Source organism: Carassius auratus, unplaced genomic scaffold, assembly GCF_003368295.1.
Source record: "Carassius auratus strain Wakin unplaced genomic scaffold, ASM336829v1 scaf_tig00011994, whole genome shotgun sequence".
In the NCBI taxonomy this organism is placed as follows: domain Eukaryota; kingdom Metazoa; phylum Chordata; class Actinopteri; order Cypriniformes; family Cyprinidae; genus Carassius; species Carassius auratus.
In genome coordinates, this window is record NW_020524254.1 from 327,942 (window position 1) to 472,120 (window position 144,179).

Here is a 144,179-nt window from a genome sequence, read left to right on the forward strand (position 1 = left end):
GTAGCTGCCTTCGCTGTGTCTGCAGTAGCATCTCAGTGGGATAGAACTGGAAAACCTTTCAACCCGCTTTTAGGCGAAACCTATGAACTCACACGGTAAAGGCACATGAGCAGAGAGTTTAATAACAAGCTATGCCGATCAGATTTGAGGATGTTGTTAAATGTGGGTTAGATCCACATCGCTCTGGAGGGAAACTGGTGTCTGTCATTTATGTAACTCTACTTCTCCTTCCCCTAAATGCTTCCTTCCTCCTCTCTTGTTGGCTTCTGTTCTCAGAGAGGATCAGGGTTTCCGACTGATCTCGGAGCAGGTGAGTCACCATCCTCCAGTCAGTGCGTTTCACACTGAGAGTCTGACGGGAGACTTCGTGTTCCACGGCTCCATCTACCCCAAACTCAAGTTCTGGGGCAAAAGTGTGGAGGCGGAGCCTAAAGGGACCATCACGCTAGAGCTTCACAAGTGAGCGTGCCATCTTCATGTGCACACACATGTACAGAGACATACACTGATATGTGTTTAGTGTTCATGAAAAGGTTTATTGATTTATGAGATTTTCCTTTGAGTCAGTGGTATGGGTTGCTGAGTAACTGCCTGCTCACGTGTGTGTGTGTGTGTGTGTGTGTGTGTGTGTTTATCCTCACAGGCATAAAGAGGCGTACACATGGACGAACCCTTTCTGCTGTGTACACAATATTATTCTTGGTAAACTGTGGATTGAACAGTATGGCACCGTAGAAATCGTCAACCACAGGTAAAGCCGGACTGTTCAGTTTTTATGAGCCATCTACTCTGTTGTGAATTGACGTGGACCTGTTTGAATGATTAATGTGATGTGTGATTGGTCAGTACTGGAGAGAAGTGTGTGCTGAACTTTAAACCCTGCGGGATGTTTGGAAAGGAGCTGCACAGAGTTGAAGGTTACATCCAGGACAAGAGGTGAGATCCTGACTCCCCTGATTTAAAAGAGAAAATGATTCTATCAGTCGTCTTGGATTTATACTAACTCCTAGCAGCATGGATAAAGCATTATATAAAAGAGCAAACATTTTTAATATAGAAATGCAATGAAAAGCGTTATTCATTTAGTCAAATGAAGTGACCTGTTCAATGTACCTTTTTATTTTTTTTATTTTATTTTTTTTATAAATGAATCGTTTGATTTTTTTCTTTTTTGGTTAGTAGACTTCCAGGGTAAAACCCTGAGATGCATAGAGATACACATAGAAGATACAAAGAAAATACAACAACACTGACCAATGTAATACATGTGAGAGTCATTTCTTTACAATATTAACCAAAATTAGCTTAAGCTCAAACTATCCTCTGTTAGCCAAAGACTAGTCAATATTTAGTGTAACTACATTACAGTGAATGAATGATAAATATACATCATGATGGCATCAAAAGCATGGGGGCGATCAGAATTATTTTCAACACATCAATAATAAAGTCAGCTAGAAGTAAGCAGAATGGAGAAAATGTGACTCAAAATAGCTACAGAGAGTTTATGTCCCTAGATCCTGAAAACCTTATGAACCGATGATCCGTCCACTTACTGGCGACTGCATATCTCTTTTTATGTAAATGTTAGATAGTGAAATAAGCTTGCTAGCTAACAACTAGCATGCCAGCGTTTCAGTGGGTTTACTCTCTTTATTGAATGAACACGTGTTTTCTGTTCTTTCCTCTGTGTGTCACGTGCAGTAAGAAGAAGTGCTGTGTGATCTATGGGAAATGGACCGAGTGTATGTGGAGCGTCGACCCGCAGGTGTACGAGGCCCATCGGAAGCTCGACAAGAGAGGAACGACGGACACTAGAAAACAGAAACCGGTGCGGAAGATGATAGCAAAGATAATAGTTGAACACTCATGCTGCTGCTTTCCCTCACTGCTATTGTTTCCATTAACTGAGCTCTTTATCTTTTTCAAACGAAACCAAAGCTTTGTTGGCGTTCAGGTAACACAGACAGAGATGGAGACTGGTATCATTAAGAGGTGTACTCTTAGACTGTCTGTAGTGATTCATGGACTGTTGTTTTAGGGTAACTGAACTGTTTGTATTGGTGTGTGCTTTAAATAGATGCATGTACAGAAGATGTGTGTGTAGGTGTAGAGAGAGCAGGTGTGTTAAAATACTCCTCATGCCTTAGACCTTTGCTTATGTTCAGGCTTTTGTCTGTTCATTTGATTATTTAAACACGTGTCCCATTACATGACAACACTCCCAGTGTACTGCTATATTGAACAGACTTCACGTCTCTCAGTGTGGGAGCTTTGTTGACAATTCATCTCCTGTGGAACATAAAAGAAGATATTTTGAGAAATGTCTCGGTGTATTTGTTCACAGGATAGAAGCGAATGGCCACCCAAACATTTTGGTTACAAACATTTTTCAAAATCCTTTCTTTTGTGTTTTGCAGAAGAGACTAGGTAACCAAGTGACATTTGTTTTAAACAAAGAAAACGCAAGCTCGCTTTTCAAGCCAAACATTTCTCAGAAAGAACATTTTTAAATGATATAACAATAGATAGAATGGAGATGCACCCTGATTTGTTATCTTGTCGTGAGTTTATGCTTTTTCTGGATTTTTGTGTAAATAATAAGAATGAGTGAAGGTTATTGTTCTGATTGTTTAAGCTTATGTTCTTGCACCAACAGGAGGAGCCAGAAGCCGTCAACGAGGATGCGGATGAAATGCCTGAAGTACAGGAGACTGTGGCAGTGATTCCTGGTAGCACATTATTATGGAGAATATCATCGAGACCGCCGCATTCAGCAGAGGTACACACTCTGATCACTGTTGTGTTCATGTGCGGTAACCTGAATGCACAAAACCAACTCTTAAACGGATAATTTCTTAAAAGGGGAGATACATTACCATTCAAAAGTGAAAGGAACGTAAAAAAAACATTAAAATCTTCTGAAACATTACGAATATCTTTTGTTGCTTTCGATCAATTTAACACACCCCTACTGAATAAAAGTATTAATTTCTTAAATCACAAATGTTTGGCTGACACCTAACTGTTAAACGGTAGTGTGGTAACAGTGGTCTACCTGATTTTCAACCCCTTCTCTTCACTTCTAGATGTATAACTTCACTAATTTTGCCTTGACTCTGAATGAGCTGGAGCCTGGCATGGAAGGAGTGCTGGCACCAACAGACTGCCGCCTGCGGCCTGACATCAGAGCCATGGAGAACGGCAACATTGGTAATCAAGTTATTAGAGCCCTAAACCAGCCCAACAGCGCCTCCTGCTGTTCACACATGCTAGAGAATAACATTTGATTTCATTGACCATCTCTGTGCAGATGAAGCCAGCAGAGAAAAGGAGAGACTGGAAGAGAAGCAGAGAGCAGCTCGAAAAGAGCGGGCCAAAGATGCTGATGAGTGGTCGACTAGGTTAGTGTGTGTGTGTGTGTGTGTGTGTGTGTGTGTGTAGGTGTGTGTGTGCTTTTGTTTATGCAGTATTTTTAACCTCTCCTACTGTGTTTAGGTGGTTTCAGTTAGGCACAAATCCATATACAGGATCACAGGACTGGCTGTACACTGGCGGCTACTTTGAGAGGAAATACACAGACTGTCCTGATATCTACTGATGAGGAGGCGACAAGTTCAAAGGGCAGAAGTTTTGTCACTTCCTCTCTCTCTCTCTCTCTCTCTCTCTCTCTCCATCTACACGATGCACCACGATCCAAACCCAAAAACGATAGCACTTATGCTTTCATTAATATTGAGCTGCCTCCATTTCCAGCACTTGTTTATGATTGTGCTTTTGTCCTTTGGAAGCATCTCCTTTCACTTCCCATCAGCCCTTTGGGTTTTCTCAATGGAGGAAAGGATCAAAACAGCAGCAGGAGACCCAATCTGATTTTTTTTCTGCCTTTGAACGTACAAACCCCTCAGCAGAGCTCCAGTTTGTTCAGTGTCAGTGATGCTGGAGCTTGATAAAGATGTAGATATGTAACCAATAAAATGTGACACTGAAGTGCTCTGGCCGTTTTCCATGTACAGTAGGCGTTTAACATATAAAAATCTAATTCCAGATGTTTGAGCGTGAAGTTGATCAAGCGTTAATTAAATAACAACAGAATGTCATAATGTTTAGTGAATGGTGATGAATGTTAATAATGAACTGCGGTTGCGTGTAGATGTGTGTGCGCTTGTGGCAGTTAATGTAAAAAGCCATAGATTTTGTTTTAATTGGCACAATATTTTGTCTTTTGGATTTTCAGATTAAGCTTTAGGTAAAATAGCCTTATCGTGCATTTTAAAAATGGCCTCAGAGATGTTTTTCTTTTTTCCTTTCACCTCGTGGCTTCCGCAGAGACTCATGGGATGTAAAATAGGCTGATTGTACCGACATTAATCTGTTGTTTAATAAGGCTTTGTTGACATACTGTAAATGCACATTTTCGTATTGGTGTCATACTAAATTGTTCCTCATGCACTTGTCACTGAATTTGCTTTATGAAAAGTAGGTTGTCTTGGGTTGTTTTATCCATCAGCATTTGCATCTGTTATCACCGTTCTCAAACATAGACATGTACACTGTGTATTTGAGAAACTGACACAATCTATGCAACCCATCGGACTGCTCGAACCCCACAGAATAATGAACGTACAGAATGGCAGCTTATGTAAGTGTAAATGTTTGAGAGAATATTTCCTGCCTGTAGATGCCATGAAAAGTATTGTACACCTACTCATATACTCATTCATCATAAGTGATTCTTTTCATATATAGATGATCTGAAGTGTGCAGGTCAAATGAGTGTGAACACACACCCGTGCAACCATTGTTGCTCTTCTCAAGTACACAAACGTCTTTTGTTTCCCACAGTGCCTGACTTTGAACACATCTGTGAGTCACTAGTACTTCATCTTGAGCTGTTTGTTTTGCACTTAAAGGTGTTTTAAGAGTTGTTTGATATGTTAGACATTTTATTTAATTTCCTAACCATTGTTCCCTTCGTCTGAGTACTAAACGTCAACAATGTCAAAATATATTCGATACAAGCATCACATTCAGTACACTACTTGTTTTGCATCCTGTATTGTATCTGTTCCTTCATTAAATGTACATTTGATTATTTGAAAGATAGCGTTATAAAACTAATATTCCACAATTAAACTAGATTTTATTTAATGTGGCTTTGTGTCAGTTTATTGTGTGAGTGAAATGACTACGTGTTCCTCTTCAATGGATGTCATATTTTCAGTGTATGAATATCTGTATGCTCCAATGATGTTGCACATATATTTCTAGCAATCATAAGCACATAGCTCCTTATTTTATAATATTTTATTTTTTTATCTTTTTTTTTATCAATTTAGATTTAAGAAACCCAACCTCAACCCATCTCTTTTAGAGAACTACAGACCAGTTTCCCTTCTTCCTTTTATTGCAAAAACACTTGAACGAGCTGTGTTCAAACAAGTCTCTACATTTCTCACACAAAACAATCTCCTTGACAGCAACCAATCTGGCTTCAGATGTGGACATTCAACTGAGGCTGCCATGCTCTCAGTTATTGAAGCTCTAAGACTGGCAAGAGCAGAATCCAAATCTTCAGTACTTATCCTGCTTGATCTGTCCGCTGCTTTTGACACGGTTAATCATCAGATCCTCCTATCAACGCTACTGGCGAAAGGCATCTCAGGAACAACACTTCAATGGTTTGAGTCTTACCTATCAGATAGGTCCTTCAAAGTTTCTTGGAGAGGTGAGGTGTCCAAGTCTCAACATCTAACTACCGGGGTGCCTCAGGGCTCAGTTCTTGGACCACTTCTCTGTCTACATGGCATCATTAGGTTCTGTCATTCAGAAACATGGCTTTTCATACCACTGCTATGCTGATGACACTCAACTCTACCTCTCATTCCATCCTGATGATCTAACGGTAGTTATTCACATCTTAGCTTGTCTAACTGACATTTCTTCCTGGATGATGGACCATCACCTTCAACTCAACCTTGCCAAGACAGAACTGCTTGTGATTCCAGCAAACCCATCGTTCCATCACAATTTCACCATCAAGTTAGGCACATCAACCACAACTCCTTCAAAAACAGCTAGAAGCCTTGGAGTTATGATTGATGATCAGCTGACTTTCTCAGACCACATTCCTAAAACTGTCCGATCTTGCAGATTTGCTTTATTCAACATCAAGAAGATCAAGCCCTTTCTTTCAGAACATGCTGCAAAACTCCTTGTTCAAGCTCTTGTTCTGTCCAGGCTGGACTATTGCAATGCCCTCTTGGCAGGTCTTCCAGCCAATTCTATCAAACCTTTACAATTAATTCAGAACGTGGCAGAAAGATTAATTTTTAATGAGCCAAAAAGAATACCAGTCACACATCTGTTTATCAATTTGCACTGGCTTCCAACAGCTGCTCGTATAAAATTCAAGGCATTGATGTTTGCCTACAAAACTACCACTGGCTCTGCACCCATTTACCTAAATTCCTTACTTCAGACTTATGTGCCGTCTAGAAGCTTGCATTCTGCAATTGAACGTCGCTTGATTGTGCCATCCCAAGAAGCACAAAGTCACTTTTACGGACTTTTAAATTAAATGTTCCCTTCTGGTGGAATGAACTCCCCAACTCAATCCGAATATCTGAGTCCTTAGCCATCTTCAAGAATCGGCTTAAAACCCATCTCTTCCATCTTTATTTGACCCTTAACTTTAACACTCACTATTCTAATTCTATTCTTTAAAAAATCTAACTACCTTTCTAATCTTTTTGTATTCTATTTTCTTTTCATTTATTATGCAATTGTATATGTATGTGTGTGTGTATATGTAAAGACCTCTAAATAGCTTGCTCTATTCTTTTATTTTTTTTATTCTATGTTTTCTTTTTATTTATTATATTAGTTAAAATCCCATGCTATGAGTAACCTAACTGAGACTTGTTATAGCACTTATATATCATTGCTCTTTTTGTTGTTTTTGATTGCTTCCACTGTCTTCATCTGTAAGTCGCTTTGGATAAAAGCGTCTGCTAAATGAATAAATAAATAATAAATAAATAAATAAATAAGGTATTTTCTCTGTGAGATGAGTTATACTTCATTTTTGAACAGAGTTAAAGGGGATGCCATTCTGGTGAGAATTAATTCTACTAATTGAAATTTTAGTTTGAACATGTTTATTTTAAAATAAAATAAATTACGTTGATTAAATCTGTCTGTTTCTTTCCTTTTAAAAGCAGGAATTCTGCACTACCTGGTTATCAGTAGTGTGACAAAATCTTTGTGGTTCATTATATTGTATTAGGCTGAATATCTCTAACCTGCTTTTGCTAGCCTGCTCATATTTTTATTTAAGTGGCAGGAAACAGTGGCACTCTTAATGAATTTGTCGCTGACAAACTCCAAACAAATACTGGGATTTTACAGTAATCAGTTTATAAGAATCTTCAGTGTAGCTTTATGACGTCATTTAATATTAATATGCTTTTATGAAGTACAAGCCAGTTAAAATGAAACAAATTTGCATGAAAATATAATGTATTTTTAAATTACTACAATTATGAATTAATTAAAAATATTGTGTGTCTTTGGGACCCTAAACACAGTGTATCATGTTTGGCCCTCTGGAGGACAGCACCATCAAAAATCAGCTCAATCAGTATTTAGTGTTTATATTCAATTCTTACTGTTCGTTTTATAATGCTTTTCATCCTCTGTGAGATCCAATCTACAGTAATGTAGCCTAATGAAAATAAAGTTTCCTGCAATTTTGTACTGTAGTATCTACACCCTTTAAAAACTGTAATCTTACTTTTGTAATAGTTTTTACTTGATCTCACTCCTCTCTAGGCAATAGAGTAAATCTGTGTATTTGTTAGGTTTGTGTGTCATGATGTGAATGAGGCTTAAGTTTGATTTAAAAAAAAAAGGAATAAAATATATTTTTGTTTAGTGGAGGTTTGAGATTCGTGTTTAAATTTGTTCTCAATCTTAAAACTCATTCATACTACGTTTTTGTGCAAATAAACTTGACCTGCATTATAACCCTTTAAATGAAAGTGCTACAAACGGTTATTCGATGTAAATATCATGCAGTAATCATTAGCTGAGTGCAGCGCTCTGTCTCCACTGCATGTGCATAACACTGCAGTTGTCGCAATGCTTAGAATGACATTTCATTCAGCCAATCAGATACTTCCTTACGCACGTACGTGACCAATAGGAAAACGGCTGACAGGATACAGGAAGTCTCGTGCCACTTGTTTGCCAGTCGGTCTGCAGCTCTTCAGCCTCATATCTGCTGCTCCAAACCCCACGAAAGACTACACGTATCCACCGGTATGATGCGCTTTTGTTACAGCATGCTGTTATCGGATTTATAGCGGCGAGATACGTTTAAATGCTTCTAGGAAACAAAATGCGCAGTCACTGTTGAGCTTGAGCTGTTTAAAGGGCAGCTAATGCTAATTGAGTGAATCAAACAATGTAAATAAGGTTACATTTTCAACCTGGCGGTGAATCTGTGGTAATTGTAGTACTATACTATAGCTGAAGATAATATGTAAACGTATATTTGTACAAATACAAGCCAGTTGGTGTCTTCTGAAGCCAGCTGGAGTGCTGTTAAATCTTGCTGAGTAACTGTAACTCACATCTTTGAGCTTCATGTTGTTTTTCAGCTGTGTGGTAAAGATGAGCACTGAGCTCTTTGATAAACCTGTTTTATATGAATTCAGAGATCTCTTGAGATGATGTTGTGTGTTTTCTCTGTTTGTGTGGTCTGTCCAGCAGTGAGGATGTCGTCTGGAGCTCTGTTCCCCAGTCTGGTGTCTGGCTCCCGCAGCTCGTCCAGTAAATATCTGGTGGAGTTCAGGGCCGGTAAGATGACCCTGAAGGGCAGCACAGTGACCCCGGACAAGCGCAAAGGCATGGTCTACGTCCAGCAGACCGACGACTCGCTCATCCACTTCTGCTGGAAGGACAGGACCTCTGGAAATGTGGAGGATGTGAGGACTTTTTACTGTTAGCACGCAACTGAGGATGGTTTATGTGGATATATCGAAGTCTTGATTGTTGATTTTGTGTTTTAGGATCTGATTATATTCCCGGATGACTGTGAGTTCAAGCGGGTGAACCAGTGCACTACAGGACGCGTGTATGTGCTGAAGTTCAAGGCCGGCTCTAAAAGGCTCTTCTTTTGGATGCAGGTGAGTAAAAGATTGCAGCGATTTTGCTTTGCTTTGTCAGAATATAATGAAATGATGCACGCCTGATTGTGAGACCTGATCAGCTGGAGTCTTATTTGTGCTCGCTGCTCCATCTCTCTAAAGGAGCCGAAAACAGATAAAGATGAGGAGTACTGTCGCAAAGTCAATGAGTACATCAACAACCCGCCCATCCCAGGCGCCCTGGGCAGCGGAGGAGGAGGAGGCCACGAACTCTCTGCTCTTGGTGGTGAGTGAAACATGCGTCTCCCTTTGGGCCTGACCCAAGACCCACATGTGCAGTTTTGACCACTTGAGAGCTTTTATACATTCATACATGTTTTGTGTCCACAATCTTTTTTATTCTTACATATCCAGTTAGTTTGTGAAGTGTTGCGCATCATAGCCAATCAAATGTGTGAAGGCTGATCAGAATCTGCTCAGAATGCTGAATGCGTTTACTAGTTATGTTTCCATCATCCTGTTTTTATGCACATTTCTATAAGGAGAAGGTGGTCTGCAAAGCCTCCTGGGTAATATGAGTCACAACCAACTCATGCAGCTGATTGGACCAACAGGACTGGGAGGACTTGGTGAGTTTTATTATTAGTTATTTATATATATATATATATATATACACACACACACACACACACACACATGTATGTACGGTTTAATTTTAATGTATTTTTTCAGGCGCTCTGGCTGGTCCAGGTCTGGCCGGTCTGTTGGGCAGCGGAGGTGCTGCTACCAGCAGCTCAACCTCAAGGCAAGTCTTTTAATTTCAATTTTAAAGCAATTTTATGTTGCTTTCACACATCTTCTTGATTTAATTTATAATCCCTCTCCTGCACGCACAGCTCTCGGAGCCCCTCAGCAGCAGCCACTCCCTCCTCTGGATCGGCCGCCCGGCTCAGCTCCACCCAGGCACCCACCACACCTGTGACTCCTGCTGCCACCTCCACCGGCTCGCCCACAGTGACCCCCACCACCCCTGCTGCCCAGACTCCCTCTGTGCCTGCGGGACCCCCCTCCAGCACGCAGCCCATCCAGCTGAGTGACCTCCAGAGCATCCTGGCCACCATGAACGTGCCTGCCATGGCCGCAGAGGGGGCAGGAGGTGAGACTCTGATAACTGATGTCCCTTTTATGTGATTTTCACCTAATTTCCCATCCTCAAATATGTTGTCCTTTGCTCTTCTGCAGTGGACTTGGCGAGTGTGTTGACCCCTGATGTCATGGCTCCTATTCTGGCTAACCCTGAGGTGCAGCAGAGACTGCTGCCGTACCTGCCGTCAGGAGAGTCGCTCCCGCAGAGCGCCGAAGAGATCCAGAACACACTGACCTCTCCACAGTTTCAGCAGGTCACACTCATGCTCGTAATGCACTGAGATGAAGGGCTGTCCCAGTATAGTGTTATTGATGATAACCATATTGTGTTCAAATTCTGGGTATGATTATGTTGTGCTTCAAACTTAATCTATTGGGATTCACCAAAGTTAATATTAAAATGGATGGTTCCTGTCCTCATTGTTATCGCCTTAAATATTTGCCTTGGGCTTGTTGAGATCCTGCTTTGATGTAAACAGGCCGTGCGTCTGTGTCTGTGCAGGCGATGAGTATGTTCAGCAGTGCTCTGGCCTCGGGTCAGCTCGGTCCTCTCATGAACCAGTTTGGTCTCCCCTCTGAAGCAGTGGACGCAGCTAATAAAGGAGGTGAGATGTGCAGCACGGCCATCAATCAACTTACCATCTGAATTCAAATTTATATGCATTTCTTAAGTTGAAGTTTTCATCATTTGTAATAAGTATTTCAAGTATTACTAGTTCTGTACCCACAAGCACTCATTTGCTCTGTCGTGGTGTTTAGATGTGGAGGCGTTTGCTAAGGCCATGGAGGGCAGTGATGGCAAGACAGATGACGGCGATCCCAAAGACAAGAAAGATGACGACGAGGACATGAGCTTGGATTAGAACAACCTTCTGAACACAATCATCTCTCTGAAGTGTGTCTCGTGTTCGTCTGGGTCGTCTGCTTGTACTCACTCATTGATTCACAGATGTGTTTTCTATGTCCAAAGCTACACTATTAAACATTCAACTCTGTAATTCCATCTTGTGCCATGCAACATAAAATAAATGTTTATTGCCAAATAAAAATACAGCTGAGGATATCTGACAAAATATAAAAAGTGACAAAAATATTTCATCTCGAGTGATGTTATATAAAACACAATGAATCTCTATGGCACAAGGAAATTCACATTTAATTGCCCTCCAGTGTTTTAATACAACTAAATACACCCATAAAACCCATTTGATCATGATCGTATCAATGAAATGTATTAATTAAAGCTAAAACTATATGAACCCAGTGCCAATCCATCCCTGTATTCCTCTGCTCCCTGCAGTTCTCAACATTAGGTTACCAGTAGTGTCTCGTCACTTGCAGTGCTTTTTAATAAAGTTACATTAACAGATGTCATGAAAGTGAAGCTAAATACTGGTTTAGTTTAAAGCTAAGCGAACCCACCACCTGCTGATTTGATAGTGTGAGTGTGGTCTATAGTGCAGGGCAGCCCTGAGTCCCCACAGATCCAGACACTGACACAGGTTTGGACAGCATGACAGGCCTGTGGTTCAGGACGGTTTCCCTCACACATCCGTGGAAAGAGAGGACAGTGGGCGGGAGACCTGGCACCGCTACAGAATCTGCACACCAGAGGACAGCAGGTTTATGTCAACACTGATCATCATTCCTCAGTCGTTCACATTTCAGTGCATGATATTGGTTCATTTAGCTTAGGTACAGAATAAATCCTGCACACTGTGCGTACTTGTAATGCAAATGTATTTACTCACTCAGTGAATAAATGTATATTTTAAAACATATGCAATTGTGGACAGTGTGCGGGATTTATTCTTTGTTGTTTTAAAAATGCTCATTCTTGATTTGCCAGCTGCATGTTCTCTGTCAGGAATTGTAAACGTTGCTTTGGTAGCGTTCAGATGTCATACCTGGCACGCCGCCCAGATAAACGTTCTCCTCGTCCCCGTTCGATCGGCTCTGTTTGGGACCCACTCCATGTTCAGTCGCCGCATCCACATGTAGCTGGATGACGTTGCTCTTCTTCACAACTAAAATCATTATATATATAATATCAATATTCAAGGTGAAAGTATATAACAAATACATTGTATATGACTTTGGATGTTTTCACACTTCACAGTCCTCTTTAAAAGAACCGAACCCACACCCTTTAAATGGATCAAGAGGTGAACAGTTTTCTTTATTCAAACTGTCTCTGTTCCTGAAAGAGGACTCCGAAGCTTTTTTGGTCCACTTAAGCAGTAAAGGTGTCTCAGACCTCTTTGTGTTCAGACTGTTGTTTTTTTGGATCTAGTCCAATTCAGAGTTTGATGGCTGACTTACAATGTATGTGCCTCACTAACCAAGAGATTTGTTTGTAAAGATCTTTACACCATCTTTTGCACTAAAAAAATGTTTTGTACACCTTTGTTAAAAAAGAAAATAGGCAATATATATATTTGTCTGTTTTCCTTGTTTATATAATCATGTTTAAGCACATTGAAGACATCATGGGGAAACATATATTATATTTATATAATAAAATATTTTAAACTGCTATACATTTTTAAAGTACAGGTATCCTTAAAAGCAGCAATTAAGTATGGAACAATCAAATGTAAAAAAAATAAATAAAACTGAATATTATTCACAGTATTAATAATATAGATTCTACTGATGGTCTTTTCAGGCTTTTGTACTAGAACTACAGTGAAGCACAGATCAGTATATTGATACACACGCGATTCCTTTCCCAGATGTGTACATTCGATTGAGACAAAACCAACTGTATTTATGTGAACTATGGGTATTTTTGACAGTTTAAACATAATAGACGATAAAGAGGGTGTATGCTCGTAAAACCGTATATCAAAAATGTCTCTGTCGGAAGCGGTTGAAATTAAATTAAACGAGTGTACGTTGTGAGCTAATGACTTGTAGAGATCTGACAGAATAAGCAGCCATTAGGAACAGCTGATTTATACGGAAACATCCATGACCAAACTACAACGGAATTCGCGAATGGAAAAATCAAGTGTTCATAATACACGTTTTTAGCGAACCGTACCTTTGGCCAAATGCGAACCGTATTATTTACCCCTTATTTCTAAAATACTATCTTGAATATTATTTCACTTGTTTGAACACTTGAATTATCAGTAACTTGAATTGAGACATATCTAGTATTTTAGAAGACTAGTAATAATGATAAACAGTTCATTGATCAGTAATTTTTACTTTTAATACTGAAGCACACTAAAAAATAACGTACTTTTACGCCAGTAAAATTTAATATGAGCACTTTAACTGAAGTACTAGATTTATGTACTTCGTCCACCATTGGAGAAATATAACTAATTATAGTTCTAAATGCCTTTGGTTTCCAAATAAAATAAATACAAACAATCCCATTTTATAAATTCTGACCCCAAGTAACATGCATTTTTTCAAACAGACCACAAGTGTTTGTGTTTTTCAAGACTCACTTGCAATAGTGTGCCAGCCTCCGTCACAGAGAGACTCTTCTGGTGTGAGACTGACTGAAAACTCTCCACTGCTGCTGGTCACCAACACAGTCACCTGCGCAGAACAAACAGACACTTCAAACTGCTGTACGGACTCGTCCCACTGACCTTCAGGGAGCAGCACCAAACCTAAAGGAAATATGTTTATATTCTCTGAACTCTCCTTTGAAAATGATTGAACCTCGTAAGAGTTACGGCGAACTTATTTCATGTATATGTTGAGTGCATGTATGTCACCTGGCCCTGGTTTAGGTAGAGACTCAGATGTTGAGTTTTATTGGCTCCAGTGTGCAGCAGGAGCCCAGAGTCTGAAACCAGACGGACTTCCAATTGGATCTCGAGGTCCTGGTCTAACACCAGCGATTCGTCTAACATGAGAGAGAGGTGCGATAAACAAGGTGTATTTTCCACCATCTTTGTGAATGAAATCTGAAGTGTGTCTGATCTGATGGTTTGACTGATTGCTCACCGATGGTCAGATATCCTCCCTGGCTGGAGAAGTAAACCCCGGGCTGGAGGGGCTGCTGGTAACAGGGTGTCACTCCCACACTGTGAGAGGGGCTCTGTGACGGCACCTCGTTCAGCTTCAGATCCCGCACACAGCCAACGAAACCATCCTGTAAGAGAGAAATGGATAGAAAGAAAAGTCTCATCACATTACAAAGGTGTATCTCTGTTCAGATCTGTACAGAAATATGATTTCATACTAGCAAAACAATATTATATTAAAACAATATTCAAAACGTTTTTATTACGTTCTTATGATTAAATATTAAAAAAATAATACAATATTAAACAATATAATATTCACAATAAAATAAACATATTTATGTTCGTACTAAAACAATGTGGTAACTTTTGTTTTTTACGATACCATAAAACAACCTTTGTGTATTTCATTTAATATAAAAAAATACGGCAGTAAAAATAGTTCAAGGTAATTAAAAAAAAGAGACCGTTATCTAAAATCGCTGTGTGTACTTATTAGAGCATCGCATTACTAGATTAGCAACATACTGACATCAGAATTAATTGTGAATCGAATCTCTTGTAGGCTTTGCATTATTTAATACAATTTCATAAAAGTTTGTCAAATAAAACGTGATGGATCAAGACCCGTATTTCAAATAAAATAGAAATAGCAATGAAATAGTTAATCTAATTATTCAATGTAATTTTTTTTTTCCACCAACCATTTTTGATGCCAACATCAAAATCCTATTCAAATATATAATTATATATCATATAATATCTTATAAAAATTAAATATATAATATTAAAATAAATGTGTGTGTTTGTTTTTAAAATAAAATATATATTTTTTAATTAAAATAAAATAAAACGTGGTCTGAGAACAGCACTTTAATAATAAAAAAAACAAGCAGTGACACCATGGCAGTTGACTGGTTTTGAGCATGGTGTAGTGTGTAAGACCGTGTTTACCATAGCTGCGCTGTGGTCTGAGGGAAGTCCACCAATATAGAGCGGAGCACCAAACACACTCTTCCATCCGCCCTTCACCGTCTTCTCCTGAGGGTTGATGCCGTCCACTGTTAGATAAGCCTTGTCATCCTCCACTTTCACAAACACCTGCATCATTTCATTGTGAAAATTAGAGATATAGGGGAAAATAAAATAACAATTTGTCTAAAACATGTCTGTCCCACATACTAACCGTGTGCCACAGGCCATCGTTGTATTTCTTTTTGCTGCGTATGCTTTTCTTCCTCTTTCCGCTGTTGACTATTAGCATAAGATTTCCATCAAGCATAGAGAGTGTCATGATACTCTGGTCCTTCCCTCCCGCCACATGGAAAATCAGTCCACTCGAGGAGTGCACACGCACATCCACAGAGATGTGTGGCCTGCAGATAGTTTAAAACAGGCATGTCATTTAGCAATTTATTGGTAAATAATTTATTTTTTGGTCAGTGCTGCATATATTATCATGTTTTTCATACTAATTTCCCATTTTTTATATTTAGATTATACTTTGCTGTCATCTAGCACTCACTTTAATTTAATTTATGAACACTTAAATGTAATCTCAAAATAAAAATAAAAATTCATAATGTACAATGTAATGTTGTGATGCCTAATTTCAGTTGAAGCATTTAAAACTACTGAATAAATTTTTTGCGTTTTATTTTTTTCAAAACAACAGTACAGAAATTTAATATCAGTCATTTATCCATTATGACCCATAACATGTAGAGTCTAGGTAACATATATAACCCTCATTCCCTGAAGGAGGGAATGGATACGCTACATCAGAACAGACTGATGAATAGGGTCTCGCCCGAGCAGCGCAAGCAACTCGCATTCAAGTCGTCGCTGAGGTGTCAAGCCATGTGACCTGGCCTTTCATTCAGTTATGTTCGACATTACATCAGAAAAGACTGACAAATGGGGTCTTCCAGTGACCCGTGCAAGTGATAGCACCCTGTATAGGTCAGCACGAGTGAGGGACTATACTAACACAGAATTCACTGGGTAGCATATTCTCGTTGGAAGTATGCTTAAAGGCTGCCTGCTCGTTGGAGGACTTACAAGGCACATACCAACCCACATGACTATCTGAGGTACCCAGCCTGCAGGGTGGAATGTTTCAATGACAGAGTCGGCAAAGGTGGCAAAGATGCCCAGCCCGCAGCTCTACAGATGTCTGTTAGCTGATCTCTAAAAGGAGTGGTGGGAACTTTGGGCACGTTTCTCAAGTTAACGTGAGAGTTAGCCGGCCTGAATTCCAGTCACGCTTCATCAGCTGAAAATGCCTGCATGTCCCGACCCTCTAAACCAATGCCAAAGCCGTCAGGAGTGCGCTTTTTAATTATGAGAATTTCAGCTGCACTAAAAGCAAGGGTTCGAACGGAGCTCTCTGCAGTGTGGACAACACAACTGTGAGATATCAAGAGGCAACTTGGGGTGGTGATGTCGGAGGGACCTGGGTTCGAATCCACTGGTTGACACCAATGTGTCCCTGAGCAAGACACTTAACCTCTAGTTGCTCCAGAGGCGTGCGACCTCTGACATATATAGCAATTGTAAGTCGCTTTGGATAAAAGCGTCAGCTAAATGAATAAATGTAAATGTAATCTTGTTAAGGGGGAGGTGGATTGAGCCTCATCGCCCCTATCAGGAACCTGATGACCAGGTCATGTTTCCCAAGAGACTTACCATCAACAGGATCATGGTGAGCTGCAATAGCAACCACACAGACCTTCAGGGAGGAATAAGACAGCCTTCATTCCAACCCTTCTGAAGAAAGGAAAGCACTGACACGATTGGGCATTTCCAGGGGACTTCATGACATAAAGAATACCAAGTGATGAAGAGCATATGCGTGTCTTGTAGACAAGGCCCTAGTCAAAGTGATGGTAGCTACCACCTGATGTGGCAAGGTACCTAAACCTTATGTGACCCGTCCAGAACCCACTGATGTAGGTTCCAAAAGTCCGGACGTGTGTGCCAGAGGGTGCCCCATCTCTGAGCTCCTTCCTCAAAGAGATTTGCCAGGGAGGGTCTGTCGCAAGGAGTACAAGTCTGCAGAACCAGGTCCAGTTGTAACCATAAGGACATGCTCTTGTCCTCCCTGATCTTACACAACATCTGTGCAAGAAGGCTCTCTGGGGGAAACCTATCTTGGCACAGGTCCAGCTGCCAGCTGTGTGCAAGAGGATCTGTGCCAAGGATGCCCTCAGTCAGGGAATAAAATAACTGGCAGTGGGAATTCTCTCGAGAGGCAACATGCAACACCCTGATGGTTGATGTATGCTACAGTCGCATTGTTGACCATATGGACCAGAATGTGCTTGTCCCTCAGCAGGGCCCTGAATCGGTGCAGAGCAAGCCATACTTCTAGCAACTTGAGGCCATTGACATACCACTGAAGTTGGGGTCCTGTCCAGAAGCCTGACGCAGCATGTCCATTGCACATGGCACCCCAGCCTGAGGCAGAGGCATCTGGAGACAACATTCCTGGACACCGTTCTACACCAGCCTATAAAAATTAGAGATCCAACCATGGGGTAAAGGATTGGCAGCAGGCCAGAGTAGGGCTGAAATGATTAGTCAACATTATTGACAATGTCGACAAAAAAAAAATTGTCTACCAATATTGGTAACACTTTATAATAACTGCATGCTATTAATCATTAGTTAAGCATTAGGAAACAGTTAATTCATCATTTATAAAGCATTAATAGACATTTATAAGCAGTTTATAAATAAAGATATAAATGCTTTAAAACCTGATTTAAAAGCATATCTATAATGTATTTAATAATTTTTTTTCATACTTTATTAATGATTAATTTATCATTTCTAAATTAAGTATAGCATTATTTACAGATCAGTTATTAAGGAGTTGTCAGTGGTTCATAAGATCACTTAGAAATTGTAAGTAAATGATTAATAAACTATTAAAATGTGCATTCATACATCTTTTTATTTAGACATATAGTAATAGTTACTTATAGTGTTAATAAATGGTTTATTAACATGTATTTCTACTGTAATTCAGGTTAAATTCATGTAGTTGTTAGTTAACTATTTTTGTGAGCTCATCTAAAGTGAGGACTATTTATGCCTTGTAAAGCTTTTACAAATGAGATTTAAAGGCTGTTAAAATGTCTATGTTCTGTATCACTGTGTTGTGTTTGTTTCTGTTTAGAAGATAACTGAGCATTTAAATATCCTTTATAAATGCTTTACAAGGCATAACTAGTCCTCACTTTAGATGAGCTCACATAAATAGTTAACTGACCACTACTAAATGCTTTATAACTACCTGAATTTACTACATTTCTTGTGATCTTATGAATCACTGGCAACTCCTAAATAACTGGTTTGTAAATAATGCTATACTTCATTGAGAAATGATAAATTGATCATAAATAAAGTATGAAATTACACATTATAGATATGCTTTTAAATCAAGAATAAAGCATTTATATCTGTATTTATAAGCTGATTATTACTGTCTATTAATGCTTTATAAATTATGTATTATCGGTTTACTAATGCTTAATTAATGATTAATAGTGTGCATTAATTAGTTGATTAAACATTCTAATAATTGTTAAATTATTAGATTAACAAAATCATAATTTGTTGCAGCCCTAGGCCAATGTGAGGGTCACCTGGAGCATGCCCACCTCAGGACTGGGCCTTGAAGCCAGTGCTGAAGCAGTCTCATATGAGGCAACCCGAGCGGTATGACCGCTGCTGTGGATGCCATATACCCCAGGAGGCTCTGAAATAAATCCAGTGGGGCCAGGGGCAGAACAAAAAGAGAACGAGAACAAAAGTTTCTCCCCCAGCCTCCTCTGGCGGAAGGAGTGGTCTTGCTACCATCTCCTGAAGAGCTGACTTCCCCATCTCCGGGTCGCCTGTCTCAGGAACGCTGCACGGCCTGACGCTTGGCAGGTTTGGGGGCAGAGACAGGCTACACCACTCTTCTGCGGCCATCTCCTTGCTGCGGCCGATAGCACCAGAACGGTTCCGGGCAGTTAAAGGTGCCTTCCACAAACTGGACACTTCCTGATGCACCTCCGGGAAGAGAGGAACCGGAAGAGAGGATGCTGGTGATCAGCGTGTGCAACGTCCAGGAACTGATCGTCCAGCCTTGAGTGTTCGGGACAGGGTGGAGGATTCCACTCAAGCCAAATGCTTTCAGTTGCCCGGGAAAGCATAGCTGTCATCTTGGGTTCAGACTCGGGCAACATTGGCGCTCCAGAGGGAGGCAACGCAGCTGAATCCTTATCTCCCGAGGACTCAAGCCCACCTTGTGATGTGATGATCGACATACAGACATCCTCAGGAGCCCCGAATGAGATGCTGGGGAACCTGGTGAGAGGGCCCAGCAACCTCATCCAGAAGCTCCAGGTGCTATGAGAACATTAACCATCCACGAACGCAGTCTCATCGTGATGAAAGCCCAGACACTTGACACAGCGATCGTGGCCGTCTCGAGGAGTTATATATCAACCACACCCAGAAACACATAGGCGGTATGACATCTTTAAAAAGACGCAAACAAACCCATATACTCTTTTAGAAAAAGATCTTTCAGAGGAGCTGAAGCGCTCAGGGGAACGCAGAAGTTGGAAGGAAGAAAGCAGGAAGCTCTTCAACGAACCGCTGTGTATTTTTGTGTGAGTGTGTGTGTGTGTGTGTTTAAATACTCACGCCTTGCTGAATGCTTGAGGCAGCAAATCAAATCTCAGATAGCTGTGGGAGGAGCCACTGAAGTGATGAGCGTCAACATCCTGGACGGACATCTCACCCTGACAAGAGTCACGTGCCATTCGACCTCTTGAGCGTCCATGAGGCTTATTCTGTGCATTCACAGACACGAATTACATTCAAATAATGATATTATTCATTATTAAGAAAATTATATAATATTAAAAAGAAATGAAATATTTATGTGCTGTTGTTAAAATAATTTAAATGTTTAGTTTGTAAATGTATTTTATTTTTAATAAAAAAAAAAAAATACATCTGCATTTTTTTTTTAAATAGTACCTTTCGATTCTTTCTCTGTGGTGAGTCCAGTATTTCCAATGGGACTGAAGAGGAGGGGCAAACAAATGTGTATTTGCGTCCCTCTTGTGGTTTTATCAAATCTTCAACAGTCTGGGGTTCGTTAACTCTAAGAACACAATGTAGAAATTATAAGAGCTGATCTAACTGTAACTTTTCATAAAGCTTACACATTCAGGTATAAGACTGAATTGACCCTTTATTAGCATTTTCCTCCATTAATCTATTTCTAACACCCTCTTCATTGCTCGCTCTCTGCATCACACACCTCTTTATGAAGAAGTTACTGAGGCAGCCGGTGAGCTTGGTGGGGTCGTCTGACACGGGTATGCCGCCCAAATAAGTAATGTTAGACTGTAGCACCGCGCTGAAGTTGCCCACGCTGACAGTTCGATTCTCAAAAACATCATCTATATAAACCTGTAACCTAAACAAAGGCAGAAATGGTCACAAGCATGTACACTATTGTACATCTATAACAAATATATAGTGGCATACCCATCTGTGGTGTGGTAAAATGCAACATAGTGACTGTTGTCATCGTTGTACGTCTTCTGAGAACTGACTTCATTATTGCCAGCACGGACGACTACATGGCCATTCTTCAAGACCACCTGACACACATCACTCTGAGGGGACGGACACAAACACAGACTTTGACAATGGCTGCAAGTGTCTTCAGTAGAAATCACTAAAACACATCAGTTAAAATAGAGACTGTATGTTGTTTAATTTGCACCTGGCCTTGCCGGTAAAACATGAGCCCGTTTTGCTGATCTGTCCTGAAGCCGATTCCAGCGTAGAAGTTGTCTGGATATTCCACTACTTTGTTCGTGTCTATTTTCAAGCCCAGGTAACCTTCACCAGTGAAACGAGCCTTGCGTGTAAACTGACACACAACGCAAACACAAATAAAAACACATGAGAAATCAGATATGGTGGAAATCACTATGGTTGGGAATCATAAGGAATTTACAGATTTTGAATCCAATGAGTGATTCTGGTTTTATTACTATTTTCATAACTCTGTTCTCATAGCGCCTTATGACTTATATAGCTTGCTCATATATAAAACAAATCATCATCTTGGGACTAACGGCAGTTAAAAAAAGTGTACTTTCCTAAGTTAAAGCTTGGCCGTTTTCAAAGCAACTTTCATCCTGGCCAGATTGCATTAAAAAAGACATTATGCAACTCTGTTCTAAAAGTTAATTTCTTGTATGTTGTGATGCACATCTCCGTTACAATGGTTTATCAAATGAAGGAAAGGGTTTAAGTGGACTAAATGACTGGAGAAAATATGTAATTAAAAAAATAATAAAACACAAATGGATGAATTATTCACAATAAGATCAATAACATGCATTTAGAAAATAGATCCACTTTGAAGAATTTTCTTGAAGTACATCAGGGCTTTTACCATAGCAGGATTCATGACTTCACACCCTGGACTCTGGAGGACTCTCTTTTTCACATTTAACTAAGCAAATGCAAGTATATTCCCTCATCGCACACATATGTTCCAGAATCATTAGCAGATTTCAATATACCCAACCTAAAGAAACAAGTATGATGACGCTCACCAGCAGGTCATCTGAACATCCAGAACTGATCCCTTCACTCTTCATGTTCTTTATTTCAACAAAGCTTCCCATGGCCTTTACAGTCCTGAAGCAGCCCTTTATGGAGCCTCGTTTAGGAAACATGCTCTTTAAACTGCAATGACATGCACACATAGTTAATTCCACCTCAGATCACCAGCCCTGTGTCCAGGTGCATCTAAATATCTGCATGGTCACCTCTCGGGCATCTGATCCTCTGGCACTCCACCCAGGAAATATCTTCCTGTGAAGTTGATCTCGCTGCTGGTAAGGATGTACAACGTTTTGCGATCTAGTCTCACTAGCATTTCATTTTTCCGAAGCTGAAAGACAATATCCAACTGCAAACAACAAACAGAAGACATAAAAACAAAAAGATCTAACTTAAAGAGATGAACAGATAAGGAAGAAAAAAATGACTGGAATAAAGAGGGTTTTACTCACAGATTTCACATCTCCATTACTGATTTTCTCTTGTCCTAGGGAAGTTAAGTTTCCATCAAGGTTATATAGGACTTTAAGAAAACCGTCTTGCACAGCTAAGCACACAAACTTATCCTGAGAAGGGAAAAGAATGACATTAACACCTATAACCTGCATCAAACGATCACAGATCCTAAGTTGCAGTCCATGTCTCACCTGTCTTTGTAACAACAGGAGAATGCCGTTTTGTGAGATGAGTTTGATAGACTGCTCAAGCTTATTGCTGTCCTTCAGAGTATCGAACAAAACCTCAACATAGCCTGAACCATCAAAATACTCTCCGTCAATTCCCCACGTGGGCGTATTGGCCAGCTTCTTTCTGTTAAAACATGTGAAACGATTTTACAAGGAATGCACTCTCGCAAAGAGGTTAACACAGATTATATAATTGAATGAATAATCAATGAAACCCCTCTGACCGTGCACAAGGGCGGTCTGCTGTGGTGTTCATTTGGAAGGTTTGCTCGAAGTTATAGAGGCTGATTATTTCTTGATTTAGACTTAATAACTCCAGGCAGCCCTTGAAGAAGTCAGGAGACGCAATGTTCAGATCCACTGGAAGCTGTGCGTTTGAGAGAAAGAGAGAGAACTTGTGAAATGTTTCGGAAAATCCACCAATGTTAAAATTAAGGATGACAAAAATCAATATCAGTAAATCATTATCAATAAATGGCCAATTTTAAAACCCTATACCAGTTCAGTTCTGGTCACCTTGGCTTGCTAATTTGGGTCTAAAAAACTATTAAAACTGAGTAATATTATTGATATGACTGCAATGACCCCATCGGATGATAATGACACTGTTTACTACTGCAAACCTGCTTTAATTGAATCAAATGTGTTTCATAATTGACTAACTTTGCAACACTGACAATGCTATTGAACTGAATTAAAACACTGATCTGACTTGTGCTGAATAACCACAATATTGTCTTCTGTGAAAAATTTTGCAACATCACTTTTCTATTAATTACTGTGAAGCTGCTTTGAAACAAATCAAAGATATGACAAAAATATGACTAAGAGGTGATAGCAAAGGTAATATAAACGTAAAAAGCATTAAATAGCCCATGTTTACCAAAGGCAATAAGCTAAAAAAAATCTCTTATTTTACGTTTCTTATGGTCACCAAGGCTGTATTTAATTCTTCATAAATACAGCAAAAACTGTCATTTTCTGAAATATTATTTTAACTTAAAATGACTATCTTCTATTTGAATATATTTTAAAATGTAATTTATTCCTGTGATGCAAAGCGGATTTTCAGCATCATTACTCCACTCTTCAGTGTCCTATGATCCTTAAGAAATCATTCTAATATGTTGATTTGCTGCTCAAGAAACATTTATTATTATCAATGCTGAAAACAGTTGCGCTGCTTCATAGTTTTGTGGACACTTTGATACGTTTTTCAGGATTCGTTAATGAAAAAAACGGAAATAGAAATAGTTTCGAACTTATAAAAACGTCTTTACTGTCACTTTTGATCTATTTAATGCATCCTAGCAGATTAATACAAGACTTGCTCAGGTGGTTTGCTCATTGGCTCAAAAGTGCCCACTACTAAGTGTTTAAGATATTCTGCTCCATACACAGGGGTTTTGTGTTACTCACAGTGAAATTGGTGGGATAAGCTCCAACATAAAACACAGTCTCTTTGGCTTGTAAGTTGAGCAGGCCTTTTTCTCCTTTTGCCTCCATTTTTTTTTTTATTATACTTGTTTCATCGGAATCGTTGTACATTTCTATCTGACCATACTGCAGAGTCCTGCACTCAAATACAGTAGAAGTAGAGTAAATACAGCTGGAAAATAATATCAGTGAAGTCAAAGCTCAACAGATATGTGACAGTAATAACGATGAGCATGTTTTCCCACCTCTCCAGGACAACTTTGTTGAAGAAAACCTTATTCACGTCCTCATCCATTAGCACATCCGCTGGTTTTCCTCCCAAATTAAAGTACCAGCGCAGCTTTGATCCTTCCAGCATCATTGCCATATAGTCTTTACTGGTCTACAGTACACATTCAGCACAGACACATGTGTTTATATTCTCACATATATAATTAGTCATGCACATAGTAACACATGCATAAAGCACAAAAGGTATAAGCTGAGGAAGTTGGCTTACGTTACTATTTCCGAGGTAGAAAACAAACTGGGGTTTGGTAGTAGCTTGGCGTTTTTTACGCGTGGCATCCGAAAGCTTGATGTACATGTGCAGTGATGTATATGCTGCCAGGTCGGCAACATCACTGGGCGTCCTCACTTGTACTCCGGATTCACCATTAAACATCATTGACACTCTCACCTGAAGAACAGAAAGTTGAGTCATTGCCTGTAGCACCGCTGCAATCCGGGAAATCTAGTATCTGGAAAACTTTCTGAGGTCTGAAGAGCTGTACCTTCTTGGAAGCATTGCGAGTCAGTTCAATGAGCCGGCGGATTCTCTGGATGCTGTCGGAGATGTTGGACGGCTGAAATGAGGTGTTATGTAGTTGATCTAACTTCTCTATCAGCCGAGGAAGAGTGTCGCTCAGCGCCGTCACTGCAGGAACACACAAACACTTTGGAGATGATGTGAAAGCAAGATCACTCATGCTCTCTCAGGAGAGCTCCATCACACGCACCTGACGAATTGGCATCATTGAGAGCTCTGTTGAGATCATCGCTGGTGGCGTTTGAGTCTCCGTACTGCTTCTGCCATTCCTCCAGCTGCTTCTGAATCGGAGCCAGCGTGTTGCTAGCATTAGCCACCGTGTTGTTAGCCTGCTCCACCGCGCTCTTAGCTGCTGCGATGTCTTCTGCTATGTCTTCTGCATCATTTCAACGACAATGTTTCGGTCATGGTTTCGATTCAGTTAAGCTTGACAGACTCGAATATATGCAAAAGCGTTTAAAAGTTTGCAGGCAGTGATTTTTTTTAAGTTGATTACTTTCATTCAGCCATCATGCATTAAATTGATCAAAAGTATATTTATAAGGTTTTAAAAGACTTCTATTTCAAGTAAATGTTATTTTGTACTTTCTATTCATCAAAAAGGATCTTATTTCTACAAAAATGTTTAGCAGTGCAATTGTTTTAAACATGAATATTAATAAGAAATGTTTCTTGAGCAGCAAATCAGCATAACAGAATGATTTCTGAAGGATCATGTGACTGAAGACTGGAGCAATGATGCTGGAAATTCAGCTTTGACTAAATTAGTTTAAAACATTAAAATAGAAAACAGAAAAATGTATACAGTTTTACTGATCAAATGATGAGCATAAGATTCTTCTTTCAAAAACATAAAACAATCTTACCAACCTCAAAATTTTAAACGCCTGTGTATTTATTTACAAGTAAGCTTGCTATTAGTTAGGCCACAATGAACACAATGAAGACCGAGGACTCTGAGCTCTGACCTCGGCTGATGTTGAGGCTATTCTGAATGTTCCTCAGGTCTTGGAGCGTTTTCTCTTTCTTCATTTCAGCATCCTGCAAACTTTTCTGTATGGAGTCCAAGCGTGGCTTTAGACCTGACAGAGATACAGTGATGGCCTGCATTAGATCGGCCGAGGCTCAAACCAACAAAGATGTACCTTGAAAGAAGCATTCGTTTGCTTTCCTTACTTTGACTGCTGTTATTCAGCTCCTCTGCTTCCTTCAGAAGCTCGATGCTCCGATTCTTCAGTTCAGCAGATTTCAGGGGCAGATCTGTGTCCTTTATGTTCTAGATCATATAAAGAAAGTTTTTGCTGCTTACTCATGTCTGAAGAGCAATAAAGATGCATGCACAGATGAGGGAGTGTGTGGGTGACTGTACCTCCAAAGCCTCAGTAGCTGATTCATTAGCTTTCTTAGCAGCAGTCTCAGCTTCCAGAATGCGGTTTATAATGTCAGTGTGTGCGCGAGATGCGTTCAGAGCACGCTGTATGAAACCGTCCTGATTGGTGCCAGATATTAAACTGCACAACAACAAACACAAGGCCACGATATTACATATAAAGATACATTTATCATATTATATTATCATTGGATATGAAATGTTATATAAATAAAATTGCTTTGCTAATTGGATTTTGTTGTGTACAATAATTACATAAAATATGTATTTAATTCAGCAATTTTGTGGATCCCTGCCCTTTAATTATGTACACTGGAATACATTGGCCATCAAACGCCCTGCTATCTTGCAAAGCCATTTTATGTTGAGCACTACAAACAGTCAGGCACCTGGAAAGATTATTAGCGAGCAGGTCCAGCATTTGAGCGTGTTTCTCTGCAGCCTCCACCAGGAGAGCGAATCCATGCACTTTCTCGGCTAGAGGCTTCCTCGCTCCATCCAACTGAGCAGCCAGACGCTCATAGTCCTGACAGAGAGCACACATCATCCAGAAACAGCACGCATGAGTACACGTATGTGCTCAGTGAGGTTAATTTATAGTACACAGAAATGTTTGATTTGATTGTGCATACACAAGCATACTGCTCCTGTGTATATGTACCTCTTTTGAGTCCTGGAGCATGGAGAGGAGGTCGTTGACCTGCGCCACATCATCCTCTGCCATCTGAAGCTGGTTCTCCACCTCCTCCTGCTTCTTCAGCAGGTTATTCACTAGGTTCTAGAAAAACAAATGTACTTATTCACATTGCAATTAAACTAATTCCTCTCCAACTCAAATCCCAATTGAACTTTCTCTGATGTGCTGTCGATTGAACTCTAATTCAAACTCTTAAATGTGGTATTTTGTTCCAATTCTGTGCATGTGCATGTGCATGTGTTTGTATAAATACCTGCAGCTCCTCCAGGAGTTTCTGGTTGATATTGTTGGCCTCTGTGGCGTTTGCTGTGTTTTTGACGGCCTCGTTCATGGCATCTCTCAGGTCCATCAGCTGCTGATTGAACTGGTTCAGTTTGTTTCTAATGTTCTCTGCCACTGCTTCATTATTCAGAGTCCGGTTTGCAATCTCATTTTTCACACGATCTACCACTACAGAGAGACAACAGCTGTGAAGGACATGGTCTACCATCTTAAACACAGAAAAACACGTAGCACTTATAAATGTCCATACAAAAGTGCTGTTTTTTTCCCTATTTTTATTTATTCTAGATTTCTGTTCCTTTTTGTATAAGGTATTACAACTGTAGTTATATTTATTTGTGAGATCATATAATGCATTATAATGTGCATTACAAAGCAGAGTTAATGCATTAAAATACTTCTGTAGTTATGTACAGTAGAGTATAAAGGCTTCTAACCTTTTCCAATCCAAAATTAAGTATTTATAAAGGGTTATAAGCTTCCCATGCATGCTTTTATACAATAAAATGAAAAAGGCTGAGGTTGGTGAACATTTAGACTCGTTCTGTCCTGTCACTCACACTTGTTGGCCTGGTCCAGCTCATTTTCTGATAGATTCCTCTGGAGGTCGAAGCCCCTGAAGCGCATGTCTCGGAGCATGGACTCCACCTCTGCTATTTTTCGAGCTAGCTCCTTTTCATCGATCACGTTGGTCTTGTTCTGCGCTGTCCGGTTCACCAGCAGTATAATGTCTGAGCAGATGCAGAAATGTTGTCAACTGAACATGGCTGTAAAGTATAAAGTATAAAGGGTGAATGCAATGAGACGTAGCATTTTTTTCTTTGTCGTACTCTTACCTTGCACATCTCCCATGATGCCTTTGATGGATCCAAGCAGGTCTTGTGCTCTAGTGTGTGTGGCGTTAGTGTTGTCCTCTAAAGCATTGCCTTCCTTTTGTGTGACTGAGGCCTAAAACACAGACACACACACAAAAAAATGTTAGGCAATATGGTTAAATTAGACACTGACCATTTGAAAACATCAACAAGTGGATATTTAATCAGAATTGGTTTATCTAATGATATGTTCTCATACCTTCTCCTCTAACTCTTTAATATCCATGTCGCTGGTTTGCAGTTCGTCCTCCAGCATATTGACCTGGTTCCTGCTCTTGTCCAGAGTGCTGTTGTAGTTTTTTATGGCATTCTGGGGCATACAGTTATAATTATTATACTATGCGTGAGGCAAATAGTACAATCTAAAAGTCCTAATACAAAATCAGAGAGTGTTTATGTGTGTGTGTGTGTGTGTGTGAGAGAGAGACTCACTGCAGTGTCCTGAATAGACATGTTGAGACGGTTTAGTTGAGCCCAGGCGCTTGAGCTGACATTGAGGCTTCTCAGCTGATCAGCAATATACTGATAATGTTCGTTTATTTTGTCCAGATCCTCCAGCAGCACTATCACACAGCTGTCACAGGCTAAAAACATAATGCACAACATCATCTGATGTATGAACTGCAAACCACAAAAAATATTGTTCACTTTACCTTTGTATTGATGAAGTAAATAAATGAATTAATGAGCGAGTAAATTAATTATCGACTCAATGGATCATTCAGTTATTAAGTGAGCGTATATATACTACCAGTCAAAAATTTGGGGTTGGTAAAATGTTTTTCAAAATTGTTTTCATTTCTGAGCATGTTCTTATGTTCACCAAGTCAATTTATTTGATTAAAAGATATTGCAATATTGTGAAATATTACTTCTTCAATTTAAAATAACTGTTTTCTATTTTAATATATTATAAAATGCACCATTACGTCAGTCTTCAGGGTCACATGATCCTTCAGAAATCATTCTAATATGCTGATTTGCTGCTCTACAAAAATGTAATATTATTATCAGTGTTCAAAACAGTTGAGCTGCTGAACATTTTTTTGTGGATTTTTTTTTTAGGATTAAACGTCCAAAAGAACAGCATTGATTGGAAATAGAAATATTTTGAACATTACAAATGTCACCTTTGATCAATTTAATGCATCTATATGAATAAAAGGATTCATTTCTTTTACACACACACACACAAATCTGACCGCAAATGTTTGAACGGTAGTGTAACTGATAACAAATGAGTGAGCAAATGGATGAATAAAAGAATCAATTAGCGAGTGAATGAATCAGTAGGTAAAGATGAAGTGTGTCCCGTGATGCAGTACTCACGCTGACAGTGCACACTCGCTTCATGATGCACAGGGATGCTGTATTTATTAAGACACGTGTCACACTGCTTCCCCGTCAAACCTGCAGCACAATGACACTCTCCTGTGCGAGGGTCACAGCAGCCTCCTCTACACTCACACTCTACAGGCCACACACAAATACATCAATAAATTCACCTCATAATGTATCACATTTCCTCCTGCACGCTGTGTGTGTACATGTGTGTGTGTGACTCACTTTTGCAGCCATCAGGGCTGTAGCCCCAGTAACCTGGAGCACACTGGCGGCAGTTGGGTCCATTAACCCCGGGCTGACAGGCACACGTCCCGTTAACAGGGTCACAAGGCTGAACCAACGCCGCTGCTGCTTCACAATCACACTTACGGCAACCAGAGCAGGATTCAAAGCCAAATGCCCAATCCTAAACAAACAAATAAAACACTTTTACCATCAACCTCTGAGACTAAAGAGCAGATGAAGACTAAACAGATGAGGACACATACCTCACAGCGGTCACAGAGGGCTCCCACCACACCAGGCTTACAGTGGCACTGTCCCGAGCGAGGGTCACAATGTGCAGTGCCACAAGGAGAACAGTTGCATCCTGGGTAATGCAGGTGGGAAATAACACAATCACGAGAACTCTTTGAATACAGGAAATGCCGTCCAGACTGCATGAACTGAATTTCTTCCAATTGTGTATAAAAGTCGTCTTACGAGTGCAGTTCTTGGCAGTGATGGCATCCCCGTAGAAACCCGGGGCGCAGATCTCACAGTGCGGCCCGCCGGAGTTGTGCATGCAGCTCTGACACTCGCCCGTCAAAGGGTGGCAGTCGATGAACAGCAGGTTGGGGTCTGAGTTTCCGTTGCAGTTGCACGGCTGGCATGTGCTGCCAATCACCATTGGGTTTCCGTAGTAACCCGGTGCACACCTGTATTAGTTAAAAAAGGATTTTTCATTGATATATATCCTTTTTTGCATTGACAGTAATTCATTATTTAATAATGATATTTGTTTATCATGCACAATGTATCATTTGTTTTAATGTAATATTAAATTACAAATAAAAGTGCATTAAAAAAAAAAGTACACCAATTATTACTGATTAAAAATAAACTGATTAAATAACAGTAAGTGGATGCTTCATAACTTCACCTTTCACACCTAGATCCAGCATAGCCAGGCCTACATAGACACTGCATGTGACTGGGCTTCTCCACACAGCGAATGGCAAAACTGATAAGAGCAAACAGACAACATCCTTTAATTTGACAATGAGGCATGCTGGGATATCCAGCACTGGAATCAGCTCTTACTGGGAGTAAAAGCAGAAACCAGAAGAAAAAATACACTGGGATTTTTCAAGCAAATCAACAAAAGAAAAACTAAGCAAAAAGGGTTTGGAACGAACAGGAAACAGTAGTACAGATTAGGACTCAGCCAAACTGACTTGTTGGAAGCTACTAGCAGCGGGCAGGGGCAGCTGGAGCAGGACACCGCGTGGCCATCGACAACGAAGTTCCCATGAACGCCACACTGGCACTGCTCACAATGATTTCCAGCGGTATTGTGGCGGCAGTTCTGTATATGAGGAGTTCAACTTTTAGAAGTCTTTCCCAGGATCTTAAACCTTAATTAGATCCAGGATTTTGTTTTCTATATCCAGTGGAATCTATAGCAATATACTGGCCATATTTAAGTCTGTGATTTATATATGACTTAGTGAGACGGACTCACCACACATATGCCAGAGCCATCCAGACACTCATCCGAGTGACCGTTACAGTTACAGGGGACACACTTCCCCAGAAACAGCCCTTTAGTGTCTCTGTAGTAGCCTGGAGCACATTTCTGAGTGAAGGAGATGAGGGAATGAACAACTGCACAGTACTCCTTTATAATGACTTGTTTCGCATCAATCTGCATTTCTGATTGGATGGGTAATAAAATGTTATAAATAACAAAAAACACATAAATTCATGGTGTGTGAACTGCTGGTACTCTTATACTTCACAAATGTAATTAATGACAATTTGCCACAGGGAACAGCTTGACGTCCAATCAATTGTTTGCAAGAATAAAACCTCTTTTTCTGGAGATAGATGTTAGATTAATCACTATTTAATATCAAATGTAACATAAGCATGTTAACAGTAGCTACTTTTGTCTATTTTTCTAGTTATGATTTCATTAATGTTTATTTACTTTTATGTTTTTTTTCTACTATTTATTGCTGGAAGTTTGACTTACAGGCGATCTGACCAATCATAACGCCGAATCTGCTATTTTGTCAGGCAAACAAATCAGAGAGTAGAATGACGTCGATGGACTTGAACTTAAAAAAATGATTTGTATTTAGGTCTTTCCACAGCTGAAAGAAGAAACCTTGAATGACCTGATGTTCATTCATGTTTATTTCATGCTATAAACTAGTAAAGAGGAAGAGTTTCACACGCTACAGTGATCTGACACGACACATTAAAGAGCCACAGGATGGTATTTGTTTGAATTTTCGAAAAATTACAAAATTTGAAAGCTGAGAAAGGGGGGCGGGTCTTTGTGAAGGGTCAAATTTATAAAAATTACAATTAAAATATACAGAATACATTAAATAATGTTTTTTTTATTTCAATTTTACTAAAAGCTTGTATTATTGTCAAATAATGTAAAAAAATAAATACTATAAAATACTACTTCAAAACAAAATCCCCCCCCCAAAAAAAGTTTTTAAAGGTGTGACTGATTTGACTGATTTGTTTAACCTGTTAACTGTCACTCACATTTTTGAACATAGACTGTTTTCATATGACTGAAAACATTTTGTAACATGATTTTGATGTACCATTTTCATGGTAATGCAATGGGTTTCAAAGGATACATTTTGAGATTTCATGTTTTCAAGTGATATATCATTTCTGATGATTTCTAAAGTGTGATAAGTGTAAGAGAAAAAGGCAACAAAGAATACTTTTTTTGACCAAGGTCAGAACTCCTGGTTTTAAACCAGTAATGTTCAAACTCCTAAAAAGCATTCACAGCATTATTACTTTATTCCAGCATTATTATTAACCAGGCAAACTGATTTAATGCTGGGCCTCTAAATAAAAAGAGGCATTAAATGATAGTATAGAAGTAATTATAAACAATCATTTGTTTTTGTTAAATCACAGTACCTGACAGGAGTCTCCTAGATAGTGTCCTGGGCAGAGACATATTTCGACGTTGTTTGCATGGCGCCCGGAGGGCAGGTTGTCGGCCCCCTCCAGCACCACAGCATGCAGCGACACAGACTGAGCAGACTGAGAGTGCAGCGCTCGGATCTGAAGTGACTCCAGCGCCACCAACACCATCATCAGCTCCTCACGGGACACTGAGCTCCCCGTCTGTGCATGCCTGAAACTGTCCTGCAGTGGCAAACACCACACTTGAATTATAACAGTGCATTTGCATTTTGCATATGTGCATTATTTTGTACAGTTCTTTTTTTTCTAATATTGTGAAAACCACATTCTTTTCTTTTTTAGAGTTTGGTACTAAGTTCCTCACCTCCACCAGGTGGACGATCCCCTCATGAGGGTCTTCAGGAGAGGAATACTCTCTTTCAATATACACAAGAGTCATCTGATTCCCCTGCACACAGACACTTTAGGTTAGGCCTCGGGTAAATTGTAATTAGGACTCTTGGTAAATTGACAGAAGGAGACTGTACCTTGAGTATGACGTCAGGCCGTGTGGTCTCAGTGATCAGAAAAGCATCACCTCTCATCGTCTGGGTATGCAAGCGGTAGCGCAGATAGCCTCCGTAGGATGACACCTGCACAGATACATGGAAAAGAAAACACAAAATCAGCTTAAGACAAGATCTCTCGAGCAACTAAGCCTGCTTTCATCTGACGGTCATCGAAAACATGTAGCAGCAGCCAAAACAAGGTTTGTTTGTTGTTCGTCTGTCCCTCATGTTACGCATAGCATTAATGTGAGCTATCTGATGGAGATTCGGTTCAGCTGTCTGCCTGGCCCCTTACTGTCTGACTGCCAGGTAACCCCCCATAAGCTTGGTTGAAGTCTAGGTGTTGACGATCAGAGCACAGAACTGCTCTTCATGACTTGTGAATATTATCACAGATTGTTGTGGACTCACTTTATCTCCGAGGTAAGGGTGAGGAGCGTGCCAGTGGAGGTCCAGCGAGACATCAGGTACATCACTCAGATCAGCCTCCACCAGATCTTGATCGAGATACGTGGAAACAGGAACTTCCTGTCTGTCACTTCTCAATAGGACCCAGCCAGCCATGTCCATGATCTGTAGGTAGGCAGTTTTTACAATGAATTAATTTTCACAGCCATCCAGACATCCAGTACAAAAGTTCACTGTTTGCAGGAATAATGTTTTTTTTTTTTCAATTAATGCTTTTATTCTACAAGCAATCCAACTTTTTGATCAAAAGTTGTAGTAAAGACTTTTATAATACTATAAAAGATTTCTACTTCAAATAAATGCTGTTCTTTTGAACTTGCTGTTCATCAAACTTACTTGGGAAAGAATATTTCACAATTTCCACAGAAATATACAGCTGTTTTCTACATTGATAATAATAATAACAACAACAACATTAATGAATAATGTTTCTCAAGCTGTAAAATCGGCATACTATATTGATTTCTGAAGGATCACTTGACACTGAAGACTGGAGTAATGATGCTGAAAATTCATCTTTGAATCACAGGGATAAACTACATTTTAAAACATATATTGAACTGTTATAATATTTCACAATATTACTGTTTTACTATTTTGAACTTACATAAATAAGAGACTTCTTTCACAAATCTTACTTAATCTAAAAAATCTTACCAATTCCAAACTTTTGAACAGTAATATATATGCATATGGACACTGAACAAAATTGTAAACGCAACACTTTTGTTTTTTCTTCCATTTTCATGAGCTGAACTCAAAGATCTAAGACTTGTTCTATGTAAGCCTATAAAAGGCCTGTTCCTCTCAAATATTGTTCACAAATTTGTCTAAATCTGTGTTAGTGAGCACTTCTCCTTTGCCGAGATAATCCATCTACCTCACAGATGTGGCATATCAAGACAGACATGAATAGACAGCATGATTATTGCACAGGTGTTTCTTAAGCCAACTAGTCAGTATCTGGTGTGACCACCATTTCCCTAACAGTGCAACACATTTCATTTACATAGAGTTGATCAGGTTGTTGATTGTGGCCTGTGGGATGTTGGTCCACTCCTCTTCAATGGCTGTGCGAAGTTGCTGGATATTGACAGGAACTGGAACACGCTGTCGTATACACCAATCCAGAGCATCCCAAACATGCTCAATGGGTGAAATATCTGGTGAGTATGCTGACCATACAAGAACTGGGATGTTTTCAGCTTCTAAGAATTGTGTACAGATCCTTGCAACATGGGGCCGTGCATTATCATGCTGCAACATGAGGTGATGGTCCTGGATGAATGGCACAACAATGGGCCTCAGGATCTTGTCACGGTATCTCTGTGCATTCAAAATGCCATCAATAAAATACACCTGTTTTTGTTGTCCATAACATATGCCTGCCCATACCATAACCCCACTGCCACCATGAGCCACTCGATCCACAACGCTGACATCAGCAAACCGCTCACCCACACAACGTCTCCCATCTTCCCTGTACAGTGAAAACTGGGATTCATCTGTGAAGGGAACACCTCTACAAAGTGCCAGACACCATCCAATGTGAGCATTTCCCACTCAAGTGGTTACGACGATGAACTGTAGTCAGGTCGAGACCCCGATGAGGATGACGAGCTTTCAGATGAGCTTCCCTGAGATGGCTTCTGATAGTTTGTGCAGAAATTCTTTGGTTATGCAAACCGATTGCTGCAGCAGCTGTCCTGGTGGCTGGTCTGAGACGATCTTGGAGGTGAAGATGCTGGATGTGGAGGTCCTGTGCTGGTGTGGCTACACGTGGTCTGTGGTTGTGAAGCCGGTTGGATGCACTGCCAAATTCTCTGAAATGCCTTTGGCTTATGGTAGAGAAATGAGCATTCAATTCATGGGCAACAGCTCTGGTGGAGATTCCTGCAGTCAGCATGCCAATTGCACGCTCCCTCAAAACTTGCGACATCTGTGGCATTGTGCTGTGTGATAAAACTGCACATTTTAGAATAGCCTTTTATTGTGGCCAGCCTAAGGCACACCTGTGCAATAATCATGCTGTATAATCAGCATCTGGATATGCCACACCTGTGAGGTGAAGGAGTTATCTCGGCAAAGGAGAAGTGCTCACTAACACAGATTTAGACAGATTTGTGAACAATATTTGAGAGAAATAGGCCTTTTGTGTACATAGAAAAAGTCTTAGATATTTGAGTTCAGCTCATGAAAAATGGGGGCTAAAACAAAAGTGTTGCGATTATAATTTTGTTCAGTGTATAAAGGTGCATTTGTTTATTTATTAAAGAACAGGTGTTTAGCTGCAGTCGAGTACCTCACTCCTCCGTTTGTCCGAGCTGTGGCAGCGGTCAGTGGCTCCAAAGCAGAAGCACTTGGTGCAGCCTTTAGTATTAGTGGGGTCCAAATGAAACGTTCCCAGTTTGCACTGGTCACAGCGAGAGCCGTCCACATTTTCCTGAGTGAAACAACACATTATTGATATAACAGAGATGATGAGGGAGAGTCATTAATGTTTTGAGTGAAAATGATATACAGGCCTACATATTCACACACAATAAGAGAGGTGTGGAAGGAGAGAAAGAGTCACCTTGCATAAACAGCGTCCGGTGATGGAGTCACAGACATCTTTCTCAGTTCCCGCCTCGCTGCAGTCACATGGTCTGCAGTCGGGGTATCCATAGAAACCTGGGGCACACCTGTCACACTGACGGCCAACGATGTTGTTCCTGCACCTGAGGAGGGAGTTATGTGCTTCAGGATGATGCATATAACATGAAGATAGTATGTGTATGTGTTTTCAGTGTCAGCTGATGCTCTTGAATTATGGGATGCTTGAAGCAGTGCTTCTGTCATATCTGGACAAAACCAACAAGCTCTCATGCTAAAGAGTGAATGTGGTAAAGAAATGTGAAAATGTCCTGAGACCCAAGATATGGTCATTACACTCTAACGGATCCAATCCAAAAAACAAGCTCATGGCTTTGCCCTAAACCATTCTTTCCAACTACAAGCAAACTATCATAGTTATTTTCCATTTTGGTTTTTAGCTCTAAGATCTCCCCTGGACAATCTGACAAAAGGAAGCTAAAGATATTAATGGACAGGGTTATTAACTAAATAGAGTTATTTACTAAAACTAAGATAAAAAAATAAGACTTGTAAAAACATTACATTTGGCATAAAAAGGCTATGTTGACGTATTAAATTATTAGAGCTAAAACATGAATAAAGCTAATAAATCTTATTCAAATATATTGTTTATATTTATTTATTTGGAAAGGGACCATGTACAATTTTTATTGTATTTATATTAATAAACACTACAATAGTACATTACAAAATAAGTAGAATGACATTGATAGAGAATTAATGATGAAGAAATACATATGGCACATATGTGACCACAAAACCAGTCATAAGGGTCAGTTTTTCTAAATTGACATTTATAAATCATATGGAAGACGAATAAAAAAGCTTTGCATTGATGTATAGTTTATTAGGATAGGACAATATTTGTTTGAGATACAACTATTTGAAAAAAAAAAAACAATCGAAATATTGAGAAAAGCGCCCTTTAACGTTGTCCAAATGAAGCTCTTAGCAATGCATATAACTAATCAAATATAATGTTTTAACATATTTACAGTAGAAAATTTACAAAATATCTTCATGGAACATGATATTTACTTGATATCCTAATGATTTCTGAAATAAAAGAAAAATAAATTATTTTGACCCATACAATGTATTTTTAGCTATTGCTACAAATATACCCCAGTGACTTTTATCCTGTTTTTATGATCCAGGATCACATATAATATATCCTTGAGACATAATTGTGGAAAAAAAAAATTCTTAACTGCCACACACACACACACACAAAAAAACTTTGATAGTCTTAAATTGGTCCTTGATAGACCAAAAAGACTTCAATTTGTTCATAAAAAATATAATTTCATTTTTTTTTTCTATTTATTTATTTAAGTTGGCATTCCTGAGGTAAACTGAGGCAAATTTTAAACCACATATTCATAAACGTTCAGATTCTCAGAAAATCGACCACATGAGCCACTGCATGTAGTATATGTGTGTGTGTGTGTGTGTGTGTGTGTGTGTACAATGTGTACAACCATGGTACAATTTTTTTAATAACTCTGGCTACTCTTGTAAAGTTATTGCCCTCATTTTTGGTAGTTTAGGCCATGTGCACAAGTTGTGTGTAAGAGGCCTGCAGATCTGTGGACTACATAAGAACAAGGCCAAAAAACTGACGAGATATTGCTCTGTATCAGCAGTAATCGGTAGCCTCTACATATGGAGGCGCAGGTGCCACCTTTACCCTTAATGTGCAAAATGGACTGAGATATTGGCTGCTGTTGTACATCTTTCTGTCAAATTTGGATTAAGCTATGATATATGCTTATCTTTTAATCCAAATAAAGAATTTATGTGTCTTGCTTTACTGTACCTGCACTGGCCGTTGTGTGTGTCACAGCCTATTTCCAGTGAAGCCACTCCAGGTGCGGAGCAGTTACACATCTCACAGCCCAGCAGAGGATGGCAGCCGAACGTCTGGGGTTCACAGGTCACACAGTCTGGCTGCAGGGTCCGTGCTGGACAGATGCACTCGCCCGTCATTGGCTCACACAGACGAGTGCCACAGTTACATGCTAGAGAGAAAAGAAAAGAATATCATCCATCCATCTATCAATCCATCGTTCCCCCATGAGGTTGGTGACACTCACGTCTACAGTTGGGGAAGCCGTAGTGTCCCGTGGCACACTGGGAACAGTCTCGGCCAATCACGTTGGGTCTACACTTGCACTGTCCTCCGAAAGCCTCGCAGGTATCGCTCTCAGCGCCCACCTCATGACAGCCGCAGGGCACAGCGCCGTTATTGAAGAACGCAGACAGAGACACGGCGGAGTTACGACAGAACGGAGACGCTGTGGACGGGCTGAGAGGACAGAGCCAATGTTAATAATCATATATCAGGCTATGAACAATATATCCACACTATATTATCAGCTGTATTAGAGACTTGGAAATGGAAACAGCAATTGTTGCATATTTAGTTGTGTGTAATTTACATTTTTACATTTAATGTTTTCATTAATGAATTTTTTGAATGATTTAATATTTCAATAACACTTAAATATGATCTTTAGCAAATCTCAAATTAAATATCATACATTACAAAATAAAATGTTCATACTGTACGTTATGTTTTGAGAGTAAACATACATTTACTTGTAGCAGAGCTTTTTAGTATTACTTGTATAATTTTAATATTATTTATATACTATTATAATATTTATTCATATTTTAAATTAGCTTTTATTTTTACATTTTCAGTTTTCTTTTTCAGTTTAAGTTTTAATCAGGTAACACTTTAGAATAACAGTCCATTAGTTAATGTTAGTTCACTACTTTAGTTAACATGAGCTAAACAAGAACAATCCTTCTTCAGCATTTATTAATCTTAGTTGATGTTCATTTCAACATTTACTAATGCATTATTCAAATCAAAAGTTGTGCTTGTTAACATTACTTAATGCACTGTGAATTAGCATAAACTAACAATGAATAACTGTATTTTCATTAACTTACATTAACAAATATGAAGATATACAGTAATAAATGTATTGTTTATTGTTTGTTCATGTTAATTAATGAATGAACTAACATTAACTAATGGACCATTATTCTAAAGTGTTACCTTTAATAATTTTGTTAGTTCTTTTGTTATTTGTTATTTTCTAAATATTTCTATCTTCAGTTTAGTTTTATTTAAGTTTTAGTTTTAGTACTTAAACTAGTAGCCTAGGAAATAGTTCAAATTTTCATTATTTAAGCATTAGCTTTTCATCTAATACGTATATCTGATCTTATTTCAGCCTTTTTTTCAATCACCAAAAATGATTTTTAATAGTTTTACTTAAGTTAACAAAAATGTAAATAATTTGTTGTAGTGCATTTGTTTTTATATTTATTTAGTCACAATTGTACTGAATTTTAATATCTGTGATGTATTTACTTATCTATGGCCTACTTAATGCCATAACATGAACATAATTATCACCCAGAATTTTTATATTGTGCATTCCTACATGTTTACACATGTAGAAGTATCATACTTGATGTGAAAGCTGTTTTGTCCACAGTTGCTGATGAAGTCGTAGGATTTGTCCAGTGGCTCCTCGGTCAGAAAGCTGGAGCTGTAAGTGCTCTCTGGCACCACCAGCACATAGTCCTGAAACACACAAGAGAACAAGAACTCTCGCTGTTTTTAGCAATTCATTTTACCTTTAGTAAAACATGAGAGTGACACTCACCAGCCACAGTGTCCTTCTCTCTGGAACACGCAGAGTCAGGATGACCTCATAGTCCGTCACATCCAGGATGATCTGGCTCTCTGACATCACAACACTACGACAACCATAACCATGAGGACAGAAGGATGCGTTGACATGACCTGGATTACAAAGAGAGACCGTCAGTAAAAGAGCATTCTCTGTGATCAAGTCAATAGTGAGTCTGTACTAATCTAGTTGCTCACCCTGCCATATGCGTCCTCCGTTGATGTGGACCTGGACATTGTAAGTTGGGTGCAGGGGCTGATAGTAATGCAGGATGAACACATAACGACCCAGCACATGTACATGTGTTGAAAACATCACAGCGTTCTGGGAAAGCAAGCAGACAAATGAACATCAGAAGACTTGAAGACATGCTTTTGTATTAGCATTTAAGAGTCAGAGAGAGACAAACTACAAGACAGGGGCACTGGATGTCAAGAAACAGTAAGACATCAATGAGAGTGTAATGGGCCTGACGTACCTGATGAGGGTCCAGAAGCATGTGTTCACTGTTATCAGCAGCTGTTTGTGGTCTGGAGGTCAAGGGTCTGTCTGCTGATGCCATAATCGAACCCAGCACAGAAGAAGCCTGTCCCTCTTTTAGGACCAGAGACTGAGGAGGATTCTGGAAACGAGACGGGATGCAGGAGCCGCTGGACAACAGAGAATATAAGACATGAATACGAATAGGAGAAAGCCTACCGTGATAAATAACATACGGATATACTTCACTTTGATACCTAAAATAGCAAGAAATCATGGAAATGTCGTATGATCATAGGTACTTTTAACTGTGAATATGTAGGATAGTCAAATGTCATAATTTAGAAATGGCTGAAAAATAACACTTTAATAAGCTCAGTGCTTGCAAGGCAGTGAAATCATTTTCTTTGAGGTAAAATGGTAGTTGGAAAAACTGTGCACAGTAAAAAACAATACAATGAAATTAAAAAAAAAAGAAAAAGTGGTTAGTACACCAAACAGTTAAAACTGGAATAGACAAGTGTATGCATGTTGTGTGTATCAGTCACCTGTCTGGAGAGAAGTGCCCATGTGTGCTGATGCAGTGAACGCTGGGCTTCAGGTACTCCATGGTGAACTGAGCACGAGGGACGAGGAACACTTTGTGCTGGAAGGGAAATCAGACACACACTTGTAAATGCCATGTTTACAGTGAACACAAATAGACAGATACAAGCAGAAAAAAACTATAACTCTCACAAGGAAAAAACTGCTTCTGTCTGTGCTAAGCTGGATATCAGCATCTGTGGAGAGATTAAAGACCGCCACACGCTTCTGGTCATCTACAGACACGGCACGGCACAGGAAACTACACACACGCACACACAGAGGCACATACACACAAATCAATCAGCCAATACAGAGAAAAATGAAGAGAAAAGAAAAAGACCAGTTGAAGAATTAAACGACAATCTCCTTGCTTCTTAAAGAATGATGAATATAGAACAATGGTTTATTAAAACTTGTGATGTTACATTAAAAATGACAAATTTTACATGCATTTCACATGCAAACTGCCTAGCCAATCATAAAAGAGGTCATATAAAAGTCTTACAGGTATGGTGTCAAAAACAGCATGTTTAATTCTATGGGAAATGCAAACCAAACCAAACATGACTCGTTTGATGCAAAAACAAACCAAAATACAGAATACGACCCCTTCAAGCTGAGTACGAATACCTGAAGGACAAAAGAAAAGGCAAATGCCACAGTGTCACACAAACACACCTGTATTTACAGGGGAGCAGGGTTATCTCCTCTAGATTAGTGCTTTCACCCGGGGAATCAACAGACACAATGAAGGTTTGAGGAAACTGATCTTCACTGGCGTACTCGACCACCAACACATACTCTCCAGGAACAGGGACACGACCACGCAGCTGAACTCTCATCTGAACGCACACATTGGGTTTTATTTGTATGTGCATGTTATTCCTGTGATTTTCAGTAATGTTCACAACATGCTTACATCATTGCCTCTGCAGATGGCCATGCTGGGATGGCGAGGAGTGATCTTTTCAGTGCGGCAGGGTCTGGGCAGGTGATTATCAGACCTGCACTGGGCATCATCGCTGGAGACGGATGGGAACTCATCCAGAGACAGATACATGTACTGCAGACAGCTGAACACACAGAAGGACAGATTACTTCAGCAACAGTGCACATAACATGATATATGCGCACAAAAAGTTCCCGTTCTACTGACTTTTGACTGGCATCCTGTGGGTAGCTGTATGAACAGGGTTCAGTCACTTGAAGTTGCAGGATAGGAGCCTCGTAATATGCACTGGGCAACAGCACCAGGTAGTCCTGCAGAAAGAAAGAGACGGAGAGAGTGTTCAGGGTGTGTTTATGCAGGAATAATGCAGAAAGCATCTTTTAAGAGAAGGTCCTACCAGCAGAACGCCCTCCGCCTCAATAATCACAGTCCAGGTTCCTGGGTTCAAGACAAATGGCTCCACAAAGCTGTTCTGAGGCACGCTCACAAATGTGGGTTCTGAAGCGGGTGCAAAGACGATCTGTTTGGACTGCTCAGAGCCTGCAAAGAGAAGGATGGAGATGGAGACATGGAGTCACAGCACTGGATCAATCAATGCAATCAGTGCATTTAGGCTATAGCTTTTTTATCAGTTAGTTACATATGCATTCATTATTAAACATTATTAAGATATCAGCTGTTGTACTAAAAGAACATTTTATTTAAAATTAAAAGCAGTCAGCATTTACTCATGAGGACTTCCGTTTTTCTGTGAAACACAAAAGGAGAGGTTTAGCAGAATGTCCGAGCTGCTCTTTTCCATTCAGTGAAAGTAGAATGGGATGAAAGAATCCTGTCCAAATGCTAAAAAATACATAAAACCACATGCAAATTAAAACGGTCAAAAGATTTGATATCTGTTAAAACGAATCTGAACTGTTTCCGTAAGACTTTATTTATCTATTACAGCAGCCAAGCCAAACAATAGTGTCTTAACAGATGTTGGAACAGTTTAGAAGCAAATGAAATGGCATCATTATGAGAAAAAACTAAAACAATGTTTACTTAGTTTTGAAAAGTTTATACATTACACATTTTTTAATGTATAAACTGTTTTCCCTCTAAAATTTTGTAAATTACAACGAAAATAAGAGGAAGGGGGAATTACTATGAAACAAGTATATCAAGACATCTTTTGGAGAACAGAAGTAAAGGAGTACAGTTATGGAATAATTTATCAATAGCATTTAAAATATAAACAGAATTGCAGCTACAACTTTTTATTTTGTGCAATAGTTTGTTTAGGGTTTACACAATTTGTTTAATATTTATGTGTTATAAGTTTTAGATTGTTGATTTTTGGATTTCTTAGATTCTTAGTAAAAGCTTAACAAGGGACACATGCAGCAAATTAGCTATTAACTAAAATAAGAAATAAAGTCAAATAATCAAATAAAGTCAAATTCATATGTCTCAATGAAAATGTCAAAGACCTCTCCTTTGGGTTCACTGAAAGAATGAAAGTCCTGCACACTGAACCACCGTGTTTACCTCTTCTGCTGTTCTGATAGGCTGTGATTTTACCATTCGACACGGCCAACCTCGTGTTTACATATCTGAGGATGAAGCGTGTGAGATACATGTCTGCTTCACGCACGTGCACCGTCATTTTAACCGTATTCTGAGATCAAGGACAAGAAAGACAGGGAGAAGAGGAGAGAGAGGGGAAGAGGAGGGTGTACAACATGATCTGTGTTAAAGACCCGAACTGTGGCTTTCTGATCAAGATGGGTGTGATCTGAGATGCAGGTTGCGGTGGGAGTGTGTCTTGGACATGGGGAGAAGAAGGAGGGTTTGTGAAAAGAGCAGGAGAGCAAAGGATTTAGGTGTGGGGGAAGAAAGAAGGAGAAAAACTGATCAGTAAAAAAGAAGGGTGCTCTAATACGTACATTTTCCACAGAGGAACCTGAACCAACCTGAACCAGAGACTAGAGAGACAGAGAGAGGCCCACAATAAGCAAAGAAACCACCACCAAGCAACACTTCAACCCAACACAGCAGCCAATAGCCATGGTTCCACTGTCGAGCTTAAACCGGCGTGCTAGCGCGTGCCAGGGCCAGTCGCGTTTCCACTGTCACTTCCGGGGCTTGATCGTGCCTCGCCGGGGCTTCCTCGGGGCCAACGGCCAGGGTTTTTTGGCCTGACGAAAACCTTGGGGCAAAGCGAGCCAGCTGGGGCTAGAGGAGGGGTTATGAACAAAGGCGGAGTTTCTCCGTGTCTGGAGAGCGTCAGCGCGGATCATTTCAGAAAGATAACAGCTTTAACACCAGCATTAAAGACTTTTTAAAATAATTTGAGATCAAAACTCACTATTAGTTAGCAGCGAGTGATTGAAACAACTTGATCCAATATGGATTAATCCCTAAACAAGGCAGAAATATTTATGAGCGATATAAAAGAATATGCACGATAAACGTTTCCATAGTAAACATGGTAAATGCAACTACTTTTACTTTTATTTATTACTTTTATTTAGTAACATATTTATCTATCGTCTTGTCTCGAGAGTTTAGCTCCACGTAGCATAGCCTACAAAATATTATAATGATTTTTGTTCGGGAGTTTTTATAAAAACATAGAGGCTGCACTGTGGATCATTTCTATAACACCAGCATTAAACACTTTTTAAAATAAATCAAGCTCAAAACTCTCTTTCGGTCAGCAGGTTTGCAATAACTTGATCCGATGTGAATCAATCACCATACAAGGCAGAAATATTTATAAACGATGCAAAAGACTATGCACGCTGGGCATTAACATTACCAGAGTAAACATGGTAAATACGAACCGTTTGAGGAAATCAGACGATAGCTCCTTATTCTCTATCACAATCGTGTATTTATTAAGTAACTTATATTTTTTGTCATAAGTCTCGTCTTGAGAGTTTAGCTCCACGTAGCCTATCATAAAAATATAATAATGTTTTTTGTTCGGGAGCTTTTATAAAAATAGAGATATTATCATTCATTCTAAATGTGACGGCTATACTGTGGCTACAAATAAATAGAAACAGACTCGACTGAATAAGCAGGCTATTTTCATAAGCGTTAAAAAATAAATAAATAAAATAGAAATAAATGTATTTCTGTGTGATTAATTCTGAGTCCTGATAAATTAAACCAATACGATCAATGTATCATTTATTCTACTATAGTAAAACATCGATGCCTTTGAATTTGAATATTTACCAAAGCATGCAAACAAAGGCCGCTTTTATCATGTTCGTTTTGTGATCGCACATGTTCCAGTGATTTACTTCTTAGTTTTCTGATAACTTCTCTATGTGGATGAAATGAAGACGTTTTGTGAGTGACGTTGTTCTGAGAGGCGTTTAAAGGGCGTGTTTTAGTGATCCGCAGCGGAGCTTAAGGCCCTGACTGTGGAAACCCTGTTGCTATTCTGGCCTCTGTGCTACTGTCCCGTGTCTATTTGCCCCGCCCGGCCCGCTTTAAGCCCTGGCTCGCACTGGCCCGACAGTGGAAATGCGGCTATTGTACACAAGCAGCACCAATCAAAAGGGATAGAAGCCCTCAGCTAAGCCAAAGACACAGTGCATTTCAATAAAACATCACACAACACTACATCTCAGTCTAATTGTACACACATGCATCTACTTGAACATCTTGAATATCTATAAAATGATAATAAAAATGTTTAATATATTAATTTTAAAGATCTAACATTCATTATATTCAGTTATTCATAATATTCACACTTCTATTATAATTAACATAATTATATAACCTAATTTAGTAGTATCTTCAACATGAAACATATTTTACTTCTGTAAAGTGAAGTATTTCTGAGTGAAACAGGATATTAAATAAGAAAAAAGTGCTTTACAAAAAAAGTAAATACGCAAATTGCTACAATATCTAATATTTAATATCTAATAATATGTACTAATATAATAACGATGATGATTAGGTTTGATGATAATGATAATAATTAGAGCCTGAGCACTGCGGTGCGAAGACACTATTATAATTGCTCCGTTTCTTCTTCTTATTATTGTTTTAACTGTTGTTGTTGTTACAGATTTCTTCTTCTTCTTCTCCTCCAAAAATAAAAATAATTTGCAATAATTATAATGATGATTAATAATGATAATAATTAGGGTCCGAGCACAGAAGTGCGAGGACACTATTGGAATTGCTCTGCTATTATTATTATTATTATTGTCATAACTGGTGTTATTATTAGATTTCAAATAAAAACATTATTAATAAGAATTATAATTATTACTGTTGTTTTTATAATTTTATTATTAATATGTTAGATGATATCATTATTCTAGCTATTTTTTATTATTATTGACCATTCAATTTGTTGTTATTTTATAAATGTTAATTATTATTATTATTAATAATATTAACAGTTATTGTTGTTTTTATTGTAGTTTTAATTATTACTATTATTGATAATTATTGTTAATATAATTCTATATTATTTTACATAATATTAATAATAATTATTACAAAACAATAACAATACAATTTTATTAATCGATAATATTTATATAATGTATATATTATATAGAATAATATTTTCTTAGCAAATTAATAGTGTTGTTGTTACAATTAAAATAAATAATTATTATTATTTTAGATTATTAAGAATAGTATTATAATTTTTTATAAATTACTATTATTATTATTATTATTATTATTAAAACTCTTGTACTTGTTATTGTAGTTGTTATTAACTTTACTATATTATCATTATTATAACAATTTGTTGTTATTATTATTATTTACCATTCAGTAGTATAACAAATTGATTTCAAGTGTGTTAGTGTACCTGTATGGGAGACATCTTGGCATATCCCCTCCAGCTGAAGCTCTCAAACTCCAGAGGACTGTAACCAAACCTCACTGGACGTCCATCCATGGTGGTGCCTTCCTCCACCTCAAACTTCATATGGTGCAGGTCTGGGAAATAATGATCCGGCCGGGGTCTAAACAAACACATCAGAGTCATGGCAGCCAGCCACACATAAAAGTGATCACTGCACACTGTCTGCTATATCTGTCACTCACTGGCTGCATTTGGGTCCCTCCACGTTGGGTCTGCATCGACATCGCCCGCCCAACTCATCACACGCCTGCCCAACAGATCCTCCAATGTCACACTGGCAGCCTGCATGCACACAGGGGCCAGAGTTTAACACATCTCTTCATTTCACTATTTAAAATGTCTGCTCGGAGCTGATTTTGTACCTTGACACCCAAAGTAGTTGTTCTTCTGAAGGCTGAAGTATCCATCCTTGCACAGATCACATGTGCCACTGCACAAATTGGGTTTACAGAAACACTGGCCGGTGCTCTGATTTACACACAGATTCAGGTTTGTTTACTACACTCTTGAATCGCATTTGTAAGACTGAGTTATTATTTATATTTCCATACCTGTGTGCACTCTGCAACCTCACTCATAGTTCCTAATGTATTACAATCACAGCCTGCAAAAACAATCATAATATATATTTGCAGAGATAAATAATCTTTATTAAATAATCTGTATATAATCATTTTATATTCAATTTAACTAATGAGCTACATATTAGAAAATTACATTGCCACCAAAAAAAAACCAATGGCATTCATTTTGCACCGTGTGTCCAAACGTCTCTTACTTGAGCATCCATGGACTGTATCAGGAGAAAGATTCCAGTATAGAGGCTTACAGCGATCACACGCCGCCCCCTCGACATGCGGTCGACACTCGCAGGAGCCCTGAGAAACACAAAACAAGCACTGAGAGTCTGGAACAGGAACTGATGCAGTGTACACTCTGAACGGTACAGTATGCAAATGTGTTTGGCGGGTCTATCACACTTCAATGCAACATCAGTCTTTTTCTCTGACTGCTGATTTGCTACAAACTGCACACTGTCGTTTCACAGAGTCTTTTGTTACATTCACCAAATACTCAACATTTGAGCAGATATGCGCAGTATGAAAATCATGAATAATTTACAGCACAATATGCTCTGTGCTAGAACTCCATTTTAAACGTGGCCTTGTTTAATGTAGAAAGCTCAGTTATACTCACCACAGTGGGTAGGATGTTATTATGAACAGAGCCTGCTGGGTTACAGGTCCCGACTATAGCACAGAGAGGAAAATCATCAGAAGTACTTTTAATTCATGCAATACACAGTACCCTGAATATTGTTTGTGCAACTGGTTTGAGTTCGATCACCTTGGCAGAGGGGAAAGCCATATGACCCAGGACTGCAGCTGTCACACCTCTGACCCACAATGTTTGGCAGACAAACACACTGACCAGACACTGGATCACAGGAGCTGAAGCGAGAGCCCTCCACTGAACACTGACACGCTGAAACAGAGAGATCTCAATGTAAACCGCAGACAGTCTTTCCCTTGGTAGTGTTGCACTGTGATGAGAGTCATGTGACTTACGTGTGCAGCTGGGATAGGAGTAATATCCGGGTGCACACTGGTCACATTTGGGGCCACTGTAGTTGGGTCTGCAGTTACACTGACCCGACAAGTTACAGTTGGAGTCCAAAGATGTGCGAGGGTCACAAGTGCACACTGGGAGATAGAATCAGCAAAGTTACAATCGAGATAATACAGACAGTGGGCCTGCAAACATAAGACTGGGCCTTTCTTTAATGTGTGTGTGTATCTCACCCTGGCAGTTTGGATATGAGTGTATCGCTGAGCGACACTGATCACAGCGAGGACCAGTGAACTCTGGCCTGCACAAACACCGACCAGCCGCATCGCATATCTCAGGCATAGAGCCCACAACACTGCAACCACAATCTACAGAGAGGGGGGGGGAGAGAGAGAGGGGGGAGGGGAGAGAGGGAGAGAGAGAGAGAGAGCGAGAGCATCAAACTGAATTAAATGTAAACCGTATGTATTCAACAAGAAATGCTTTTGGAATCCATTTAAAGCTGCAGTCGGTAACTTTTGACACTCTAGCAGTTAATAAACAGAACTGCTTGCGTCTTGCGGAAGAGCATCGTAGCCGGAACTACTTCTCTCTGTTTATGTCTATGAAGGAATCACAAAGGTACTGGGTTACTCCGCCGCGTATAACCCCGAAGCAATCTAAAATAGTCTGAATATAAACACTTATTATAGGTGCACCCTAGTGATTCAGGACAAGACAAAAACACGGTTTGGAAAATGGATTCATGGTGTACTTGTTTATTATATAAATTTTTTCTACATTTTGAACACAAACAAAGTTACGGACCGCAGCTCTGATTGGTTGTTTCTTAACAGGGGCGATGTATTTTCTGCAAATGGCAATGTGACCACTGGGAGGAGCCAGAGGAGCTTGATTTTTTTCACAGATTATCTGTCTCATATTCTACTGTCAGGACATAATGACAGGTTTAACAAATATGTACAAAATGTTTTCAATTTAATTCATTCCTGAATGAATCAGTCAGTGTTGGGAGAAATGGCGCTTAAGTATAACGGCGTTACTAATGTAGTTTAATTTTCAGTAACGGAGTAATCTAATTAATTACTTTTCCCATCGTTGCAACGCCGTTATCTTTACTGAGAGTGTAAAGTGTCGCGTTACTACAATTTGGTTGAATAAAGCGCAAGTTGCCTTGAGAGTGCAGGAGTGGGGATGATGACACTGTTGCAAATCCGATGATGATTGGCTGGGTGGGCGGTGCCCTGCTCACGCTGTCTCACTGCACGGCACACTAGTGATGTTCAATTTTCACCCAATTGTGATCCGAAAACCGATGCAACCGATTCTTCATAGTGGGCGTGTTCATTCATCATCTGGCTCAGCTCTGTGTTCATCTTCAGTTCTCTCTTCACAGCAGTTCAGTCAGTCTATTGTTTGAGTAAATGAATAACTCTGGGATATTGGTTTATTCTGAGGGAGTGTCAGTCATGTTAAAAAGGTTAACAGCTTAAGTCATTTGTGGATTATTGCGTATTCGAGATGCAAACCGTTTCAAACGATTCAGTTCGATTTTGTGAACTGATTCAACCGATTCACTGAGAAGAAATGGTTAAATCAAACGATTCGTTGGCGAATCGGACATCATTACTGCACGCTCTGACAACCACTAAACACAAGATAGCGCACTACTTCTCGTTGATTGAAATTAAAGGCAAGATTTCTGTAACATGCACGCTATGCCCAGGAAAAAATACTTCCAATAAAATATCCACGTATGTCTCAAGCAAATCAAATCTTATGAACCATCTCACATCAACACATGCTAACATGTTACTGTACTGAATATTTAAGAGTTAGATAGTGTTGTGTTTATTGTGCAGTAACGTTAGGCCTAATATACAGTTACAGATTTGCACTAATTGCCAGGTTTCCCTTTGTTTCTTTTTACCCAAGTTTAAATAGTTTGTCTTAATTTTGCACTCAAATTTTATTTTCAATATTATTTTTTTTATGTTTTTATTTCTATGTGTATCATACAGCAAGCTGCAATCTATTGAATTCAAATAAATACAGCATTTTCTAAAATACTAGTGTTTTTATTCTTCAATCTGTTAATATAAACATCTTATATATTAAAGATGTTAAAGGACGTAATAGTGTTATAGAAAATAAAAAATGACGTCACAGTTACTTTGCTGAGTAAATAATTACTTCTACAATGTGGTAACTGTGTTACTAACTCCATTACATTTTGGGAGAAGTAATTTGTAACTGTAACTACTTACTTTTTTAAAGTAGGATGAGTGTGAGAATCAGTGTTTTAGAAAACAAATCTATTTGGTTGAGAGAACGAATCAAATGACTTCATTCAGATAGTCGTCTGACGCCACCTACTGGTGTAATGAAACTGCAGAAAGAGTGACTGAAACGTAGAGGCACTGATAAATCAAACAATAAAACCAAGAATGTGTGTTAAGAAAGTAAATAGGGTCTATTATAAATTCATACTGATGTTAAAAAGAGCAGTAAAAGAACAGGAGACAGTTATTGTGACTGTAGTGTAAGGTTCACGGTTTGGTTATAATCATGGGGGATTTTGAAGTTTAGTGAGATTAGAGTTGGCAAGCACTCACATTGGCACAGTGGGTAGTTGAAGTAGCCGGGTGCACACTGCTCACATGAATACCCCTGAAACCGACTCCGACACACACACTGACCCGTTACTGCATCACAGGACCCATCCAGACAGCCCTGGCCAAAACACTGACAGCCTGGGGGAAGGAAGAAGAGCTAGAATGTAGCCATGTTTGTATTGTATTGTTTGTATCATTGGGTGGTATACTGTGCTCCACGACACTCAAACTATGCACAAGATCAACAGCCGTTCAGCAGACAGACAAACACTGATGCGACAATCTGCATGTGTTTGGTCAGATGTCACCTGCTGCAGTGGATTACACAGTAAAGTTAGAAATGGGCAGAATGGAACAGCCGATCTGATCTGTGTGTGTGTGTGTGTGTGTGTGTGTGTCCTCACGCTGGCAGCTGAGGCCGAAGTGACCAGGAGCGCAGGTGTCACAGTGTTCTCCAGTGAATTCAGGTTTACACACACATGTATTGGTGCGAGGGTCCGGCCTGCAGGAGTTCCCTTCTGTACCTGCAGCACTGCACTCGCAATCTGCACAGCACAAGAACGTGACGAAAAAGTATGAGAAATCAATGAATAAGAATAAGATTGAATCCAGGTTGAATCAAAAATTTATTTCCGAAATAAACGGAATCAAATCAATGTCTTACTGATGATTTCTGCTGCAGGTCTGGCCTCTCCTCTGATGTAGACCTCTGACAGAAATAAACACAAGCAAACAAACTGTATCATCAACGAGGAGAATTTCTTTTCACGCATATATACACTTGTTTGAGAGCTGTTTAGAGGTTATTATCCACGCTGGATGAATTCAGCTGAAACATACTGCCTCAAACCTTCATGAAAGCTTCAGAGATACACAGAAACTTACGGTAGCATTCAGGGAAGCCTTCGTATCCCTCTGCACATGTGTCACAGTTCTCGCCGGTGTAATTGGGTTTACAGTAACAGCGTCCGGTCAGATCCTCACATCTGCCATCAGTGAACTCAGACTCACACCGACACTCTGCAAAACACATGAGGGAATCATGGAAAAGCAAGCAAAAGAAAGGAACATGCTTTATCAGTATCAGTTTGCATGCATGCACTTCAAATTCATTCATATTTATGCATGACCAGTGTTGTTACTAACTAAAACTATAATCTTATATCTATATAAATATATAAAATACTAAAACAATACTGTGTAAGTGTGCATGACTGGAGACTCACTTGAACAGGCCAATGGGGACTCCAGAGGATGATCAGCTGATCTGTAGTACCCAGGAATACAGCGCTCACAGTTGATGCCTGTGGTGTGATGCTTAGAAACAATAAAAATCATAGGATGTACTTGCAAAAACATCAACAGCTGTTTCCAAACCTAGTGAGCGTTCATTTGATGCCCACAAATGTTGTATGGATTTAAGTTGGCCATGGTGTCTAGGTAGGTCTTGAGCCACAGTCAGTGTATCTGTACCACTCTGGTGTTATTAGTGTGTTTGTACAGCTGAGCCCACCTGGCATTCGATGCACACTCCTCCGCCCCTGTACTGGCCCTGCATGTTGAGACTGGCTCTCCGCTGGTCGATCTCTGGATCATAATAGCACTCTGATGAGTGTCTGTGGCAGTTACACGCTGCAAACACACACACAACACAGTTATCCCACTATATAATCAGCCTGAAGATGAAACACGCTGAAATTCACTGTAAACCACGGCTTCACGGGGCTTATTTCTTTCATAAAACAGTTATTCAATATATGTAGTAAGGTTTCACAAAATAAAACCGAGCAAATAAAGTGTAATGATATACATAAAAACAGTATTCTTCCACCAAACAATGTAGTTCCTCAGAAACAGTTGTGATTCCAACAAAGTAGTTGGCGAACAACACACAGAAGTAAACAAATGTTTGTGTTTATAGTGTAATTTACAACAGCCTCAAACGTGGCTCAACCAATCAGAATCAAGGTCTGGAACTATCTGTTTTATTAAAAAAATACAAACACCCAGAGAGTGAAGCTCTTAAAAGTACTGTGGGACTGTTTTTACAGCGTGTGAGAGAAGCCAGACTGGATTAGCATCTGTATGAGCTCACAGCAGACTCTGATGTCTTACTAAAGCAGAGACTACACTCATCCTGAACTGAACTTATAAACATCCTCGCATAATCAAGAATATGAAGCAAACCAATCTGTGGTCTAAAATACTCATATATATTTACATTTATAAAGCTATCAGATAGCCATTTTTACTTGGAGGTCTAGGATTGCTGCTTAACAATAAATAAATAAATAAAAAATAAAAAAAAAATATCAGTTTAATAATTAAAACTAAAATATTTATAAAATAAAACACACATTTTTAGAATTGTTAATGTTTTTAAATTTAGTTAAAATAAACAATAAAATAGCACAATTTTTCATTTAAAATGTATAATTAATCACTTTTCGTGTTCCGGCGCAAACAATCCCTGGTGCTATTTTGCTGTTCCATTAAACAATTGCGCCACTGACCAGAAAAAACCTAGTCTAAAGTCAGTGGCGCGTTGCGCGTTGTTCATTATGCTATTTTAAGGGCGCATGCTTAATATAGCGTGCACAATGCGCAAACACTTTGCTCATGTAATCTACACAGATGCAACAGTTATTTTTGCAAATCATAAATTGTTACACTAAAAAAATATTAACACATGAGATGACGGAAATCATTGTTGTGTATTTTGGGTGGGTTTCTCCCATCCCCATACAACACAACTTCTCTGCCTTTCACTGCTCTTACAAGAACATCAGTCTCCTCGGCTGTGAACCGCTCCTGGCGTGCGCCTGGTAAATACGCCATAATAATAGCAATCCATAATGGAACTTGCGCACCTGCTTTTAAAGGGAATGTTGGATGACGCTCTGATTGGTTTATTTCACGTTACGCCCAAACCACACCTATGAATAATGAAGCTACTTCAGACCAACCCATTTTAGATTTGCACCGGGCGCAAGAGGCATTTATCCCACCGGGAAAATAGCAACAGCGCCGAGACCCGCCCACAAACTTACTTGCGCTTCGCGCTTTGACACTTGCGTTTCAGATCGTTAAAATAGGGCCCTTAATGACTAAATGTAATTTCTATTCATACATAATGCACAATACATAAATGTCATGTATATTAACACATAAGAGCACTGTTAGAAAGAATAAAGAAAATGTTGTTCTGTGATCAAGAAATAATCTCCCACAGGAGAGAAATCATGTTTTGTTCACACTGTGTCGAGGAGGGTCCTATCTTTTTGTTTTGTTGGCTGACTCACGTTCACATTCGTTGGCGCTGGAAGTCATGGCTGGTTTCCAGGGGTACTGGTTGAAGCCGGGGCAACAGCGTTCACATGACGGCCCACAAGTGTTGTGCTGGCAGTCACACTGAAGCCTGACATTAAAGACAAATCACAGGTTAACAACCATACAAGTTTATATCTTCAAAACTAAAATTAATGAGCTATTTGAGCAACTTTCTAATTTTGTTATGTGTATGTGAAGAAATGTACACATTATGTACATGCATTTTGTTAATGTTTAAGAATAGAATTTTATAATGAATTTTACATAGAAATTCCCATTGCCATGTTTGATGGTTAGTCATGAGAATCACTCTTCTCCTCTTTCTGTCTCAATCTTGAGGGGCCACTATATGCAAATCCTAAAGTACTTTATGTCTATGGGCCTCAAATGAGCCATGCAAGAGTCTAAACTTCTCACTTACCTCGCAGCTTCCAGGAAAGAGTGAATTAGAGAGAAAGCGAGAGAGTCTTTAACATCTTTCAAAAAACGTTTGAATAGTAGAATAGTAGTACGAGTAGAGGAAAGTGATGAATCGTAAAGCTTCTTGAAGGTTGTGGCACACTGTAGCCGAGCAGGATGTTCACATGCTCTGATGCGATGGTTTTTAAAGTCACTTACCTGTATGGGTCATTGGGGTCTTGGGCGTTACAGGCCTCAGCGTGGCCATTACACACACATCTCCCTCCAATACTGATGTCTTTAATACTGTAGTAATACTGAAAAAATAGTTATAGATATTAAATTATACATGAATGTGATAGCGTTTAATTTGTAATTTCTGTCCATTCATAAAACTGAATCCTACTCTCCGTGTGACGGTGGGGTCTCTCAGGGCTTTGCCCATCAGGTGTCCCAGCAGTGTGTTGGTGCGCAGGAAGCGCAGGCGGATGTTGGTGGCCTTGGTGAACTCCCTCAGAACAGGAGAGTAGGAGAAGTTCTTGGCACCCGGACGTCCGTTCACCAGAGACACCACAATCTGAACGTGTGATTTAACAATCAAAAAAAAGTCTGACTTCACAATCATAACTAAAGTATAAACACTATAAGTATAGAAGTGCAGGAGAGAAAGTGGGCAGAAGTCAGTGTTGGGGCAGAGTTTGTCTGTTTCTGTACCTCTCCATTCTCCAAAGGGACAATGCGTGAGTACTCTGTCGTACAGATGATATCGTCATCATGGTTGATCCTCTCGATAGTTCTCTGGCCAAACCGCTCGATACAGTCTGTTTTAGAGGCTGGAGCAAAAACAAAGGCGTAAACAAACTTCCCTTGCAACGACATCTCTGTCACTTACATAAGATCTAAAAATCTATTCCTGGACAAAGTCCTGCTCTATTTTATTAATTTTTTTCCAAGAAGCTGTTTCACCAGGAAATAGCTCATATGTGACCCTGAAGCACAAAACCAGTCTTAAGTCACTGGGGTGTATTTTTTGCAATAGCCAAAAATACATTGTATGGGTCAAAATTATAGATTTTTCTTTTATGGCAAAAATCATTAGGATATTAAGTCATGTTGGATGAAGATATTTTGTACATTTCCTACCGTAAATATATCAAAACGTAATTTTTGATTAGTAATATGCATTGCTAAGAATTAATTTGTACTTCAGCTGAGATTTTCTCAGTATTTTGATTTTTTTGCACCCTCAGATTACAGCTTTTCAAATAGTTGTATCCCAGCCAAATATTGTCCTCCTAATAAACCATACATCAATGCAAAGCTTATTTATTCAGCTTTCAGAAAAATTTCAGTTAAGACTGGTTTTGTGGTTCGGTTTCATGTCGGCTTTAAGTAAATTAGTGGACTTTGAACATTAATGGACTTTGATTCGATTATTAATATCTTTAATTACAATTCCATGTAAGAATGTGAAAGTATGAGGAAACACAAGTTAATATTGATACTTGTACTGTAATAGTAACTGATGAAGATTTTTAAACGTCATAAAAAGAAAATAACCATTTTAATAAACGTTTAAACAAAACATAATACAAAGGTATTTCAAATTATTATTAATAACCATTAATAAAAATAAAATAATAAAATATAAATTAATATAAATTATATATTAATATTAACAACATATGAGTATAAATATAATTTATATAAATTATGAAATTAATAGAAACGATAAAAAGTGCATAACACCCCAGTACAATGATAAAATGCTCATTTCAGTTATACTCACAGGCGAAGAACTGCCACGGCTTGTATGTTTTCCCAAAGTCGATGGAGTGCTCCAGCACCCACAGGTCCGGCCGGGGCGAGTTTGCAAATTTGATGAGCACATATGCAACATGGAAAAGCTGGCAAGAATAAAAAGATTTTCAGTGTAGGTCCACATATGAATAATGTCTTATATGAATAATGCCAATGAACTTCCAGCAACTTTTCACATGAAGTCATCACACACAAGCTCAAAAACAGATGAGCCTGCATTAATAAGAGTCAGATATGATTGTGAGTTCATATCAATGCCAAAGCAATGTTGTTTTTACGTGACTGATGGACTGATAAAAGTCACTGAGGTTCACAGATTTTCTCCCGCTGTGACTAAATCAAAGACATGGACATAACTGGACTCTTTTCGTTTGGTTTGGATGGGTTTGCTGCAGCATGAAGTCAGTGTTTGAAATGTTCAATGAGATGTCCAGATTCCCTTGGGCTTAGTGATCGCAAAAATTCCTCTGTTGAATGCTTTCTGAATTTGCTTTTGTGTGTGATAAGAGTGGAAGCACATAGTCAGAGGACACATGAATGCTATGTCAATCATCGAGCACCTGAAAAACCATGTCTGCACATGCTTTAGCGTGACAGAGATCCAGTATGTAGAGGGACGTCACATTCATGCCCCTCACCCTCATCTATACTCTTTTACAACTTATTAGCCTATATTTTTAGTGAGGGCCTTAAAAGATAATTGGTCATTTATTTAATTTATGTCACAACATTCAGAGACAAAGTGACTTTAACAACACAAGCAACACAAGCAATTTATAGATATATAGAGCAGATGAGAAGAGAACAATGTTTTATACATAATTAAATACTTATACTGTAGAAGGTGTAGATTTGTATAGTAGTTTTATGAATTATTAAATTAATTTTAAATGTAAATAATAAAATAATAAATACAAATCTATTTTGAAAATAAAGAAATCCATAAAAATGCAAACAAAAAAGAACAAAACATAAAAAAAATCTTCACAATAAATGCAATTCCAATGCAACTAAACCACATGAAGGTAATATGGTAATGTTAATATAATATAACGTGTGTGTGTGTGTGGGTGTGCGTGTCATATATACTGTATATAGATAGATACAGATAGATAGATTTTGGTTGCTCTAGGTGTTGTTCTAGATGGTTGCAACAGGATTTGCATAGTCCAACAAAGGCAAAAAATTGCACACCTTATTGTTTACTTTCTTGAAACTGTTAAGCCTAAGTGTGAGTAATAGTAATAATGATACTTAGCAAACACCACTATTCATGGACATGAAAATTTTGTTAAAGAAAGAACATACAACTCAAGATTACATCGTACATCAGCCTATAAAAGACCCACAAAAATCAAGTCAAGACTTGAAGTCAAGAGGCACATGGGTACAGATAAGGAATTTCTGGCTTCTCAAAGCTGTGGTGTAAGTAAGAGAAGACAAAATAATGAGTTAAGATAAGAGATAATGCAAAGCAGACAGAAGACAAGACAAGACCTATCGGTAAGCCCCTCCCCTTGAATGCAGATGAGCCAATGGCAGTCGAGTATCAGTTGCACAGGGAGCTAAACTCTGTAGGTAAGTTTTGGTCCCATAGTGAAACTTGCATCTTAGTTATGGGGTTTATGCTTCAAATATGGAAAAATGATGTGCCTGTGGTACTTGTAACAGTGATTCCAGCTATCCTGAGAGGATAGGCAATGGAATTTATTTTATTCTGTTTCCTAAACCCAAAAAAGAACAAAATATTCCAAAGCATTCACCCCCAATCCCAATGAAGACAAAAACATTCGTTTTCTGGTCATAATGCTCTCATTAAAGGGACAATAAGTAACTTTTTAGGTATTTTATTATCTAAAATCAATATTTTTATTCATAAATATGCCCTCAAAGGTGTACAAATACCTATGCCAATGTTTAAACTAATCCTTGTAAATGAAGAATTTATTATCTTTATATACATGGGACGGGTAGGTCGACGGATGCTTCCATGTAGTTCTGCCATCTTGTAAAACTATAATAGCAGAGAGGGACAAAAAGTACTAAGCCAACGCGTTTCCACAACGCGTTTTCGGTCAGAGCCAGAAACGCAGGTGCAGAGCAGTGAGAGGCGCCTGAAACTGCACCGGCAAGTTTAAAAGTCTGGATTGCATTCTTAGTATGGACCATACATATGCCGCGCCACAGGAGAAGAAAACATAGCCGCCAAAACAGTCAAACATAGAACGTAAAAGGAAACGTGACCGTAGATTACAGAAAACAAGAGTTAATGTCGGGGAAGCTTTTTCTAGGTGGAAAGAGCTAATGCTGGAAAAAGATTTCAAAAGTGACGCTGAAGTGGCCAGTTTTCTTCTCGACAGATAAGTCAGTGTTTGATGATGATATCTAACAATGCACATAATTCAGAAAATATAACGAATAAAGAAGACATAACAAATAATTACAATATTTCATGTTTTCCACAGTTAGTAATTCATACTGTAACATTCGTTTGTTAGTTGTCATGTTGCAGTTTGTTTGAAATAACACACCTGTTCACCTGAAGGAAAACTCGACGAAGTGCTATTAGAAGACATCCTGTCAAAGCTTTTTGGTACATATCGCCTACCGTAGATGCAACGCGCATTTGAAAAAGCAAGGCGCTGGAGAGCAAAGTTAGTTTGAATGCAAAATACAATTTCACCACTAGATGGGAGTAATTCCTACTTACAGTCCCTTTAAGTAACAATTTTCATCTGCTCAAGCAGACCATTAATAACATCGAGAAAACTAGCTAGTGTTTAACTAACGTTAAAGTTAGTGAGTCCATACAAACCTAAATAGCAGACTGTTCTCAAGTCTTGTACAGTGTAGGGCAAAATCACATAAATAAAGGTCTACATTTCACTGTCTCTTCATATTAAACTGGTTAAATGTAAATTAATTTAATCGTACCCTGTGATACATGAACAGTGTTGATCCGGGATGTCATTATCTGCTATCGTGGAGAATGTAACATGAGACTTCTCCCACTTGCATAGCAATCTGTAAACCCTCACTTCCAAATGAATCCCCACAATATTAGTTTTAAAATTATTTATATATTCCTCCACAGCATATTTAAGTCCCACTTGAATATTGGTCCTTCTGTGTCCAACATTTACCCCAAAAAAATAGGGACAAGGCTTTCACACTGACAGCTGTCATTGTAAGACTGTTTGTCTGAGTTCGCAACAGTAACTAAGGGGGGCGGGGCTTACCGACAGGTCAAGTGAGAGAAAATGAAATAAGCTAACTATGACTCCAAACCAGGATTCTGAAGATTAATACTTACACGTGCATTAATGGGTGTCCAGAACTCTGAACTCTGGCTACTGTAAGCATCTGAGCATGTGTGAACATGAGCAGACACTGCTAATCTGTACAAAAAATACCAAATCACGACAAAACATAAGACCTGCATAGCTTTCTGTTACGCTGATCGAATCTCTGCAGACTGCAGGTTTATATTTTATCCCAAATGTTTTCAAGTAAAGCACAAAAAAAGTATTTTTTAAAAATCTTCAGAATTTTCATTTTAAATTGAACTATTCATAAATGTAAAGAAAAAGAAAAGCAAAATAAATAATTTTAAAACAACTTGCTCTCTAGCATACTACTAAAATTGCACACTAATTAAGGTAAATCTGCATTGAAATATATTTATTATAAAAAGCGCTATATAAATACATTTTAACTGAAAATGACACATTAACTTGACAGAAAAGAAAACATTTTAAACATTATATTCCATTATTATAAGAAAGCATGTTAGAAAGAAAAAACATGCTGTATTCATAGTCACAGTACAAGTCTGGCACCAATAAGATTTTACAGTGTTTCAAAAATCTCAATAAGTTAATAAAAGATTGATAAAAAATGTAACTTTAAGTTTCCACAAAAATATATATATTTATAAACAGCACAACTGTTTTCAACATAATTAATACATTTTTCTTGAGCAGCAAATCAGCATATTAGAATGATTTCTGAAGGATCATGTGACACTGAAGACTTGAGTAAAGGCTGTTAACATGTCTATAGCCCTTTCTATATTTTAAGAGGTCTCAGCCACTTAAAAAGTTTAAAATCCTACTTTAAGCCATGAGCATCTAAATGTACACGTAATTGAACTGAACTATAAGCACACTTAGACAAATGTAACAGTCGGCTCCAACATACTGCATCTAAACTATTAAATCACATGCTATAAAAGTATCCAGAGCTGCAAACATCTCATAAATAATAACACCATTCACCAACAGGTGTGTCTCACTGTCCACATCCTCAGAATGTTCAGAAACCACAACGCCACTAAAAGGCATCGAAACTGTCATAAGCCCTCACTGAAAAGAGAGCTCTTGTGCTCATGTGAGCTTCCATCATTCCTGCAGACAGTATGGAAAAACAACATGCTGTTCATCAGTTCTCACCTTCTAGACAGAGGGATGTCACCAATGACACCCATAATCACACTTCATTTCCTGGGAATGTTGGATGGGCAGCTTAGATGCAAGTGTGTGTGTGTGTGTGTGTGTGTGTTATTTTTATCAGCCCTAAGGCACATGAGGGGGTAAGATGAGTTTGAAGGATGGTCATCTGTTAACACCTGCTCTACATACCTGAATCCCATCCTCCCTTCCTGCAGAAGTACTCTGTAATTCTGGGATCATTTGAGCCTTCCAGTTATATTGATTAGGGATTCCTCTGAAAGCGTACCATTCAAAACTTGGGTATTCTACATTCTTTGCTATGACTTGAAACTCACTATGTTTTTACTAAACTTTATGCAAAATGAGTATGCTGTATCCTACTTGCTTCCATCATCATTATCACTATCCTAAACCTTTTCTTGAACTGGCATTTTTCTAGTTCCATTGGCATGGGAAGATCAGAGGATGTGGGCTATCTGTGTTTGCCTTTCATAAACTGTGAGGTCAAGTGGATAATTGTTGCTAAGTGTCTTAACTGTGTTTGTTCCATACAGACACACACACATACACACACTGGACTCAAAGAGAGTTCTCATGGCTCTCCCAAAAAAATTCAATAAAGTGAAACATGCTTCAGCTACGTCCATGAAGTTTTAGTATTTGAAGACCACAAAGAGAAAAAAAAGAATGATTCAAGTCTCTCTCCCTGTCCTGTCAGTGAAGTGTTTAAATAAAAGTAAATGTATGGGCTCTGTGTATAGCCTTAATAAAGCATTAAAGGTCTTGAATCATTGGTGGTCCCCCAGCTCCTCTGCCACTGAAGAGTCCTGAAAGAGGAAGCAGGAAACAAGAGCCAGCGCCATCCAACCCAGCACAGTTGGAAAGCCTTTTGTGCTCCTCTGGGAACTCACTGAGAGGTTAGATGTGGTGAAGGCAGATGCCCAATCATTCAGCACCATGAATCCCCATAGTGCTATATTAGACATGGTTCAGTCTCAACTGCAACCAGTTTTAAATCGTGGTCTAGATCCGCATCAAGAAGGAACAGCTATGACCGACCACTTAAGTGATACAACAACATCATAAATCAGATGCAAGATCTTTTTTAATTATTATCTCATAAAACTTAACTTAAAATTTAAACACGATTTGTTTTTTATTTTGATTTCAATCGGATTTGTACAAAAATCAGATTTGGGCTGAAAATCTGATCAAGACTATATAACTGCAGGACTTTTTGTTCAATAGCAGTCTTTTTGTGGTTTAATATTCACAGACTCAAGTCAATAACACGATTTGATTAAGTGTATCCTACAGTTACATTTTTGATTAATTCATCCAAAATTTTCCAAACTTCATGACATTCTGCGTCACATACCAAATTACATTTTGACTGGATTCCGCGATTCCAAATTTGCCAAACTTTGTGACATCCCGCATTAAATAGCAAATTCCAAATTCCTTTTTCTTTTCAAACCCCGCCTTGTCTTATTCTGACTGCCTCAGCTTTGGTCAGATGCAGTGTTCATTTCGTTGACAAATAATTTTAGTCATAATTTCTGTCAATTATTTTTTTTTTCACTGACGACAACGAGATGATAATGAACCAAAACTCTTTTTGAAGGACAAAAACTATGACGTAAATTACATTTTCGTCAAACAATAAAAACGAGATGAAAATGTTAGGGAGGGACCATTTGGGAAGGGTTTTATTCAGTTTAGATGCGTAGTGGTCGGGACATAAGCTAACGTACACTTGCTGCAATGTCGCATAAAACTAAAAAAATGCGAGGGGAGAACGTGTATCAGTACATTGTATCCATCGCAGCTGTGTATTCGGTTTTAAAGGGATAGCAGCATTATGTAGTTGCTATTGTCATAGTCATCAAGATTAATCAAGCAACAAAAGACACACACACTGCTCTTGATTGAAAACTTTAATATTCCTAAAGATTAATCTAAATCTATTTATAGAAATAAATAAGTCTGCTTGAAAGAATTAAGAATATGTTAAACAAGTTGCTATAAAGTATGCATAGCCTGTATGACCATTGGTATTTCATTAAAAAAGAAGACCATTTTCTTCTGAATATAATAATTTTTTCTATATAATAAATTACTTGCACATAAGAACGAGCAGACGAAACACAATAAACGCGGTAATTGCTTTCAGAGGTGGATGCTGCTATTCGGGAATGCAGTGGTTTAACGGTTCTGCGAGGCAATTATACAGAAATACTTTGATGACAGTTTTTGCTCGGGCACTTTCGAGTGACCATATAACATTTCAGATGCTGTGGAACAAGATCGGTCCACTGGTTAGTCAGGATTTACCGTCCCATAGTGCAAAGTCTTTTTTGATGCGCTTGGAGGAATTTATTCGCAAAATGAATTTCCATCTCCCATTATTCGCATTAACCCTTCTTCTTGCAAGTCAAAAACCACCTCAAGCAAGCATAAAAACTTTCTTGCAAATTAAGGCATTTTTTTTTTAATTCAGTGTTTCCATCACTTGATTCTGATGTGATACTTTACTTAAAAATTTGCATAAAAGCAGGGTGATGAAAACCCAGCTTGAGAGGCCTTGTAGACGTGGAGGTGGGTTTCTTTCTCAACTGCACGAAGGAACAGGTTTCGACAGGAATCGGGGGCGTTGCTGAACTGTGCCACATTTCGGTTTGAAAACAACAATGACAGCCCCCAACATGCCATCTCAAATTCTCCCGCCTCAAAAATATAATGAAGCATAATGCACTGTCAGTGGAAAATTTGTGTCATTGTATGTATTCATTTTTTTGTTTGCTTTTTTTAATAAAAATCTATTCATTTTCCAACTTGAAAACTTTCTTTCATCTGTGAAAAGTGTGTTGTCCATACAGTGAAAGTCAATGGAACTGAATTTATTTTGGACCCTACTGACTCCTTATATGGACAAAATGAGTTGAAACATTCTTTAAAATATCTTATTTTGTGTTCCACAGTAAAAAGTAAGTCATACAGTCATTTTAAGATAGCTCATGATCACATGATCCCTACACAATGGCAGGAAAACTGATGCCAGGCAAGGATAGGGTGAGCAACTGACTATTTTAATGACCAAAAGAGAGAGTAAAAATAAGTGAGAGATCAATAGATCCAATTCTACTGCCTTGCCGTTGGCTAAACTCAGTCCTTACTAGATGACAGGAAAACTTTAGTTCTGTCCTGCTCCCACGACTGATATCATGCCCATCTCCACGCATGGCACACAATGGGGCACTTTAGTCCCCACTGAGTCCCACTCAACCCCCCACAATACACTCAAACACATTCACACAGAGTACATTGCAGCTCTGGATTAGACTTTGTCTTTTTTATATGCAACAAAAGGGCCCCAGAAAAGGGCAAAAGATTTCTACTGTGGTTTGGAAGAAGTGTATTTTTAGGTCTACAAATGTTGAAATGCTTCTGAGAAATTGCGAACAAGTGCAAACTTGTGCACAAGCCATTTCACTTGTGTGAACAAACATGCATAAGAAATAGAAGAAAATAAACAAGTGTGGGGTATAATTTTGACCTGTTTCCTGATGGGATGGGATCCATCCATGATCTTCCTCAAATAGCTACAGGTTGATGTCTGAATACTTCAGAAAGTTTTGGCTTAGATAGTTAGTAAATTAGTGGTTATTTCCCAGGCATTTAAGTGCCATTGGCAGCAAGACAGAGTTTTTTTTTTCTTTAATACTATACTCTGAGTGATGTTAAAATAATGTGCCCTGAAGGATCACACATAAATGAGGTAACATTAACAATGAGCATTTGACTAGGAGAGGTCCCACAGTAAAGTGGAAAACAATTTTCGGCTTGTGTATGTACTCTTAATGTTTTTAGCTTAGCTTTTGCATTGGCTAAAATACTGGCAGCCGATACATCAGTAGTGCATCTCTAACATTTACAGTTTCAGTCATTTACAACCTAAATATAATTTGCATTTAAATTAAGAAATACTACATTTACTCAGCTCACTTATCGAATCTCAGGTCACTATGAGAAAAAAAGTATTGGTTCAAATGATTTGGTTTATTGACACAAAAACCAAAAAGTGTCTAGGGTCATTTAACAAACCAAAAAGAGAGTGAGTGAGAGAAGCGGGACATGGACTGTGGTTGTGATGGGGAGGGTCGTTTTGCAGCCGAGTATCAGATGACTCTACTGTACGCTGAATAATATGAACACGTGTGTGGAGTTAGACAAATGTAAGGAGTGCACCGGAAACATACCTGTCCTAGGTCCAGAGTGACGTTGACCTGGTTGTAGGTTTCACTGCGGGAGAGCGGAGGGCTTTGCCACCATCGTTCGGTGCCATCGATGGCGTTGTTGATGGGATGCGCTCTGTTAGTGTCTTCAGAGGAGCAGATGTCACAGTGCTGGCCCTGATAACACAGGAAGACACAACATTTAGCTGAAAGATATCTCTAGAAGTACTTTGGTATATCACACCTTTTTGTAACGTGATCTGCTTTTAGTTTAGATCTAATTAGACAAATTAAAAGCTGTATGAGGAAACTAACTCCTCTAAGGTCAAAAAACTAGTTGTTCTCTTTCATGATCTCGTGGTCGAGATCCACCTATGGGAAGGGCATCCGTACCTGACCTCTGCAGAAGCATCCAATTGCACCAAGTCTGGCTAGACAGACAGAAGCACGCAACCAATGCCAGGTAAGGCCCCGCCCCCTTACCTAGGGGTATAATAGTGGCTGCAGTGCTGCTATTCTCCAGTTGACATTCGCTTCTCGCGATCTCTGCATTGACACAGTTCGGTTGGATTACGCTGCTCACCTTCGTGTCTTCAGGAGGACATATCGATTGATCAGCCTCCGCCAGACGTGACTGTCATCTTCTCAGCCTTCTGCTGTGTTCTGCATTCAGAGCCACCCGCACTCTCGTCGTTTTACCTCTCCCACGGCTGCCCGCCACAAATTTTTCCGATTTCTTCTCCGGTATGTCACTTTCTAAACCTACCGCTTCTCTGGGAAATGTAGAGCGCTAAGCGCTCCTAAGGACCTTCACCCATTCTGCGTGGTTTGCTTGGGCCTTAAACACGCTCAAGAAGCCTTGGAGAACCTGGAAAATTGCAGCCATTGCCTTATGCTGCCCAGAAAGCTTTTAAGACGTCGTCTTAAAGTTGCAGCGACCCAGTGCACCGAGCTCGGTTTTTCTGACTCAGATGGGGGACATGGTGACGATGACGTGCTACCGGGGGCCTCCCGGGGCTCCTCCTCACTTGTTTGGGCTGACCAGCCCAATCCCACATTCCCCGAAGAGGACATCTTCACGGGCAACCTCGTGCTCGGTTGGTTCCGGCAATGAGGATGATGTGGCCCTTCTCGGGGTCTCAGAGGACGAGGAGGCCATCCCACCCTCTGGCGTTCCCCAGGCTAGCGGCCACGCAGCCCTGCCTCAGTCCATCCTCCTGGAAGTGTGTGAGCGAGCGGCTGCTCGCCTCAACATTGAGTGGCCGGCTCCACAGAGCGCCACCGACCAGGAGAGGGATATTTACGACGGAAAAGTGTTGGGACCTCCTCCCGGTCCGAGGAAACAACTCTTCCCCATCCTTCCAGTGTGCGCTAAGCATATGAGGCACAATTGGAGCGACCCGCTCGACTTCAAATACGGCCTTTAGGGCCTTGAAGTAAAGGATATGGCAACTCATGGTATGGGTGACCCAGGTCTTCTCATGGTATGGGTGACCCAGGTGACTAAAGGCAAATATTTTTCCACAATTAAGGTCTACTTGGCTGCGATTTCATCCTGTCATGTGGGCTTTGAGGGCTCAACAGTCAGGCAGCATCCTCTAATCTGCAGATTTATGAAGGGTGCCCGTCGCCACTTGCCAGTCATCAGGAGAACTGTTCCTGAGTGGGATCTCTCCATGGTGTTGGAGGCTCTGTCTCAGTATCCTTTTGAACCTCTTGGAAGTATTTCCCTAAAGCTGCTTTCCTTCAAGACAGCTTTGCTCTTGGCCTTGGCATCAGCCAAACGTGTCAGTGAGCTACATGCACTTTCGGTTCATCCCTCGTGCACTAAATTCTCTCTTAGTGGAGATATGGTTTCCCTTAAGCCTAATCCGTTCTTCATGCCGAAGTGCTTCCCTGCTTTCACTTCAGAGGTGTTGGAGCTGTCCGCTTTTCACCATCCACCTTTTCCCTCCCCAGAGGATGAGAGGCTAAATGCTCTGTGTCCCGTCCGTGCTTTACAGACATATATGAACAGGACCAGTGCTTTCTGGAAGAGCGACCAGCTCTTTATTTCATGGGCACCCCCTCATGGAGGGAATCCAATTTCTAAGCAACGCCTCTCACATTGGCTTGTGAATGCTATAGCTTTGGCTTATGAATCAAAGGGAATGCAGCCACCAGGGGACATCAGAGCTCATTCCACGAGGGGCATTGCCACCTCTTGGGCTTTGTTTAGGGGAGTGTCGCTAAAGGACATCTGCTCCGCTGCCAATTGGGCTTCTCCTCATACATTTGTGCGTTATTACCGGCTGGATGTCACTAGTATCTCGGTAGCACATTCGGTTTTAGGGGTGGGGTCTTCTTAGCCCTTCCCTGCAACCCTGTTGGAAGTGATGAAAAAGGAGTGAATGGGCCGGCTGGCCATGCACATCCCTGTCACTAAGCACATTTTTACATTCCTTTTCTGGGTGTATTTATATGCACATTGGTTATCATGTGTGTGATGCTAACATTTTTTTTTCATGTGCTGCATATGCACAGCTGTCACGATTGTGCATCAGTATTACAGGTTCATGAGTATGGGACGTGTCAGGCACCGCCTCTCTGGGGCGACCGTCCTTCTCTGAAACATAGAGTGGAGAGATCCACCAGCTTTGCCCCGCTTGCCACACGAAAAGCGAATATACTTACTGGAGAATAGCAGCGCTGCAGCCAATATTATACCCCTAGGTAAGGGGGCGGGGCCTTACCTGGCATTGGCTGCACGCTTCTGTCTGTCTAGCCAGACTTGGTGCAATTGGATGCTTCTGCAGAGGTCAGGTACGGATGCCCTTTCAATAGGTGGATCTCGAACACGAGATGTTTCAGAGAACCGGGGTTACGACAGTAACCTATTGATACTATCTGGGGTGAGTTCATGAAACAGTTGACAGTAGACACTTAACAGGTATTTCAGCACAGACACTTTGTTATTACCTAACCATCAACAAAAGCACAGTTTATCCAGCGCGCTCTAATCATGCTGTGGTGCTACATTACCTGTAAATTAAGTTTGTGTCATAACCACAATTTAGATGTGTACATGTTCTATCAATCATGACAATAATTCATTGAATTATGATCAAATAGTGAAGAAAAGAGTTATAACTCATCACGTAGGACATTTTAAAGAGCTGTTTCGGGGTGCAAGCTAATCTGCAAAATTAGAAATTGTGGCATGCAAATTGAAATTCGGCACTAAATTTTTGGGCATGTCTGTGCTGTTACCTGATTTGCATAATTCTTTCAGTAAAGGGAGAGAGTGTGCAAATAAACAACTATCCATCTTGGATAGTTAAACATCTTTACAATGTTTAAACATTTCACTCACTCGCCAAAAAGCCATGTCGAGTCTTTATAAGCTTGCTGCTTATGAAGCTTCAGTGGGGGTCTCTTATGAGGAACCATAGCACCTTATAACTTTTTCACCTTAAGCAGGTGCTCTCAAAAAAAAAAGATCAGGATCTTGCAGTTCCTCAAGCCCAAAGCACTGTCCTGACCTGTTTATATAGATAGGCTACTAATACTTTTCGGAGTATATTTAAAGATGGGTACTTTTACTCTTACTTGAGTAATTTTTTGGGGAAAAATCTGTACTTTAACTTCTTTACTGTGGGCGACTGGCCTCTCGTTACTTTATCTTAATGCAATACATGTTGTAAATGCTTTAGTTTATTCCAAACGCGCTGTCTACTTTTCTCTGGGCAATGAGTGATCCCCATTTGCGAATGATTCATTCTTTTGAGTCAATTCTGTTCAAAGGCTTGATCAAGGCAAACGAGTGAATTGGTTCATGAATCAGTTTAAATGAGTCGTTCAGTTCCTGCCGCATGCATTTTTGAAACTTTGTCCATGTTTAGCATGGAAATCCAACTCTTTAACAGTGTAAAAAACTCAGTATGCATGAAATAGCATTTCACCCCCCCCGTTTAAGAATATCAGCAGCGTTGAAAACGGGGCTATGGAACTGCACTGAATTTAAAGCAAATCTGCAAAGGCTATTATTTCCTAGTGATGAAGATCTTTATTAGATGAACACCGCGTGTGCTGTCTACTGTTTAACAGGTAATAACTTGGGCTACATTCGATTACAGTACACGATACCACTGTGACATTAGTTTGTTGTACGCGTGTGGCTTATAACAGAGGGGAGTCAAGTTGAATGCAGCTTCCAAAAGACAAAAAATAGCCGATTATCACACCGGTGCGAGTACGTTCAGCAAGTCATATCATCAGCTGCTAAATTCAGATCTGTGATCGCTTGCTGGCGCTGAGCCAGAGACAGATGCGTTTTTACAGCACTGCACATTATAACCAATCACAGACGATTCTGTTGAGCTTTTGAATGCAATGGCCAATCAGAGGTGTTCCGATGAGTCATCGCTAAAATGCCGGTGCTTCCTTCACTCGCTCAATGACTGAATACCTCTTTCTGGCGAATTCTTTCGTCAGAAACAACAAAGTGCAGATGTGTGTACGAATCTATAATTAAGATATTGATTTCACAGTGTTAACAGTTTCAGTGATTTTAATGGAAGTTTCTGAGAGTGATTTAACTCTAGACTGTCAGTGAAAATGATCTTTAATAATTTAAATGTTATTTGCTCTCTTTCTGAACAATGAAAGATTAGTAGCAATGTTTATTTCACATTAACTTTCAATGTTAAATTCACATTTAATATAAAGTCAGTCATATTAAAAATATGTAATGGCATGACATCTGTAAACAGACAGGGTTTAAAATAAATTACAGAAATTGCAGTAAAGACTGATGAAATATATACATTTATACACACACACATACATTACATACATTTTATCTAACGTTATATATCTAAATAAAAATAGTATATATGACCCAAAGTAACTAGTAACTAACTACTTGAGTAGATTTTTTATCCGATACTCTTTTACTCTTACCCAAGTAACTATTCAAGACTAGTACTTTTACTTTTACTTGAGTAAATATTTCTAGAATTACTTTTACTTTTACTTGAGTACAGTTTTTGGGTACTCTACCCACCTCTGATAGGCTATCAAAAAAAAAAATTATAATAGAAGAATATAAAATATAAATACCATCTTTTGTTACAATGGAAATGTGGTAGTAAATCTTATGGAAGTGCCTCATGTCAGTTGGAATACCAAGCAAATAAACATTAATTATTCAGCACTATGGTAGCATCTGATATATTTATGTATAAAAACAATAAAAAGTGCATTTCACAAAGTCCAAGACAATCCTATTTTGGCTATAACTGAAAATAACTAACATCAACGTGTTCTTTTATCCATTTTTAGTAATGTAATCCTTAAAAAAGTATAAATGTGTTGCACATCTTTACCTGAATCGTCTGACTCGGGTCCCCTAACACGGGGCCCCCGACCAGTTGGCAGTACAGGTCTTGAATTGGCTGCTCGTGCTCGTCCACTCCGCAGGTTGCCGTGGCCGTGATTTTCGTCCCCTCCGCTAGATTAAAATACGGTGGGTGCAGACTGTATCCGTTCACGCCGGTGATGGGCAGCTCCTGCGCCAGAAGAGCGTCGATAAACAGATGCGATAGAAGCACGAGCACCGGTGCGCGCGACGGTCCCCTCGCCATCTTCACCTGAGCCGCACACTCACACTGTCACAGCTGGTCAGATCCACTGAGAGCTAGCTGGGGTGTTAACCACGGACATCTGGAGAGACCGAGGACACGGAAAGTCGTGTGTAATACAGAAGAATAAGCGGATGGGCACTTTCTCCAGCTGAGAGAGGAGGGTAGTGCACCGGGTGGGACGGCGGGAAAGTTAGTTCGACAAGCAAGTCAAGCATTGGACAATGTGTTTTTTTGTTTGTTGTTTTGTGTTTGTGTGTGTGTGTGTGTGTGTGTGTGTGTCAATTAAACTCTTTGCGGCTGCTATGTTTTGAGACTAAACTAACTCAGTCATAAATATATGCCCTTTACGTTGCACCAGGCTTAATAAAAAATAAAATTAAATAAAAACACTTCTAATTATTTAAACAATTTACCTACGTGTCATTAGAATATAAAACCTATAATAAAATGTTCAGAATAACATCCTTGTTATTGCACAAAGCTCCATTTTTGGAATTACCATTTTCTGTTTTTTTTTATTATAATTTTACAACTTTTAATGTATGTAATAATATAAATCCATTAAACGACAACACTATTTGATCTAAAGGTATTAAACTAACTGTAAAATATTCTGAATATTATTCCCTATGATGCACAAGACTTGGTTTTTTTTTTCAAATTATGCCTTTAATGTTTTTTGCATACAGTACTGAATCCATATTTTTAATGTTTTATATACTGTACCCACTTAAATTAATGAAACTCTGACATCCTAATTAATAATAATAATATGATAAAACTCTAAAATCCTGCATCTCATTGGCTGCCTAACATTTATTTTTGTATTGAAGATTTTCTTGACTGGTGGTGGTATTCAAGATTCAAGATTTTTATTCGTCATGTACACTAATATATAGAGCATATATAACCACAGTGAAATGGGATTATTCAATAATCCAAGAGATCAAGAATTCACTGGTTTATAGGTACACCTTTCTAGTATCCCCTTTTGCCTTCAGAACTGTCTTAATTCTTCATGGCATATATTCAACAAGGTGTTGGAAACATTCCTCAGAGATTTTGGTCCATACTGACATCACACAGTTGCTGCAGATTTATCGGCTGCACATCCTTGATGTGAATCTCCCGTTCCACCACATCACAAAACTGCTCTATTAGATTGAGATCTGGTGTCCGTGGAGGCCATTTGAGTAAAGTGAACTCATTGTCATGTTCAAGACACCAGTCTGAGATGATCTGAGCTTTGTGACACGGTGCATTATCGTGCTGGAAGTAGCCATCAGAAGATGGGTACACTGTAGTTATAAAGAGATGGACATGGTCAGAAACAATACTCAGGTAAGCTGTGGTGTTTAAACAATGCTCAACCGGCCCAAAGTGTGCCAAGAATATATCCCACACACCATTACACCACCACCACCAGCCTGAACCACTGAGACAAGGCAGGATGGATCCATGCTTCAGGGTTCAATGTGTTGTGTGTTAAGAGATGGTTTTCTGCATTCCTTGGCTGTAACGAGTGGTTATTTGAGTTACTGTTGATTTCTGTCATCTCTAATTAGTCTCCCTATTCTCCTCTGACTTCTGACATCAACAAGGCATTTTCGTCCACACAACTGCCACTCACTGGATATTTTCTCTTTTTCTGATCATTCTCTGTAAACTCTAGAGATGGTTGTGTGTGAAAATCCCAGTAGATCAGCAGTTTTTGAAATACTCAGATCAGCCTGTCTGGTACCAAAAACCATTCCACGTTCAAAGTCACTTAATTCCCTTTCTTACCCATTCTGATGGTCAGTTTGAACTTCAGCAAGTCATCTTCACCACATCTAGATCCCTAAATGCATTGAGATACTGCCATGTGATTGGCTGATAAGCTATTTGTGTAACCAAGCAATTAAACAGGTGTAACTAATAAAGTATGTATGTATGTATGTGTATAGAGTGGACATAAATACAACATAAATCTAAAGTATTTTACCAGTTTTTGGAAGGCTTATTCTTTGTTTGTTTTACAAATAGCTCATCTAATAGAAAGATCATCTTGTTTGTTTCAATAATATAGGTCCACTGTACTAGATGGGACACTTATGGATGGGCTTTACCTTAATCTATGTGCTTAAAAAACTCTCAAAGCCTACTGATACTTTAAAAGGATATTTTATTGCAACACAATACATCCTTTTGCAAAGGTTAAAAAGTTTCCAATCAGTGCAGTATAAATGAAAGGTTACAACAGAACAGTTACATTTGTAAAAGTGAGCAGCAACACACACACACACAATTATTCACACTCATATAAAGTCCAGCAAGTTCATTTTTATTTGCTGCAGAATAATGAGCTATAATAATTTGGTCAAAATGAAAGCTCTGTCATCATTTAATCATCCTCATGTCATTTCAGACTTGTATGACTTTTTTTTTTTCGGTGGAACATGAAAAGGCAGGATGTCCAGACCTAGATAAGTTCAGAGCAAGCTGTGTTGTGTCTAAAACACAGTTTTGATGTGGCATCTTCATATACTTTACACACAGACGTGACCAGACAGGCCTGATCTTACCCGTTGTTTCTGTAGTTCTGTGGAACTGTGGTTCTTAGCTCTTTTTTTTTTTTAATGAAAATACTAATATGAGATATAAAGTTGCAATTATGAGACAAAGACAATTTTGAGAAAAGTCAGATTGTTGACTTCGTAATTGATATAATCTCTTATTTAAGATCTACAGTTGCAATTATGAGATGGGAAGACAATTATTAGAAAGTCACAACTGTGGAAAATAGCCATATTGAGATAAGTCACTATTATGAGATATAAAGTTGCAGATATGAAGATGATCATGAGAAATGAAGAGATAAGAAGACAGGCATGAGAAATAAAATCACAATTATGAGAGTCACAACACAATCGAGACATTAAGTCAGTTCCAGTTCCAATAAATATTACATTATATAATGGGATTTTTTTTTCTCATAATAACAGTGTGATATAATGATGTGATTTCATTTCTCATAATTGTCTTCAGTATTACGAGAAATAGTCTCAGCTGTGAGGAATAGGTAAATTAAGATATGAAGTCACTATGAGATAAAGTTGCAAACACATGACAATTGTGAGCTATAGATTCTTAAATATGAGAAATTATCTAATTTGATATATACTCATATCATATTAATATATTATTATATGATTAATTATGATATTTTTTATCATTATTTTCATTATATAATATATTCATAACTATGCTTTACATATTATTATATATTTATAAGTAGAACTTGTATTATTTTTACTTTAGTGGAAACGGGCTTCCCTAAAAGAGCCCAGCACTAAGCGGCTATGATATTCTGATTTCTAATTAGTCTATGAGATTTATTTCAGATGTTTTCTGAGTTTTAACAAACACCACTGAGATTATGAGATAGTGAGGAGCATGCTGATGTGAAAAAGACAAAATCACACACTTAACGTATGTTCCTCCTCCTCCTTCACAAACACTCCTCTCGCTCGACGTGCAGACCCCTCAATCCACAAGTTAATAATCACAGCAGGATCCCACCACCTCCGCATTAATACAGAGAAAGAGACAGATATCCTGCGCTACACATCCACCAGCATCCTGCAGCACGAACAATAAAGAGCAGAAAAATCCAAACTCATATGAAAGGAAATGGCAAAAGACAGGACCTCAGATTATGTAGCCCCAAGCAAAGACACGGGTGAGGAGTGCGGCATTAAAGTTTTGCCTTTCACGCTGAAGGCATCAAAACTATGAATGAACACATGTGGAATTATATATGGAATTATATCAAAAAAGTGTGAAACAACTGATATATGTCCTATTGTAGGTTCTTCAAAGTAGCCACCTTTTGCTTTGATTACTGCTTTGCACACTCTTGGCATTCTCTTGATGAGCTTCAAGAGATAGTCACCTGAAATTCAACAGTCTTGAAGGAGTTCCCCGAGAGATGCTTAGCACTTGTTGGCCCTTTTGCCTTCTGTCTGCGGCCCAGCTCACCCCTAAACCATCTGGATTGGGTTCAGGTCCGGTGACTGTGGGGGCCAGGTCATCTGGCGCAGCACCCCATCACTCTCCTTCTTGGTCAAATAGCCCTTGATGCCTTCGGTGTGACTCTACAATCTTCATAGTCATGAAAATAAAGAAAACCCTTTGAATGAGAAGGTGTGTCCAAACTTTTGGTCCGTACTGTACTTATGGCCTACAGGCATATAATTCATATCTGGTTTTATTGTACTGGCATCTCTCTCAGAGAGGTTATTGTGTTAGCATGTGAGTGCAAGTTCATACAGGTTTGAAGCATCTTTCACACTGATTTGAATAAAACAGTGTTTCCTCTTGCTCTTCCTCCAGTTTTGTTACGATCACATGCTTTGAAGTTCAGTCTGAATGAAAGGAGAAATTCAGAGCACTAACTGTGGATGAGGAACAAAGAGCCGGAGGTCTCGCTAAGTGAGCAGTGAAGCATTTCAGCCAGACAGACGACACTCTACTACAGCGCTAATGATGATGAGAGAGTCTATCTTACAAGGAACACGCACCAGACATGTGATAAACACGGATTTCCACTAGCATGAACACATGATAATGTTGAAGGGCTACAGCTCTTTGGTGTCCGAGAGGAAGTATTTGTTAGTGGTGTAATGCATAAAATAATAATAATAAATAAAAACTGCTAACTTTTTTTGCCCTGCTCTCTCACTGAATCACAGCATCACTGGAGCTACTGATGATCTGTACCACAATGTATTACGCTGATAACACAGTGAAGGAAAAAAGAAAAAGAAGGCCTGTTTAAACCAAGGATAATGGTGACACTTTACAACGAGGTTTCATTTGTTAACATTAACTACATTCGAAAATTAATTCTAAAGCATTAATTAATCATAGTTGATGTTCATGTCACCATTTACTAATATATTATCAAAGTCGAAGGTTGTATGTGTTAATATTATCAATGCATTAACCAACATTAATGGAAACTTATGGTAAACAAGATATTAGCATCTACACACAAAAGGATGAATATCCCCCAAAGAAGGTATGATAAAAAATAATAATTAACACATAAATGAAATAAAAAAAATGATTGACTAATAGGGTAAGGTGGTAAACTAGACTTAATGTACAGCGTAATGTATTCCACTGTACTGCATATAACATTTGAGAACTGCTAAACAGCCATAAAAGCATTCCTGAATCCTGTTTACTGTACAAAAATAATAATTGAATATAAATTAACATTAGTAACAAAAACAATGATATTTGATTATATGATATGATTAATATCATGGTTTTAAATATTATGGTTTCATTTTAAACATGGTTATGAGGTGCCGTGTAGGATTTAAATTAAACTTCGCTTATGAATACATACATATAACACATGCATATACACCTATAAATGAATCACTACTGGATGTTCAAAAATACATATATGAAATACACTTACACACTAATATGAATAGTGTGCACGTGTTTCATATATGTATTTTTGAACATCCGTATGCATGTATATTTATAGGTGTATACGTAAACACACACACACACACACACATATATATATATATGTTTTATGTATGTATTCATAAGCGAAGTTTGATTTAAATCCTACACGGCACCTCACACGGTGATTATCTCTAATATGAACACCACAGAAAGTGCTACGCAACGGTTTTGTGCCATCTAGTGGTTTAGAAGAAAATAATATCAAAGGGGCCTTTAGCCTGTGGTACTCTACTGTATCTCACTCACACACACACACACAGTCACTACAGTTGAGAGGAAGAACAGGAATTGTCCACACACTCTTTAATAATGGACCAGCTCTCCCAAACCTCCTCAACTAATGACTGCTTTAAAGCAGCTCCTAGCAGAGCATGTTCACTTGGTTGTGTTGTGTGTTTATGTAGAAGTCTTCACACTCCAAGCATGCTTCTTTACTTCACCCTGCTGACACTTTCTGTGGCAGAACTAGTTTTTCATCAAGGCTATACGTTTATTATTTCAAAAAAAATAAACTGTTAGTAAACCAAGTGCTATTTTCTGTTGGTCTCAGTTTATTGGAAATATTAATTGGAGGAAGCTTAATAAATACCTCATTCCAGATAAAATGTAAGAAATTTCATTTAAGATACTGCACAAATGTTACCCTGCTAAGCATTTTTAACCAGATCTTTGAAGATATACAGGGGCAATAAATTAGAATCTCTTGGAAAACTTCATTTCAGTAATTCAACTCAAATTGTGAAACTGGTGTGTTAAATTCAGTGCAAAAAAACTGAAGTAGTTTAGGTCTTTGGTTCTTGTAATTGTGATGATTTTGGCTCACATTTAAAAAAAAAAAAAACATCAATTAATTATCTCAACAAATTAGAATACTTCATAGGATGAAAAATAAAAACTTGTTTAGTGAATTGTTGGTCTTCTGGAAAGTATGTTCATTTACTGTACATGTATTTTTGGTAGGGGCTCCTTTCACTTTAATTACTGCCTCAATTCGGCCTGGCATGGAGGAGATCAGTTTGTGTCACTGCTGAGGTGGTCTGGAAGCCCAGGTTTCTTTGACAGAGGCCTTCAGCTCATCTGCATTGTTTGGTCTTTTGTCTTTCATTTTCCTCTTGACAATAGCCCATAGATTCTCTACGGGGTTCAGGTCTGGTGAGTTTGCTGGCCAGTCAAGCACACCAACACCATGGTCATTTAACCAACTTTAGACTTTAGGCTATGAGCTTCTCCATCCTTCCTCCAGACTCTAGGAGCTTGGTTTCCAGTTGGAAAACAAAACTTGCTCTCATCTGAAAAGAGGACTTTGGACCAATGGGCAACAGTCCAGTTCTTCTTCTCCTTAGCCCAGGTAAGACCCCTCTGACGTTGTCTGTGGTTCAGCAAATTCCTCGACCCGTCTGTGTGTGGTGGCTCTTGAACCCAGCCTCAGTCCATTCCTGGTGAAGTTCACTTAAATCCTTGAATTGATTTTGTGTTGTGCAACTTTCTTCTACTATATGAACATGTAATATTTGACTTTTTGAGCTATAACAAGAAGTTAGAAAATGAGGTTTACATGATCAATCTCTTGATTATATAATTGTTGTAAATTTAACAATCAGAACCCTCTTCTGTGTTACTTAAGGAATTAGATATCTATAGAAGCAATGTATGTGTATGTGCGTGTGTTTAAGTTTGGCACTTTTGCTTAGTATTTATTGTTCAAGTATTAATAATAATAACAAATAAAAAAGTCTGATGCATATAGCATACAAAAGTGGAAACACTTCAGAAGTGTGGAAGTCGTCACCTGATTGGTTGTATTATACAGGATTTCCAGGACACGTGTGTGTTCTTTAATGTTCCGTCTGGAAACAAAGATGCAGTGATGCCAAACCCCGCCATGAAAGTAGAAAGCCATTGTGTTTACAACTGTGCCGATGAAAGCTGCCATTAACTCCACACCTTCAGCCGTCAGTCTGAAGATCTGGCTACGTGAGACTATACCTAGACTGTTAAGAGCTCAACAAGAACAATGAATCAGCATTTCATCCATTTGAAAACAGAGAGCATGTAACCAAGGGAAAAGCAACATGTCCAGTGTACAGACTCAAGCAACATTTAAAATAAGTTATTTTAGATTTCTTCTATACATGCCATACTTGAATCATTCCAGTTTAGATATCTTTACTATTGTTGAAAAATGTGGAAAACTGTAATCACCAGAAATGAAGACACCAACAGAAAGACATGTAAATACGGTTTTATTGTAAGAAATGGACTTCAGTTAAAAATGTGGATCTCTTAACAGCCTGAAAGTACAAAAACAGGGAGAGAGACAGTTTGCTCGTGGTGTACGGAGTACCTTCGCTACAGATTGTTCTTAAAGGCCACAGAGCATTGAAAGAAAGGGAGGAAGGGTCGATCACTGCCTTTAACAGATATTACCAGCTTCCAAACTACTTCCGTCCACATTTTTACTTGCATCCACCTTGTGCCAATATTTAGCAGTTCGGCTTATGTGAAATTACAATGGGATATTTGTCAATGCAAGCCCAGAAATGTGAGTGTCACTTGATTTCCTATTGTCTCCTACTTAGAACAGACCCAGCACTGTTATATTCACCCAACCGCAGTAATATTTCTAATCCAGTGAACCAAAACAGCCAGCAAAAAGGCTTTTCTAGCACAAACAGGCAAGTTTTTAAGGGTCAAAGTATAGCACCAATAACAACTCTGATTGCCGGTTTTTGCATGCGCTATTGATGTAAAATTCAACATTGAGAACTACACACAGCAAAATTCATAGTGATTGAGAATGACCAGTGCACATGAAAACAATGAAGCTACACGTCGTTGAAAGTCAGAGCTTGCACAGTGATCTAAAGTCCGAATCATGTTGAATCGACAAAAAATGACAAGTGAAGTGAGCAAGCGTTGCCTGAAAAGCTAGCTCCTATAGATCAAATTCAGTTACTTCAGGAGCGAGAAGTAAAACGTTCCTCTAAAAAGCTTATTTAGTTGCTATTTTAGTGTTTTTGCATTTGTATCATCAGCTTGACATGCTTTTGTGGGGAATGCTCTTGAAAGGGTGCACTATTTGAAAACAACTCAAAAGATTTAATGTTCTTATCTTGTGTAATTTAAAGATTTATGCCTGAAATAAACATTCTGCTGCTGCTACTACTACTACTTCAACAAAAATAATTAAAAGAAAAAAAAAAATTCAATTTAAAACTTTAATAACTTGAATTACAAACATCTGCCTGCGAATGACAGGACGGAAAAACGCATTAAATATAAGGCAGTAAAAACAGGTAGAAAATGGGCAGTGTTTGTCTTGTAACCCAAATTTTGGCTGAGTCCACCAACGTAGTGGCTACTAACTTCATACAAATAATTATTTAAAAGGAAAGCAATAAAATTATAATAAAAATATTTAAACTCGTACAACCGTGGCGCCACAGTACATCAGCATCCTGTAGGCCAAAGTGCACGACTGAGTGTTAGTACATGCGTCGACTCGAAAACGCTGCTTCACAATATCCATAAAACAAAGAGAGAACTCCAGACAGTCTGTATAAGGCACAGTCACTGAGGATAGACTGCAGCGCTGGTGACTGCTACCTGCCTTACGCTAAAGCAAGTACCAATGACTAGAAACTAGGAAGAAAGAGGCTTTTTGAAATGAACTAATGCACGGTTATCATTCCGTCCCTGGGTTTTGTGTCAGTACGGTACGGTTCTGAATAAGACGTGATCACAGATATGTAGCACAGCAGTGAGGGGGAGACGCCACCTATCAATCACAACAGAGAATGTGTCCGAGACATGTGTTTCAGAGACATTTAAAATAAGATAAATACATTTGCAGGTGTCTGAAGTCGCTGAAAGGGGAAAGCAATGTTAGATCATATATTACAGACAGGAAACGCACTGTTCCTCGGAGAGAAACGTGGAGTATCGTGGCAGCCAGAGGTCTGAGGGCATTAAAACAGTTCTTTCAACATTAAGTGTGCCTGTGCATGCTTTAGCAGATGCGATGGGGTTCAGTATGAAGTTTGTTTCGGGAAAAGTCCAGATGCGTAATATGATGCGTGGATGGCGGGGTAGTGACTGTGTGGAGAGGACAGGAATGAAAAAGGTGAGAGGAGGGTAAAACTGCAGCGAATCACGAGCATTAGAACTCCTCCTGGTCCTCTGACTCAGCGTCTGGGATGACAAACCCCTCCTGAGACAGCAACCCAGAGAGAAAGAGACAGAGAGAGACAGACTGAGTCACCCGATAAGAAAAGTCTGGCCATTTAAAGATTGTTCCAGTTTTCCACAGCAGATGTTGTTAGCCAGGAAACATTCACCGGAACAGCAGTGTGTGAACCACTAGTCAGCCAGTGTTTACAAGTTCAGGAAATTAATCAACAAGATCGTCTAATGTGGATCTGCAACACGTCTACTCACGTTTCCACTTATTGACACCGGTGGCTTTCAATCATGAAACAAATCACAACTGACTACTAAAAGATCAATTCACCAATACAATCAGTTTAAAGGGACCGTTCACCTTTACATTGAAATTGTCATCATTATACTGTCCCAAACCCATTTGGTTTTTATTTGTCTTTTAACCACAAATCGAGATTTATCTAATGAATCCTTAAAGATTTCTGTCTCTCCATTAAAAAGTCAATTTCAGTGAAACTTTGCCACCTTAAAGTTCACAAGGAGACTGGTAGAAGTCATTAAGCACATCTAAAATGGCAAACAGAAGCTCAAACATGCTTGCCCTACATCCAAGAACTAATGAGGTTGCATTAGGATTATGCTTCACTTAATCATATTTGATGAGCTTTGTGTGAAAAAGCTAATTAATATTGATTCATCACATAAAAGGAACATGCCTCTTCAGAAGACTTAATCTGCTTGATTCTTACTTTGACAATGTCTTTATATAGAAGAATCCAAGTTTCGGTGGAATTGACTTTCAGTGAGGTGGCAGAAATCACTCATGTTTGAAAATATCTTAATTTATATTCAAGATAAATTTGAGTTTGGAATGGCATGCAATGGCATTCATTTTTGGGTTAAGTCTAAAATTATACCATATATGAAAAGGTGATGGAATTGATTGGTCAATAAGTGTGAGAACACTGTTAATCACTAATATGGTGTATGTTGAGACAAATGTTTCTCTTTGGTAGGACTGTAGCTGTGTTTGACTCACGTCTGTGGCATAGAGAATATCCACAATCCTCTGCAGGGTGGGGTCTCCTTCACCATCCTTCTCTTGACAGATCAGCTCAATGTTCCTCAGTTTGCCAAAGTAAAAGTCCCGCTCCTTCTCCATGTCCTGGATTGTAGACTTCAAGATGTTTAACTGAAAGTCACCAAAAAAAACGGTTTAGTCATAAAGCCCAAAGTATACATAGGTTTTATGCATACATTAGCGTACTAAAATTTCTTACTTTCACTGTATGCATGTTGACAAGTGCAAATGATGGGGTTAAAAGATATCCGAAAATCTAGTTTATACAAGTATTACATGTAATTGCTCTTAACTTCTGGAGAGAAATAGTACAGACACTAGACAACCTTTAAAGAGCAAGTTTCCGTTTCATGCTATTAAATAGAGTATCCTTTTTTCCAAGGGGAAATCTTTTCCCGCTGCACAATTCCTGATTGCATGGATTCCTATTAAAATAACTTGATTTTGCTCACAAATACTGTGGCCACACCTTATTACAGCTTAATAACAAACCTCTTGAATAAGCTCCGCCCTTTCGTCATCACCGCCAGCACCAGGTCTCCGCGCAGAGCTAGGCACCATCTTGGGTGTCACCTTTGCAACCGCTGCTCTCTGTGGCGCTGTTGGGAATAAGCAATAAGTAGAAAGAGACCAACAAATGAGCCTGAATACAGGAAACATTGATAAGTAGTTAATAACATTCTGACAGTGTATAACAGAGCATCACTGGACCTTTTATTGAAATGCACTGAAGAGCATGGAAAAGAAAGTATTTTACTGCAGTGAAGTGAAAGCAACAAGCTGGCAATGAAATCAACATGAAATCAAAATGGACCCATTTACTTCTGATATGGTGATGCTCACTTTTTTAAACAATTTAATCAATTCTCAATGAGTTAAGTCAAGCACACCTTGTTTTTCTCCTTGACAATGCAGTTTAATTTGGAAACATAAGATTATGAAAGCGAGATGGGTTGTGAAGAGCATTTCATGCTGCTTTTATGCCGGTCTATAAACATAACCATGACCAGTCTAAAATCATATCAGACTCGTCACAGGTTCCCTTCCCCGAGGAGTTTCAGTCTAGCACCTTCTGTGTGGGTAGGATAGTTCACACTTAAAACCAACGTTGTGGCTTTTAAAAATCATTTAAACGTCCAATATACTAGAACGACTGCAACAGGGTCAACTTCTTCAGCGCCAGCAATCTTATTACATGTGTATTTCTACAGCCGACTCCTCTCATTGTCTATACTGACTAGACTTCAGCGAGCAGATGGTAAACTGAGATGCTGATTTTTATATTCATTTACTATTTTTAAATCTCTGTACAGCACTTTGGTCAGCTGTTTAAAAGGTGTTATATAAATAAATTGAAACGTGAAACCTGAGCGTGAGATGTATCAGAAGAAACGGGACCAGACTGAAACTGCTCCATAAACTAAAGTGTAGCAACTACATTCAAAGTGTTCCACCTTTTGAATCCCTTACAGACACTGAAGACATTTTAAAGCCCCAAAACCCAAAACGCATCTTCATACCAATTACAGCAGCAGCTGGGGTGGCAGTCTTCACAGAAGAAGACTGATGGACTGCAGTAAGCCAATGAACACAGAGGTTTACGGCAAGTCAAACCGATGGAAAGAACAGAACGATCAGTTCATGTATATCTTACTGAAAAATTCAAGTAAGTGCACATGAACAATGTAATGCCTGCTGGGTATCAATAAAATGGGGAAATAGAGTATAAAATACACAACCGTTCAAGATTTTAAGCTCAGTAAGATTTATGAGGGATTTTTAGGGATAAGCAAAAGTAGCATTATGAACAACAAAACAACATGTATGCTCTGTTGTAAACAAACAAGCATCAGCTCAGAGTTTTGCTTTATAAGACCATAATATATAGCAAGGAGGGATAAATCTCAATTCTGTGCCGCCTGATAGGTTTTTTTTTTTCTTTTTTTTTACATTTTAAAAGTGACAGTAGCCATTGACTTGCATTTACTGAAATCACCAAGGAACTCGCTTTCAGCTAAAAGTCTTCTTTACTGTTCCTGAATGGCATGCATATTAGGAGCAAACTTTCATTTTTAGGAGAACTATCCCTTTAATTTCTTAAAAAACAAACAGGCAAAATCTATATTATTGAACCCAAACTTCTGAATGCATTTTGGGCAGATGTATAAAACATAAAAATCAATGTGTAATCCTAAATGCTGAGATCAAACTACAAGGTGCAATGTAACCCACCTGCATTCATGATCTTCCTGGGCTTGCTGAGGGCAGGCATGGAGGGGTTGGGTGCAGGCATGGTGTCCTGGCCCTGTCGCGCTTCCACTGGGTCATAGTCCTTTCCATCATAGTTAGCATCAAAGAACTTCTTAAACCACTGAACAAATTCAAAATTGTCTTGAAATTTGCCCTTCACCAACTTGTCAACCGGGATAATCTGAAGGGGAAAACACACTTAAATAGTATTCTCCAATAATGAACGCATACTCTACTCTAGTGAATATCATTTTTGTGATCAAAGGTTAAGTGGCTTGTTGCTAAATCTCTAAAAAGTCTCTCAAAAAGGGGGGGGGGGGGGGGGGGTAGGGGGATTAACCAACTCACTTTGTCAACACCCATCCTCTTGAAGGCGGCCTGCAATATCTTAAAATTGTGAATGTATTCATGCTCTAACTTTGCACCAAATTTTACTTTCTTCAAAGGTATGCAGCCTGGAAACAGCATGTCCATGAACTGGCAGTAGGCTGCACCTGTAAAGAAAATCAGATTACAAAAGAAATGTGCTTCTATTACTCCAAAACATGCCCATTATCATAACGTGCATATCATTAGAAGCACTGGCTCTGGAAATACTTTTTCATTTTCTAATAAGAATTTTTTTTAAAGACATTGTTAAAGCGATACAAGCCATAGAGAAAGCCAACCAGCAATTTCCTTAAATTGCAAAAATAAAAACCAGTTGACTTTTTTTTACTTCCAGAACCCAGCTGTTGCATTTTATACTATAAAGCAGCATGCATTACAACTCACCTGAACATAAAAGCTCGATCTTGGTAAAGTTCATCTGTAGAGACTCATTGATCCACGCGAGCATGTCATGGCGACTCAGATTGTCGCTAGTCACTGAAGTGGAATGTACGTTCACAGCCATGTCCTAGAATAAAGCAAGAGATAAACCAGACATCATGATGAGGAACCATGTGCTGACCTAGACTGAAATAATAGAGCTGAAACCAGGGCATATACTATTAGGTTAATATTGATTAAGACTAATTGATGAGACTAATTCTCTCAAAATATCTATTTTACTATAAAGTATGCTCGATTATCATACATCAACCTTGACAGTGAGTATAAAGAACCAAACACTGCAGTGACGTATTTAACCACATGGATGACTCGTAAGGGAGTGTACCACGGATAATAAATCTCAGATTTCCTCTCTGGACACGGTTTTTGGTTTATGTTTATTATGTTCTTGCTTTTAAGAAATAAATCTAGTCACCAAAAGAACTGTTATCCAACAGAATGACACTATGGAGATGTGCCTCTGTGTGAACCCCCACTGTGATACACACTATGAAGAAGAAAGGATTTGTAATAAATCGTAATGGTATAAAGCTAGCTTAGCATATGCTGAGAAAGAGACAGCAGTAATGTCAGTCACTTGGTCCGTGCCCTAAACCCTAATAAGCTGCCCTACCAAGACAGCATTCTATTCGAAGTCGTTTTAATGTGATTATAATGCGCCTTTGACGCCCAAAGGTCTTTCTTCTCGGGCAGCTCGCAGGGTTTGAGACACAGCCCTTCAAACACACTCCGCCTGAAGCTGCTCATTTTCACCCAGGCCTCGCCTTTCACTCTATAACCCTCATAACAGACGTGCTACCGACACTTATTTCAACAAGGAGGATTAAATTAATATACGCGTTCATTCAAGCCTCAAACACCGGCTTCATAGACCAGAGTACCGAACGAAATATAAGACAAGCCCAGATAATGCTTTGTCCCATAAAACGTTAGCGGCCGGGGCTAACCGTTCATTTCAGAGCACTCGTTTAAAATAAAACCGTTTCCCATGGGTATGTAACGCTTTTACGACGTTGTCACGACATTGGCTGTCTCTCCGTGATGTTAATTTATTGAAAAGGAAAATGAAGAATATATAACGGTATTTGAGATTTCTCAACCGAGTTTTACCTCTTGTTCGCCGGCGCTTCTTTTTCTCAGATCATGCGTCGGTTTGTTCTGTGGGCGGATTGCGTCATCACGTACGGATACGTCGGGGAAATATTTGACATAATAAGAGTCTTTTCGTCTCATTGCTTTTATTTGGTAATATGTTGAGGGGATTGTATTTATGCTAAATTAGGCTTTTATAGATGACAAATACATATGAATACATTTTTATTGATATATAAGTATAGATTTATTTAATGTCGAAAGATAGATCCATATATATCCATAATATTTAACTGGTCAAATGCGCAAAGAATGTATGGTTATTAAGGGATGTCATGCTTTAATTTAGGGACCGATTCTTACTATTAACGACTTTTAATAAACTCCAAATTTGTCGCTTATTAATATTAAGTAAGGTAGTTAGGTTCACGTATAGGGAAGGATTAAAGGATTTAAGATAAGTTCATGCAAAATAAGTCAGTAATATGTGCTTTGTTAGGACTAATAAACAGCCAAAATCATATTGATGTTTGCCGATAAGCAACTAGTTGAATCGCATGCATTCACAGGTATTCTTGACACACGTGTAAAACAAGGATTTGTCTCATGAAGACTTTATTTTTCTTACAGATACCATCTCTGCTTATTCTTTTGTATTTACAGTATGTAAACGAGAGTCCACAAGACGAGAGAAAAAAGAAACATGCCCACAAATGTATAAACTTTTACTTTACTCCTCTAGACTTTTGCTCGTTTTTGTATATTTATTTGACAAGAAGCCTTTGTGGTTGAAAGATATAAAATTAAATCTTTCAAAAAAAAAAAAAAAAAAAACGTAGTGACAATCCATTAGTACTAACAATCATGATCCATAAATGTTTGACCTTGTACAAACACGCTCTTCTTTTGATAAAATGAACTTACTCTTTCAGAGGCACTTCTAAGTGCATCTTTCACATTAAGAGAAAAAAAATGATTTTGATCAAACACATTTAAGTTTACAAAAGTTGATATGTATAAAAAAAAGGACAAGTTTTACAGTTGCATATTTTATATCAAAGGGTGTTTCTGTCTTTGTACTAAACAAGTCACGAATTCAAATACGAAATGTACATAGAAATGAATCGAACTTTTATAGGCATTATCCGAATGTTGTGTTGGATGTAGTGAACAGGAAGTGACATCATGTCATGATCACACTGAACAAGAAACAGTCTGTTTGATACGAGTCAAGGTCCTTTGGTGTTAACATCTGACTGTCTTTGAATGGCACTGTTCTGATGCTAAAAACGATTTCACACTGGGGTTATGAGACAGCCACAGAGGAGCTGCCTTTATTGTTGTCTGTGAAAGGGGAGGGTCCTCGGTTTGCGGGTGATGTTCTTTCACCGGTTGGTGAAGGCTGGGTTTTAGGGGACTGTCCTACAGGTTTTCCTGCGGCGTCCGAACTGACTTCTGTTTCCGCTTCCTGCTGAGTTGCGGTGGCTAAGGTGATAAAAAAAGAGAGAAAATTATTAACACAATTGCTTTTCAGAAATAAATGCAAAAGGAAACTGAGAGTGGCTATGTTCAGAATGGAATGCTATCTTACAACACACTTGTGTACACTGCATACTGCCTGATCAAATGTTCAATGACAGCACGTTTTTTTTAACAAAACCCATTCCAATCACGTTTCGAGGTGTCCCCCGTTAAAATTCACATTCCAGGGGCTAAATGTCACCTTATTGAGGTCGATTCAACCAGCAGACATGAAAAACAACCTGGTTACAGTGTTAATATACCCCAATTTGGCAATTGCATTAAATGCGTTTAGTTAGGAATTTCCCAGGTATGAAAGTGACATTAAACGAAAAGAAAATGACAGCCGCAGTCACCTACATCAGATCTTGTTGTTGATCTACTGAATGCCTTTTTCAAGGCGCTCTTTTGCAGACAAAAGAGGAATAACTGAGAAAGGATAAACTACTCAAACTGAATTCGCTAACAAAGGTTTTGTGCACCATTTAAAAGATTGTATGTATGAGTGACTAACATCTAGCACCGAGCAAAACTAGTTATAAGGCCAGGTTTACTTTTTAATACGAGTAAAGGGACATGGAATGACTTTATTTCCAAGTGACAGGTGAGTGCTTTAATATTCGAGGAGTATTGATTCATGCACATTGTTATGGAAGTGTACGTGGTGGTTGGATTTCCAGCATGTGTACGGTTTTGCTGCTGTGGGCACATCATCATTTTAAAATGACATGATGTTCACAGTGAAACATGTATTGGTGGATTACGTTTACTGATCCGTGTAGGGAAATTTGCTCCGAATTTAACCCACCCCCGTCTAGTCTACTGCTGAAATTGTTGATCAGCTGTCATTGATCTTGAAAGCCTGTGTACCACAATATGTATATAATATATTCAAATATATTCCACGTTTACAAAAATCGCATACTGTGCACAGTATACACACTTTAGTATACACATTTCCTATTCTGAACATAGCCATTCAGAGTTGTGGTCTTGCATTTGGTACATACTGGCACACTGAGCTTTGGTGCTAATTTGGGCAATAAAAGTTTGAATCTGGCCTGTAAGACTTCTTGATCCCTGTCATTTCTTCTCTCTTCTAGTCTTTTGGTAAAAGTGGCACACTCTTGGAAATAAAAGTTCCAAAAGCAGGTTTTTATAGCAATGCCATTGAAAGAACCAATTAGTGTGAAGAACCTTTTGAACAACAGAACGTTTACATTGAGGATAAAGGTTCTTCATGGAACCATGGACTCCAATAAAGAACCTTTATTATTAGAAGTGTAAAAGAGCAGAAACAGAAAGAGAGTGGGGTGTGGGTCTGTTTACCTGACTGGGTGCAGGATTTCATGTGTTCGGGCCAGTGTGCCTGCTGGCAGGGGTAGTCACAGTAACTTGTGTTCCAGCAGCAGTAGAAGATGGCCTCTTTCTTGCAGTTGGCACACCACTGCTTCTTCTTGGTCTCGTCCACCGCCTGCTGTTTCTCCATCTCCATCTGTTTCTTCACCTCTGACACCAGCCGCTCTCTCTCCTGCTCCAGACTCTGCCTCATCTCAGCCATGGTCAGCTCTACACACACACACACACACACACACACACACACACAATAGTTATATATCAGTGGTTGAAGCTCTGACTTGCTCATCTAGAACTTGTAGGAAAGGAGTTTAGTGATCTATTCTCTGTAAATGTTGTCTAATAAAACCATTGGCTATCATAAAACTCCCATAATGCAGTTTGCAGTGCTATTGTGAGTCATAAAGGAGAGTTACCGAGGTTATGTTTCATCTCTGACAGCTCCTGCTGATGCAGCCACTGGAGTTTCTCAATCTCAATCCGCAACCGCCGGATCTGCAACACAATCCACAGAGGATGTCACCCAAGAGAACCATAACAAAGAAATTCAGTCTGTTAACCTGCAACCCGTAAATGTACAACCTATAAATTCAATTTTTTTTATTAAAAACATATTAGGAGTTTGAATGGTGAAATAAAATCAAGCAGCACAAACCTCTGCAATGGTGTTCCCCGTCGTGCTCTTAGAGAGATCATTGTATATCTCCGTCATCGTTCCCTTGATCACATCCATCATCTGCCATTATGAAGGAAAACAGACAACAGTCAACATCGATTTTAAAATGATTTAGGCAAAATGTAAATAATAGTAGAATTAATCAAGGATCAAATAAGTTAAATATCCAACAACCATAATAATTCATTCCATATAATAAATTTAAATACTAGTATACTATTTATATACATACATATACAAGGTCTTTTAAAGTTGCAGTTGTAGCTGTGGCCTGTAATCAAGGTTTCGTGTTTCAAAACATAATATTTAAAAATTTCAGAAAAAAAAAAAAAGAAGCTCTACTGCTTTTTGGAGGTGTTCATTTGCTCTTATGTGCTTGTTTGATTGAACCGTCTTTACATCAGAAGGGACTATCTCTCTCACCTTAGTGGTGTACTTGGCGATGTCAGCGGCGACATCAGCGGAGGCCGGAGGGGTGAGGAAGTCCCCAGCCAGACAGGAAGTGGACGTACCTGAGCCCATGTTAACAGGTGAGGGCTCTTTGTGTTGAACAGCTGGGGAAACAACAGAAAGGGTTAATGCCAGCTTGAAACAACGTTATGGGCTCGATATGAATTGAGCTGCATAATGTTAATAAAGACAGAGAATAAATATGTCTCATCCTTTAGTTTTGTAGGATTTTTTTGTTTAGAATTAGATGTCACTTGTGGGTGAATATGAAGCTGGAATGTGAAACTCTTTATTTTTAATTTTTTTGTTAAAGCATTTAATTTTTCCATAAAATAATGTATAATGTATGTGATTTATTTTATATGGTGTGCTGACTCTATCATCCAGTCGCCCGAGGGGTCTCATTGTTTTTATCAGTTCTCTAGAGCGAAGCATTCTGGGTAGTATATTATAGCAAAAATCTATTTTAGATATACATTTTTCATTTTAATTTAAACATTATTATACAAAATTATATTCATTAAATAAAAACAGATATATTTACATATCTTCACCTAGATTACACTTTTTTTTAATTGTATAACAATTAATTAACAAATCATTTTATATTTATTGTATGTATTTATATCTTAAAATAGATATATATATATATATATATATATATATATATATATATATATATATATATATATATATATATATTTTTATCTAGGGTATTCGGCTACATCAGTAAATATATAAAATAGTTTAATATAATATATAATTTTTAATTATAATGGGAATAAAGCTTCTGCACTGAGAGGGGGTCTAGTTTTTACCTTTGACAGACTGTCTGGTCTGGTAGCGAGTGCTGGAGTTGTTGGCTGAGGTCTGGGGCTGCGCTTGGCTCTGAGGAGCCGTCTCAACTTGTTGTTGTTGCTGTCTCTGCACCTTCTGAGACGACGTCTGGCATTTACCGCCAGCCGGGTTCCTGGTCGCAGGACGCTGGGCCGGCTGCGTGTTCTCCTTGGGCAGCAGAGGGCGCTGTTTTTTCACCATATTGGAAGCAACAGGGACAGCAGACACGGGCTGAAGAGCCGAGGTGGAGGTGGCTTGAGTGGTAGATGCAGCTGGGACGGTGGCTGGAGGCTTGATGGCTGATGGGGCGGCATCTTTTGGACCAGGATTGATGGAAGTGTTATCTGTAGAAGAAGCAGCTGATATGCTGGTAGATGCAGACGCTTTACCTAAACAAAAGGAAGAACATGATGTAGACATACAATTTTAAGATTCAGATTAGAAATTGTAAAACAAAATCCAAACTGTGAGGTACCTACCATCTGTTTTAATGCCGGTCTGATCTTTAGTTGTGGAGCTGGGGGCTGATGGGGTCTCTCGCTTGGCTTTCTTCTTTTCCCTCCCGCCCTGTTCTTCCCCGAGGTCTATCACCAGCTCCCGCTCAGAGTCAGAGTCCCCCTCCAGCTCTGATCCAGCCGGCCGAGCGTCCTGCCCAGGCTGTGTCCTCTCTTTCTGGGGCTGCTGCACGGGTTTGCTCTTCTCCTGGGAGTCTTTCTCCACGCCGCCGCTTACCTTCTCTTTGGTCTGGGGATCTGAGGGTTGCTGGTCTCCACCTGGTGTTCCTCCAGCTGTTGACGGGGCAGTGTCTTGTTCTTGTGCTTGAGCGGATGGAGGTCTGGCTCTCTTTTTGGAGTCTCTGTGGGCGCTGCTGTTGTGGTTAGTGTCCTTGGGCTTCTGTTCGTCCTCAGACATGTATTCACTGTCGCTGGAGTCAGATTTGTCAGATTCGTCTGTGTCACTGTGCTCAACACGGCAGTACACGACATCGGAGATCTCATTGATTCCTGTGGATAGGAAAAAAAGAAAAATACATTTTTCTGATTTAATAATTTACTGTTTTGAAAGGACATTTAGTTCAAAGTTTTTGAAAGAAGCCTCATGCTTATCTAGCCTACATTTAATTGTGAGTATGTATAGTTTATAAACCTCATAAAATCAATGTCAAGGTTGCACAAAGTTTAATATTAAAGAATGGTCTCCCTTTCAATTCATAAGTTGGAATTTGAGTTGTTCACAACCAACAGGAAGCTGAATTGGAATGACAGGAAGAGGAATTTTCTGAACTGCAAATTAAAGAAATTCAATGATAGTTTAATGGCATTCTGGGAAATTAGTATTTCTTCCACCCTGGTTTATAAATCGCGTTGTTTATCAGTTTATCAGTAAAAACATCTAGATTTTTTTTTTAAAGTTCTTTTTAACTTTAAAGCAAAAACGGTTTTCATAAGGTTTCCCTTTTCTTGTTACTATTAAGGTCCGTTCACACCAAGCACGATAACTATAAAGATAACGATAAAGATATAGTTAAAAAAATCGTTCTCAATATTAAAGAATAGCAGAGTCCACACTACAACTATAACGATAAAGGCATAGAGAAACGGTATAGTTGGAATCAATTCAGAACGATTTTTTTTCCCAGCTGATGAACGATACAAATATTGACGTCCAATCAGAATCCATCCTGCTATAACGAGATCGAGGATTTAAAGAGCCAGTAAGATGAAAATTCTAAGCTTCCTATCACTGTCTATAAATCCTGTACATTAGGTTTAAATCCATCCAAGGGTAAAAAACATTGTCATTTTGTCAAAATATCATTTTAAAAATTACCTCAATTCTCAGAGATCCCCAAACGGTTCGCGCAAAGCTGTTCAAAAGATTCAGTTTCCTTAAACCCCACCTTTCGGTAGCATACTGTGTTCTGATTGGTCAACTAACATAACCAGTTTGGATTGGTTGTTCCGCACACACCTCCACGGTAAACTATGCGTTAGCATCTGTTTGGGGTGAATTATGTCTTATTCCTCTTATCGCGAAGCAAACAGTAAAATAAAAAACTTGAACAGTCTCGCTGCTTTTTCTTCTGTGTGGGTGTATTCAAGCCGCGCGCTTCAGTTTGAATCTGAATAGCCCGATATCGTTCGCTGGTGTAGACGCAAATATTGTTATCTTTATAGTTATCATTCTTGGTGTGAACGGGGCTTTACAGTTACTGTATAGGATTAATTTGAAGTGAAATTTGTTTTAATTCTACTTTATATTTACATTTAAATTCTAGCTTCTTTTGCTCCCTCTAATTGAATTGAAAATTCTGAACAAAGCAAACCTTGTAGTAAATACAGTATTCATATTTTTGCTGCTCGAAATCCAATACTGTAATTTTCGTCTTATTCATCTTAAAGCAGGTTGGTTTGGTTCAAGGCTCTTTATTAAAGAACTTTACGTTATGTGAACTTTATGATTTCCCTTATCAATGATTATTGACAACCAAGCTTGCCAAAAAAGTGCACGGTCATTGTTTGAGGTCTATTGTAAATCATCACATGTCCATTACCCAGCTGAGCCTTGCAGCTCTCTATAGTTTTATCCAAACTCCTGGTAGGTTTTTTAGGAGAGCTGAGGAGAACCGACGTCCCTTGCTGCTGCTGTTGTTGTTGTTGCTGTACAGTCTCACTCAACTCCTTCAGGTCCATTTCAGCTTTAATGCGATCTGAGGGAGCACATCCAACACAAACGTTCAACAAACATGAGAAATGAAGGATCAGAGATCAGTGGTTGTTTCTGTGGGCCTCAGGTTGATTCGAGACTCACCCAGATTGAGGTTAAGTATGCTTCCGGTGCCTGAACTCCTTTCCTGTTTAACCGGCGTGGGCAGGAGAGGCTTGGGGCTGTTGCTTGTCTTCACAGACGCAGGAGACGCTGTGGGCAAAATTTTAAAACTTTAAATCACCCACTATTAATCCTAAAATCAAACACTAGCCGTTTCAAAGCATCGATTCGAATGAATCACCTGTGCAATCCATGGAGTCTTCACCGCCGCTATAGTGACTGGATGACACTCTCGGCCCTCGCTCGTCCTGCTCGAGGTCAGACCCCGTGTGGACTGAGGAGTTGGTGCTCATTGGTGACCTGGGCATGTCTGTCACAGACACCCGGCGCCCCGGTCCTCCTGACATCACGGTCTTACTCAAGTGCATCTTTGGGGATGCAGTCATGTCAAAGCTGAACTTGACCTTGTCCTGTTTGTCAGGCTTCACCGTGCCTTTTTTAGGGTTATTAGGGTCCTGCAGCATCTGGAACTGGTTGTTGGGCGTGTAAGGTGTCCTGAACGGGGCGTAGTTGAACACGCCGTATTTCTTGCGCACGTTCTCCACGTAGACCTCCATTTCCTGCATGGCACTGTTGAAGATGCTTTTGGTCTTCTTCACAGAGAAGGGGATCTCCTTAGACATGAGGTAACAGTTGTTTAAGGGCACCCAGGCTCTGAAAGACAAATGAGGGTGAATTTTAGCATATAGAAAAATAGCGTATGACAGAAAAACTCCATGATAATATTGATATTGTTGTAAATATAACAAGTATATGATACAATAACCTTTAGGAATTATTAAATTGGAATGCACATATAGATACAGATGAACAAAAAACTTTAAGACTTCACTAAACGCACTGTAGCCTAAATAAATCCCCCAAAATCAAGCAAACATCCCAAATGTATTTGCTACTGCGTATAAATCACAGATGCTATTAAAACAAACCAAGGTCCTTGATTTGCTGGAGGTGATTTGGAGGTAAATATTCAACATATTGCTAATGTTTTTGCCAGATTAACCGGCTCACCTGTCATGCTGGCCAAAGAAGCGTGCGTCCACCTGACCGTCCTTGTCCCTCAAGGCTTTAGCGGGCCAGAAGGGGAAACCTTTCAGTTTGGCCCACACTAAAGGATGAGGCTGAGACTGCATGAAAGCAACAAACATCACCATTAGCCACACATTACATACAGCCCACATATTTAACTACATGATTATTATTTTTAAACCATATTGCAAAATGACTAATCTAATATTAAAAATCCTCCTCCTCTTACACAAGGTTCACAGAACCAGTTGTCCCTCTTCTGACAGGCGGACAGGTAGCACTCTGGACAAACCTCAATCTCATTCATCTGTGGATGATTTATAGATACTGTAGGGTTACAACCTTTACAACATTAAAATGTATACAATTATATATATATATTATATAGTATATATATAAAAACAGAACAAAAGTAAATAAAACTAGTGTCTTTCACCAATATAACAAACTTTTGAATGAAAGTATTTGGTTTATTTACATCATAACATGTATTGTAAGGATATTACAGTACTCACTTCGTGTTCACAGATCTTGACGATAACTTTAGCAGTTGCTGTTAGCTTATGGTTTGCTGAAATAGACGCATTGAAGTTTCATGAATGTACAGATATGAGTCACGATACACGTGCGCTGATTTCACAGACCGGCACTCACCTCCATTATATATGATACAGTTGTGGAGAATCCACTTCATGTCGGCCAAAAACGCTTCTGTGCAACCGTACATTTTCTTCTTGATATTCTACAGACACACATATTTCTCAGTTACAGTATTTTTTACCTTTAGGCACAAACAGTGGCCTCAAAATCTAAACTTCACAACAACAAAAAAAGACAAAAAGATGTTTATTGGTTTTAAATGATAGACACTCTTCAGAATGAACACAAGAAGTGCACTTGTAGTACAGAAGAGCTGATCTACCTTCTCTAGAGTGGACAGATCCATGGGGTGAAATATATACTCGGCATAATCCGGGTGCTGTTCAAGTGACACCGGCTTCTGAAACGGTTCGGTCTGCAAGATAAATCATTCATAATGACACACCGCAAGGGCTGAATTAGTGTATGCAACCACATAAAAACTGAGACCATCAAAATGAAACAATGGAGTGATTAAAGAAACTGTGAGGATTTAATGTGGTTTGGTTGACTCACCCCTGGCTGTTTCATTTTCTGCAAAGCGAACTTCAGCAGGTAGGACAGCTGCTCCAGGTTCAGCATGGTCATCGCTTTACTCTGAGTCTCGATGCACTCAGCCACCGTTATTTTCTGAAGCAGAGATCGAATTGACTGAACTAGATTCACAAATACACTTTAAAATCATGCTCTCAAAGTGACTGTTGACCCTGTTACTGTTTATTTAACTTGATATAATAAAATGTACTCAAATTCATTCTGCTCCGAATAAGGGGTGTACAAATGCATTTCAGCTGTAAACATATGAATTGTACCGGAATCAATTTATTTGTGAGCAAATTTCAGATTTCATGATGCATGACAAGATTTAGCAAAAATTATATCTACGCAAATTCAACCAGGTTAATTAGTTCCTAAATGGTCTAGTTCATTCTAGTCCAAACAAAAGCATAAAACTCTTGCTGAAGCACCTGTATTAGTGAACACACGTGCTCCAAAACCTAGTGAGCTTGTGTCTACTGCCTAGACAGCATCCTAATTGATATGGAAAAATAGCGCTTACTCAAACCACTCATTTCTAAGCTAAAAATACTGATACATGAACACGATAAGCATACAAATATATAATACGCTAAATACTGGTCAAAACAGCCAATTCAATTATCCTTTTAACACTATTTTTAGTACCGAATGAAATGTTCATTTATAAATCAACATTTATCGTGACTCGTCTGCTATTTTGAATAATAATTTAAAAAAGAGCTAGGGATTCTCCACAAAACATACTGTGATATTTTGGGCGAAATAATGCAAAAGATGATACTTTGAAGAATGTAACAACATTCGAGCGCATTGACTTCCACTGTATCATCCATTCTCAAAATATCTTTTATGTTCCAGAAAGTCATGTCAGAATTTTATTTTACTATTATTTACATACTTTTATAGTATTTGTTTGTTTTAAAAGAAGTTACGTTTTTTAATTAATAATTCAATTAATTTTAGCTTTAAGTTTTAGTAATTTTGTTCCATGCTTTTTCCATTTGTATTAGTCTTTTGTTTAATTCTATATAGTTTTTATCTAAGTTTTTGCAATTTTAGTACTTCCCATTTGTTATATTTCACTTATTTATTATATTCCTATATAGCTTTTACTTGTTTTTATTAAAATTTTTGGTAATTTTAGTAACGTCCCCTAGTTTTCAGCTAGTTATATGTATATTTTTAGTTAACGTTGTCGTCAACAAGACTATACAGTTTGGAATGACTGGAGTGAGTAAATGACCATTTTCATTTCTTGCCCTTTAAGTTAATTTTGCCTAATTTTTGAAACAATCTTCACATCAGAACTTTGCCTGCATGTCCCCCGAAATAAGTAGACAGCTCACTAGGTTCTGGAACAGATCTTGAGTTTCCATTTGCCTGGTTATGGGCAGTATTTATTACTATTTAGCAGCGCTTCGTGTTCTGAACACATTTAAAGTGCCATAAGGACAGTCCCGTGACATAACAGCCGACATACACAGTCCTCAGTACCTCGCACTCTGGACAGAACCAGTCGCCCTCAGGCTCTGCGGCCAGTTTGAGGCACTTGGCGTGGTAGACGCGCGGGCAGAGCTCACAGCAGAGCACCTGACCCTCGCGGTGACACACCCAGCAGTAGAAGTCATTCCTCCCGTCCTGCGGCACAACATCAACAGGGTCTGTGGTGAGTGCGGGCTGCTTGACATAGTAAAAGGGACCATGTCTAAGCTCACACTGAAATGCAGGCAAGAGAGACAGGGCAAGGGGTCAAATCACAAGCCACAACACTCGCAGGGGAAACGTAGCAAGACACTGCAATAAATCAAGAATGAACAGGTAAGCAGTCACATGACCACTGGGTCAAAAACGGTACACTGGGAAGATTTCACATTTCCCTAAACACACTGTATGACCCATATGTGTGATCTGAGAAACACCTGATGTCTGAGATCAAGTGCGTTTCGTCAGGATTTGAACAAAATCCTAAATTACGATCAGATGCCAAATACAGATTAGCAGGATCAAGAGACAGTGGCAAAATATACTTTAGACCAAGTTGTGATTGAATGGAAATATATTAAACAATCATAAAAACTGGCAGCTAATTATTAGTTTTTAATACCGGTAAGGTATCAAAAGAAATCAATAAATATAAATGTGCTTTTTTTTTTATTTTTTATAAATAAGAACATTAAATAAATCCACATTTGGCATCTTTCATGAAACATTGTTCATTTGCATTGCAACACACCACCACAACAACAGCACAACATTCAATTAAAATCAGTGCACTTGATTTTTATCTGTAATAAAGTGAACACACAGTGGTCCCAGAAAGAAGCATCTGGACACTTGTCATATGCAAAAAAAAATGATAAGTAACGAAAGCAACAGCTTTTCTTAAACTAACTTCCCTTTTAGCTCTTTCTGCAGTGACTTTAACCAGCTGCTAACCACAGGTGCAGTTCATCACATTAAGTATATATACTAAAAAAATTTGAGGTCAAAAATATTTAATTTTTTTTAAATGAATAAATGCTTTTATATAATGTCTCTGGAGCAAATTTCTGAAAGATCATGTGACACTGAATACTGAAGTAATGATGCTGAAAATTTTAAATCTAATAAAATAGTACTTACAATATTAAAGTTGTATTGTATTTCTGATCAAATAAATGCCTTGGCATGCACAATCTATAGAATACCCAAGACACGTCACTCGTATGGTTTTGAACGGGGAAAAAAGCTACGCTCAATATGGCCGCTCAATCGCAGGAAGCCCCGCCTTCTGAATTAAAGAGCCAATCGCTTATCGGTAAAAGTCAGCAGCTGCCGTTAGAAGTCCCAGATACTACAGAAACCGTCAGTGCTCTGAGACGTGCACTTAGGACTGCGCACTGACTGAGCTAGCCTGAGAAATAAACTTTTTATAACGCTATTAGAGCAAAGGTAACAACATTTATGACACTGTTGTTGTCAGATTTCTTCAGTGATTTCAAATATGAAATTTAATCCTAAGATTAGTGGACAGTTTTGGAGAATTTGACGTTTCCCCATTCAAAGAGATAGGAACTGGACTTGGATGCCCGAGAGGCGTTTCAAATAGTGACATGACTTGTCTTAAAGAGACTTTAGAGTGCATAAGAGACTAAAAAAACTAATATCAACCCCAAACCTTTGAACGGTCTGGAACATGTTCAACAAACATTAGATAACCAGAAAGTGTCACAATACATTCTGCCTTCATTATAAACAGTATATCATTAAAAAAGTATAATTTTATATTTCTTTTCCATTATTTTACTATCTAATGCAATAACATGAATCAATCAAAGTGACACCTCCCCTGAAATTATTGGATCATTTATTAAACCCTTGTCTCTTTTCAAACATGTATAACATTATTATGAAAGAACGAAATGTTTCAATGTTTTGGTCCATATTTTATCCAATGTTGTTTGGACACCATTGGATTTCATAGTATGAACAAAAACATGAAATGTACATATATACATAGGGTCGACTTTGATCATGCAGATCAGTAATTTATTTAAATTGGCCGTTTGAATAGAAAAATGCAAGAAGATGTAAAAGGACACGGGAAGAGACAAGAGTTTGACTTTAAAACCAAAGGTCTGTTTTAGATGCTATGAATGTTTTTCAGTTAATTTGAGCAGGAATTATCAGCTCAAACCAATTTCAATTCAACCAAAGAGGGAAGCCAAGGAGGGAACATACTTGGTCTTTACTGTTGTTGACTAATCCTGGTTTCTTCTTCTTCTTTGTGGGACTGGGTGACGTGTCAGAAGGAGAGTGTCCGTTTGAGGAATGTGGAGGACTGGGTGCTTTCCTCTTCTGCGGAGCCAACACCGGCTCTGCTGATCCTAGATCAGGGACCGCTGATGAAAGAACCACAGCTGCTTTACTAGGCAAGGCATGGATAATACAACACGTCACCCAGCTGGGCCTGTGATTGTGACCTTTCAAAGCATTGACCTCCACATGCACAAAAAGGGTTGCCTTTTATGCACATCTTCAAGACTCAAACAAAACGTCTGACTAACCTACTAACACGAATACCAGACAGCAACAACCAGTCGGCGTAATGAAAGACAAAATTAGGTTGCATGCCACATTTGATGTGGTTCAGATTAAAAGCGTGACTTGCTTTTTATTCATTTCAGCTCATGAACTGAACTCTCACAATCTGACAATCTATATTTGGAGTTTGTGACATAAGACTGCATGAACTGAGAAAGATGAAGCAGAGCGATACAACAAAAGTGCCACATTAGAAATCAAAGGGAAACAAATACCTTTGGGTGGCATGGACGCCTCCATCCCATCAACAGCATCAGACTCCGTCTTTATTTCCTCCACAGCCAAACTAAATGAAGTAGAGAGAGAGCAAAATAAACGCTGGAATAAGACACTGAAATCTCGTGAGGTCTCCCCCCGAGATGAAAGACTTGGGTGATGTAATCTAATCTCCAGAGTTATGTTGTTGTTGTTCAGTGCAATCGTCCTCCATTCCACATCTTGTGCAAGGAGACCCTTGCATGAGTATTGCTTTGTCTGAACTGTGCAGTAACCAATCATGGGCCTGCAGAGTGAATTTACATGATGTTATGAAGCCGTTTAACCTTCCTCGTCTGATCGAGACATACGAGACGTAAACTCTCTCTTGCTCTGTGTCTAGTACGAGATCAGCACCTCCTTCAAATGAAGCAATAATTTTTGTGGGGAACGCCGCCGTGAACAGGTCCACTCACAAGGGATTATGAAGTAGACGTCTACTGAGCACTGGAGAGTGTCTTTAATTCAGTCTCATTAGTCTACATCTTGTCTGAGAGGATTTGACCTCGTCCAAGTTCAGGCATGATTGGTACGAAAACACCATCAGCTACTGACACCGATAGACTCAAAATGTGGTCTATCAAGCATAAAATTTACACTAGGCTGTCAAGATGACACCATTTTTTTTAGTTAATTCAATTAAAGTTTATTTGTATAGTGCTTTTTGCGATGCAAATTGTTGCAAAGCAGCTTTACAGAAAATTGTTGTTTCTACATTAGATGTAGTAATAGCTTATCAGTGGTGACAGCGGCACGCAGATACGTTTTATACATCGTTTGCGTTTTGATTTGAACAAAAACAATGCATCCGTGTGCCGCAGCTGACACAAAACAACATACGCTGTTTGCGTTCAGTGGATACTCTCCAAAATGTTGCTAGGGTGACATGAAGGAGACGAATTGTTGAATAAATTTGTTGTATTTCTTTTTCGCACAAAAAAAAATTGTCGTAGCGTCGTAAAATTAAGGTTAAACCCCGACTGTCACATGGATATTTTACCAATGTCCCTGCTATGTTTCTGGACGTTGATCATGGTACCTTTTGCTGTCTATGGGAGGGTCAGAGAGCTCTCGGGATGAATCAAAAATATCGTAATTTCTTACAGGTTTGGAGCGATAGCACATTTTTATTTGTCACGGGTTACATTTTTTGTGGCCTTGTGCTGAACAGTGAAACAATGAAATGAATGAAATCAATGAAATCTCATCGAACAGATGCACATTTTGGTCATTTGCAGTTCCAATTTTCACATTGAGTTGGTCTTGGCAAGTGAAGACCTTTATTTGCGCATCACAACAAATTTGACGTTTAATGTATCCAACAGTTTTGTGAAATGGTATTTCCAACCAGTGAGAATTCAGTGGACAAGACTACCCAAAACCAATTTTAGTCCTACGCGATTAATGTGACAGGTTTCAGAAGGATTTCTATCAAAATTCCATCTGCTTGGGTTTCTTAAATGTGGCCCAATCCTTGCAAATAAAGATAAATAAAGATCTATCCCCCTGAACTTTACATTCAATGTTTTAGTGCTATTTGAATATTTGACCAAAAACAACATCTAATAATAAATAGAGGTAACAAATAAATCCTATACATTTAGTGATAATTAATCTAATCAGAAACATTTAACATTTAAGAACAGTTAATAAAAATAAACTGATAAGCTGAAGAAATTAACAACAACAAAAAGAGGGGACTACTCTACTCAACTCTCAACCACATGTATCCTGACCACAATGAGGCCTTATTTACCCCCCTATAGAGGAAACCCGTTGGGTCAATCAATCAACGAAAACCTTCTCAACCACAAGGGCAGGATGGAAATGACGGGTACCAAAAAGCAGCTCATAAATGACAGGTGAAAGAGAAGAGGGCAAAGGCACAAACACAATCCTACAACGGCGAGGCCTTGATCCCAGTCTTTGTGCAAAAGAAAAGACTAGAAGCTGGCAACAGTTCTCCATTACATGAGGTCAGGATTAGGACCAGTGTTGAGCACAAGCACAACTGAGAGGATTGATCATCAGGCCACAATGAGGCCTTAGTCTTTTACTAATTCTCATTGACAGGGCCACGGCTTGACATCGTAGAAAATAATAATCATTTACTTTAAGATATTCAGAGACATCCTTCAAGAGGACAATATAAAAGGAAGAAATCTATCAAAATGGCACATAATTCTCTGCGGCGATGAATAAAACTCACCTTTCTCACAAGAAAATATTCCAGGTTGTTCAGAAAAATCACACAGAGTGTTTCAGAAACGACAATAATGACATACGCCTGGAGAAAGTGTATCCGTTTCAGCAAAATAAAACAAGCCATGCAATGACTGAGGTGGGAAATGCACATCTAAGCGTGAAGCCAAGGGCCTGAGGGCTCTCCATTTTTGACTGTAATGCGAGGCTGTGAGGATGTTATGTCACATTAGGGCCACGTCACGACAAAAGCTCCCATCCACCGGGCCTCTCTTTTCCTGCTCGCTTCAGAAAGGTCAAATAATGTCAAGCCAACTGCGTGGCTGAAGATCCAGATCTCTACACAGAAATCAAAGAAACAGGAAGTCCTGAAGCTGATCCGATGACGAGAAAGAAAACCAGCGCTCTGCAAGCAAACCGGCCTCCAAACCGGAGTCTTCTAGAACGATCTGAGCAGAGAGACAATCAGAGGTCCTCGCAAACAGACCAAAATAAAGGAGCAAGGCAGCTGTGAATGTGGAGATAACTGGTCAGAGAGTGAGCCGAGGTCTTTTTTTCTCTCTTCGCAGGAAATGAGAGTGCCTCCCTTCCCCCAGCGCTCTGCTCGAGCTCCCTTCCCCCTCCCTCCAGGCCAGAGACGCGGCTCTGGCACGTCCATGGCACAGGAGCTTACAGTAAAACAGGGAGAACGAGAGAAACCTGTGCTTATAGGTCAGTCTCAAGAGCCACCGCTGAGAAAAACAAGTGAAGCGTTAATGCACTTGACGATCAACATGCAAACAAACGTTTGCCATTCAGACAAGGCGAACCGTTCTCCCAGATTGTGCTCTGGGGCTGTCAAAAAGAGCAGCTTTGTGGTTCACAGTGACTTTACAAGCACACAGTTGTTTCCTGTCACAGATGTCGATGTTGATACGACTCAACTTCTTCTGTTGCTGATATAACGCAGGCAAAATAGCCTTGTCAGACCACTACTGGTCATTTCCTCCCAATGGCAGAAAGCCAATCACCACAATCCTTTCTAACATTTCCTTCCTTGACACGAATCCCAATCACAGTGGCATGAGCTCCCTGGGAACACATTTTGAGCTGCACCGTACCAACAACAAACCCTCCAGTCATTTTCCCATAAAGAGTAGTTAGGCAAACAATATATAAAGGTCTAGCCGACTGTATTGTGATTGTAATTAAATTAATTGTTCATAATTACAACAACTAACTCACAAGGCCATTTGTTGTTGATAAACAGGTGAAATATGATATGTATTGAATGTTTTTTTTTTTAAACCAGCCATAAATATCATTAGAAAGGCCAAGGATCTGTTGGGAATGCAGCAGGAGGCTTTCGGTCCCGTGTGGTTTGTGCTTGCTTGTTTTGTCTTTGGGAGCAGCTGTGTGTGTGTGTGTGTGTTTGTGTGGAAGTGCTATTTTATTGTTAACTTCACAATAAATCACTAAAGAAACTTAAAGGAGATTAATAATAATAATAATAATGTAAACGTCATCCAAATAATCTTTTTAAAAGCGCTGTTTTACACCACAGGCTGGTCTATGACAGGAATCTGTTTTGACTTTAACTTTAAAAAAGGAACTGAATTCAACATTTTAATTTAATATTTTAGCTGTGCTAATGCTAATTTGCAATACAGCAATGGAAAAAAATCCTGCTCTTAAAAAATTCTGATTAACTCGGACGATGTTGTGTTTTGCCATGTGGCTGTCTGCGTTGTAGAGTATCACGATAAATATTGGACTAAGGAAAAATTATTTCCTTATTATATAAATACTTTGGATGATGTATATGAATCAGATAAAATCCTTATTCAGGAATAATCCATGCTTGGGAAAGAAAAGGTGTCTCAGAATATTTATTTTTAAACTCATACTTGGAATGTGACTGACAGTAATAAATGTTATCAAAAAATGCAAATGGCCATTTATTTTCTTAAGGATGTGTTCAAAAACAGCACAAAAAATAGCTTTACCGCCGACTAAATGAAGAATGATACTAGAATGCTCTCCTGAAACAAACTATAACCTGAAAACATAAGTCAAACACGACTGTCACACAAAAAATTAGCATAAAATGTTATATATATATATATTTTTAAACGTTTTAAATTACCCATCCTGCCCCTGTGTAAAGTGACCACAGCTATGGCTCTCAGCTCTCTAATAAGGCCCTAACAGATGCCTCCATTTTCTATGGCGGGGCTTGTGACACAAACAGACAATGGGACAGGCAATCAGCTTAGAAAAGTACATCGCCCGAGCACCCCACCCCCCTGGTCCTCCACCCCCTACGTGGGGCAGATCAACAGAGGGCCCTACATATCCAGAAATGACTGTCACTGAGCTGTTTGTCAGTACAGCTATGAGTGATATCTGACTTCGTCTGCCTTGTAACCATGTGACCGAGCAGCCAACGGGCCAAAGTTTAGGAGAGCGGGAGGGAGAGAGCCTGACCCCCCTCCTCTGGCCCTCTCCCCCCACACCTCCTTCCTCCTCTGCCCTGTTTCTCTCTGAGACACAGGCCTTTGCTTAGGCCTTCCCGGTCACTGGAGAATCAAATCTGCAATTCACAGTGTTAGCAGTGGATGAAAACAGTACAATGACGAGAGAGGACAGACATAAGAAAACCTCAGGCTTACCTCTGTGGATGCATGGCTGAAACAGTGTAATGTCAACACTTATCAAACATGGAGGACAGCCTCAGCCTGTAGACTAGGGAGGGCTCTCCTCTCCACACTCGGAGCTCAGGCCTGTGTGATCAGAGCAGGGCCATGATTGGCTGCCCTCCGGCTCGCAGGATGTAAGGCCTCGTCTGATTGGCCGAGGCGCTTCCTGAGTAACCATCTTTGTTCAGCGTTGCAGGATCAGTGAGTGCGGGAAAGAGCACAGGGGAGAGGGAGAGACACAACTAGGCCTCACTCGATCAAAAACAGGCTTAATTTGATAAGAGACACTGCGAACTAGCAGCTGAATGTCGGTTATCTGTGGAAATATGTTGTGATTTCGTACTGAAACTCTGCTGTTTGTCTCCAGTCCGTGTGGAGGCCTTTGTTTAATCCCTGCCCCCACAGGAACCGGTTGAGAAATAATGAGACACTCCTTCAGTGAACATTAGCCCTAGGCAAAAATAGTACAGCCACCATAACTTCCTGTGCTTGAACTGCAATCGATTCATGAGAAATATGTAAAGCAAATATTCAACCTAAAATGTGAAGAGGAAACAACAACACAATGTACTATTCCACCGTGGTTTGAAAATGAAGGGATTCTCCATCCCAAAAATGAAAATCACTTACCGCCTTGTCGTTCCAAATCCGTGAAAGCTTCGTTCATCTTAGGAACACAATTTAAGATATTTTTTAGACACCATATTAGCAGTTCTTGGTCTATTTCGCCAAAAAAAAAAAAAAAAATTGTGTTTCGTTCCTGAATTAATCGATCGTTTAAATGAATCGGTTCAGTCGCAATGAATCACTTATTAATAGAGACTCGCTGTCACCTGCTGGCGGTTTTAAATTCACATTTAAAGTATCTTTTCATTTATATATATATATATATATATATATATATATATATATATATATATATATATATATATATATATATATATATATATATATTAAAATAGCAGTATTTAACATTTCATGTTTAAAATATCAGAACATTATTTATGCAGTGAGTAAGGGCAGGATAAATCATTACACGTCCCTCTAGGCTGCATTAACATGTAAATGCCTCTCCATATGCAACTTCTGCAAAAGATTAGTTTCGTTGATACAGATGTCCTTTGTTTAGTAACAGTCTAAATGTATTATTATTATAATTGACTGATTACATGTAAGAATTTGACTTTTTTTATAGGAAAAAATGACTTTATAAAGGTAAAAATGCACATAACAGGTAAAATCAATTTAAACTTATTGGGAAAGATTTATTTATGTCACTTCTGTGAACTAACCACTCAGAATATGAAATAAGGTTTTTTTTTTGTTTTTTTTTTTGTTTTTTGGCTATTAGAAGTTATGAATGGCTAGTAACTAAAAATATAATATTCAAATTGGCTGTTGAGATTAAAAGTAAATTTTTAATCCCTGTGTGCCAATATTATATCAGTAATCAGTGCAAATCCAAATGAAATACACTTGACATTACGTAATGAGTGAAGTAACAAAACAAATAAATGTAAAAAAGCTTCCAGTAGGCCTCGGAGACATTTACACAACACTGACATCTCCTGGAGAGACAGGGAATACACTTTGGTCTGAAATCACCTTTAAGATTTAGAAATGAAATAATAACACGATGAATTCACAAACCTGCTTGGTGAACGTTTATCAAAAGAAAATATGTCTACAACAGTGGTGTTATTGTTAACTAAATCTATTAAACATTTATTTTTTTGCATTGAAAAAAAGTTGAAAAATGTTAATGTAAAAACATAAACTAAAAAAAAGTCAATAAATTTTGCTTTGGCAACTGAATGAAATCAGTAAGTTTAAGTCACATTACTGAAAATACTAAACAATTTATTTAATAATTACTAAATAACTTAAATCCAAAAAGAAAAACATATAAACAAATAAAATATAAAAAAGAAATATAAATATAAGACTTTTTTTTTTTTTAATTAATATAAAATTATATATATTGCATTGGCAACTAATTTAAATGAATAAAGTTCTTATTTACTAAAAACAAAACTAAAACTGAAATAAAATAAATATAGAAATACCAGTAAAAAAAGACAAAATCACATCACAAAATTACTAATACAGAAATGTAAAAAAATTAAAACTTATTTAAAGTTTATAAAGTTTATAAATAATGTCTTCAAGTTCTACACTTTTTTTATTTATTTTTTTTAATTTAATAATTTGATATTATTTATTTATTTAGTAAATTTAGTTACATTTTAAATTGTGTATATGACTGTGTAAATGTGCATATAAAATGCTACTTATATATTCATAAATATATTTAATAAAAAAATGTATCCACACCTTCACTCTCTCTCTCTCTCTCTCTCTCTCTCTCTCTCTCTCTTTAAAAAAAAAAAGGCAAGGCATTTCACGTGATATGAAGAACCACAAAAAGAGTGACCTGATAAGAAAATGAAGAAGAAGAAAAAAAGATAGCAGGGCATGAACAGCTGTCTGGAGGCTTTGCCAGTTGTCTCTCAACTCCTGCCGAGAGGTAAGCTCACTAATCCTGTCTTTAATACTTTGCATATATTTATTCACTTTTCCTAGAAAGTTTTCAGTTAGTGGAAATGGAGATATCAATTGATAAACGTGTACAAAGATCAACTAATGATTTCCGAGTGAATGTGAATGAGTGTTCTGTACTTCTATTGAAAGATACTGATGTAATCATACTTTGAAATGATTATTTTAGAGAGGAACTAAAGCAAAAATGCCCCGACCAGCTAGCACAAACCTGGGCTACACTCCTCCAGATGGAGGCTGGGGCTGGGCCGTGGTGTTTGGGTCCTTCATCTCCATCGGCTTCTCTTACGCCTTCCCCAAGTCCCTTACCATCTACTTCAAGGAAATCCAGGAGTATTTCTCCATCTCCTACAGTGAGATAGCCTGGGTCTCCTCCATCATGCTGGCTACCATGTACGCAGGAGGTTAGAGAGCATATTACTCAACTTTGCATGCTAATATATACGTACATGCATGTCAGTTTTGGAGAGCTGCGCCATTGCTTGGCTCTCCAGGTGCTCCCACAATCAGGCACAGCAGAACAGTGTGTGCTAGAAGAAACCAAATAACAGAAGGAGCCCAAATCAAAGATTACTTTGTACCCATGGTTGCATAATGAGCCAAAGCTGTGGTCTTTTTAGTCTAATTTTGCATAGTCACTCACATCCAAACCAAGGTCAGATTACAAGTCAAGGCTTGTTTACAAGGCTTGCAGATTACAAGTTAGTATTACTTTTATTATGAGCATTGCATCATCTTTCTGTGTCCCCTTGCAGGACCCGTGAGCAGTGTTTTGGTGAACCGCTATGGGAGCCGCCCGGTGGTGATAGTTGGAGGGCTAATGGTTGGGGTTGCAATGGTCACGGCTTCTTTTGGCACCACCATTGTGCATTTGTATTTATGCGTGGGAGTCATTGGAGGTACATATTTCAACGTTTCTATCATTTAAATACATTTTCCTGCTTGTCATATTGTTCTGCTAATCTAAACCATGCTAGATTGTGATTGGTTAGTACAGTGCACTGGGGTTCCTCCCCGGCATGTGTGTGTGTGTGTGTGTGAGAGAGAGAGAGAGAGATCAAAGATTACAACTGCAAGGTCAAATCTGTCTGTTTGATCTCCATGTCTATATTAATATTCTGGGTTTTAGAAAAACATGCCATTCCTTGTTATTTTGAGGTGAAGTGACTGATCCGAGACGTGATAGATATCTTGAATGAATCAGTTTGTTCATGTGTGAGATTGAGTGGCAACACTCACTATTTCATTAATAACTCGAAGCACTTGAAGCAAGTTTTAAATGAACAAATCACTGAATCTGTCTTGTCTGACTCGAAATGAGCCTAAAATAGGGAGTAAAATGATTCTCAGAGCTCCAGTGTGCTGATCGGACTCGAAACTATATAACATCATATCTGCACTACCGTTCAAAGGTTTCAGTTACACTAAAGATAGTAATGCCGATTTAATGATCAAGAAACTTGTCTAATAATTATCATCATCAATGTTGAAGACAGTTGTGCCACGTAATATTTTTTTGTGGAAACTGTATATATTTTTTGATGATTTAGAATAAATAAAAAAACAGCTTTTATTTGAAATAGTATCATATCATAATCTTTTGAAACATTAATAGTCTTTTTCTGTCACTTTTGATCAGTTTAATGTGTCTTGGTGAATAAAACTATTAATTAAAAAAATACTTATTAAATAAAATCTTCCTTGAAAAACTTTGAATGGTGGTGAATGTCAGAGTGTCTGGAACATTAGACCCTTCTCTCAAAGAGGTGTTTTGAGCGTTATGGATTATGTCAAATCATAGTTACTTTTGTCTACAATGCTAGTTTTGAGTATCTGAGAGCAGGCTTTTTGTGTCTTCAACCACCGAACTGGTGCACGTCTTCAGTGAAAGAAAGGTACGGTTTATTTAATCTCTAAAGTTTTTATTGTGCTGTAAATGATTTATTTTACACACTGCAACTTGTGTAAGTTTTTTTATTGCCAAAGCTTTGCATTACATGAACTGATTTACAGGTGCATCTCAGTAAATTAGAATGTTGTGGAAAAGTTTATTTATTTCAGTAATTCAACTCAAATTGTGAAACCTATGTATTAAATAAATTCAATGCACACAGATTTAAGTAGTTTAAGGCTTTGTTTTTTAAAAAATGATTTTTGTGATGATTTTTGCTCATATTTAACAAAAAGCCATCAATTCACGATCTCAACAAATTAGAATGCTTCATGAAACCAATAAAGAAAAAAAATTTAGTGAGTTATTGGCCTTCTGGAAAGTATGTTCATTTACTGTACATGTACTCAATACTTGGTAGAGGCTCCTTTTGCTTTAATTACTGCCTCAATTCAGCGTGGCAAGTTTGTGGCACTGCTGAGGTGGACTGGAAGCCCAGGTTTCTTTGACTGTGGCCTTCAGCTCATCTGCATTTTTTGGTCTCTCGTTTTTTATTTTCCTCTTGACAATAGCCCATAGATTCCCCCATAGAGTCAATCACACCAACACCATGGTCATTTAACTAACTTTTGGTGGTTATGGCAGTGTGGGCAGGTGCCAAATTCTGCTGGAAAATGAAATCAGCATCTTCAGAAAGCTGGTCAGCAGAAGGAAGCATGAAGTGCTCCAAAATGTCTTGGTAAACGGGTGCAGTGACACCAGCAGATGACATTGCACCTCAAATCATCACAGACTGTGGAAACTTAACACTGGACTTCAAGCAACTTGGTTTATGAGCTTCTCCACCCTTCCTCCAGAATCTAGGACCTTGGTTTCCAAATTAAATACAAAACTTGGTCTTATCTGAAAAGAGGACTTTGGACCACTGGGCAACAGTCCAGTTCTTCTTCTCCTTAGCCCAGGTAAGACGTTTCTGAGGTTGTCTGTGGTTCAGCAAATTCCTGGACACGTCTGTGTGTGGTGGCTCTTGACCCCAGCCTCAGTCCATTTCTTGTGAAGTTCTCTTAAATTCTTGAATTGATTTTGTTTGACAATCCTCATAAGGCTGCGGTTCTCTTGGTTGGTTGTGCATCTTTTTCTTCCACACTTTTTCCTTCCACTCAACTTTCTGTTAACATGCTTGGATACAGCACTCTGTGAACGGCCAGCTTCTTTGGCAATGAATGTTTGTGGCTTGCCCTCCTTGTGAAGGGTGTCAATGATTGTCTTCTGGACACCTGTCAGATCAGCAGTCTTCCCCATGATTGTGTAGCCTAGTGAACCAAACTGAGAGACTGTTTTGAAGGCTCAGGAAACGTTTGCAGGTGTTTTGAGTTGATTAGCTGATTGCATGTCACCATATTCTAATTCGTTGAGATAATGAATTGGTGGGTTTTTGTTAAATGTGAGCCAAAATCATCAAAATTAAAAGAACCAAAGACTTAAACTACTTCAGTCTGTGTGCACTGAATTTATTTATTACACGAGTTTCACAATTTGAGTTGAATTACTGAAATAAATTAACTTTTTCATGACATTCTAATTGAGATGCACCTGTAATTTTTTTAATGTTAAAATATGTTCTCTAATCTCATACTGTTTGTTTATGGGCAGGTTGTGGAGTCAGTCGCGGGATCTTTCAGCTGTAAGTGAAACACGAGGCAGCAGTCTGACGTTCTCAGTTTCGCCGCCCAACACGAGAATCAGGACTATTTTGGATAAAAAGGATAATAGACAATGTTTAATACACTTAAATTGAAATGTTACTTTTAAATATTACTTTTTTATTTCTAAAATGCTTGTTAATCGATTTAAAATATATGTAATATTGTGTAAACCGTGCTGTATTCACCCCAATAAATTAAATTTGTCAGTGTGCTCTTGCTTATTAATGTTTGTTCACCTTTTGATTATTACTGTTGCCTCTAGTAATTCTGAGCGTCTGATTTCTAGCTTCCAAACCATTTGAAGCCAGGAATTATATAGTCATTTTAAAACAAATAATACAACCCATGTGTCCTGTCCAATATTTAACCAGAGCTGGGTTGCTAAATAACCCATGGTTATTTTTAACCCTTAAGTAGAGTACATTTATTGTAGTAATGTGTCATCAGGACCTCTGTACTTCTCAAGTATGGGATTTATGTACTTTGTCAAATGTTAACCCAATGAAAATTCACATAAAATGCTTTTGTTTTACAGGCTTTGGCTTAGCTTTTAACCTGCAACCATCCCTTACAATAATCGGTAAATACTTCCTTGTGAAAAGGCCCATAGCAAATGGCCTGGCAATGGCAGGTAGCCCAGTCTTCCTGTCCACTCTGGCTCCCCTCAACCAGTTTCTCTTTGACCATTTTGGATGGCGAGGAAGCTTCCTCATCCTCGGAGGAGTGCTGTTCAACTGCTGCATGGCAGGATCCCTTATGAGACCCATCAAGATGAGGAAAACCACTGATGAGAACGACACGGGAAAGCTGGACGTCACCTCTCAGAGAGCTGGAGAAGACGAGTCCAAGCAGTCAGGCTGTGCCACCAAAGTCAACCAATTCATTGATGTCTCCCTCTTCAAGCACAGAGGTTTCCTTATCTATCTGGTGGGAAATGTGCTCATGTTTTTTGGATTTTTTGCTCCTGTAGTCTTCCTGGCACCATATGCCAAGCATCAGGGGATAGATGAGTACTCCGCAGCATTCCTGCTCTCCATATTCGCTCTAGTAGACATGTTTGCACGTCCTGGAACGGGTTTGGTGGCCAACACCAGATGGATTAGACCCAAGATCCAGTATTTCTTCAGCCTCTCTGTGATATTTAATGGCCTGTGCCATATAATGTGTCCGCTCTTACCAGGTTACAGTGGCCTGGTGGTGTACGCCGTGTTTTTCGGCCTGGCTTTTGGGATGGTGTGTGCTCTCCTGTTCGAGGTCCTCATGGATTTGGTGGGAGCCCAGCGGTTCTCCAGTGCGGTCGGGCTTGCTACCATTATAGAGTGTGGGCCTGTCCTGCTAGGGCCACCAATCTCTGGTAAGTTCAGATGCTCACGGACTGACTGACGTATCTCTGTGTTACAATGCTCAGGATGCTTATTCACAGATTTCTTCCTCAGGTTTGCTGGTCGACATCTTCTTGGACTATAAATACATGTACTTTGCTTGTGGCGTGATGATGGTGCTTGGAGGTATCTTCCTCTACATCATGAACTATTACAACTACAGATGGTTGGAAAAGGAAGGGAAACAGAGAAAGGTGGAAGAGCTAGAGATCGGCTCGGCCAAAGAGCTTGCTGCCAATGAGGAAAACAAAGACAACGAGGAAGAGATCAGACGAAACACACAAGAGGAAGGATGAGCTGTCTGTCTTAATATCTGTTGTTCTGTCTACTTATTTATTGTTCTGCCATTGTATTTATACGTATATCTATCTGTCGTTGGTATATCCGTCATTCTGTCTTTCTACCTATCTATGTATATCTGTCCTTTTATCTATATGTCTGTCTGTCAAGAGAGAGGCAAAGAGTTGAAATGATTTTATATCCGTTCCTCTATATCATGTTAAAGCTTCTACTGTGATATAAGAGACATGAAGTAGTACCGGTAGTATTTCAGAAATATCTGACTGCTGAGACTGACCAATCAGAATCAAGTATTCCAGACATCAGCATTCTGTATTTTATTAAGATTTATTGCTTTAATTGTAGAGTTTTCATTGTATATTATTACTTAAACAATGATATAGGTTTCATTTCAATCTGAAAATGTTATGCTTATTGGCAAACAGATGACTGAAAAAAAAACAGATGAGTGTACATTAATATAACAGACATTAAAATGCAGAGCGCCATATTAATATAGTGAAATGTCTTAAGAAAAAAACACACATTTATCTATAAACACACAACACTCATTGTAAGTTCATTCTTTACACTTTGATTAAAAAAAGTTTAGTTGTTTAGTATTAAAGACATTAAAAACAGCTTTAAATATATTTGCTATGCAAGCTTTGCTATATGCATACACATCTATGTTCCAGACCCAGCCATCCTTGTTTAAAGGGATGGTTCATCCAAAAATGGTTTACTTTCTGCCCTAATGTTACCTGCATGCATTACTTTCTACTCTGGATCACAAACAAAGATATTTTGAAGAATGCTGTGCCCAAATAACATTGGACCCTATTGACACTTAATACAGACACATTTATCAAAGTATCTTTTATGTGTTTTCCACAAAGGAAAGAAAGTCCTACAGATTTGGAAAAGGACAACATGAGAGTGAGGAAATGAAGACTTATACGGACTTTCACGAAGTCTTTTCATTCGACACACACACACAGAACAGACATGAACAGAAACCTATTCAAGTAAGAAAGCCAGAGAGGGTTACAGATTTAGCCAGGGATGTTTGAGACACTCGGCTGCTGTTGGCAGGAAGTCCAACATCTGTAACAGGAATCAGAGAAAAGCTGCAACACTTCTTTTGGAGAATAACATTAATATTAGTCCGGGCAACATTTAAATCATTCTAGCATTAAAATTATGAATCTTACCTGTCCAATTAGGAAAGACAAATCTAGTATTGTACTCACGCTTATGGTGGAAATACTGATACTGAGATCTTACCCAGGAGCTCAATAATATGAGCCAGCTGGTCTAAAAATAATAGAAATGGTCAACCCCAAAAAACAGTGCTGGGCTCCAGAGGGCGATACTGTCTGGTCTGGATCTCATGACAAAAGTGTTTGTACTATAACAACACAAAAAAGGGGAAGTAATCTAACCAGGTATAAACATCATTCATTTGCATCCACAAGAGCACGCTGTGCATTCTTTGACTTTGAGGACAGCATTATATGAACTGCACCACACAACATGAGCTGCCAAGGTCTGCAATCTTCTCAGTGATATTATCCAAGTTTCCAGGCTTTGCAGCTGCTTCTGTGTGACAGTAGCAGATGACGAATTAATGCTACATTTATTGCAGTAATACTTTATTTATTATCAGTGACCCTGGAGGATTGTGGTTTTAATGGCTGAAGAGTGAGTGTGTGTTGCGCCCCCTGGAGGATGAGATGAGGAAGTCTGGTCCCAGCAGCTCCAACAGCAGAGACACATATCTACATAACGGTCAAGAATCAACTAATGACTCTCAGTATGTATTGCTGTATTACATGAAGACTAAAATTCTATAAAAGCATACCCCAAATTTCCCACAGAACAGATGTGAAATGTTGAGAAGTTTATACAACAGTTAGTGTGTCTTTGAATGTGATTCACCGAGCAGCGTTTCAAAAGTGTTGAAATATGGGACTTTTCACTGTACTGTAGCGTTCCACATGCGGTCACATTTATTGTTTCTCAGAAAACAATCGTTGAAACTGTTGCAATCCAGTCATTTCAATAGGAATCTGCTTTTTTGCTGACAAAGTTTGGCTGAAATTCTGAAAGGAAGGACCATCTAGAATACTTATTAGTGTGTGCTGGGCATTTTTAGTGACTCTCTGCTACACCATTATGCCAGTAGGTGGCAGCAAGTGACAGTCTATTACAGTTTTTCTCAGTCACTTTGGTGCATTTCATCAAATCAGAAATGAAATTCTCAAAACTACTTGTACAACCTCCACATCATCTAGTCATTTATACACATCATAAAACCAGTTTCTCATTCTTTTGAACAAGTTGCGATTGCTTTTGTACATTCATTCAATAGATAACGCACATTTATCTGTGGTTTCCTACATTATCAGTTGCTAATGTCATGTCGCTCAAAATGTATTATATACTTTTGAAATGGATATATGGCATACATAAGCAAATTGCATACTGTTCAATACAGTAACTGTCATCCAAAATGTTGCCATAGTTTACATCAGAGCATCCCTCCAGAGTACACTGTTATATTGACAACATGACTAAGTGATTTTGTGTCTTATCCGCAAACTATGACACAAGGACTTGTCATTCTGATGGCACTGACATGTTCATTGACACAGATATTTATTTCTGAGAGATTAACTAAAGATTTTGAGCAAGAAACTGGCTTTTGCAGGGAATCCATGGTGTTCTTCTATTTGTACAAGTTGTTTTGAGAATTGCACTTACTGTTTTGCAAATCTCAAGGATGATTTATGAAATGTGCCAAAGTGACTAATAAAAACTGTAAAGAGACAATTTACTCACCCACAAGCCATCCTAGGTGTAGATCCTAGATGAATAAAGTCCTAGGAAACAAACCTGTAAAAGTCTTCTAATGATGAAACAGTTCTTTATTGCACATACAGCTTGTTGAATGACTGTACTGCAGGTGAAGATCGTTTATATACAAAACAGTATTTTAATAAAAGAAGAAGATTTTTGATGGGTTGCCTGTTACTGTTGAAAGGCTAAAAACATACAATGGAAGAGAGACAAAGAACCAGAGAGAGAGAGATAGAGAGAGAGAGAGAGACTCACTCACACATCACAGTAATGTCAGTTCATCTTGGCCAGACAGAGTGAATCCATATTCATGTAACGGAGGCCAATGAGTAGGTGCTTTACAGGTAAACCTCACTACACGCATAACCACACATGTATGATGCAAAAAGTATCACAAGAGTCATAAATGTTTGCAGATGTAAGCATAAGTGATTCAGTGGTTGCTGATGTAATGGAGCATATACAATATTCCCACAGTCAAACTCAAAACAGTCAAAAAACAAAACAAAACAAAAAACATTTTACTGGCACATGCAAAAAAGTACCATGGTAAATACCATTGTATGACTATGGTAATCAGTACCAGAGTATAAATCATTACCATGGTAGTTCCACCTGATACAAACACTTCACCACTAAAAACATAGAATTGATTTTAAATTAGTATTTTTTTCCTTACATTATGTATTTCTAATTTCTGATTTTAAGCAGGATTGATATGTAACCAAGCACAGAAAGAAGTTTTTTTTTAAAAGATGGACTAAACTACAAATTACCCAATGTATTGTTTTCATAATAGATTATTAAATGCATTCAAATATGTACAATTTATAATAAAGTATTTTACATTATGCAGAAACTATTAGTGTTTGAACTGAAATTCAAAGTCTGAATATTAACACATACAACTGCATGCTAATTAATTCATTGTAAAATTATAATTCTAAAATTATTGGGATTTATCTTAAACTAAAAGTACTTAAACTAAATCTCAAAGAAATGTCAATTAGGTAGATGTTCTTAAAAGATCAAAAAGTGGAAGTCTGAGAACCACTGATATATAGACCAATAAACCACATGCTATCTATCTATCTATCTATCTATATATATATATATATATATATATATATATATATATATATATACAGTTTTGTTCAAAATAATAGCAGTACAATGTGACTAACCAGAATAATCAAGGTTTTTCGTATATTTTTTTATTGCTACGTGGCAAACAAGTTACCAGTAGGTTCAGTAGATTCTCAGAAAACAAATGAGACCCAGCATTCATGATATGCACGCTCTTAAGGCTGTGCAATTGGGCAATTAGTTGAATTAGTTGAAAGGGGTGTGTTCAAAAAAATAGCAGTGTGGCATTCAATCACTGAGGTCATCAATTTTGTGAAGAAACAGGTGTGAATCAGGTGGCCCCTATTTAAGGATGAAGCCAACACTTGTTGAACATGCATTTGAAAGCTGAGGAAAATGGGTCGTTCAAGACATTGTTCAGAAGAACAGCGTACTTTGATTAAAAAGTTGATTAGAGAGGGGAAAACCTATAAAGAGGTGCAAAAAATGATAGGCTGTTCAGCTAAAATGATCTCCAATGCCTTAAAATGGAGAGCAAAACCAGAGAGACGTGGAAGAAAACGGAAGACAACCATCAAAATGGATAGAAGAATAACCAGAATGGCAAAGGCTCAGCCAATGATCACCTCCAGGATGATCAAAGACAGTCTGGAGTTACCTGTAAGTACTGTGACAGTTAGAAGACGTCTGTGTGAAGCTAATCTATTTTCAAGAATCCCCCGCAAAGTCCCTCTGTTAAAAAAAAGGCATGTGCAGAAGAGGTTACAATTTGCCAAAGAACACATCAACTGGCCTAAAGAGAAATGGAGGAACATTTTGTGGACTGATGAGAGTAAAATTGTTCTTTTTGGGTCCAAGGGCCACAGGCAGTTTGTGAGACGACCCCCAAACTCTGAATTCAAGCCACAGTACACAGTGAAGACAGTGAAGCATGGAGGTGCAAGCATCATGATATGGGCATGTTTCTCCTACTATGGTGTTGGGCCTATTTATCGCATACCAGGGATCATGGATCAGTTTGCATATGTTAAAATACTTGAAGAGGTCATGTTGCCCTATGCTGAAGAGGACATGCCCTTGAAATGGTTGTTTCAACAAGACAATGACCCAAAACACACTAGTAAACGGGCAAAGTCTTGGTTCCAAACCAACAAAATTAATGTTATGGAGTGGCCAGCCCAATCTCCAGACCTTAATCCAATTGAGAACTTGTGGGGTGATATCAAAAATGCTGTTTCTGAAGCAAAACCAAGAAATGTGAATGAATTGTGGAATGTTGTTAAAGAATCATGGAGTGGAATAACAGCTGAGAGGTGCCACAAGTTGGTTGACTCCATGCCACACAGATGTCAAGCAGTTTTAAAAAACTGTGGTCATACAACTAAATATTAGTTTAGTGATTCACAGGATTGCTAAATCCCAGAAAAAAAAAATGTTTGTACAAAATAGTTTTGAGTTTGTACAGTCAAAGGTAGACACTGCTATTTTTTTGAACGCACCCCTTTCAACTAATTGCCCAATTGCACAGCCTTAAGAGCGTGCATATCATGAATGCTGGGTCTTGTTTGTTTTCTGACAATCTACTGAACCTACTGGTAACTTGTTTGCCACGTAGCAATAAAAAATATACTAAAAACCTTGATTATTCTGGTTAGTCACATTGTACTGCTATTATTTTGAACAATACTGTGTGTATATATATATAACAACATAACTCATCTAAATACAAAGCAGACATTTTGATTATACAAGGATTCACTTCTGCCAACACCAATTGGGCAGTACAGTATCCATGTCCTGAAGAATAAAAAAAGACATTTATTATATGGCTACCCAAGGCCACACACATAATCTCTGACATAACAACATTTGAAGCAGATTTTAAATATTTTTGTGAAAAAGAGAGAGATACAGGAGCTGTCTGTCTAATAAATACCGTATACATGGGATTATGTATGTGTGTATATGAATGAGGGATAGTAAATAGAAAACATTTAAATATTAGTTGTAAACAAACTAAAACATATTTTTAAAATGTATTTATTTTGTACATTTTTAAATGAATGTATAGGAATGAGGGATGAGGAATTTTAAATTATGGTAAATGGTAAATAAAAATAAAACAGAGCAATGATTTAGCAAACTCATATTCGGGTCTCCATTGTGGTATTTAGTGACATTTAAGTCCCACTATTTTCTGAAGTGAATTACTTGTTTGATTTGGAAATTTACTGCATTATTTTAGTAAAATCAGTTGTGAATACTGTTTCATGTTTGTTTGAAATACAGTCCACATAAACTTATTAAATGTAGAATCATTTTATGGAAGCCACCGTTCGATTTCAGTCTGATCACAATCTGATGATTAATAAACACTGATAATAATGAATCAAATCTGTATCTCAGAAAGCTTCATTCTTTTCCTTCTTTTAGCGTTCTCCCCTGGGCTTTGTACTCTAAATGGGACATGTCTGAAAACTGCATCATGGGTCATAAATAGATCAGCTATTCTCACACTGCCAACTGCCAAAGTGTCTGACAGTAACACAAATCAAAAGCAGTTATCTGGATGAGAAAGCAGCTGAGGCGTTCATCACATAATCATGAATGAAGAGCTCGTTAGAAATGAGAAGGATTCAGTAGGCCTTGAAAAGTGTAGACAAGAGTTGTAATTAAAGACATATTTCACTAGTTGAAGTAAACAATTACAGAATGTTCATTTTGCATAAACTGTTCCTTTAATACGAAGATGCAATCAATCTGTCTTGCAATGCAACTTTCTGAACAGTTTGTTAAAGTAAAGCTGAATGTCCAACAAATTGTGAAACATTTAGATTCATAGCAACATTTTATTTACAATAGAAATGCACAGGTAAAAGAACAACTGATGGTAGAAACAATTTACAGTCACTTCAAACAGGCCAGCACATCCTGTGCAAGACTTACAAAATAATCATAGCCACACATACGTACAAAAGAGTGAGCACAATAGTGAACTACAGCAAAAATAAGAGCAGTTTATCTGCATGAAGAGATCTGAACAAACACTGACCACTGCAGTCGGTCCACTGTAGATTACAGGCTGAAAGAAAAAAAAAAAGAAGTAGTTCATTTTAAATTTGGGAGGGGTGCATCATAATTACCAAATTTGGTCTGTACATTTATCAAACCCAAAATAAATAAATAAATACATAAAAACCAATAAGAACGTTAAACGTGCGAGCGATGCACACAGCACAACAGCTCACAATAAAATGTGCATTCGGGGTTCGGAAAACTTTAAAAATAGAAAAATCTAAATTTATGTTAGCCATGATCTGATAAAAAAAAGAAAGATTATATATATATATATATATATAAAATGTTTGAAAAGATGGTCATGATCGCACAAATAATATATATAAAACAAAAACAAAACAGCATAAATTAAATACTTCAGGCATAATTATTATAGCTAAGTGTGCACACGTGGTGACAGCCACGGAAACTTTTTTTTCTTTTACTGAAAGCCAACCAAATACATTGAAAAGCACACTTTAACACTGAAAAACAAACAAACCTTAATGACTAGAACAAATGCACAACTGAGCATTGTGAACGTTACATGAAACCTATTCACCTAAACTAGGTGTGTTAATCGGGTTAACCTGCCATTTACACGATCCGAATCCACAATAAAATGCACACGCGACTTGCATGTGCCAACCTAAGATTCACGGTGAGTATTCATGCATGTTAATGTATATAATACTGTAGCCTGTGCCACATGAAAACATCTCAGACGGCCCTGTTGGGGCGACGTCCCTTAAACCAGTGTTTTTCATTTAAAACAAAACTAAAAAAATCTGGATAAAACCTGTTTTCAAGAGAAATGTTAACGAAAGGTCAATGGGAGAGTTGAGCAAGACGTTTCAGTTGTCCTCAGAAGCCATCCTTTGTTCTTTATGAGTAGGTCAAAGGCTGCAACATAAAGCGCATCACACTGAATGCATGGATAAACAGTTTATTAAGAATCCACCGAACAGTAACAGGCCTTTGTAAGACTTCTTTTTTAAATCCAGAAGATGTGGTGTTTTGATCATTCTGTGCTCGGGCCGCACGTCTCAATGCAGGAAACCCTGTAGCACTAGCGCATCAGATAAAGGACTCCTCTCAGAAGTGTGTGGGTGAGTGACGGCTGTGCAGATGCAACTCTACAGACCAGCTCCAGTGTACATGTGACATCTGTGAGAGGTTCACGCTCCTCCAATCTGTGAATGCTGTCTTTAATGGGAATCATCCGTCTCAGATATCCTCCGTGCTCTGGAGGCTTCAGGAAGTACGAGTTCATGCCTTCTGGCGAGGTCTCTGCTCTCTTTCTGCCACGGGCTTTGTCTCTTTTACAGTCTTTCCGAGCATCTGTCCGTGGTTACAGGTCAGAGGTCAGTGACTTTATTCTCCACAGCTGCAGCGATCTGTTGGAGTCTGTAGCCCAGCTGCATCTTTTGAGCAGTGGAGTCCTCCTCTAAAGCTGTGATGATCTGATAGAAAACAAGGTTTTATAAGAAAAGGTCGGGTGTTTAACTGACTGAAAGTGCTGTATGTTCATAGCTCAATAAATATTTTATTCTCAAAAACTCTAGAAAATGAGACCTATGTCTACAGGCGAATATTGTTCTGCTTGTAATTGTAGATGTTTCCAACAAGAGTCTATTCTTGTCACTGTTAATACCGTGCATCATTGTTATTGTTACTAGGTTGCTATTAAACACATGAGCTTGAGCGCATGACAAGAACGTGCTGTCAAGACTTCCTCATCACTATTCACACCAGAGAAGGCAAATATCACTAACTCATCTGAAGGGAAAAGCACCCAAAAGTTCAAACATGATTTCGTTTTAATAATCCAACAAATTTAAATATACACTTGCTGTTTGATAAAAAACTTAGAGAGACGGAGAAAGAGAAGTTCTCACCTGATCATAGTATTTGTTGATGTACTTGTACAACTCGTGCAATGCCACTAGATGATTAACTTCATTAGAGTAGTTCTGCAATGGAAGCAAAACAGAAGATAGATATTATTACAATGAATCCATTATTATTCAAAAATGCATTTAACATATTTGTTGTCTCACACTGTGGGGGGATGATTTACATAAAATAAATATATCGCAGCCTCAGATTGTCTGTCATCTTAGTATGTCCAGGGCTTCACGGTTTGGTTCATACAAAGAGCTTTCTAACAAGAGTCATGTTTGAAGGCCGGTCAAAACAACCACAATCTAATGGATCAGGGGCCTGTTCTTCGTACGTCGCTTATTACACCCGAGATCAAATGACACATCCAAGATGATATCATCGTGCTAATCATGATCCGGCTAATTGGGTTCTTCGAACACACCTGTTGTGTATGATTAGTATCGCTGGATTGAGTTATCGGAGATAATTGCACATTTATGTGTTGGCTTAAAAGGGGATATGTATCGACACTCGAAACCATGATCAGCATTGCAGCGATTGGCTGGTGGCAAGATGGCAATGTAATGACATCATATAATTTAAAACGACACCTGATGAAAAACACCTGACGAAAAACAAATTTCTGGACTTTTATAAGGAAACAGCCAAGCAAACAAAACTACATAAATGTTATAATAGATACATGAAACAGATAATAGATACATGTTTTCATTTTATTATAATTTTTTTCATGATTCCCAATTATTTAGATTCGCAATTTATAGTTGTGCAGTCTTTACATTTTTATTTCAATGTAGAAATTATCTATTCATTTCATTTTATATTTGACCAGATTTGTTACGTGACAGCATTAATGAAAGTTTCTTAAGGGTCAATATCATGTTATCTGCATCTCCTGCGCTCTTATAATAGCAGTCGTCACTCAAAATAATGCACGACTCTATTATCTGTATAGCGTGTGTGTAAGACTCTAATACAATTATGAAGTAATAATTTTATGACAAATCAATATTTCAGTGAGTGAAACTGGCTGTGTCTACAGTAGGCTGTTATGGACTACACAGCATTTTTATATTATTTTTAAATATTTTTTTAATGATTATTATTTTAAATTATTGTCCCTGGATCAGTACGATACTCTTGTAATAAAGTAGCGGTGGTAGCATATTTTGAGTATCAGTTCTGGTTGAAAAGAAGCGATCTAATCCTGTTTACATGAAATAAGCTGCTCCCGAGCAGGTTTAAGCTAACGGACCTGTTGCTATGACAGCAGCTCCAGGATGAGCTTCGAAGAACAACATGATCCAAGATCACGCCAAATCGTCAACAATCAAATCCAGCTAACTGAGTTAGCGACGTACGAAGAACGGGCCCCAGGTGAGGGCCCTTTATTTGTGGTTCATTTGCAGCTACTGCAGGCGGTTCGTCATCATCAAATGTGTAAATATTGTAACCTGAGCATCACGGTGTAGGTGGACGTCCCATAACTCACCCTTGAGAGTTCAGCTAGAGAAGAGTTCATCTCTTGGTCACTGACGGGGATGGTCTGTCTTATATCTGAATAATATCTGAGATGAAATACAATCAACAAAGTATGGTGAGTGCATCTCATTCCACATTAACTGCATTAATATGAGCCGACTGAACTCACTTCTCCACCATCTGTTTGTAGCGTGGGATGTCCCGAGCGTACAGGAGCTTGTTGATCGGGGAGTCCTGTATGTACAACACAGAACGTCATTAGCAGCTGATCTCTCTCTTTCTGGATTCTTCCCACGATGCAGTCTGATTGGCTTACCCTGCCCAGTTTGTGGTCGGCGATGGTGCAGGAGTCCATGAAGGTCTGAGCAATGACTGACAGCACCGCGTCTACATTGTCCGAGGCCTGCACATCGAAGATGAACTGGGGGTTCTTCAAGATATTAATCCAGAATCTCAGCGGCAAGCTGCAAAACAGTGACCAAATATAAGCTGTGACCGAATCACTGGTGATACCTGGCTCATTCTTTACCGACCTGTTTGTTTTCCATATGTGGATGGTCTCTGGGTCTGTGATGTTGTGCTGGGCGGCCTGGTCGTCCAACAGATCAAAGAAATATTTGACAGCCAGAGGAACCGGCTGACTGGTGCTCAGAATCACCATGAACAGATCGTCTACGAACTTCTGCAGGGTGCCCTAAAACACAGTACAGGTGACCCATCTGGCCCTGTCTAGAGGGAGGTGTGAGAGGGGAGTGTGTGTGTGTGTGTGGTACCTTCACAGACAGCAGGCGTGTGAGGTAGATCTCTGGGATGGCCTTGGCTCTCTCACGCTCTTTGTCTCTCAGACTGCCCCGTCTGTGTTTGGGTAGCTCCGCCTCCTCACCGGCCTTCACCAGGTGCCACTGCTTCACTCCTCCTTCATCTCCATCCTCCAACATCGGGGTCTCTGAGAGAGGAAAGAAAGAATAGGAGAAAATATGAGAAAATCTCTTATAGTGGTCATTATTCTGGATTATACGCTACTGTTCAAAATATTTTAGTTTTGAAAAATGCTTCTCATGCGCACTAAGGTTGCATTTATTTGAATTTAGAATTTTTAGTTATTTTGTAATATATCTTAAAATTTATTTTATTCCTGTGAGTCAAAGCTGAATTTACAGCATCATTCCTCCAGTCTTCAGTGTCACATGATCCTTCAGAAATCAGTCTGATATACTGAATGACTGCTTAAGAAACATTTCTTATTATTATCAATCTTGAAAACTGTTGTGCTGCTTAATACTTTTTTTCAAGGTTTCTTTGATAAGCAGAAAGTTCAATTTTTGTAACATTATAGATGTCTTTACAGTCACTTTTGATCAATTGAATGCATCCTTGCTAAATACAAGCATTAGTTACTTTTTACTGACCCCAAACCTTTGAACGGAAGCATAAATTCGAAACACAATCAGTAATATCTACTATTGAAAACAGTGAATTAAATATAAAAGATGATATGTAATTACTTTGATTTTTATTTCTGTTTTTATTTGGAACATAAAAACATACTATTGATAACAAATAATTATTTCACACTTCAATAATAATAAAAAATGTATTCTTAGTAAAACTAATATTTTAAAACTAAAGGACTGAGATAGTTCAACCCTGAATTCTGCACAGATTTGGTCAATTTGTATGTGTTTAGTTCCCTCGAAAAAAACCCTAAACCGAGACCCATATGTCAAGCTGAGAAAGGAGCAAACGCACTCTCTCCTGGGACGTAGTCTTGGCTGTCGTGGTGGATCTGCTTGGACCGTCGTGACACCAGTGTTACTGTGGCTCCGTCTGGGACCTGCAGAGATATAGGTAACACTTACAAATCAACAGTGACTCAAGCATGTCAAGTCTCGCTCCACAAAATGAACAACTTGACAGACCTTGTAGTGTTGTAAGGTGTTGAGGCGCTTCCAGGACCCCTGGACCACTGATGTCAAGTCCTGATCCGACAAGATCAGATGACCAGCCACCCCAGCCCTCCACTCTATAAAACACACCATTACAACAACTTACATTTATCACTCAATATTCAATTAGACTGTGTTATTTACATATCTTTTTAGTGTTCCTGTAGCTCAAGTGGTAGAGCATTGTGCTATTAAGCGCTATTAGGCAAGGTAGGGGGTTCGATTCCCCGGGAACACATGATAGGTAAAAATTAGCATTATTATTTAATCTCTATGTATTTTAAGTAATAAATCTACATTTATTTAAATAATCGTCTGGGTTTTTAATCTTACCCAGATGCACAGCGTCTGCGGAGGGTCTCTGGGAGTATGACGTGCCCTTCCACGTCTGCTCCACGATCTTCTCCTTCACCTGTGTGATGGTGTCACAGTCCAGCACTTTAGTGGGGACCGTCTGAGACTCGCCCGCACCCCCGCTGCTCACCAGGACATTCAGAGTCTATGGGGCAACATGGACAGAGGTTGAAAAGCTTGTCGTTTCATTTAACTGCTCGTGAAAAAAACTTTCTATCTTTTTTCAGGACTCTGCAAAGTTATATGTCATGTGTGAAAGAGTTATCAGATTAAAAACCATATCAACCTTGAATTATGGACAACACTTAGTGTAATGTTTATTTCTGCATCAGTGTAGAGTGTGTGTGTGTGTCAGTGTTAATTTCGTTGACGAAGACTATGACGAAAAATATTCGTCAACTAACCTTTTTCACTGACGAAAACTAAATAAAAACTAAATAAAAAGTCAGATATGATGACGAAAAACGTGACGAAATATAACTGACACTTTAGTCAACGAATAAAAATGAGACGAAAATATATGGGAGGGACGAATGGAGAAGAGATCCAATCAGAGCGAATCTTTGAGGGTAGGTTGATCTATGCAGAAGCAGCCGAGCCATTTTAAAAAGCCGCGGCAAATGCAAGCGCAACAGCTAAACAAAGCAGCAGTTACACAGAAAAGAGAACAAAGATGAGTTTGCAGAAATTCGCACAGTTTCGAGGACGTTTTCATAACAGTTAAGTTGTTTACACAGGGAACAACACTGCAACCTTTTGAAATGCCATTGCGACCCAAATTTTTATGGGGTCGTAAATGTATCACTGATTATTTTTGTACCTACTTATGTGTAATGCTATGTTTTAATATGAGCATTTATTAAAACAGAAATGTGTATTTTAAGAATACGTTTTATAACGTGCTCCAAGCATTCAACACATCAAGTTGGCTTCAGCCCCGCGATGCGGGAAAGTTGAACTGAGCAGCTGGTTACTCGCGCAACACTGAACTGAGCTCTCATTCGGGACGTTTGCGTCCTCCTGCACCCTGAACGAACAAATACAAATCGCATTTTAAATAAACATAAGAAAAAGAGCGAAAAGTGGAAGGGCTCAATTCAGCAGCGTGGTGTTCTGGTGTTCAGGGAGCAAGCAGAGACGCGTCTCAAAGTCTTCTTGCTTTTGTACCGACAACAAATACATACTAAATAAGTCGAAATACCCGTCTTGGAAAGTGTGCGAAAAAATCTGTAGTTATGTCTTCAGTGAAAGTAAAGCGTTGGAAAGAAATCGGATGCGTATCTTTACAATGGATGCATTTGTCTCTTAAAGTGACCGCGCCTAATTTACTAGCTCTGCTGTCAGTGTCTTTAATGTATGAAAATGAAAGTAAATCACTCACTGCTCTTGATTGAATTACTTTGTAGTTTTAACAAGAATTTATCCAAAGTCAATCCGAAAATCAGATAGAATAGATTATATTGTTTTACTAGTGACTAAAAAATACAAAAAAAAAAAAAAAAATATTAGGGACCTGAGCATGTTTTTCTTAAGTGTTTCTTTCTTTAATTTCTAATGCAACCTTTTCACACCACAGACTGAACCAAATTAAGCATTGCATCAGACATTATCAAGATGAATTTGTTGTTCTGACACAGTTTAACCCTGAGTTATTGTCATATTTTATTACCAATTTCTAAACTACAGCAAATAAACTGTGATATTGTAAGAAACGTTGAAGGTGTCTGAATACATTTTGGTTTGATTGTGTATTTTATTTTACAGTGAAGACTATGCAGTGCTATTTTAAATGAACAAAAACAAACTTAAAAAAATGTAAACTTTGTGTAAATAACACAAATAAAGAAATAGAATGAACATACAATACAAATATAATATAGGTGGTTGTCTATTTCAATAATACTGTACTTCATCTTGAAAGAATGTCATATGCATTGCATATCATTCAGGACGAATGCATATCTTTTTCAGAGAGCATGTATATTTTTCATTGAGAGCAGGCCTTATGTTTATTTTATAAATACCATTCCATAACAGACTGATGGAAACATTTAGTCAAGTCAACTAAGTTGACTTTGTTCTACTAAAAAAAACTAGACTCAAAGACTTAAGACTAGACTAAGACTAAAACTCTTATGATATTTAGTCGACTAAAACTAGACTAAGACTAAAACATTTCAGATGACTAAAATGTGACTAAAACTAAATGGTGTGTTATTCAAAAGACTAAGACTAAGACTAAATCCGAATTTGCTGTCAAAATTAACACTGGTGTGTGTGTGTGTGTGTGTGTGTGTCTCACCAGTGTGCGGTACTCCACGTCCTCCCGCAGCAGTCGGTTGTCGTTGAGTGTGTATTTGGCTTTGCCTGTGACAGCGTCCACTGGGCCTTTATCCACCTGGTGCTTTATGGCTCTGAACAGCATGTAGAACGCCTCACCTGCTGTGTCCTACACATAAATACATGGATATATGTGACCCTTAAGTCGCTGGGGTATATTTGTAGCAATAGCCAAAAATACATTGTGTGGGTCAAAATTATTGATGTTTCTTTTATGCCAAAATCATAAGGATATTAAGTAAAGATCATGTTCCATAAAGTTATTTTGTAAATTTCCTACCGTAAGTATATCAAAACGTAATTTCTGATTAGTAATATGCATTGTTAAGAATTCATTTGGACAACTTTAGGGCGATTTTCTCAAATTTCTTTTTTTTTTGCACCCTCAGCTTCCAGATTTTTTAATAGTTGTATTTCGGCCAAATATCCTAACAAACCACACATCAATGGACAGCTTATTTATTTAGTTCTCAGATGATGTATAAATCTCAATTTTGAAAAATTATGCAGACCCTTATGACTGGTTTTGTGGTCCAGGGTCATATATAAATAAAAAATATAAGAATGTATAATATAAAATACAAAAATAAATAAATATATATAAATAAATCCTATAAATAAACACATGGATGTCAAATACCTCTGTCTATCAGTTTGCACTGGTTAACAATAACTGCTCGCATATAATTCAAGACATTAATGTTTGTCTTCAAAACCAGCCCTGTCTCTGCACCCCTTTACCTAAATTCACTACTTCAGACTTATGTGTCTTCTAGAAGCTTGTGAATTCTTTTAGACATGCACTCTTTTCATTTACTAACTGCTTTGTTTTCTTTAAAAAAAAAAGATTGTTCTGTTCTGTTCTCTTTTTATTATATATGCTATATATTTGCTATGTGTACTGCGTCATGACAACTGAGACTTGTTATAGCACTTGCTATCTTGTTGATTTTGATTGCTACCATTGTCCTCATTTGTAAGTCATTTTGATATAAGCAACTGCTAAATGAAAATGTAATTATGAAATATTAATTTGAGTTATGCTTAAGCTGGATTAACTCTGATATATGAAATAACAGTCAGAAAAATCAATATATTTTTAAATTCAACCATTTACTGACTCTTCAGACAATATATATACAAAAAAGAAAGTTTGCAAATGTTTTTTCGTGACCAAACTGAACAAAAATAGGCAAGGTGCAGTTGGTGCGGAAAAATGTATACGGTAAAGGGATATAATTCAAAATTAAATCTTTATTACGGTTTAGCAGACTACTTAATTAAAATGCATATATACATCAATTGTCACTCCATATTTTACGTGGATATTATATGTCTTATTAAGATGATATTTAAATGCTTAGTTTTTTTGCTCAAATCCGTTTTTAATGAAATACAATGATGAATAATCTACTTCAAAATCCTCATGTATCATATTTGACACACATTTTAACATGATTAAAAAAAACCCAGTATAGATAATCAAGTAAACCTATATTGATTCAGTCCAGTAAGTGTACATCTTGCAATACTACTAACAATAATAAAGTTATTCTCACATTTACTGTAAAATCAGTAAAGATTAGAATCGCGTAGGGGACATTTTTACAATTACTGGTTTTTCTTTAGACAGTAAAGTTTTAATAATGCTGATCGTTAAGAAACCTTGTTAAGAACTATGTGCATCAGCTATGATACAGCAGGCTCTATAGGGTTAATCTGCAAGCCAAGTGACTTTTTCATGGTACAGTTACATATTTAAATACAATTACTGGCATGTCTTCCTCTCTCATCCAGTTGACTGTGAGCCGAACACAAGCATCACTTACTCTGAGGAAGCTGTAAAGACATATGGACATCCAGTTAGTCAGCAGCTTCTCCACCACAGACTCGGTCCTGCAACAGACGAGAGGTTTCCACTGAGACTCAAAAAAATGCCACAATTATCAGTCGAAAGGATCCAGCTCCTGGTCATTTATGCACGGATTCAATGGTATCAGTTCAGATGTGAGAGACTGGTCACTACGGACCTGCGCAGCATGAGTTTGGGGTTTTTCGTGGTGTACTGCTCCACCAGGTGACTGAGCAGAGTCTTTAGGATGTCGGTGAAATACTCCAGCTTGCCGTGCAGCGCCACCGTGAGGAGGGAGGCCACATACGCCCTGTCCCGCGGAGAGAAGGTCCGCTGGGCTTCCAGAGTGTGGATGAACTGCAGGGAAGTATATGAGGGATATGAGATGAAGAAGACACTACCAACCCTAAAGCCTTAATGGTCTATATAACCCAGTTTGAATGATTCTTCCTGGCAGGTTTAAGGAAAGCCCACCTTGGTGAGGAACAGTTTGCTGTTTAGCAGGTTGGAGAGCTGAACCAGGCCTTGCTCCACTGTGGCCCGGCGACAGGCGGGAACGTCAAGGTCCCGTCTCAGAGGAGAATCACGGTGACCGGGGAAGAAGATCCTCTCCGAGTATTTACGATAATCCAGGACTGGAATCCCAGAGCCCATGAGATCACTGGACACATCCATCATCTCAGTCATCAGATCTGCACACACACACACACACACACACACACGGTTTATTATAAAGGCATTTCAAGCATGTCGGCAGAGTCTGGCTGATGTTTACGTGGGAGCGTCTGACCTGTGAACTCCTTTTTACAGCGGTCTCGGACACTCGTCTCCAAGTTCTCCAGCTGGATCTGGACTTTCTTATAGTCTCTCAGTGCTTGCTTGCTTTTCCTCCTGTTAAACACACACACACACACACACACACACACACTGCTGAGTCTGGAAATGTCTGTTTATTCTCAACTGTGCATCCTAGTCATCTGATTTATTGTAAGTTTTGAGAAGAAAAGCATAGCAGCACAAACATATGTACTGTACAGTGGGCTCCAAAGTCTGAGAAAATACTTTAAATCTTACATATTTGTTAGATATATGCTTCCTAATATTATATGAACTTGTGAAGAAAAATTAATACATTTTATTATTATTATTATTATTTAATCAATGATTAATTTAAATAATGTATCAATTATACTTAATTATATCAAAACTTGATTGTAAAGAAATACATCTAGGTATTATAGGTAGGTTATAATATAGTATAATATAATATAATGTAATATAAGCACAAAATGTGCTACTTTCACTAGCTTTCTCAGATGTTTGATCCCAGTGCATGTCAATAATCAGTAATAAACTGGTTAAACTTGTAGGGGAATACCTGTATATGAGCACGATAACCAGCACAATAAGAGCCACGATGGAGGCGCCCACCCCGACCCCCACCTGAGCCTCCAGAGGGAACGCAGCGGGGCCCTGAGAATCATACTGCACCCGTCCCAGAGAAAAGTTCAGATTCCCCATCCTCACCTACACAAACACACACCAGATTTCCATTCCGTATCATGGGACACAGCACAAAATGAATAAGAGTTATAAGATAGAAGTTGTCGTACAGTGAAGTCTGGGAGCGTGTCGGCCGCCTCTCGTTTCTTCAGCGCGGTCACTGACGGCTGCAGTGACGGAGGCTCACAGTACAGATGGGTTCTGGTTAAAGTCTTCACAGCACACTCTCCATCACCGATCAGAGCAACCACTTCCTCTTTAGAAATGGCCAGGTCCAGATTCTCCCCCTAGAACCCACATTCAGACAAGTTCATGGGACACACAAGTGTGGAAATAACAAAAATATATATTGTGTATTAACACACAGATCAGAAGAGATCCCAATCTAGATTTACAGTATGTTTTCATAGCACAATGCAATCTTTTTTAATGCATAATTTATTTTTATTAAATACAACAATTATATATATATATATATATATATATATATATATATATATATATATATATATACACACACACACACACACACACACTCATATATATAAAATATTAAAAATGCTAATATCCATTGTAATTTAATTTGTACATTTATTAACTAAGTTTAAACAACTACATTCTCACCAAAAAAAACCTCCTAAAACTACAAATTACACACAACGGCAGTACTATTTGTAAAATTATAGTGGATTCATGCATCCAGCATGACACTTGTAATATCATATATTGTAACATAATATAAAACAATACTTGTTCTGGTGAGGAAGTTTTCATTTAGATACTATTACAGTTTTTTATTATTTTGAATTAGTTTTATTTTGGTGTTCCACGTTTTCATTTTAATTATTGTAAGTTTTTGTCATTATGTTTATTAGTAATTGCTTTTTTAATATGTCTATACATTTTAAGTTTTGTAATGAATATATATATGTAATTAATTTTAATTTAATATATGTAATTAGTTTCAGTATTAGTTATTAGTAATTTTTATCAAGTTAAAATAGTTTTCTTATATAATTTATTCAATTTTTTTAATACAATTTTTTTTTTGTATGGTTTTTGTTAACTATAATAACTCTGGTTCTGAATACTTTTTTAATGGTAATAATGTCAATATTTAATATTTAATAATATTTTTGTAATTAAATAAACATATTAAAAAGAAATGTATGTTATTATTATAGGATGGTATTATTAATATAATATAATTTTATATAATACAAATACAAATATATTATATTATCTTAACTATTATTAGTTTTGGGGCTTTGAATTATAGAGTTAGCATATGTTTGTTTTACAAATCTTCAGTGCATTCACACACGTGTGAGAGGGGCCTGACCTCCACAGAGATGATGCTGCCGGGTTTGTATCTGAAGGGTTTGCTGGGCTCGTGTTGATTGAGGCTGTGAAGGACAGGATTGGGCTCATAACTGAAGGGGTTGCCACTGACCGCCTCAAACTCAAAGTGCAGGTTATCCAGGAGGAAGCGCACGCTGACAGCAGCACGCAGGGCCTCGGGGCCCACCTCCGGAGTGGGACACAGGATCAGAGTCGAGCTGTTCACTGTGCACCGCTCCTCCACCTGATCACCCACAGGACACGAGGAAACCAACTGTGTTACAATAACTGAGGAGTGAGCACTGGACAGTTTGTTTAATGCTGTGAGAAAGCACAAGCACAGACTCACTTGTGTGAACTCTACCTGTTTGACCACACAGAGACTATCTTCAGGACAGTTGGGCTCTGGGACGATCCGCCGAGCTCTTCTGAGGAGACTGGGATCCACGCTGCTCCTCTTCCTCTTCCTCTTCTGTGAGTGTGGCTCCAGTGGGGACAGGGTCACGTGGATACGAGGCTCCTGTACCACGTCCAGATGCTGGCCAGACACTCGAATGATACGACCCCCGCTTAGACAAACACACATCATCCATGAGATGGTCATTATATATGCTGGACTAATAACTCATTTTTTTTTATTTCCAAATCACAGATGACTGAAGAAAAAAAAAAACATTGCAAAGCATTAAATTGCTGATTGGCGCAACTGTGCATGTGTCAAATATATAACAAATGATATTACCAACACTTCTGTAAATCACAATAAAGAGTTTATAATATAAGAAGTCATATGCATCTTTTTCTTCTTGAACTTTTAAAATAAAAAGGATTGCATATGTTAACATACTCATACAAAAACAATTTCTGAATATGACAGATAAATACACTGGCATATATAAGATTGCTCACATTTAAGGTAAAGTTGAAAGTTGATTAATTTACTTAATTACTTAATTGAATAAGACTTGTTAAAAAATCAACAACAACAACAACAAAAACAAAAGATTGGCAAAATGTTTTTGATTATTTGAAGCATTCTCACTAAAATGTCCTACTTTAATTAGCTTATGAAAAATAAACATTAACATATACTCTATATATATAACAAGTCTTGGTCTTTTGCAGTTTTGTAATATAAAATAAGATATATAAAAATACAAATAAAAAAATCCTTAAAATAATACAACTTCATGGATTTTCACTCCATTGGCACAATGTTTAAAAGAAATAAGTTTAGTAAGCATGTATTAGCATAATGAAGCTTTTTAATATAAATTAAATAGACTACAGGATTTCCACGACACAGGACAAGCAGTTTCGCAAATAAAATAAATATAAAAAATAAATACATTTTAATTTAAAACCAGCACATATTGTTCTCACTCTACTGGCAAAATATTTAATTTTCTACAAAAAAAAAGAAAGATTAAAAAACAAGTCTTAATACTTAGTGTAATTCTGTAAAAAAAATAAAAAAAATAAATGAAATAAAACTATGCTTAAGTTGATGTGATGTGCTGTTTCTCACCTGATGAAGCTTCGGGAGGGAGCAGCATGGGTCACGTTGGGGTCTGGGGTGTACTGATAGAGGACGTCCTGTAGATGGCGCTCAGCTCGACCGAAGCGCAGCGTAACGCCGCTCTCTCCGGTTCTGTTCCTCCCTCCAGTCACACACTCAACACGCTCACTGTTGTACTGCTTGGGAGAACTGGTAAGACATACACTACTAAAACTCTGCGTTGTCAAATGGGAATAGACATAAATGACAATAAATCCAGAGTAATTTATGAAGTATATTCTAGTCATGAATTGATGTTTTTAGAACACAGCTCATTGTTTTAGATCTTCAAAGACTTCCAGCGTTAACAGAAGAATGATTCAGTATTTATAACACAATCAGCTGACATAATCACTGCATTTCGTTGTACATTACATGTGCAATGACAAAGTTGAATCTAAACTAATCGAATCTAATAAGATGCAGAGATGACTTCTGACTGACTGGACGGCTGCAGAGGACGCTGCTCTACACAGTCACTTACATGTAACATGGGACTCCACCAATCAGGATGCTGATCTCATTGGGACGTCCCGTCAGAAGGTTCTGTCCCGTGATGGTGAGGGACGTGCCGCCCGACATTGGGCCTTTCAGTGGAGACACTCCCAATAACACTGGGTCCTTGAGTTTAGGAAAACAGAACACGCACACACACACACACACAGGCACGCACACACACACACACACACACACACACGTTAGAAAACACTGCCTTATACATGTTTGCTGTTACACAATGACCTCATCCTGTTAAAGCCCTGAATAATGCATTTTTGTTTGCCAGGAAAACTATCTAAAAATCCTTAAAATAAGATAGATTTATGTAACTGAACTGTATGAGATTTTTTACATTAAAATTATTATTTTTTTAAATTACTTTATATAGATATTTTTAACCATAAAAGCTCGCTATATTTCCCTTTTCGCCCTTTAGATTGTGTGGTAAAGCCCCTGAAAAATGCATAATATTTAGGTCTTCAAATATAAATTGAGTTAAGCTCAAGACTTTTTAAATAACATGAAAAAAAAATGTTTCACTACATTGATAAAATATTTTTTTTTTCTTGTTTGAAGCATAAATCTCACAATATTTACTCATCCTATTAAATATTTATGTTTTATTTTCCAGTAAACATATCTAAAATATTTTTTTAAACAACTTCATAACTATTTTAGTATAACTTTATTTTTCACCATAGTTTGAAGCATTAATCTTGCTATATATATATATATATATATATATATATATATATATATATATATATATATATATACAATGTTTTTTAAATAAAAATAATTATTAAAATATAAACTCCAAATATACCTTTCACAATTATGTAATAAACAAATGAACAAACGAATAAAGTCTTAAGTGTGACAAAAACACTGTTAAGGAAAAGTCATTCTGCAGTGTAAAACTTTGTTTTTAAAATGCTCAAATGCCTCCCTGATTTTAATAAATACAGGATCAATTCCTTGCATGTTATGTCTTCTTGCTAAACAATTTTCATCTCTTTCGTGCCTGTTGGATTAATGTTTACCTGGTAACGGAAGCGCTGGGCAGACTGCCCGATTCCTCCTCCTTTGACCTGAACTGAGACGTGGCCGCTCTGCTCCCCTGCACTGGCTGTGGTCTCACACACAATACTGACAGACACACAGAGAGACCACTGGGTCAATACTCTTCATCACACTGTGGAGCTCAACTGCCTGAAGCCATTTACACAATGTCATTAACGAGTGGCAGTAATATCCAGCATGCCCTCTCTCTCACACTCATATCACATTACCTGGAGGACACCTCGTATCTGTCGGGGATGACCGTGCAGGGGACTCCGGCTACCGTCACTGAGTGCTGGATGTCTTCAGCTCTCTGACCCAGATTAGAGCCGGACACCGTGAGCACTGTGCCACCCTCCACTGGACCAGAAAGAGGCTCAATCTGCAATATACCACAACATGTGAAATGGACATGATGATGACAAAATCATAGATGTGCATCGAAAACACTACACTAATGCTCAAACGTTTGGGGTTGGTAAGATTTTCAAAAAATATTCTTTAAATAAATCTCTTATGCTGTTCACCCAGGCTGAATTTATTTGCAGGAAAACAGGAATATTGTGAAATATTATTGCAATTTACAACAGCGGTTTTCGATGTTAATAATATATTATAAAATGTAGTTTATTCCTGTGATGTAAAGCTGCATTTTCAGCATCATTACTCCAGTCTTCAGTGTCACACGATCCTTCAGAAATCAGTCTAATATGCTGATTTACTACTTAAGAAACATTTCTTATTAATATCAGTGTTTAAAACAGTTGTGCTGCTTATTATACATTAAAAAAAATAGAAATTTCTCCTGAAAAATGTAACAAATCTCACTTTATATTTACTTTATTTCCCTTTTCTTCCTTTATTTTTTGTGTGGTGTTACACCATTGATCTTATCATATTAAAAACCTTGAAAAATACATAAGATTTTGTCTTGTTTTCCAGTGTAGCACATGACAGTCTCACAAATAAACCTTTTTTCCCACTCTAATAGCATTTTTTTTTTTTGATGCATTAAACCCTCTGTATTATCTAAAAAATAAACATTTAAATCTATACTCTTAAAAAAAAACTTAATATATATATAAAAAAATAGTTTTAAAGGATGACAGGACAAAACACTATGGAAATACATTTATGCAATGTAAAAGGTTTGCTTTTTTCAGTTAAAAATTCCTTGCATTTCATTAATTCCTGCTATACCACTTCTAGACCTTTTTATCCCATTTTTGATCACTTTGACAAACAGAACATTTCAAAGAACAGCTTTCATATCACCTTGTTACGATGGCATGCCAAACATCCACAACACTAGCAATATTACTCACATTTTCATTAAGAAAAGTCCCTGCACACATCTATGAGGTAATTTAGCTAATCATCTAATGTCAGTTGAAATATTGTAATCTGCTATGCTCTGATTTATACATCTAATGGACAAAATAATTATTGTACAAACACACAGGTCAGCAAGGAAATGCATAAGGACAAGGGTCAATCCTTAAAGGAGTGAAGAAAATCCTTTCACAATGCAGTTTAGCCCGGCAGGTTTATTTCAAGTTCTTAAAGGGACAGTTCACATAAAAAAATAAACGGCTGAAGATCTTCTTGTGAGTGAAACGGAGGGCAAAAACACAGAACTGTAACTTTAACAATACTGAGTATAGTGTTAATGGCTCCCAAAAGGCAGAAGTAAACAGGTGTGTCCCTCACCGTGTGTATGTGAGGAGCAGGACAGGTCTGCTGGACGTGTTGGGTGCAGGAGCTCCTGTAGACGCAGCTGGAGCGAGACCCTTCACACCACACACACTCGTACCGCTGATCAGCTGTGTGACAGCGACTGCAGTCGGACCGGCCCACGGAGCAGTTATACAGCCGCACTGCAAACACAAAACACACGTCACAAACAGAGAACAGCACATTCATAACCTCAGCAAACAGCTGGTGACGTACCATGAAGGTCCTCTGGGTAATCCACCTGGAAAGAGTCCCTCCTCCTGACTGAGATCAAGCTCCTGTATTCCTCCACCGCAGCCGAATAAGAGTACTTTGAAACGAAATACAATCAGCAGAACAAAGCTTAACAGGCACATTCAGATATTTAATGGATGTTATATATCTGCCACATACTGGTTGTGCCAGCAACACAATTACTGTTAAATTAGATTGCGGTGAAATATAACGAAGAAAAAAAAAATAGAAAAATTAGACTTATTTCAGCTAGTTGCCAAGGCAATATTTCAGACTTTCATTTAATATGCTAAAAAAAAAAAAAAAAAAAAAAAAACCTTTTAATAAAAATGACAAAAGCATAAAAAATGAACACCATAATTAAACCTTTAAATTTAAAATGAAAAATAAAAGGAATTTAAATAATTCCTAAAAACTATAACAGGTCATCAACAATCTGAATATACATTGTAAAAAAGAAAGAAAAAGAAAACGTACTGGTCATTTTTCTGCCTGGACCTTGTCCAATAATTCTTACCGACATTTCCGTTAATTCTAAATTCCGTAAACTATCTCTAAAACACAACGTAACAAAAGTGCTCAAATTTAAAAAAGCAGGTAAAACACATGTAAAAAAAAAAATCAACATGGAAAATATTTTCATATTAATACAGATTTCTTTTTTTAGCAGACCTGGTGAAGCTGGCAGGTAATGAAGAACAAAGATGGCTGAGAGTCGTCCACTTCCACGAAAGCGTCCACCACCACCGATCGGCCCTCAATCACCAACACACACTGATAATCAAGATCTTTGTCCTAAAAACACACAGATATATTCTGTTCACGGCCTACAGGTTTTTAAACACTTCATCAATAAACCAGACAACATAATACCCAATAAACACAATTCTTTTAAACTTTCCATTCATCAAAGTTTCATGAAAAAAATGCATCACGTTTTCCACAAAAATATTAAACAGCAAAACTGTTTTCAACATTGATAATAATTAAAATGTTTCTTGAGAAATCAGCATATTAGAATGATTTCTGAAGGATAATGTGACTCTTAAGACTGGAGTAATGATGCAGAAGCTTTGACATTTTTAAACAGAAAACAGTAATTTCATAAAATTGTATTATCGTATTTTCCGGACTATAAGTCACACTTTTTTAATAGTTTGGCTGGTCCTGCGACTTATAGTCAGGTGCGACTTATTTATCAAAATTAACTTGACATGAACCAAGAGAAATGAACTAAGAGAAATTAACAAAGAAAACACATTATCGTCTCCAGCCGCCAGAGGGCGCTCTATGCTGCTCAGTGCTCCTGTAGCATACACTGAGCAGCATAGAGCGCCTTCTTGCGGCTGGAGACGGTAATGTTTCTCTTGGTTCTTGGTTCTAAATAAATGCGACTTACAGTCCAGTGCGACTTATATACGTTTTTTTTCCTCATCAAGACGTATTTTTGGAGTGATGCGACTTATACTCAGGTGCGACTAGTCCGAAAAATATGGTACTGTATACTGTTGTACAGTATTACTGTTTTACTGCATTTATTGATCAAATAAATGCAGCCTTAGTGAGCAGAAGAGACTTTGAAAAATCTTACTGACCCCAATCTTTAATGCAGGTTTATATTAGTCAAGCCCCAAAAAGTCTCAAGAAGTTGATTACCTGATAGAGGTGTAAGTTGCGCCCCAGCAGAGTGATCTTCCTCTCGACATTGACAGGAAGGAGGGAGCTGCCCTGGATGGCCTCCACACAGGGACAGGTGTGAGGACCTCTGCTCACGAGTAAACTCTCCTCTTCCTGATCACACACACACACAGATGGACAACACACTTCATTACACACACCACGGCTCTGAAAAGAGCAGATGTGGAATATCTCTCTGCTTCCGCTACATTACAGCAACACGTATAAGAAGCAGAATGGCAGCACAACAAAAGTGAGTGTGTTAAACAGAGATTTAATGAAAAACAAAATGGACACAAAAAGACACACAGGAAGTCGGGGACACATGTTCTGGGTTCAATACAGTGCAACACTATCCCTCCGCACTGGTTCAGGAAGTATTTTTTTCTATAAATTATTCTAATAGGGGTTTTAAAAAAAGTATTTATTAAAGAGTTATAATCCATGAACAACATCAACCAGTGACGAGGTGAATTACAATATTACAAACTTTGATTTGAAAAACAACAACAACAAAAAGCTATGTACTATGTACTTATCAGTTTTAATGAGGGAAAGAACTACATTCCCATTAAGCATTGTGAATTACACGGTGAAAAATTATGGATGCATGGATATATTTATTGGCCTTTAAATTCATACATGTACACAGAAATATTATATTTTACAATTATTACAATATTTACCAGTTTGATAGCATAGGAAGACTGACTATTGCGTGATTTGTGGTGCTTCATGGGAGAGGACGGGCACTAAAGAGCTCTTTAGGTGCTCTTTGCTTGCTTTAATTCCCAGATGGGTGGAGATTTTTTTGTTGTTGAAGAATCATGGGTGATGTTTTTCCTTTTTTAACCTGGTATTCTGCTGCTAAACACGATTAAAGAAATACAGGTACATCTCAATAAATCAGAATGTTGTGGAAAAGTTCATTTATTTCAGTAATTCAACTCACATTGTGAAAATAATGTATTAAATAAATTCAGTGCACACAGACTGAAGTAGTTTAAGTTTTTGGTTCTTTTAATTGTGATGATTTTGGCTCACATTTAACAAAAACCCACAAATTCAATATCTCAACAAATTAAAATACTTCATAAGATAAAAAAATAAAAACATGTTTAGTGAATTGTTGGCCTTCTAGACTTTGGTTTTCAAAAAACACAATGGACCAACACCAGCAGATGATATTGCACCCCAAATCATCACAGACTGTGGAAACTTAACACTGGACTTCAAGAAACTTGGGCTATGAGCTTCTCCACCCTTCCTCCAGACTCTAGGAGCTTGGTTTCCAAATGAAATACAAAACTTGCTCTCATCTGAAAAGAGGACTTTGGACCACTGGACAACAGTCCAGTTCTTCTTCTCCTTAGCCCAGGTAAGACGCCTCTGACGTTGTCTGTGGTTCAGCAAATTCCTGGACACGTCTGTGTGTGGTGGCTCTCGATGCCTTGACCCTAGCCTCAGTCCATTCCTGGTGAAGTTCACTCAATTTCTTGAATTGATTTTGCTTGACAATCCTCATAAGGCTGTGGTTCTCTTGGTTGGTTGTGCATTTTTTTCTTCCACACTTTTCCTTCCACTCAACTTTCTGTTAACATGCTTGGATACAGCACTCTGTGAACAGCCAGCTTCTTTGGCAGTGAATACCACATTTTGCTCACAGTAGGTCTGTCTTCTAAGTTTATGTTGATAAGTTTATGTAAAAAATTACCCTATAGAAGAAAATTTAAATATACATTTTTACTACAGGTACCTGTGTTGCACTCTAATTTATTGAGAAGAAATACAGAGACCTGTATTTCTTTATTCGTGTTTAGCAGCAGAATACCTGGTTAAAAAAGGAAATACATTACCCATGATTTTTCAATTTTTTTTTTTGAATATTTTCTATTTTGTAAAGTGTTTCTTTTACAAGCTGTTTTTGTATTTAAAATGAAAGTCAATGGGTATTGACTTTCATTGTATGAACAAAAACAAAAGAAACATTTTTCAAAAACATATCTTTTCCATATTAAGTCATACAAGTTTAAAACAACATGAGAGTGAGTAATGGAGTATGGAGAACTATCCATTTAAACTGCAAGAGCATTACTTTAACCCAGATTTTTGCTTGTTTTTGCAAACTGATGAACAAGTCAAAATGAGTTTCAGTGCATCATCATGAACCCAGAACATTGCTTTAATGTTGTGACATTAAATGACTTTCATATATAATTATGGTCAAATTAGTAATAGAGCAGAACCACTTTCATCTATTTAATTATATATCCCATCATTCACGCATGTAATTCACGCTTTAGGTACGTTCAACCTCCAGCATCTGCAGCGCTACATGCAAGCAGAGTTGGCCTGAGGACCCACACTCACCAGGAGGAAAAGGTCAGCTGAGTCGGACTGGTAATCTGTGTCTGGAGCGAGGGGGAAATCAGATGAATCAGGCCCTGCCTCGCCGTCGCCAGAGGGGGCGCTGGCTGACGACACAGGGACGCCCGTGTCTATAAGAGCATCTATATCCATCTCGGTCTGCGAGAGGGTGACCACTTCAGAGGTGGATGAGGGCAGTGCTTCAATCAGCGGGCCCATCGTCACCACTTCCCCAGCTCTCAACGCAGGCAGTGTCACTTCAGCGGCCTCTTCACGCGACGAAGGTCCCACCAGCTCTTCGTATGACTGCGGGGTTGGTGTTGACAGCAAACCTACCTGGATGCTCTCCTCCACCCAAGAGGTATTTTGTGAGAGGGTGGTGCCCTCTGAGATGGTATCGGTTGACTCTGTAGTGGCACTGGATGGGTGTGTAGAGGAGGTTGTAGCATGGTTGGGGGTGGTGGGTGTTTGCTCGAGGGGGGTTGTGGTTTCCAGAGCTGTGGTGGGGGCGGCCGTGGGCTCTGGAGTAGTGGGTGGGGTCACTGGAGGGGTAGTTGTGACAGCGGTTTCGGTCGTTATGGCCTCCTCAGTGGTGGAGAGGATTGATGTCGTGGGTGTGGAGGGGGTGTACGTGTACGCGTCAAAGTCTTTTATTGTTTGAGAAGCAGACGTGGAGGGTGAAAACTTAAGACAAACACAGGACAAAACAGAGAGAATGAGGGGGAAAATGAAATAAATGGCAACTGAAATAAATTAATATCAACTCAAATCAATAAACAATGGGGCTGAATTAAACATTAAAAATTATAAAACACACAAGAAAGCGTTATGTGTACTACCATTTAAAAATCTGGGTTTGGTAAGATTTTATATTTTTGAAAGAAGTTTTGAAGGCTGAATTGATTTAATAAAAAATGCAACAAAATTATTATTGAGAAATTTTTTTACAATTTCAAGTAACTGTTTTCTATTTGAATATATTTTATATTTATGTTTCTCTGAATTTTCAGTATCATTACTCCAATCTTCAGTGTCACATGATCCTTTAGAAATCATATAATATGCTGATTTGGAAACATTTCTTATAATTATAGTGTTGTTTGTCTACAATTGTTGTGCTTAATATTTATGTGGAAACTGACACTTTTTTCCAAGATTCTTTGATGAATACAAAGTTCAAAAGAATAGCATTTATTTAATATACATTTTTTGTTACATAAAAGTTTTTAATGATCTGTTGTCATCAATTTAATGCATTCTTGCTGAAAAAAGTATTAATTTTCAATTTTCAAATTTTCAAATGGTAGTTAATATGAACCAAAAACGGTTATTCAAAGCAAAAGGAACCAAAAACACATACAATGGGGTCTAAAAGACGGAGACTACACTGAAACGTGTGATTTAAAACTTTTCATATTCTACTAAGTACACTTGTAACAAAATCACGACAAAATAGACGTTTTTCCACTTAAACTTCCACAAATTGTCAAGCAAAAAAAAATAAAAAATGCAAACATGCAGTTTCACTGTTGGTCTCAGACTTTTTGCCACCACTATAATTGCACAGCATATCAAACTCACAGATATGAGCTCACAGACTAACACAAACTTACATGCTGGTTGTAGATGATCACACCACGGTCACACGTGGACCGGTGAGTGCACACATGCTGGTGGACACACCAGTTACATTTCCAGCGGCTGTTCACACAGCCCCTACACCTAGAAACAGAGCGAGACAGAACACAGTGGGCCAGAAGTTTAGAAGTGACCGCATAAATTAAACCCATCTACACCCCTCTGAGCATTCAGATAAAGACAGCAAAGAACCGCTGAATCCAAAATAGCTGAGGTCTAGAATGACACATGACTCCCCTAAACTCATCAAAGCAAACAGAGCTGAGTTCACAGCTTTCCCACATCGCAAATCAAAACAGCATCAGGGAGAGCCGCCCAATCAGCGGCTGACTGCAGGGGTGTATGGGTAAGGGAGGATGGTCAGGGCGGATGATACGGCAGGAATGTGGGACACAGCTGTTAAATCATCAGGGATGTGCTAGTGAGGTCCGGAGAGACAGACAGCTGCCCTGCCCCTCTCACGCCTCTGGGACATTCTTCAACACATGACAGCCGCTCACCAGTGGAGGTTTAATATTGCTCTTGGATGATGATGGCATGACACTATATGGCTAAAACTTTTCACTACCACTTAACAATAAGTTTTTTTTTGTTAATATTAGCTAATATGAACTAGCATTACCTTTTATTAGTTATTTTTCAATTACTACAGGTTTGAAACAACATGATGGGGAGTAAATGATGACATTTTTCACTGTTCTCTTTAAGAATGAAAAAAACGTTGTACTGTTTTTTTTTATGATTGCTTTATTCATGTGGCATTAAAACGCAGGAGAGTCCATGTGACTTACGGCCTGGTGCCAGAGAGCTGCTGCGCCACAGAGCAGTCGTAGAAGGTGAAGTCTGCAAGCGCTACGGTGACCGTCCGAAAGC

The 144,179-nt window shown here is 38.4% G+C and overlaps 7 protein-coding genes across 16 annotated transcripts in view; 3 read left to right on the forward strand and 4 right to left on the reverse strand.

Annotated features, from left to right (window-relative positions):
- Positions 1-5,151, forward strand: part of LOC113073336 (oxysterol-binding protein-related protein 2-like) — a 12,148-nt gene extending 6,997 nt beyond the window's left edge. For both annotated transcript variants that reach the window (XM_026246251.1, XM_026246252.1), the window contains exons 6-14: positions 1-95; positions 277-459; positions 644-751; positions 847-936; positions 1,705-1,831; positions 2,660-2,782; positions 3,090-3,213; positions 3,314-3,404; positions 3,499-5,151. The exon at positions 1-95 is cut by the window's left edge and continues 3 nt beyond it. In XM_026246251.1, coding sequence (XP_026102036.1) covers positions 1-95; positions 277-459; positions 644-751; positions 847-936; positions 1,705-1,831; positions 2,660-2,782; positions 3,090-3,213; positions 3,314-3,404; positions 3,499-3,601 — 1,044 coding nt within the window. In that variant the 3' untranslated portion in view covers positions 3,602-5,151. The remainder of the gene's footprint in view (positions 96-276; positions 460-643; positions 752-846; positions 937-1,704; positions 1,832-2,659; positions 2,783-3,089; positions 3,214-3,313; positions 3,405-3,498) is intronic.
- A 3,049-nt stretch (positions 5,152-8,200) lies between these two features.
- Positions 8,201-11,379, forward strand: LOC113073337 (proteasomal ubiquitin receptor ADRM1). 3 transcript variants are annotated; one of them, XM_026246253.1, is made up of 10 exons: positions 8,201-8,322; positions 8,773-8,990; positions 9,075-9,191; positions 9,315-9,438; positions 9,695-9,781; positions 9,885-9,957; positions 10,049-10,308; positions 10,395-10,552; positions 10,801-10,903; positions 11,058-11,379. In XM_026246253.1, the coding sequence occupies exons 2-10, from the start codon at positions 8,781-8,783 to the stop codon at positions 11,159-11,161; spliced, it is 1,236 nt and encodes a 411-aa protein (XP_026102038.1). In that variant the 5' UTR covers positions 8,201-8,322; positions 8,773-8,780; the 3' UTR covers positions 11,162-11,379. The 3 variants fall into 3 exon arrangements, with proteins under 3 accessions (XP_026102038.1, XP_026102041.1, XP_026102039.1); XM_026246256.1 differs by having other exon boundaries at positions 9,698-9,781; XM_026246254.1 differs by having other exon boundaries at positions 8,212-8,322; positions 8,776-8,990.
- A 246-nt stretch (positions 11,380-11,625) lies between these two features.
- On the reverse strand, positions 11,626-71,120 carry LOC113073338 (laminin subunit alpha-5-like). Its single transcript, XM_026246257.1, has 80 exons — positions 70,694-71,120; positions 65,352-65,504; positions 56,610-56,727; positions 55,535-55,653; positions 55,227-55,397; positions 55,040-55,137; positions 54,394-54,509; positions 52,605-52,723; positions 52,318-52,408; positions 51,977-52,111; positions 51,756-51,800; positions 51,496-51,636; positions 51,092-51,229; positions 48,710-48,844; positions 48,476-48,610; positions 48,255-48,392; positions 48,105-48,157; positions 47,686-47,785; positions 47,459-47,511; positions 47,270-47,375; positions 47,090-47,189; positions 46,851-47,007; positions 43,541-43,670; positions 42,408-42,550; positions 42,218-42,321; positions 41,981-42,134; positions 41,740-41,903; positions 41,212-41,320; positions 41,022-41,119; positions 40,472-40,643; positions 40,191-40,317; positions 39,967-40,106; positions 39,769-39,884; positions 38,377-38,588; positions 38,100-38,301; positions 36,219-36,363; positions 35,946-36,086; positions 33,587-33,748; positions 33,155-33,259; positions 32,992-33,075; positions 32,619-32,849; positions 31,183-31,296; positions 30,896-31,026; positions 30,601-30,681; positions 30,162-30,376; positions 29,948-30,048; positions 29,682-29,865; positions 29,445-29,585; positions 28,548-28,699; positions 28,315-28,425; positions 28,077-28,188; positions 27,801-27,971; positions 27,212-27,408; positions 26,923-27,039; positions 26,651-26,787; positions 26,241-26,382; positions 26,048-26,147; positions 25,840-25,953; positions 25,062-25,247; positions 24,837-24,979; positions 24,563-24,742; positions 24,309-24,445; positions 24,046-24,199; positions 22,851-22,993; positions 22,588-22,750; positions 22,393-22,506; positions 22,147-22,289; positions 21,931-22,063; positions 21,087-21,236; positions 20,846-20,976; positions 20,616-20,774; positions 20,330-20,456; positions 19,991-20,139; positions 15,477-15,666; positions 15,245-15,391; positions 14,271-14,418; positions 14,039-14,169; positions 13,763-13,856; positions 12,206-12,325; positions 11,626-11,899 (listed from the first exon to the last, which is right to left on the reverse strand). Exons 1-80 carry the CDS (start codon positions 70,949-70,951, stop codon positions 11,751-11,753), a joined length of 10,929 nt encoding a protein of 3,642 aa, XP_026102042.1. The 5' UTR covers positions 70,952-71,120; the 3' UTR covers positions 11,626-11,750.
- A 7,586-nt stretch (positions 71,121-78,706) lies between these two features.
- LOC113073342 (microtubule-associated protein RP/EB family member 1-like) lies at positions 78,707-86,054 on the reverse strand. 2 transcript variants are annotated; one of them, XM_026246265.1, is made up of 8 exons: positions 85,917-86,054; positions 84,747-84,870; positions 84,321-84,466; positions 83,955-84,153; positions 83,243-83,293; positions 82,215-82,321; positions 81,681-81,833; positions 78,707-80,690 (listed from the first exon to the last, which is right to left on the reverse strand). In XM_026246265.1, the coding sequence occupies exons 1-8, from the start codon at positions 86,037-86,039 to the stop codon at positions 80,640-80,642; spliced, it is 954 nt and encodes a 317-aa protein (XP_026102050.1). In that variant the 5' UTR covers positions 86,040-86,054; the 3' UTR covers positions 78,707-80,639. The 2 variants fall into 2 exon arrangements, with proteins under 2 accessions (XP_026102050.1, XP_026102051.1); XM_026246266.1 differs by lacking the exon at positions 83,243-83,293.
- A 431-nt stretch (positions 86,055-86,485) lies between these two features.
- LOC113073339 (protein kinase C-binding protein 1-like) lies at positions 86,486-108,079 on the reverse strand. 6 transcript variants are annotated; one of them, XM_026246263.1, is made up of 20 exons: positions 104,967-105,497; positions 100,074-100,144; positions 99,496-99,656; positions 97,270-97,413; positions 95,752-95,865; positions 95,519-95,611; positions 95,251-95,338; positions 95,112-95,167; positions 94,826-94,903; positions 94,579-94,694; positions 93,749-94,221; positions 93,550-93,657; positions 93,293-93,448; positions 91,218-91,742; positions 90,720-91,127; positions 89,875-90,005; positions 89,431-89,511; positions 89,192-89,270; positions 88,749-88,988; positions 86,486-87,383 (listed from the first exon to the last, which is right to left on the reverse strand). In XM_026246263.1, exons 1-20 carry the CDS (start codon positions 104,978-104,980, stop codon positions 87,205-87,207), a joined length of 3,315 nt encoding a protein of 1,104 aa, XP_026102048.1. In that variant the 5' UTR covers positions 104,981-105,497; the 3' UTR covers positions 86,486-87,204. The 6 variants fall into 6 exon arrangements, with proteins under 6 accessions (XP_026102048.1, XP_026102044.1, XP_026102046.1 ...); XM_026246259.1 differs by having other exon boundaries at positions 97,270-97,491; positions 104,967-105,489; XM_026246261.1 differs by lacking the exons at positions 86,486-87,383; positions 104,967-105,497 and adding exons at positions 87,390-88,545; positions 107,764-108,079 and having other exon boundaries at positions 97,270-97,491.
- On the forward strand, positions 107,372-113,325 carry LOC113073340 (monocarboxylate transporter 2-like). Its single transcript, XM_026246264.1, has 5 exons — positions 107,372-107,520; positions 107,722-107,956; positions 108,308-108,451; positions 111,685-112,503; positions 112,586-113,325. The coding sequence occupies exons 2-5, from the start codon at positions 107,740-107,742 to the stop codon at positions 112,825-112,827; spliced, it is 1,422 nt and encodes a 473-aa protein (XP_026102049.1). The 5' UTR covers positions 107,372-107,520; positions 107,722-107,739; the 3' UTR covers positions 112,828-113,325.
- A 6,098-nt stretch (positions 113,326-119,423) lies between these two features.
- Positions 119,424-144,179, reverse strand: part of LOC113073343 (plexin-B1-like) — a gene marked incomplete at its 5' end in the record, with an annotated part of 26,974 nt that continues 2,218 nt past the window's right edge. The window contains 30 exons of the mRNA XM_026246267.1: positions 119,424-121,278; positions 121,714-121,788; positions 123,213-123,288; positions 123,372-123,436; positions 123,519-123,666; positions 123,736-123,896; positions 123,976-124,148; positions 124,952-125,036; positions 125,122-125,225; positions 125,482-125,647; positions 127,805-127,951; positions 129,672-129,738; positions 129,873-130,051; positions 130,169-130,386; positions 130,485-130,585; positions 131,073-131,221; positions 131,308-131,484; positions 132,540-132,782; positions 132,888-133,107; positions 134,067-134,246; positions 134,581-134,717; positions 135,638-135,743; positions 135,887-136,038; positions 137,367-137,533; positions 137,607-137,700; positions 138,297-138,419; positions 139,281-139,415; positions 141,672-142,352; positions 143,282-143,390; positions 144,098-144,179. The exon at positions 144,098-144,179 is cut by the window's right edge and continues 27 nt beyond it. Of these exons, the coding sequence (XP_026102052.1) occupies positions 121,174-121,278; positions 121,714-121,788; positions 123,213-123,288; positions 123,372-123,436; positions 123,519-123,666; positions 123,736-123,896; positions 123,976-124,148; positions 124,952-125,036; positions 125,122-125,225; positions 125,482-125,647; positions 127,805-127,951; positions 129,672-129,738; positions 129,873-130,051; positions 130,169-130,386; positions 130,485-130,585; positions 131,073-131,221; positions 131,308-131,484; positions 132,540-132,782; positions 132,888-133,107; positions 134,067-134,246; positions 134,581-134,717; positions 135,638-135,743; positions 135,887-136,038; positions 137,367-137,533; positions 137,607-137,700; positions 138,297-138,419; positions 139,281-139,415; positions 141,672-142,352; positions 143,282-143,390; positions 144,098-144,179 (4,625 nt within the window). The remainder of the gene's footprint in view (positions 121,279-121,713; positions 121,789-123,212; positions 123,289-123,371; positions 123,437-123,518; positions 123,667-123,735; positions 123,897-123,975; positions 124,149-124,951; positions 125,037-125,121; positions 125,226-125,481; positions 125,648-127,804; positions 127,952-129,671; positions 129,739-129,872; positions 130,052-130,168; positions 130,387-130,484; positions 130,586-131,072; positions 131,222-131,307; positions 131,485-132,539; positions 132,783-132,887; positions 133,108-134,066; positions 134,247-134,580; positions 134,718-135,637; positions 135,744-135,886; positions 136,039-137,366; positions 137,534-137,606; positions 137,701-138,296; positions 138,420-139,280; positions 139,416-141,671; positions 142,353-143,281; positions 143,391-144,097) is intronic.

Bases quoted from the DNA above. Each gene is read 5' to 3' on its own strand.
- LOC113073337 (XM_026246253.1), top strand. From the start codon at position 8,781: ATGTCGTCTGGAGCTCTGTTCCCCAGTCTGGTGTCTGGCTCCCGCAGC. The intron at 9,192-9,314 runs GTGAGTAAAAGA...ATCTCTCTAAAG, and splicing joins GGCTCTTCTTTTGGATGCAG to GAGCCGAAAACAGATAAAGA. The intron at 9,439-9,694 runs GTGAGTGAAACA...CATTTCTATAAG, and splicing joins CGAACTCTCTGCTCTTGGTG to GAGAAGGTGGTCTGCAAAGC.
- LOC113073342 (XM_026246265.1), bottom strand. From the start codon at position 86,039: ATGAGACGAAAAGACTCTTATTATGTCAAATATTTCCCCGACGTATCC. The intron at 84,467-84,746 runs GTGAGTTGTAAT...TTTTCTTTACAG, and splicing joins GATCGAGCTTTTATGTTCAG to GTGCAGCCTACTGCCAGTTC. The intron at 80,691-81,680 runs GTGAGTCAAACA...TTGCTGTCTCAG, and splicing joins ATATTCTCTATGCCACAGAC to GAGGGGTTTGTCATCCCAGA.
- LOC113073338 (XM_026246257.1), bottom strand. From the start codon at position 70,951: ATGGCGAGGGGACCGTCGCGCGCACCGGTGCTCGTGCTTCTATCGCAT. The intron at 24,743-24,836 runs GTACAGCTCTTC...TCTGTTCTTCAG, and splicing joins CTCGCAATGCTTCCAAGAAG to GTGAGAGTGTCAATGATGTT. The intron at 12,326-13,762 runs GTGAGTCTTGAA...TAATGATTTTAG, and splicing joins AGGCTGGCACACTATTGCAA to TTGTGAAGAAGAGCAACGTC.
- LOC113073340 (XM_026246264.1), top strand. From the start codon at position 107,740: ATGCCCCGACCAGCTAGCACAAACCTGGGCTACACTCCTCCAGATGGA. The intron at 108,452-111,684 runs GTACATATTTCA...TTTGTTTTACAG, and splicing joins ATGCGTGGGAGTCATTGGAG to GCTTTGGCTTAGCTTTTAAC. The intron at 112,504-112,585 runs GTAAGTTCAGAT...TTTCTTCCTCAG, and splicing joins GCTAGGGCCACCAATCTCTG to GTTTGCTGGTCGACATCTTC.
- LOC113073339 (XM_026246258.1), bottom strand. The intron at 94,222-94,578 runs GTGAGCCGGTTA...TTTGTCTTTCAG, and splicing joins TTCTTTGGCCAGCATGACAG to AGCCTGGGTGCCCTTAAACA. The intron at 93,449-93,549 runs GTGAGTCTCGAA...GTGCTCCCTCAG, and splicing joins CATACTTAACCTCAATCTGG to ATCGCATTAAAGCTGAAATG.